Source organism: Benincasa hispida, chromosome 5 (genome assembly GCF_027475165.1).
Source record: "Benincasa hispida cultivar pf3 chromosome 5, pf3_genome.v1.1, whole genome shotgun sequence".
Classification (NCBI taxonomy): domain Eukaryota; kingdom Viridiplantae; phylum Streptophyta; class Magnoliopsida; order Cucurbitales; family Cucurbitaceae; genus Benincasa; species Benincasa hispida.
In genome coordinates this window covers 22,258,947-22,383,955 of record NC_143482.1, presented here as the reverse complement: position 1 = coordinate 22,383,955, position 125,009 = coordinate 22,258,947, and the positions used below count along the sequence as shown (strand labels likewise).

The 125,009-nt window shown below is 35.1% G+C and overlaps 1 long non-coding RNA gene and 3 pseudogenes across 1 annotated transcript; 1 reads left to right on the top strand and 3 right to left on the bottom strand.

Moving 5' to 3' along the window:
• Nucleotides 1-9,090: 9,090 nt before the first annotated feature.
• LOC150035976 (uncharacterized) lies at nt 9,091-11,033 on the top strand. Its single transcript, XR_016529582.1, has 2 exons — nt 9,091-9,415; nt 9,503-11,033. It is a non-coding gene; the product is annotated as an uncharacterized LOC150035976 (long non-coding RNA).
• Nucleotides 11,034-14,816: 3,783 nt separating this feature from the next.
• LOC120078543 (pathogenesis-related protein 1 pseudogene) lies at nt 14,817-15,546 on the bottom strand (annotated as a pseudogene).
• A 10,037-nt stretch (nt 15,547-25,583) lies between these two features.
• LOC120077249 (ABC transporter C family member 2-like) lies at nt 25,584-119,316 on the bottom strand (annotated as a pseudogene).
• LOC120078279 (pathogenesis-related protein 1 pseudogene) lies at nt 39,985-40,714 on the bottom strand (annotated as a pseudogene).
• Nucleotides 119,317-125,009: the final 5,693 nt, after the last annotated feature.

Genomic DNA, 125,009 nt, shown 5'->3' with positions numbered 1-125,009 from the left:
TGTATTTTTTATTTATAACTTCGAAATAATGAAATGAATTGAAATTTTAATTAAAAATAGAAAATACGTGTAGCTTGGAAACTACTAGTTAAAACACGTGCAAAACTTTGTTAGAATTTTAATTTTTATAGTGAAATTTAAATATTGAACAAATATATATTTCATTTAGTTTGAATCAAAAGTCTTTGACACTAATTTAATAATACAAAAATAGATGCTAAATTATATATATTTTTTAGGTTAATTTACCATGAAAATAAAATAAAAGTTGGCTATGGTTGAGAGTATTTATATTATATTTGACTTTGAATTTTAAAATAATGAAAGCGATAAAAATTTTAAAAAAGAAAATGATGAACATATGATGTAAAATAAAAATGATAAATTAAAATTTATAAAGAAGTAGTATAAAAAAAAATTATCTGCCTGAGTCAATTTTTTGTTGTGGTTCCTTTGAATTGAATGATTTTTGTAGGAAAATAGATAAGAATGGTTGAATGTTGAATTATAAAATTTTAAAATTAAAAAAACACTTGAGAAACATTAACTTTTTTAATTATTAAGTTTGTATTGGTGTCTATTATCGACACTAATAGATGTCTAATTGTGTCTAAAAGAAGTGTATCAATGTTTATCAATATCTATTACTACATTTTGCTATATTTGAAATTATTTTTAGCAGTTTTTCCATTTAAAACAATTATTTTGTATGTCTGCAAAATTAAAAAATAAAACAAAAAGGAAGATTTAACTACAGAATATTGTTTCGGTTGGAAAAAAGTGAATATTCAATCTACCTCCATGGTTGTGCATGAAGGGAAAATTTTTTATGTTGGCTGCACTAATATCTGGTCCTAAACAACCGGAAAATGACATAGATGTTTATTTAGCTCCGTTAGTAGATGATTTGAAAAAAAAATTGGAAAGATGGGGTAGAATGTTACGATGCATATGAAGAACAACGTTTCATGCTTAAAGCTATTTTAGGACCATTAATGATACAACATCCACATACATTAGAAATGATTGTGAGGGTAGATGGGTTAATAAATAATGTATTAAACATGGTATGTCATTTACTATGATTATATGTATTTAAATATTAAGATTATATGTTTTTTGTGTGAGTAATATATATATATATATATATATATATATATATATATATATATATATATTTTGTTGCAGATTGACATGGAAAATTCAGTAAGTAGCAGCGAGGATGATAGAAATATGATCTCACAAAAACATAGCAGAATAAGTATTCCACGTGGCCCAACTATAATGTTTGAGTTGGCACAAATAAGAACATCTGGGCAATGGTTGGCCATTGATTATAATGAACATGGAAAACCGATTGGATTTGGAGCAAAGAAGATACAAAGTTATATAAGAGTTTGTGTTTGACAACAAATAAGTGTAACGTATAATTCTTGGAAAAAAATTTCAAACCATTTAAAAGATAATTTTTTTGATTGTGTAGCAGTATGTTTTCTAAAATTTTAATTCATGTGCATAGTAGTTTATTAGTTTATTGTTTAACTACTTTTTTCATTCTGTAGATGTCGTTCGATGTGGACTCTAAGTCCAAACATGGTATACTCATGTTTGCATCTATAAAGTTTCGGACTTTCAAGACCACATTGACTCAAAAGTTCATACTTCCATTTATGGATGAACCCTCGGTCTTGCAATTTCCTCCCCAACAATATTCTCATATAGAGCAAGATCAGTGGACATCGTTCGTTAATGAACAATTGAGTGAAGAATGGGATGTAAGTCATTCTAAATAAATTAAATGCCAATATTATCATTGTTTTGATAGGTAACTTCAACAAGATTTGTTGAACAGGAAATCAGTCGTCTTCAAAAAGAAAGACGTGCGAAATATGTATTTAATCATCACATTTCTCGAAAGGGTTATCCGAATCTTGCCCAAGAATTAGTAATTTTTTTACTTAAATTAAATCTTTTATTCTAATATGTTTATGCTAATTAAATATGTATGTTCATGTAGAATCTATCGAGTGATCCTTCTTATTGGGCGACTTTATGGAAAGAAGCATGAAAAAAGGAACTACCTCAATCACGTATGAGAATCCCTCCATCCCCCCCCCCCCCCTCCCCCCCCTTTTATTCTAGGTGAACCCACACAACGATAATAAGAATAACCCCATATAAACAAAATGATAACAACCCCAAGAAAGCTAACAGATTTGGCTTGGTAGATTGATCGATGATCAAGAAGAAATGAGAACTTGTTCCTACTTCAAGATTTCGAACTCTCCACAATCTAATTGATCAAACTAGATTGAAAGTTCTAATACATGCATTCTAAACATAAGAATACAAAGAAAAAGCATAAAGCTTGAGAGAATAAACTCTAATGAAATTTTATTCAAATTCAAAGTGTTGTTCCAAATGACAAAATTACATAGGTATTTATACTAATTGAAAATACAACTTGAAAGGATACAACTTTTCACCTAATTGACTAGGTTCAACAAAAACTCTTTAACTACATACATGAACCTTAATAAATGTAAATACATTGAAATAAATTAATACATCAAGCATTAAACGTGAGGATGAATCTGAATTTCCATATTCATTAGGACTTTTGGGTGCCCAAGTGACTCTTAGAGCTTGAAGGGTTACAACTCTTCATGATGGGCTGGAAATTTAGCTTGGAAGCAAGCATTTAATCCTTTTAAAAGTCTTTTAGCTCTTGCTCATCATTTGTTTTTTTGGGACATAATGATTGCATCATGATTAGATTGACTTGAAAAGCTCTCCAATGAATTATCAGCATGAGCTTTGATTGAGCTGGATTGAGCTTGTTGAGCTTCATTTTTCTCTTGTAAGCTTCATTTTTCTCTTGTAAAACTTCATGTTCTCCTATGATGGTCAACTCTTTATTAAAGCAAGAAAAAGAAAAAATGATGAATACTTTGATGAAGCTACTCGAGAATGTGCCAATAGAATTGTAAGTTTATATTGTGCAAGGTTTAAGATGGCATATATATAATGTCTGAAACTTGTGATGATATAGATATTGTGTGAAAATTGTAATATGTTTTACAGGATAAATTGGTTGAAGTCTATGAAGGTGAAGATGTTTTGACCAAAGCATTGGGTACAGAGGAACATTGGAGACGTGTTAAAGGAATGGGTGATTTTATTTCCCCTTCCCAATATTTCAAATTAGTAAAACCAAAGTCCTCAATGAGCAAAGAAATTGAAGGAGGCTCTAATGAAAATAATGTTCGACAAAAGAGAAAGAACTCACAGCAGACAATCTCATCAGTCCAAATCATCTGTTGGAAGTGTTGCACTAAGTGCATTTGAAGAAGAAGATATTGAGAAGATGCCCAAAGAAGATTTGGAGGTAATTTATTTGTTATGACTTTTAAATTTTAATCATATTGTGCTTAACCATGCATGACATTAGCTCTTTTAAATTTGTTAAGGGGACACCATGCCACTTGGCTATAGGAACTATAGATAATATTGTTGTAGTAGCCACAACATTTGATGTGAAGAATCTCATATCTAAGAGTTCTATGAGCGTGCTTGGATCGCTCCGATCTCACCGTGACCGAAATACACATTATATATTCAAAACATACAGTTATGCAAACAAACACTAATTATTGGCATGCTATGAACAAAATAATAAAGAAAAGAGTGCCATACAGTTGAAGAGGTTCTTTAGACTTTAGCACTCTAAGCAGCAGAAAACCTCTACGCGATCTACCAACACCCAGCAACAGCAGCACGAGCAACCACGAACACGAACGCCATGGGGACGATACCACCACTAAAGAGCCTTGGGTATTCTCGGAGTGAAAACCCAAAGGGTGGTCTTTGGTGAATTTGGTAGAGGAAGGAGGAAACACGAATCGTGTAGGCGATAAGCAAGTGGGAGGGAAAAAGATGTTATCGCATAGCAGGCTGGTTATCGTTTAGGAGAAGCTACACGATCGTGTAGGTTTTACTGAACTATCGTTTAGGAAAAGGTATATGATCGTTTAATAAAATCGGCACATTATACGATCGTTTAGAGAAGCTATGCGATTGTGTAGGCGACAGTGTGCGATCGTTTAGGCGCGAGGTAGACGACCATTTAGGTGGAGAGGACTATCATATAGGCTCTCGTTTTACGTAAGCGATCGTTTAGATGTTCACCAACGCGTGCTCTCTTTTTCTCTCTTTGGGTGACCGATTGAACGATTCAAAAATGAAAACATTTTTCATTTTAATTCATCGGTTATAATAACCGATGCTGCCCCACTAACCCACGTCCAAACGTGAATTTGGACTAATTATCATATAATTAATCAACTAATTAATTAATTAATATAATCATATTATATTTTTATCCTATAGTTTGATATCACATATCTACTATAGTATTTTCTCCTCTACTTGATATAAATCATATTTATATCTAATTTCCTCCAAAATAATGTATCTCATACATTTAGCCAATTATATCACATATAATTAACCAGTCCAATTATATCATATATAATCAAACTTTCTCTTGTCTCGAAGCTCCAATGATCCATGAATAGCTGACTAAACTCTTTAGCCACGAGATCCACCATTCGTTAACTGTCAGACATTCCACTAAAGACTAATACCTGAACTCTTCTTACCACAGATATATTTCTGTGTCCATCGGATATAACCAATCATGAGTACGATGATCCTTCACAGATGCTCGTAAGTACAACTGGGCCAAATTACCATTTTGCCCCTATAGTTACATCTCACTTCTTAAGTACCACTGATTCATCTAATGAACAGTACAACATAGTCCATCTATGTGTGAACACCTCTCGGGCCAAGAGAAGGTGTGTGGCGCCACATTGTTTAAGCCCCAGAATCAGCCCTTAAGGAAGCTATCTATCTACTTACCCCTGCCTCGAGAAAAGAGTGAATTCCATCTTGTGTAGCTGAGTTCCCAACTCCCAAATCAGATGAATCCCCAAAATAGTAGGTTTGAATCGGCGACCTGACCACTCGCACCCATACAAATCAAAGAACTGTCCTCAATGGCAGGAGTTCCCAACTCACTCACGATTGAGATCATGTTACCTATGGTAATCCTAGTGAAGTGAAGTCTCTGTCATGAACGGTGTTATATAACGAGACATTAACACTTCGTGGTCAGGTTTTATACAAACTCTTTGTATAGGACGCTCCCGCTCGCATGTCCCTAACACGAATGATCAGGATCAGACCATCTGTGACAAGTCACAACACTTGTGACCATTCCACAAAGTAGGCCGCATCCGTTGCGTTACCAGGATAAGGTTTCTCTCCTATATCCATATACTACAGACCATTTTGGTTATCACTAAAGACATGATCCACTTGTATGTCACCACATACATGCTTGAGTCACATACAGATAACCAGAGATTTTATGTTTATTGGTTTACGGTAAAGCAAATAAAACAAGCAACTGAGCAAAAATACAAGATGTGAAGTAAATATCATATATTAACAACACAAGCGTTCGTACAAACTCTTTAGAAACTATAGAACACGAGACTTTAGGGCATCAACCCCAACATGATGATGATGTGTCATGATTAACTGTTAAAGTTCTGATTGGCATTGTCATGGGAGAAGATTTTCCTATACCAATTACTGTGAAGGGTAAAATAGAGTCCTTAAATCAAGCAATGGGTAACTTCGTAACATGGCCTCGTGAACTTATAGTTATGGTTAACGAGAAAAAAGTATGCCTCTTTTTCAATATATGAGTTTGGTTATTTGTTATTTTTCCTACTTTTAATTTTTGTAACTTTGATTATGGTAGGACCATTCAATAATTAAGAGCTTCAGTCAATCCCCAAATATACTGACGCCAATGGTACCATCAAACTCTTGAACGGATATGTCATGCATAACATGAACGATGTAGACATGATCCGTATCAATTTGGATGAGCATATATTTGGAACAGACAAATTTATTTATTTAGGCCGCGATGATCTGATCCAATATTGCAATATGGTTGAAATAGGCTACATGGGTATTTTGACATACATTGCGTAAGTATTACTCATCTAGATTCACTCATGTATACTTTGTTTTATGTTTAAATAATAACTTTTACTTTGTTTAGGTATCTTTGAGATGAATGTGGTCGTGATATTACAAAGAAGTTTTTTTTATAATTGATCAAGCAAGAATATCGCTATACGTGAAGTCTCAAGATATTCGATCCAGAAATTTAGCCAATAAACTAGAATTGGCTAATTTGGACCAATTAGTCCTTATTCCATATAACACAGGGTAAGTAAATACAAGTTCTTCAGTTATTTTTAATTTGCATTATACGCGTACTAATATTTAAAAATTATTTTAATTGTTATCATTGGATAGTGATTGTAATCAATCTACAAGAAAATTGTGTTTATGTTTTGGACTCTATTCGAAGTAAGGTTCAAGAGGATTTTCATGGAGTTATAAATATATAAGTATGATTGAACTTTCTTAGCTCTTAATTGAAGTATTTATGTTTAACTAATATTTTCAAACTATTTAGTGGATTGAAAACATGGCAAGCCAAGCACGATCTCCAACACCGTCGGTCTTCTCCAAAATGAAAACCTGTAAAGGTAAATTCACATTCATTTTTTTAACAATTTATGTTCATTCGAACATAAGAATAATTGTTTTCAACTTCTTTATATATAGTGCCCCCATTAGTTAGATTCTGTAGGATGCGGGCACTATGTGCAAAAGTATATACACGAAATAGTGCATAATCTTATTACTCCCATTACTAGCCTCGTACATAAATTATTTATTTTTTATATACTAGTTTTAATTTAATAAATGGATGTAAACTTATGTTGAATTTATCTTTTTTTTCCCTCTTTGTAGGGAAAGATTGATGTAATTTGAACCCAATGGACAAGTTTTGTTGGCCGATTTGTGTAAGGATGTACTTCTTGTTTTTTTGTCTCAATAGAATGTAAATGCTAGCTTAGAATGAATGCAAATTTATCTAACCATGATCTGTTTATTGAAAGATTTATGTATAATATTTTTGTGTTTATGAGGTATTTGGTGTTAAGTATTCATGGAATTAGTACTAATTGATATTTGTGAATGAGAGAAATGATGGCTTGGTGTAAGTATTCTATGAAAGTCTGTTATTGTTATACAAATGTTGGTGATTAGTGTGTTTATTTCATATTTGATGAGTATATGTAATGAATTAGAAATATTAATTCTTGTTTGTGGATAAATTTATAGGTGGAAGACAAATATTGATGGTTTGCCATGCAAATCTTTTTATATTTTTTAATAAAAAACAATAATGGACATTTTCTGACCCAACAAGAGACATATAATGTCGTTTTTAACTTTTTGATTGATATTAAAAATGGATTGGACAACGGAATTTTAAAAAAAGGGACAATAATTGATAAAATGGATATAAATTATGGGCTTCAATGTCGGTTTAAAGGGCTTCAATTGATTCTTGGACTTTTTAATAATACTATCTTTAATGTTGGTTGTCAATCGACATTAAAGCCTAAAACCGACATTAAAGCCCAAAGTTCTTGTAGTGCATGTAGCATACTGATTTTGCATTTTGGCGGTAGTTTTCTCATGCACTGAGCATCTCCACAGTGAGTACAAGATATCGCTTCAACAAGGCTAATAGTTGTTATCAGATTCTGCATGCCCAATTATTCTTGAGCTTTATCGAAAGTTTTTCTAAGTAATGAACCATTGCAAAAGTTGTCCACCTGATAACACCTAAAATGTACTATCTTAATGTCTTTAATCTTGCTCGTTTATGATATTTAATGTGCTTAAATATTTATATTTGTAGAATTTCAAGTAACACATGCATTCCAAAACGTTACGAGCCGTTCGGAGTTAGTTTGGAGAAATTATGAGCTAAAAAGGACATTCGAGGCTTCAAACAGAAGAGAAAATGACAAATCTACCCCCCACTGTGCCCTATGGTGCTGCAACACGACGCTCTTCACAGAATGCTTAAAAAGGGTGCAATGGCCTGATGTTATCCCGTAGGGCCGTGACTATAAAATTTGCTCTTCGATCTTTAGGTCATATCTTTTGATCTGGGTAGCAGTTTCGAGCTAATGAGTACTCGTTTTCTTTGTTTTTTTCGTCCTCTAGCCATCTACGATATTAGTTTAGGTTTTTAGTTGAATATTTCTCTATAATTGGTTTGAAAGAATGCGGGTTTGAGCTTTCTCATCTCAATGGGAAGGTAAGGATCCCAAATCCTAGTTTTTAAGGTTTTCTCCAATCATAATCTTATGAGACTTGTGCTAAATTATTAATCTCCATTGTTTCTATTTTGTCTTCAGATTCTTTTACTGTCGTTGCATGTTTATGGTTATATTTCTGCTTGAGAATTTATGAGATCATTAGCTAGACATTAAATTACAATGCGTAACATATAATTGTAATTTGATCCAAGGTAGCAAAAGGTTAGACTTGTGATTCACTGTCTATGATGAAAAGCATTGCTCTATCGACCTATGAAGAATCATGTTGAATGTTTAGTTACGCGCTTGAAAATTGAACATTCACCTTAGCATAACCCAAGTCTCAATGTGGTTAGTCCAAATTAATTAGGATGATTCTCATTTAATTAAATTGACTAATTTGATAAATTAAACTTCCCTAGCTTTTCTAGGTGAGCTAGCTAAGCCTAGACAATATAGAAGTTAATCCGATGAATCTATGATAAAGCAAGCAATTGGAGATACCTCTAAAAACTAGGATATGTCGCTTTTACTTGCAATTTACATTCCACATTTATCTTTCTATGCTTGCTTCTCAAACCACACACAAAACTCCTCATTTACAGCTTTAACTAAAGAATTAATTTTGAGAAACTAATCTTCGTACTTCCTGTGGATCGACCTGGTCTTGCTACTTGCACTACCAAGTAATATAGATATTGTTGATTGGTACAATATAAATTCCATTTGATTGGTCATTCACATGTGACAAAAGACTACATCACCACCAATACTTGAAAGTTTTCATTCAACTTTCCATAAATTGTTTCAGTTGGATGGAGTACGACAGATTACGATGAGGGCAACGTTGTAGCAACCTTTTAAATATCTCCGATGCATCACTCGATGCTTCATCATCCTACCCAGTAACCTGTCGTACTCCATCATCATCTTTTCAAGCAAGTGTATCATGTTACGACAGGTTATGATGAAGGCAACGTTATAGCAACCTTTTAAATATCATCCCGATGTATTTGTTCTTGAATACCCATTGGGTAATCGGTTGAATATATGACAACCATGGAGTTTGGACTTTAAATTCAAGGTATTATGGGCGATTGAGCTGCTGTCCAACAGCTTAGGGACAGAATCGACAATTTTTGGTGAGTTTTGCTTAAAGTTCTTAGATACCCATTTGGTTTTGGCGTGAAATTAATGATGCCTATAATGATTTTGATGCTGGATTGAAGTTTGGAAGCTTTTAGGTTGCTGTCTAGCAAGATTAAGGGTGTTTTGGCACAATCTTGGTAAGTATCAAAGTTCAGAAACCTTTTGATGTTCTTGGTAATTTCTGGAATTTAGGGATTTTGATTCTTAATTTTACGGTCGACATAGATTTGAGGTTTTATTGGAAGATCGAATGTCATTCTGAAGAAAGAGAGAGTTGGATAAGTGTTTTAAAGACTTTTTATAATGAAATTAGGTTTAGAATTGCGTTCTAGAGATTGAATTTGAATTTGATTATGGTTTGTTTTAGAAGATTGGTTCAAGATTTCATTTAGTTTAGGAAGGAGACTAAATATTTGGGCTAAATTTCAAGGTAAGTAGCTTTACTATTAGAATGTCGTCGAGCCAAGTAAATTGATTGATAATATTTTGTTATGTATGAGGATTGAAGCATGATTTTTTTATATGGTTGACTGTAAGTTTTGATTGACAAACATTGCATGAACTATGACTTTATATGAGTACATGTGAATTTTATATGGGACATGCATGTGTATGTTACATGAAATTTTATACCTGATAAACTATGACACGACTCGCCTTCCAGACACATGAAAAGATTTGTCTGAAAAGGCACATGACACGACTTGCTTGAAAAGGCACATGTTACGACCCACCATCCAAATGCATGATATACTTGCTTGAAAAGGCAGATGTCACACACTTGCCCGAAAAAGTACATGTCACGATTAGTTTGAAAAGGCACATGGTACACATAGGTTCTAGATGGTTCATGACATAAAAACGTCCTAAAAAGGCATATGACAAGAAATAACACATGACACAAAAAGATCCTTAAGTGGAACATGACCCAGTTTTGACCCATTGGCTACCTTTTAGGTTCCACTAGTTAAAATGATTTTCAAATTCATGATTGTATGTGATTCATAACCTGATTCCGGTAGTGCGGCTACTTATTTTTTTCAAGTATAACAAAAAACATACTGGGCGTACGACGAAGGAGATCCGTAATTGTGTCGTGAGACTACTTTCAACGCTTCCACTCAGTTTTATATTTTCAATTTATTTTCAAATTTTTCTTTAAGACATGAGGTTAAACTGAGACTTGTATGTTTTGAAAATTATTTCATAAATTTTTTTAAAGGACCTCGAACAAAAGTTTTATTTGTTTGTTGGTTTATTCATTTTAGGAATGTTTTGAAATTGTTATATTTGTTTTATAAATTTAACTTCCAGAATCAAAATGCTTTGGTTTCGAAATTGTTTTTTTTATGAAATAATGACCCCGTAATTGTGCCATGTGACTACGAGTCGGACGAAGCCCAGTCCAATTGTGAATGGCGGCCGGCCGGTCGTGCGTTGGAGCGGGTGGCGACTGAATGTGGAAGCTGGAGTTGCGCCGACATGGAGGCTGAGGAGGCCTTCTACGTGTGTGGGGTTTCAGGAGAAAGAAAGTGTGGTTTTATTTTATATTATTTTTAGTTTCTTAAAAGCCACAAGAAATATATATTTTATTTTATTCTTTCTTTTTACAAGTCTTCACAAATCCACCCAAATAAATTCAAATCCCGAAATAATTAATCAATTTATCTTAAATTAAATCTAAATTTCCAAATCTTTTCAAATATATATGATTGAATGAATTGCAAATAAAATAAACCAATTATCTCCTCCTAATTCATTACATCAATTTTGAATCCAAACTCCAAAATTTAAGGGATAAAACTTGAACCTATATTTTCTTCTTTTCTATCTTAAATTCTAATTTTTTTTAATCTAAATCCTTGATGAATTCTAAGTTTACAAAACCTCAACTCCTTTATTAAATAAACCAAAAATTTCTTAATTCTTCGAAAACTTAATCTGAACCATTTCAAATCATTCCTTGAATAAACTCAAATTAATTATCTCCAACAAACTAATCTAAACAAATCAACTAACCCTTCAATTATCTTCAGATTTGGTTCCAAATATTCCAATATTAAGTAATAAATTCCAATAATTTTCAAAGTAATTAGTTTATATAAAATTCAAAAGGTTACATATTCAGTGAAGGCCATTATGATATGAACCGTCTAGGCATCAAATTGTTAATTATATTTTATGTAATAATTTTGATGTAATTTTCTTATTTTTCAATTTTATCCTTGAAATGTATGGAATAAGGGTATTGTTGTCATTTAACTTATGTTTTATTACTGACACACATTAGAGTTTTGGGATGCTATATAAAGTTTGGCCATTAGATTGTAAAAAATAGTTTTTGGCTTTTGAATTTTTGAAATGATACTTTTCATCGGTATTGATGACGGAGATTCATCACCAACGTTTTGCAATTCTTGATCTAGGGTTGCATGCTTAAGCATTCAGGTAAGAGTGATCAACTTGTTTGTGGAGTGTTCGAACTTGGAATAAGCAACTATTTCTCCTGTTCTCCTTATCTTTTGGTCCTTAATCAAAAGGAAATCCAATTTTAAGTCTTTCCTTTACATTGGCATTAATTGGCTTAAGAGTTTTTGGAATTTGCTACTAGGGGTTCATCAAAGGGTTTCTAATTTACAAATTTATAGGTTTTCATATCACATTATCTCCAATCATAAGTTTGAAGTTGTTGTATGTGGGAAGTGCTTCTCTAAAAACAATTATGTTAGATCCATGGAAGTTGCTATATAAACCTTACATGTTTTGCATTCAACCACACTTTGGCTACATCTCTAAGAGAGTATGGGATACTCATATGTAATTTGTTTGCAATGACTCCAAATTCGAATGCATAGTTCTTGGGTTGAAATTATAGAGTTTAGATGCAATATATTCCCAGGTACTTCGTTCTCAGTCACAGTTATCAGTATGAGGTTCATCTCAGGCTCATTGACAACATACGCTTGTCTATTTCTACCCCCACTTTGCTCTTAATATTGGTTCTTATTATCGTCCATATTTCTACCCCCACATTGAGGCGTGGAAAAATAAAAGTGCATGAATGTAAAGTGCAAGAAAATAAAAGCGGTCTAGTTTAGAAATTAAGATCCACCTAAATGTTTGATTTATGTAGGATTTATAAAGGTATTTTCTCATGCATGCAATTCCTTAGCTTACTTGCTCGGTCATGTCGTGATAAGTGTTCAAATAACGTAATTAAGAACTTAATTAAACTAAATGCTTGATGAATTGGGTACAAATGTGTTCCATAAACATCTAACACATGCATTACGATTAAGAGGTCCGCTAAGAGATTAGCTACAAGTAACACGAAATTATTAACTGATTTTTCTTGTGCATGCCACACACCCAAGATACGATTTATTGCTACTTGGCTATTAAACTTACTGCTATTTTTCACTGACTACAAGTTAATCTTTAGCTTAGAAAAGTAAATGTACAAGGATCAAGCCTAACATACAACTAACCTTAGAAGTTCAAATAGAAGAGGAACCACAAACATTCAAAACAAAAAAAAATCATGGACTAAGACCAAATCCTTACAATCAATATACAAATGAGTTTCGTCTACTCCTAAACTAGCAAATTTAGCTTGCCACGAATGAGGTCGAAGGTTGAAATTACAAGTCAAAGTGTTAAAAGAACATGTAAAATAGAGAGAAAAAGGGAAGAGAGCTGAGGGAGAAGAAGAAATTTGAACATGGGATCGATTCAATGACCCAAAAACGAGAAAAGAATCATTTTATAAACTATCGATAGCGTTGTGGCACTATGGATAGCACTGCGAAAATTGCACCGTAGAAATTTTAGCACTGTGACACTACAACTTTTGCTAGCCTTGACATTCTAGCACCAAGGCTAGCATGATGCGGCGTTGACTTATTGTCTCCAAGGGTGTTTTCGTCATTTTCCTTTTCTTTTGATCCACTTGCTTTGTTAGGGCTCCAAATAGTCCATTTTTGCTCAATTTACACCATAATAATCAGTTCTACCTCCTAAGTGCTCAAAACCTACAAAAGCATAATATAAATACATTAAACAACATAACAATCTCGAATTAAGCTGAAAAAGATAGCACATTTAAGATGATCTCATCTATGTCATACATACATAAACTCCCTTGTAGCGTTAAATAGATAACAGATGAGAATCTCAGAGATATTGTTAGTGATCCAATAATACTTAAATTGTAATCTGATAACCTATTCTTGACACAACATAGAATAAATAATTCCTCGACAATGGTGCCAAAAACTTGGTTTCTCTTAGAACTGTGAGAAAATTCTTGTGTAGTAGATAATTTGCAATAATTCATATAAATGGTGATTATTAAGCGGTACTCTCTTTTTATTATCACAGAAGATGTACCCTACCACATTAACCGAAGTGTAAATTAATGCAATATCAATTAATACATGGAAGTATTCCAAGGTTGAATCCTAAGTGAAAAATTTACTAATAGATAATACAATAAGAAATAGATGCTTGATTACTCAACAACAATTTGCAAATGTAGCAACCACTCGAAAATGTATAGTGTGTGCGTATTTCAAGTGCATAAAAGGTAAAGAAATAAATAACATGAAAATATATTATGTTGGTGATGGTATTTCGAATAACATGAAAGTATTACCTTCCTTTGATTTACATCCAAAGGAATTTATATACCAAAATTAAAAGGATCGAATCTCCATAATTTAGATAATTAATAAATTAAACTCACTTGAACCTTCGAAAGTTACATGTATTTTCAATTTTTCTAAATAATTAAAACAATAATGTAAAATATGAAAGATTAGATTACATTATATTTGAAAATGTATAAAGCTTTTGTTGCCATTTTATATTCCAATGAGACTAAATATATTATTTAGCATATCTATGAGAAATTTTAATTAGTTCTTGTTATTTTTTTTTTAAATTTTCTCTCTATTAATCTCATAAGAAAGTTTATTGTCATCTTTCATTTCGGATTGTTTCCAACCAAAATCCAAACTATTGAAAAGCATTGAATTTATTGACAACATTATGGCTTTGGTATCCTACAACATTTTCTTATTTGAAGGAAAAATACAAACCTTCGTTTTTATTAGAATGTATTCGTGGTTTGTTTGTAAAATCTAAAACAACTTAATGCAGCAGAGTTCATGTGTAATTTTATTTGATTGTTTAGTTACGGGTATTGACTCGATTAAACATTCAATAATATTAATAGCATCGTAGAAAAATAGATGTTTTAAACTCACATAATTTCTCTCTTCCTATTCTTGGTAATAATAAGAATTTGATTGGAAATTGTTCAATACATACAATATGAAATTGAATTTTTTAAAAATATAATGATTAAAATTAATTAAAAAAATGGCACAAGTATTTGAGTATTGACTATTTTATTGGTAATAGTAGGGTGTACAACAATCTTTGATAAAGCATGATTAGTAGAACAATCCTGCATTTATTTATTAATAGTGAATATGCTCCCATAACCATAATGTTAAAATCAAAATCTTTAGAATTTATTGTTTTAATTATTGAAGGAAAAGGATCCTTTAATATGGTCGCTCGCCAATAACATTCCCTGGTGGGTCATAGTTGCAAGTAATGAATGTACCGCCATTGCTACACCTCACTTTTGCACATCCAACTTTTGTTGAGTTATTCCACACAACTTGAGTGTAGTGGCCACACATTTTGTCTTCCACGCATGTGTTGGAATCATAATCGTAGAATTGTTTCTCATTCACCCACATTTCAACTGCCTGAATGCCAGACATTTCACCAAAACTCATTGCAAGATTTTCCCCATAAGTCCCACTATTAGAATGTAACAATTGGCAGTCATTGCTACGTTCATTGGCATATTGTCTAGCATAGTTTGCCACTTCCTCATCCCATTGGATAGGTTGGATGGGCTGAATGCCAAATTGTACAGCACTATCTTGACCACGGGCACGAGCACGAGCATCGTTGTGTGCATCGACATAGTCTTGAGGAGAGTCTTGACCAAGAGATGGAGGAAGCATGGTAATAATACTAAAGACACATAACAAAGACAAGGAAAGTTTTAGCATATCCATTAACTTGATTGTAAAATTCGCTTAGAAAATTCTTGAAAATTGATGTGGAGAGAAATGAGATGACCATGGTTTCTATTTATAACCATTGCACCTTTTCTCATTTGAAAATGAGATAGACTATGGTTTCACATTTGAAAATGTGACATTTCAAACACATTTAATAAATCAATTTGGTCACCTCCTTTTCTCTTCCTTGCAAATATTAAATTACTTTGCATTGCACCTTTTCAAGAGTTGTGGAGTTATATGTTACATAGTTTAAGATTAGATTAGTCAAACTAACTTGCATTTTTCAATCCAAACATAACATTTTTTTTTACCACTAGGAATGTTTAAAAACCAAAAGTATAAATCAAAACCTAAACTAAAATATTTTTACATATATGTATATATAAATATACATATTTTAAAATCTATTATTCCAAATAAATTAATGGTGGCCAAAAAATATGTAACACTAATGATTAAAATATTGTTTATTTTATTGATCTTGAAGAAATATATGGTCAAATGGAATTTACTCAAGTTGGATGGCTATTTATAATTCGGCCATGTTTTTTTTTTTAAAAAAAAGAAAAAAAAAAGGAAGCAACCGGCGTCAATAGGTGTAAATTTCGCCACATGTTAGAATTAGGAAAATAGCAAGAAAAGAGATTAAAAAAAACATTTAGCCATCTTGGAAAAAAAATATTTAGCAATATTGTAAAAGAAAATCATTTAGCCATCTTGTAAAAGTATAATTTAAAATTTAACATAGTCTACCAATAAGTTGAATTGACATAAAGCTTGGTCTATCAACCTTGAGGTCAAAGATTTGATTTTTCCGTCCCAGGTTGTGCAAAACAAAATAATCAAATATTGTCTCAAAATAAATATAACTTTTAAATTTAAATTTCATCTCTTTTAATATTTAAAAACATTAATTTGGTTTAAACAATTTGAAAAAAAATAATTTATATGCTTAAAACATTTTAGATTCGATTAATTAACATTTCAAAGAAGTAATTTTCTCAATTAAAAAATAAAACTTTTTACATTTTATTTTAAGTAAAAGTAAGCTTTAGGTTTGATCAAGCTATATATCATTATAATTTTCTTTAGTACTCCCGATTTATTAAAAATATTTGTTATAGCTAACAAAAATTGATATTAAAATTTTTCAACTTTTAACCAGAAGAGAAATTTAAAACTCTCACAAAATGGTTAATATATTACTGTTGTTAATTTGTTAGCTATTGATATATTATTCTTGAGTTGATGCTAGATGATTATTTCATAAATATAAATACTAAAAACGTGTATAAATATATCTTCAGAAAAAAGTGTTTTTTTTACCCATAAAAGATGTTAAATCTATAAAATTTAAACATTATATTAGATTATAGCTTTTATTTGGATTTATATGCCAATAAAACTATTATTTAGCTTCTTTAAAAGAAATTAGAATTAGTTTTTGTTATTTTTAAATTCTTTTGTTAATTAGTTAATCTTATATATACCTACTTATATTATAAAAAACAGTAATGGTGGAAAAAATATATAACACCAAAATATGTATATATATATATATATCCTTAGTTCTTGATCTTGAACCAATATGGTCAAAAGGCAACATATCCAAGTTGGTAATTTGACCACCTGTTTAAATAGGGAAACAAGAAGAGACAAAAGATAGAAAAAGAAACAGCCATGTTATAAAAGTAGAGTTGTTTGAATTTTTTTTTTCTCTCAACAACATTTCGAATAAAATATAGTTTCTTAATTTCATTTGAGAATAAAATATAGTTCCATTGCTTAAATCCCAAAAAGTAAATGTAGTAGTTGTTCTCACAAGATCCAAGTTGGTCTTACAATAATTTCTCTCTTTTAAATTTAGAAGATTGAACATTTGATTTAAAATATTTACAATTTTGGGCATTATTATTGACCCACAAATTTTTTGTTTAGTTAATGCTTGTAATAAAAAATTGGTAAGAAAACTTATATTGACTATTATAAAAATTTAAGTTGATGCGCACAAACGTCAACAAAAATACTATTGTTGATACAAAAGTACGTAAGTTTCATCAAAGTTGTGAATTTTCAACTTTTCAATTAGTATCGATTAGACATTTTAAAGATTTAAGGACCTAGTAAGAACACTTTTGAAAGTTCAAGGATAAAAAAGGTAAAAGACTGACCTAAATTCTTTTTCCAAAAAAAAGACTAGAACCAAAAGATTTTATGTTCCACCCAATAGAGTTTTTCATATCAGAATCTTGTTGCTCATACTATGACAAAGACTTATAACAACGTCTGACCGTAAAATAAAGATGAAAGGTATAAAGATCAACTAGATGTTAGAAAAAAATAAAAATAATGTAAAAAATACCTTTTTGGTCCTTAAGTCTTGGATATAGTGTTCATTTTGTTTGAGATTTTGTTTGTCGGCCTTATAATTTTCTCTAAGGCAGTGGTTCTGCAGATGTCTCAAATATGTGACATCAGCATATTATCCTACAGAATATTTTCCTTATCTAGAAATATCCATCTATGATATTTAGTTCAATTTGTTCCTTTTTGAAGTGCGACTTTTTATTCCAATTAAGGACTTATTTCCTTGATTGGATTCGATTATTTAAAGTGAGTTTTGTAGACCTTTTAGGGCTGCCACATTTGTTTTGACAAGATGTTTTCTATACTTTGGCCAAACTATTCTACGTAGTGTTCTTGCTTGTTTGCTCACTATTCTGCCGTGCATGTTCTTCATCCATTGGGTACCACACTTCGAAGAGTTTCATGGTCTTAGGGGGAGCCTAAGCCATTGCTGCCAGAGAAGGGATTCTCAATCTTAGGAGGAGCCTCAGACTCAGCTTCAAAGAAGGAGTTTTCTATCTTAGGAGGACCTTATTGGGTTTTTATGTCCTAAATCTCGTAGTTTGTAAACAATAAAACTTATTCTGAAAATTCAATAAAGTTGTTATTGAATATATGTATTGCTTATTTCGTTTTAGAAATAAATCCAATAAACTAAAAGATCCATGACTATTACATGAGTACTTGAACTTTATATGGCAAAGTCGAGGGGAATCGAGTGACGAAAAAATCGGTTTAGGTAAATATCTAATGCGCTCCCCGTCATGTTGACATAAGAGTGCATAAGGTTCAAGTAAATAGTCAAAATAATCTATAGTATATGAATAAGATTGGGTGTCTTATTCTGGTAACATTATCGGATGCGACTCACACTTTAGTTGTTACAAGGAGTTGTAAAGTGCTACAGATGAAGTGATCTGATTCATACATGTGACGAAATGAGAAGTGGGGGCATCCTGTCTAATGAGTTTGCACAAGATCGGACTAGGAAATAAGTCACTCTTACTTTATAATGCTATTTACATTTAAGACTGACTATTTCACAAGGATGTCCTGGATAACTTAACCTGAATCCTGAGTTGACCATAAACTCCTATTTATTCGAGATTATCCTTAGATTTCCATGGGTGAGGGTTGACTCAATAGCATCGGCTTAATAAGCCTTCCTATTTAGGGGTAAGACCGGGTAGATAGCTGGGGACATAGGGTGCAAGATGAAATTCACTCCTACCCGTTTTTAGGGAAAGTAAAGAGGTTGTTCCCTTAAGTGCTGACTTCAGGTTTTGAACAAGGGGCCCCACCTTCTCATTCGCCTGAGAGGGACTCATTTTGATGATCGGATCACAAGCCAATTTTTCAATAGAGGATCAATGGGACTTAAGGAATAAGAGGTAATCTTGGGGGTAAAACAACCATTTGACCCAGCCGTTACTACGAACAACCTGTGAAGGGTTGGCTTTCTAATCATGGTTATATCGAGTGGACACAATATATCTACAGTGAGGGGAATGCAACTCTGGGCTTTAATGGAGTGGCCCAATAGTTGATGAATAGGGGTTAATTCGGTGTAAAGAATTTAGCCAATTAATCTCGAATCGTTGGAGCTCATGATCTGTAGGTCCACTAAGTCCCCCTACTAACTCACAAATAAATTAACCTTAGAATAATATGATAAGTAGATTTGATACGTTCAAATTAGAATTAAGGGAATTAGTAATTATATGTGATATAATTACACGTTTAATATTAGAATTAAACGATATTGGAGAATCAATTAATATTTAAATATGATTTAAATATTAAATTCATGAATAGGGATTCATGAAGGTGGAATTGGTGTTAAATTAATTTAATACTTGATATTAAATTAATTGAATTAACTAAATTGGTTAATTAATAATTAATTACTATTTTTATTTAAAAAATTAATTTTGAATTAATTATTGTAAAGTAAAAATAATTTCAGTTTGAATTGTTAAAATAAAAATTGAAATTGAATTATAATTTTGAAATTTGTATCAAAAATTTCAAAAATAAAGAAAATTGGAATTTGGAAAACCCACAATGTGGGATATTTTCACTAAGAGTTCCTAAGTACCTTCATCATCAAAACCCACCTAATTCCACAAAGTATGAGGTGTAATTCATGTAGAAAATCCATTTGCATGAAAGGCATGCAATAAATAAACCAAATTGGAGTGGAAATCGACCATACATTGAAGAGATATTTGCTGAAAAATCTGTTTGAAGTAGTCTTCATTTTGCTGAAAACCAGAAAACCTTTCTCCTCCATTTCCCTAATTCAAGCTTATTTTGAGTCCCACAACTCAATCTAAGATACAAAGAGGATAGTATGGAAGACCTTGTGGTGATTCACATCCAAAGGAAGGGAGAATTGCAGCTGGAATTCGTGATTCAAGAGTATCTTCAAGGGTTAGTGTTGTAACCCTTTTTTTAGTTTATGAGTATGCTGATTTTGAAGCCAAAATTAATGAATCAGAATGCTTATGATCTTTTTTTCTTCTGTTGCATATTTCCTAAGTCTAACAATTGGTATCAGAGTATCATTTAAGCATTCAATTTGGTTTAGTTTTGGCTTGGAATGTGTTTTTTTTATAAGTTGTATGAAAATGGTAAACTGATATGGTTTTTCTGAGTTTTGGCATTAAGTTCTCTTCAATTATGTTGTAATTCTTGTAATTGGCTCCTGATTGATGGGCCTTAATGTGTGTTTAAGTGTCTGTAATTCGGTTGGAGTCATTAGGGTTGAAATTAAGATGTAATTGAAGGAAGAAATGAAGAAGGTCGAGTTACTGCACATGGAAATGAGTTTTTGTCTAGCAACTTTGCAATGCTGTTCATCAAGTGCCGTAATGCTGTTCTTCGTAGCAGCCCAGAAATCAGATGAACGGTCGCAGTGTCGCAATGCTGGGGTGAGACCCAAACCGGTGGACCAGCTGAACCGGTCCAATCGGTTCGGGTTAAGGAGGTCTGGTTCGACCTGATTAAGCCCGGTTCAGCTACTTTTGAAGGTTTAGAGGTCGGGTTCGAGCGGTTCAGGTTTAGTTTGGGGCGGTTCGAGTGGTCCGTTTTGGAACCAAATTGTGTTGAATTTTGTAATAGTTAGGTCTTTCTTTGCTTGAAAATGCCAAAACTAAAACCATAAAAGTGTGTGTTTAATTATTTATGCATGTGATGTATGTTATAATTAAATAAATCTTTTATGTGCATAAAGTATGCCATGTAGATTTAAAATACCACTATAGGAAGCATGTTACATGCATTGAAAGTATGTTATAAAGAGTTTAGCCAATTAATCTCGAATCGTTGGAGCCTATGATTTACAGGTTCACTATGTCCCCTTACTAGCTCACAAACGGATTAACCTTATAGTAGCGTGATAAGTTGATTTGAAACGCTCAAATTGGAATGAAGGGAATTAGTAATTATATGTGATATAATTACATATTTAATTTTGGAATTAAATAAAATTGGAGAATCATTTAATATTTAAATATAATTTAAATATTAAATTTATGAAGGTGGAATTGGTGTTAAATTATTTTAATATTTGATATTAAATTAATTGAAATAATTAAATTGTTTAATTAATTATTAATTATTAATTTTATTAGAAAAATTAATTTTGACTTAATTGTTATAAAACTAATAGAATTTCAGTTTTTATTGTTAAAATAAAAATTGAAATTGAATTGTAATTTTGGAATTTGTTTCAAAAATTAAAAAAATAAAGAAAGTTGGAATTCTAAAAACCCACAATGTGGGATATTTCCAATAAGAGTTCCTAAGTACCTTAATCATCAAAACACACCTATTTTCACCAAGTAGGAGGTATAATCCATGCAGGAAATATATTTACATGAAAGTCATGCAATAAAGAAACCAAATTGAGTGGAAATCGGCCATGCATTGAAGAGATTTTTGCTAAAAAATCTATTTGATGAAGTAGTCTTCATTATGTTGAAAATCAGAAAACCTTTCTCCTCCATTTCCCTAATTCAAGCTTATTTTTGAGTCGCACAACTTAATCTAAGGGACCAATAGGATAGTAGGGAAGACCTTGTTGTGGTTCACATCCAAAGAAAGGGAAAATTGTAACTGGAATTCGTGATTCAAGAGTATCTTCAAAAGTTAGCGTTGAAACCTTCTTTTTAGTTTATGAGCATTAATGAATTAGAATGCTTAAAATCCTGTTTTTTCTTCAGTTGCATGTTTCCTAAGTCTACCAAACTTAAGATTTATCACTGAAGGGAATTTGCTGATCTAAGAGGAAGATAATCAAGTTAAGACGACTCTCACATTGTTCAGTGCTGATCCAAGAGGAAGTCAGTATTATAATTAGTCAAAAGTAAAAGGGAAGCAAAAGATTGAGTTTGTTAGAGCTAAAGATCCAGAGTCTTATGGCTTTACAGACACATCTACCAATAATGTTATATTGAAAGATAATCACTTGACTAAGGTGGGTTTATCACTATTGTAGAAAGGTGGGGCATAAACGTCCTTTTTGCTATCAATTACTGAATATTCTCTACATACTCATCTATTCTAGAAGTGCTTCCTACTTCTTACATAACCATTATAAAAGAAATAGACAAGAGTCAAATAGGTATGGAAAGAGAGAAATGTTCAGAACAAATGTAATGTGGTTTTAACTTCGCTCAGATCCTCTGCTAAAGATCACTAGTATTTTGATTATGGAAGCTCTAGGCAAATGACTGGTGAAAAGATCTATTTGTCCGATCTCAAATCTGTCAGGTATGGAGAGGTCACTTTTGGTGATGGTGCTTGTGGAAAAATCATTGGGAAAAGAAAACTGAATTATCTGGGTCTTTCTTCACTGAAAGATGTAATGTTGGTTGAAGGACTTACTGCCAACTTTATTAGCATTAGTCACTTGTGTGACCAAGGACTGAATGTAAGCTTTACTATAAACAAATGTTTTATCACAGACGATGTCAAAGCTCTCACTATGACAGGTTCGTGTTCTTCTGATAGTTGTTATCTGTGTATTTCTGATCATTCTTCACAAGTTTGTCATCTCTCTAGACATGATGAAACGAGCCTATGGTATAAACGTCTTGGGCATGTAATCATGAAGACTATACAAAAGGCTCTTACACTAATGTTATAACCAGTCTTCCCTCTTTACCAGCCTCTCCTAGAATCATTTATGGAGATTGTCTATTTGGTAAACAAAATCATGCTTCTCACAAGGAATGAACCCACTCAAGCTCTTCTTGTATTTTGGAACTTCTTCATATGGATCTGATGGGACCCATGAAATTTGAGAGTCTGGGATGCAAATGATATGTTGTAGTTGTTATTGTTGACTTCTCTAGATACACCTAGGTGCGTTTTCTTCATGAAAAATTAGATACCTTTTTTGTTTTGCTCTTTTTCTTCAATTACAACATGAGAAAGATCTGAATGTGATACGTATTTGAAGTGATCATGGTAGGGAATTTGAAAACTCTCGATTCACTGAATTCTGTCAGTTTGCTGGGATTCACCATGAATTTTCAGCTTCTATTACATCATAGTAGAATGGAATTTTGGAAAGGAAAAAGAGAACTTTTCAAGAGTTGCAATACTTCGAAGAGTTTCAAGTCTTAGGGGGAGCCTAAGTCATTGCTACCAGAGAAGGGATTCTCAGCCTTAGGGGGAGCATGAGACTCAACTTCAAAGGAGTTCTCTATCTTAGAAGGACCTAAGATTTTTCAATGAAGGGAGTTCGCTAATCCAAGAGGAAGATAATCAAGTTGAGAGAAGTCTCACACACTATGGGGTGTTGAAGTGTTAAATGCTAATATTAACATACTTAGGGAGAGCCTAAGTTCAATTATGAGGGAGTCTCACTTCTAGGGGGAGTCTAAGTGATGTGTGAGTTAAGCTCAGCGTGAGCCACTGTAGTAATTAATGTATTATAGATAAGTACTATGTTGTAAACTACTTAAATCTTTAATATTAATGAATTATCTTTCCCGAGTGCTTTGACCTCAGACGTACGTGTTTATCCCCAAACTGGGTTACTAACTATTTTGTGTCTTTACTTGTTTACATGTTGTTGGTATTTTTGTTGTTATAGTTGTTGTTAATACTTTCTATTTAACATCCGCATATCGAGTGACGAATCATCCTATTATGTTTTTCGCATTTGGTATAGGTTTCAAAATGTTAAAATGGTACCACTTCTTTAACAAAATACTAGAAAACAATAGGATCAGGAGGTACACCAAGATATCTTAACTAGGTTGACATATTTGTAGCACTCTTATCATATATATATATATATAAATTCTAGTCGGTGTTTCCATTTGCCTATGGACCGACCAACAAATATGTTTTAAAAAAGAAATTGAAAACTGACCAACTACTATCCTACACCAACCAACCAAACTCAATCCCAAGAGTTAGGTCAATTTTTGGTGAACTTTTATACAATTGTACAATTAAGACTTGCTTCTATTTCAATTTGTCGCTAGGTTTTAAGATTTACACTTTTTACCTTAAATTTTTGCAAAATATATACTCACTTCAATCTTCGATATTACTATTTCTTAATTAATTTAAAATAATTATCCAAATTTTTGCAATATCCAAATTTCTTCATTTGTTATCTACTTTTCACCAATAGGTTCTTATTGAGAACTAAAATAAGTAGCTTTCAAAAACGTGTTTTTATTTTTGCAGTTTGGCTAAGAATTCAACCATTGTATTTTAGAAAGATGAAAATCATTGTATGAAATGTGGATGAAATAGGCTTAACTTTCAACAACAAAAACCAAAAACTAAATAATTACCAAATGGGGTCTAAAATAGTTACAACTTCTCAACAACTCACTTTATTGAATTAACTTTTACGTTTTAACTAGAGCTTTCTAACAACTACCGATGAAAAAATGTGAAAATTAACTAATTATAATTCTTTAAATTCTTTTATATTAATGGACATTAAGACTACTAACTTAAAGTAAGTATCTAGTGAAAAATCGAAGTTAAAAATGTTCATCTTAAAGTTAAAGAACCAAATTTGAAATAAAACTCACATCTCTCAAAGATAACATCGTAACATTTTGAACGTCCTAGGGACTATATTGAAATCAAATTCAAAACTTTTGAGAATTAGAAGGATAACATTTTGAAATCTAGGAACCAAATGGAAACTAGCTACTACAAAAATAACTTGCCATGACACAAGGGTATAATTATATAGAAAAAAAAGTATCACAAATGTAGAAAATTCACATTTTTTGTGCGAGAAAATGGAAATTTTTAGATTTGTATAATTCATGGCAGTTTACGAATGTACGACATTTATAATAGTCATTAAATATTAACCCTAGATTACCAATTAAATAAAAATGTAGATGCCATTTTTTTAAATCCTCTACCCCAAAAAATCTTCATCGGCCGTATTTGGTCATATTCACTGATAATCATAGGAGTTGTATTGATCGTACTTTTCTTAAGACCTAAGGACTAAAAAGGTATTCTTTCATAGGGAAAAAATTATTTTATAATAGTATGACGATACTAAAAAATAAGTAAAAAATGGGAATCACTCAAATCTTTTCAACACAATCTTTCTTAATAATTTCATCACAGTTACCAAAAAGAAAAAGTAAATGAATAAGTGGAGAAAAACCCCATCCATTTGTAGAGCTTTGAATCAATTTATGCACTGTCTTCACATTTCTTGGTTTGCTCTCTTGTCTTGGCCTTCAAATACTAAGTTGGGCAAGTATTGAGCATTGATAACTCCTGTACTTTGAACCATCTTTGAAAAACCACTTTCTTCGTTTGATAAAAGTTTTTTCCTGAGTGTCGTACTCCAACACCTACAGGGTAAAGGAGTGAACATCAGCAAATATGAAATTTAGAAACGGTTAAAATAACTTTTTTTCATATTTAAAATATTTCAGAAACACTCATTTAATAATTCAAAATTAATTCAATGTTTAATTATATATTCTAAACACAATTTTCATATTATTAAAATTGGTTTTAAATGATCAAAAGCATTTTCGAAGTGATTTTAACAATTTCATAATCACTCTTGAACATGTCATAAGACGAGATGCAAAATAAAAGAAGTGATTGATTGATGATTATGGAATGTAAAATGTTTTACCTGAAAAAATTCAAGTAGAAGAATTCGATCACAATCTATGATGGTATTTAATCTGTGTGCAATAATGAGCATTGCACAAGATTTAAACTCTTCCCTCATAGTTTTCTAAATTAAATCATTAGTTTGTACATCAACGGTCGCGGTTGCTTCGTCAAGAACAAGTATTTTTTTATTGTCGAAGGAATGCTCGAGCAAGGCTTAACAGTGGACTTGTTGATCATGAACTTCTTCTCCAACCATCCATTGTACTATGAGTTTTGGTGACATAACATCAAATTCTATCCGAACAAAAATATGGCAATCAGAACTCCTAATCAAGCAATATTTTGTGCATATAATTCTAGAGATTTTTTTTTAAAGGACATACCTGATAATGATAAGAATCCATTAATGGTTAATGAGACAATCTGGACTTACATAATAAGTTAGTCTATAAAACCTGAAACTTAAGCTCTGATACCAACTATAATGACCCAACTATCTAACACTTATTGGAGGGACGTTACTACATGCATGTATAACTTGAAAATGTTGACAATGAGTCTTTTGTAAATTTAAGGAAATGAAACAAAACTCTTTTTATTAAATAAAGCTCTAAAGAATAAAAAATAAAATCAGTCTTCGGGGTACCCTTGACTCTAATTTAAAATAAATTAAATACATATAAATTTTAAATATTTGACTCCTAAACAAAACATAGAAATTTGAGAAAAACATATGTTGAAGCGATGTTAAGTCCCAAAGACTCAGCCTCGGATTGTTCTTGTCATTCGTCGTTCTATCATTTTCTTTACCTGAAAAAGAATATAAAGAAAGGGTGAGTATAAAAATACTCAGTAAGTGACCCACTATTGGGCCCACTAGGTGAACTTGTTAGCCTTTCTACCGAGACACAAGTGTACATCATGTATCATAGGCACAAGCATAGGTGAAAATCTCATAGGGATACCGAAATATGAACATAAGGAGTGAACTCAAAGGTTCACAAACAGGAGAAGTACACAGCCCGATAGGAGTGTTAACAACCATCATCTGTTCAATATGCAACATACAACATTCAAATTTCATAACAAACCATAAACATGTTATTACAAACTTAGTAATATAGGACTCCGTAACACCCTTGACCGTCCATTCATCGGTCCTACATAGAAAATCATTCCTTCACAATGGAAGCATGCACTCAACATATTCACAATATTAACATCATTTTGGTTCGAGGGCGAACTAGTAGTAAATCACTTACCTCAAGTTTAGATACCAAATTTAATTGCACAAAGAAGAAGAAAGGGCTTCAGTTTTTTTTTTTGCGCACGCTTCACTAGGTTATATATGATATAATTAAACTGGTTCAATTATATGTGATATAGTTGATATGATATATAAAATACATTAATTGGAGGAATTTGATATAAATATGATTTATATTGAATAAAGGAGAAAAGAACTATGGTTTAAATGTTACATATGATGTGGTATTAAAACTATAGGTTATAAATATAATACGATAAGTTAGTTATTATATTTATTTATAATTAAAATAATTATACGATAATTGTGGGCAGTTTCTCTTTTAACCGTGTGTGAAAGTGGGAGGTTGTGTTCAGTTTTCATAACTGAATGATAAAATGAAAAATGTTTTCATTTTGGGATCGCTTCATTAAGTACACTTCTAATCGTTTAGCTCACGAGAGACTACATGATAGCCCTCAAGTGTTTTTCTAAACGATCATGTAGCATGTTACTAAACAATTGCATGGCAAGCGAGATTCACTAAACGATCGTGTAAACGATCAAGCCTCTTTTTAAACGATCGTGTACCTGCTAAGTTTTACTAAACGATCTATCACAGAAAGTCTATGTGATAGACAGTTCCTTCTCCCACTTGCTTGGTTATTTGGTTCGATCGTTGCCTCCTCCAACCCTCTACCAAATTCATAACAAAGCCTACACTTCTTAGATCCTCACTCCGAGAATACCAAGGTTACTGAGTGATGGTGTTCGAGAGGTTTCTTGTTCGTGGAGAAGATTGTTCGTGATTGGCCAAATGATTGGCTAGACGATCGTAGAGACAGCGAGAGGTTGCTAGTCTAAGTCTTCATAAGAGCGAGAGATCTTTAGAAGAAGAGTTCTTCAAAGGTATGTCTCTCGTCCCTTTTGTTATTAATTACTAAAGCATGCTGTAATCGGTTAGAAAATGCATAACTAGTTTTTATGTTTGTGAATGCTTGTAATTCTATCACAATGAATTTGGATCGATTTTGCTTCCGCTCATGGGTTCTCTTTGATAAGAGTTTCTTCAATATATACATGTATTCTTATATCTTTTTCCTTTCTCTCAACAAAAATCACCAAAAATCATTATATATTTAAATATATATATATATATATATAACATACATATATATATAATTTCAAAACCCAAGTATTTATATATATATATATGCCTTTTCTCCATCACACCAACCCAAATCACATTAACTCCAATCAATTTAATTAACCCCCAAAATAAATTCGCCAACTTCAAATTCCAAACACACAACAACTGATCCCATTTTACTTAAATTGGATTTCAAATTTCTAAATCTCCACGAATTGAATTAAATCCAAATTTTAAATCTTTAGCCTTAATTCAAATTGAATTATCCCAACACCAATAATTTAATTTTAGTCTCAACGCTCGAAATAACACCCAAATAATTTAAGATAATTAAATTAAAAATTACCTAAAAGAACTAGATTGTCACAGGATGCATGTGCTTAACACTTAAAGAAGAATAGGCAAGAGAGAAAACATGCATTGAGAAAGTCAAAACGAAGAAGATGGAGTTGGGACTTAGTAGAGACAGAGAAGGAGGAGGTCTAGTCAGCTGGTTGTTTCGGTTGGAGGATCCAGGTTAGGACGTGCTAGTGAGTATGTTGCTAGTTCGGACAGGAAACCCCCATGTAAACCCTCAATTCTAACTAAGAGCAAGCCAAGCTAAACTTAGGTCATGAGATTAAAGAATACTTGTAAGCCAAGAGAAGGAATCTAAAGTTTAACAAAATGACCAAACTTGCTATGAAAATGAGAGTTGAATCTATAAGTATAAGGAATGAATGGAGAATTTTGACTAAGTGTTACAAGAGAGAAGAAGTAACTTCAGATACATTACCTTAAATTGAGCACTTAGTAGAAGGAGGAAGAGGCTTTGGCATAATGGGTGCATACCAAGGGAACTTTGAGTGCAAGGTAAGTGTTATTATGAGGTGTTTGGGATCAAGTGAAAACCTAAGGGAAGAAGCAGTTGTATTAGAAGATCATGTGTGAAACTATGCACCATCAAGGGAGAAAATTTGGAATTAATGCATAAGTACGAGTGATGGGCGCATAAGAGATCCAAGGGAGAAAAGTTGGTTAAGTGTTGGGCAACATAAGGCATCACAAATGAAGGAAACCCTAAAAGGATAAGGGTTCGGCGCAAAGGTGAAGCCTTGGGTGCATTAAGGGCCATAAGAATGCATGTCTTAAAGGAAAAGTAGGACAAGAGGACATGTAGCTAAGTCATAAAGTAAGTTATAGGTTGAAAAGAAGAATAGAAACCAAGGGATGAGGGAAAAGAAAAGAGATGGGCACATAGGACCTAGGGTTGGCACATGTGGAGGCTTTTTAAACATCATTTGGAATTTAGAAGGATCAAGATGGAAGCATAAAGTACATCCTTGAGAGAGAATTACACCAAGGAAGCCAAGAAACCCTAGTTAGGCGCATGCTTGAGGAGTTAGATGCATATCTGAGGAGTTGGGCGCATACTCTTGCCTAAGACTTGAAAGGAGGATATAAGTTGACTAGGAGCAAAACCTAAGGGAGTATGCATTGGAAACACCATCGTAGGTGCATAAGAAAGATGTTGGATGCATGGAGAAGGGTGGATGAAGTCACCATGCACCCAACCTAGGGTAGGCATCCGTTAACTTGGTAACTTGGCAAGCAAGGTCGGATTGGCAGCAATATGAAGTACGTGGCTCAACCAAGTGAAGCCTTGGTCAAGCCAAGGATGAGGTGGATGCATATTAGGACATGATGAAGGATGAAATGACACCTAAAAAGGGGCTATGCATTGACTTAGGTTAGGGTGACGCGTAAGCTTTGCATGCAAGGAAGAAGTGTCAAGGAGGATGTGTTGGACCTTGCATGAGGTTGACACATAAGCTTGCCCTACAAGTAAGGTATCATGCGTTGGAGCCTGGGAATCACCTTGGATCACCTATAAATCCCCGAGGAGACTCCATTTAATTTCACAACTCAAATACCTTCAAATCAAAGAGACTTAAAAGAGGGGAAGTTGGATAGAATTGAAGAACTCGGGGATGGGGTTTGCGTTAATGACATTACCATGCACCAATGGTAGAGTGGCCATTTGAAACCCGAATTTCCATTTTTCCTAGTTAAGCAGGTGATAAAAGGAATTAACTAAGTGAAAGTTAAATCCTATGTTGAAGAGAAGGAAATTTCTAAGTGTTAATAGATTTTCCTTAAGTAGCTTGGAGATAAGCCTTAACTAGTGAAATTTGGCTAAGTGTCAAGTCAAAAAAAGAACCATGCGTTGAGTGTTAGGAGACATTAACGCATAAGATGAGTAGAAAGGCAACCATGCGAGAGATTGTGAGGTTGAATGAATGATTGGCCGAGACATTGCATGGAAGTTGCCCATGCGCTGAGAAGGCGTGAGCAAGAGCGGGGAGAGAGAGATGTTGAGCACAAGGCACTAAGTAGACGATAAGCGTACAAGCTGGACGATAGCACTAGACGATAACACTATATGATAGCATCAAGCGTTAAGCAATGCGCGAGCACTAAGTGATGGACTACACGATGGCGCTACACGATAGGTGTGGGCGCTAGACAATAGTCGTGCTGCAATAAACGATGAGCAGACGCTCTACACGATAGGCAGAATACTAAACGATGGGCATTACGCTATAGACAAGGCGATGACGCTAAGTGATGAGCGAATGCGTTGAGCAATATGGCGTCAGCACTAAATGATGGAAGTAAACGATGGGCACAGTAGCTAAACAATAGGCTATGTGTGAGATCGTTAAGAGTGAGATCATTGAGAGCGAGATCGTTTACTAAACGATTGAGCTACATGATGAGCCGTTGGTGCTAAACAATAGATAAAGGAACTAAGCGATGGAGCAGTGCTAAGGCTTGCATCACGCAAGATTGATGAACTCATCTAGAAAAATGGCTATGTCGAGAGAAGGTTGTAGCTTGAGTTAGTAGGAGCTGGACGAATTAAGTTTCATGCAAATGATGTCTTATGCATGAGGAGGACAACAAAAGTAGGTCTGTGGCATGAGAGTAGGTGAATGCCAAAGGGGTAGATGGTGGCAAAACATGGTGCAAACACCCTAAAGTAGGAGGTGTCATGCGTTGGAGGCTTGGTAAAGATGATAAGGAAAGTTTCCTTTGGTCTATAAATACAACAACATATGTCTCTTTCATTCACAAGTGAAATCCTCTTCAAAGAATGTAAAGAGGAGTGTTAGAAGGTGGATTTAAAAGAGACCATGCGTTGGGAGTGAGATCAAGCATCAGTTATAAAGTCCCAAGAGAAGAAGATGCTGTCGGACAGTGAAGTCTGAAAGTAGCATCAATTTGGAACGAGGATTTCTCCCAGAATACTCGTGCGTTTGGAGTGATTTCAAAGCCATCATCTATGAGAGTCTAATTTTCAGGGTAGGGATTTCGGATAGCTCCAAGGAATTGAACTGGAGAGTGAGAAAAAGACAGAAGGGTCGAGCTATCCGATAAGCTTGAGCCAGTCTTGATGTTTTGTTGATTCTGGAAAAACCAAGTGAAGCTAAGATTTTAAGGTAAGCTTCCTAAGACATTTTGGAGCATGTCTATAGAAGGAAGTATCTCGAGATAAGGCTTAGAACTATGAGTAATCTGAGCTTTGAATTGAATATGGATCTTAGGGTTCAAAAGGGAGTCCGAGGTGATCAAGGAACTTCTAGAGAGAAAGGTTCGTAAGTGACCAAAAGATTTCAAATTGATTCTAGACATGGACTTACAAATGATTCGATTAACATGATAAAACGCCCCAAAACACAGGGACCTTTACAAATCGATCAAATAAAAAACATGTAAATTTAAATAAACCTATAATTTCTTATTTCATCGAAAACTTAACCTAAACAATTTCAAATCATTTCTTAAATAAATTCAAATTAATTATCTCCAACAAACTAATATAAAAATATCAACTAACTCTTCAATTATCTTCAGATTTGGTCCAAATATTCCAATATTAAGGAATAAATTCCAATAATTTTCAAAATAATTAATTTATCTAAAATTCGGGAGGTTACATACTCAGTGAAAGTCATTATGATATGAACTGTCCAGGCAACAATTTATTAATTATATTTTATGTAATAGTTTTGATGTAATTTTCTTATTTTTCAATTTTATCCTTAAAATGTTATTTTACTTATGTTTTATTATGTCACACACATTAGAGTTTTAGGATGCTATTTAAATTCTGGCCATTAGATTGTAAAAGTTAATTTTTGGCATTTGAATTTTTGAAATGATACTTTGCCTCAACATTGATGATGGAGATTCATCACCAACATTTTGCAATTTTTGATCTATGGTTGCATGCTTAAGCATTCAGGTAAGAGTGATCAACTTGCTTGTGGAGTGTTCGAACTTGGAGTAAGCAACTAGTTCTCCTATTCTCCTTATTTTTTGGTCCTCAATCAAAGGGAAATCCAATTCTAAGTCTTTCCTTTACATTGACATTAATTGACTTGGGAGTTTTTGGAATTTGTTATCAGGGGTTCATCAAAAGGTTTTTAATTTACAAATTTCTAGGATTTTCTTATCACATTATCTCCAATTATAAGTTGGAAAATGTTGTAGGTGGGAAGTACTTCTCTAAAAACTATTATGTTAGATTCGTGGAAGTTTCTATAAGCCTCACATATTGTGCATTCAACCACACCTTGGCTACATCCACAGATGTAATTTTTTTCCAATGACTTCATGAATCACAAACTTAGTTGCACATATCAAAGAAAGGCCTGAGTTGAGAAAGGGGGTCTTCAAATATGCTTCCATAAAGTTGCCCAGTAGTGTTTTTCTGCCCCAACAAACTTAGTTGCACATATCAGAGAGAAGATGGTATATTGATTTTTTAGTGGCAGCTTCCACAAAGTTTTCGATTTCTGAAGTTTTAACCATTGGATCTGCTACAATTTGGTCATCTTGTTTGGGACACAAAAGGTCTCATTTTTTACAGTTGGATTGTTGCTTGGAGCACTAGTTTTTCTGTAATAGTTTCCGAATAGAACCTGTAAAATTGGGTGATTTTCATTATTTTTATCTCTCAAGTGTTCATCTTTTATATATGAAAGTATTGATGGGAAATGAACCTTCGCATGACTGATTTGGGCACTTTTCCCCTCAATTTATCATAATAAGAGAAGTTGACAAGGGTGGACTCCTCAAAAGTCTCGTGGTTTTTACTCTTCACATCAGAGGGGTTTTTCTCGTATAATTCATGTGTGCTCTTTGTTTCTAGTCTTCCAGAATTTTATGGTTTATTGTTGTACATTGTCGGTTGATTGCTCGATGACTATTTGGTGATTTATTTGTGGTGTTTTTAGAACAATATTCTGTTGATTGTTTTGGAAGAGATCCTAGTGGGTTGTTTTGTTTGGGTCCTGTCAGTTGGTATCAGAGTGGGTTTTAATTTAATCATTGTTATGGAGTTTACTAGTAATGGTGGAGGTAGTTAAATGATAAAATTGACATAAACCAATTATTCCATCTGGAGACCGATGATGGAGGATTTGTTATATTGCAAAGATTTGTTTGATCCAGTTGAAACAAGCACAAAAGAAGATGGCACAATTTCTAAACCTCCAAAACCAGGGAAAATGGAAGAAAAATATCCTGGAATGTTAAAGAGAAAAACTTTGGTGACTATTAGACAGTGGGTTGATATTAGCATTTTCAACCATGTGTCTAAGAAGTCCAACCCATATGAGTTGTGGAAGAAATGGGAAGGTCTTTATGAAAGGAAGACCACATATAACAAAGCTTCTTTAATCAAGAAACCCGTTAATTTGAAATTCTAGGGCGAGTAGTCTGTTTTTGGCATTTAAGTGAATTTCAGGATATTATTAATAAGTTGACTACTATGAAGATTGATTTTGATGATGAATTGTAGGCTTTGTTCTTGTTGGGTTCTTTGCCGAACAATTGGGAAACCTTGGTTGTGACTCTTAGTAACTCTGCTTTAGAAGGTGTTTTATCGTTGGATGTTATCAAACAAAGGATGTTCAATGAAGATATAAGAAGAAAAGAGATGAGAGTTGATGATTCACATGCTCTTGTTGTTGAGAATCGTGGAAGGAACAAGTTTAAGAGACCTAAAGACCGTGGTAACTCAAAAGGGAGGTCTAAGTCTAGAGACAAAGACAATAGGACATGTCATTACTGTAACAAGCCTGACCATATAAAAAAGTTTTGCTATCGTTGGTAGAAATAAAAAAGTAAGAAGCAAGACTCACAAAAATAGGAAGATGGTAAAAATACTGCAACAATTATTTCTCAGAGTGATACTAATGTTACCTAGTTCTGTGCCACCAGTGAGTTTCATCATGCTGAGAGATCAAACACAGAGTGGATGTTAGATTCAGGTGTTTCATACCATTGTGTTCCTAAAAGAGAGCATTTCATGAACTATCAATCTGGTGATTTTGGTTGTGTGAAGTTGTGAAACGAGAGCTCAGCTAGCATAGTTAGGCAAGGTGATATTCGTGTGAAGACAAGTGTTAGGTGCACACTTACATTAACGAATGTGCATAATATTCCTGATTTATGCCTTAACTTGGTGTCTGCAAATGTCCTTGATCAAGAAGGATTTCAACATACCTTTTGTGATAATACGTGAAATTTTTCTAAGGGTTCAATACTAGTTTCTCGAGATGAGTTGTGTTGCTCTTTGTATAAAACAAACTTAAGCATATTTTCTTTTGAGTTGAATGTAGTAGAAGAAAAGAATTCTCCAAATTTTTGGCATCAAAGGCTAGGGCATATAAGTGATAAGGGGATTAAATTGTTGGCAGGTAAATCTCTTATCCCTGTTGATAAAACAGTTTCTCTTGACATTTCTGATCATTGTTTGGAAGGTAAGCAACATAGAATTTCCTTTTTTGGGAAGTCCATCAGAAGGCAAGGAAAACTGAAGTTAATATATTCTAATATTTGTGGACCTCTTGAGGTGAAGTCACTTGGTGGAAATAAATGTTTTGTCACTTTTATTAATGATGTTACTTGAAAAACTTTGGTATATATGTTGAAGACAAAAAGCAAAATGTTTGAGGTTTTTGGGAAGTTTCATGTCCTAGTAGAAAGAGAGATCGAAAGAAAATTGAAGTATCTTCGATCTGGCAATGGTAGTGAATATACTTCAAATGAGTTCAAGTATTATTGTTCACATATGGCATTAGACACAAGAAGACAGTTTGGGGTGAAATATACTTCAATGGGGTTGCTGAGAGGATGAACAGAACCATAGTGGAGAAGATGAGGAGTATGCTTAGAATGTCTGATCTTCCCAAGACAGTTTGGGGTGAAATAGTGCAATGTGCTATGTATTTGATTAATCGATCTCCATCAATTCCTCTTGGTCTAGACATTCTAGAGAGAGCATGGAAGGGACATGATCCCACTTATCTACATCTCAGGGTCTTTGGCAGTAAGACATACATGCATGTGCCTAAAGAATAGAGGTCAAAGCTTGATTCGAAGACCAAACCATGTATTTTTTATGGGTATAGGGATGAAGAGTATGATTATAGGCTCTACAATCCAGAAAAGAAAAAGGTAGTGAGAAGTAGAGATGTAGTATTCTTTGAGCACAACAAGGGTGTAGATCTTCTTACTACAAGGTAGACTTCTACTTTAGAGTTGTCTTTTTATACTACTAATGATTTTATTTCTACTTCTTCTATTGTTCAGCCGACAAATGAGAATGTTGATGATGTACATGATGATGTTGGTGAAATACAACCTGATGGTAATTACCAGATCATGTTAATGATGATGATCTTGATGAGCCTTGATGAAGAAATTAATGAGAAAGATGCACATGAAGAGTGATTCATGAAGAAGTTCGTGAGCAGGGGAAGCAACCTATTCCCCAAGTGGAGGATAATCAGGCTCAAAAGTCCACCAGAATGTGTAAAACTTCAACAAGGTACCCAAGCTCAGAGTTCATTCTAGTTAGTGAAATTGGAGAGCCAGAGAACTATTAAGAGGTCTTGTCTCATGATGAAAAAGACCAGTGTCAATGCAATGAAGGAGGAGATAAATTCCTTGGAAAAGAATGGAACCCATGAGTTGGTGAAGCCTCCAAATGGAAAGAAATTATTGAAAAACAAATGGGTTTCCAAGTACAAGAAGGATGGTGAGAAAATAGTGAAGTATAAAGCTAAATTAGTGGTTAAGGGATGCATCCAAAAAAAGGGCATTGACTTTGATGAGATTTTCCCTCTAGTGGTCAAAATGACATATATCAGAACAATGTTGGGATTAACAACAAGTATTGTTCTTAAGATAGAGCAACTTGATGTAAAAACCGTTTTTTTACATGGTGACTTGCATGAAGAGATCTAATTGGAGCAACCTGAAAGATTTGAAAAAAAAAAAAAAAAGGAAAGATAAACTTGTTTGCGAGTTGAAAAAAGAGTTTTTATGAGATTAGACAGGCATCAAGGAAATGGTACAAGAAATTTTATTCGTTTATGATCAACAATGGTTATAAACGACTTACAGCTAATTCTTCTGTGTATTTTAGAAAATTCTCTTCAGGAAACTTCATCATTCTTCTTTTATATGTAGATGATATGTTGATAGTTGGACAAGATATTGAAAATTTTCAAAAAGACTTGTCCAATCATTTGACATGAAAGATCTGGGCCCTACAAAGCAAATCTTAGGTATGGAGTTTACTCATGATAGGAAAGTTAGGAAATTATGGTTATCTCAGGAGAAGTATATTGAACGGGTGCTAAAAAGATTCAATATGAAGCATGCTAAGTCTGTTAGTACACCGCTAGCAATAAACTTTAAGCTAAGTAAGAGAGCTTGCCCTAGAATAGAGAAAGAGAAAGAAGTTATGTCATCCATTCCTTACTCTTTTGTTGTTGATTCTTTGATGTATGCTATGGTGTGTACTAGACCTGATATTACACATGCAATCAGTCTAGTGAGTCGTTTTGTATCCAATCCCGGTAAGACTCACTGGGAAGCAATAAAGTGGATCTTTAAATACTTGCGGGGCACCTCTAAATTGAGTTTTTGTTATAGAGGTGGCAAACTTATGCTTGAAGGCTATACTGATGCAAACATGGTCGGTGATATTGATAACAGAAAGTCTACCTTAGGTTATGTGTTTACATCTTCAGGAGGAGCCATCTCATGAAAATCCAAGCTACAAAATTGTGTAGCACTGTCCATAACTAAGGCAGAGTATATCGAAGCAGTGGAAGCAAGCAAGGAGAAGTTATGGCTTAAAAGTTTCCTTCAAGAGTTGGGTTTGAAGCAAGGTGAGTATGTAATATTTTGTGATAGCCAGAGTGCTATGGATTTGAGCAAGAATGCAATGTATCATGCTCGTACTAAACACATTGACGTTAGATATCATTGACTACGAGATGTAATTGAAGAGAAGAGATTGATTATGAAGAAAGTCCACACTGACAAGAATAGTGTAGATATATTAACTAAGGTAGTTCCCGGAAGCAAGATTGAGCTTTGTAGTAAGCTTTCCGAGATGAGGTTCAAGTGATCATGGATGTGATTGAGTCTTCCCCGTGTTGGGCTGGAAGGGGAGATTGTTGTGGATGTCCAACCCACTTGTTGCATAAGCAAGATTTTATTTTAAACTTGTGTTTTCTGGCCTTAATTGGGTCTAATTTTTTGGCTTGGCCCATATTAAAAGCCCTAAATTTTCTTTTATGTGATATGAGGATGATCTAAGGAAAAAGAAAGGGAAAAAGAAGCAGAAAATTGGAGAGAAGACAATAGTTCGGTTTTTTAGCGATAGCTTCCACAAAGTTGTCCATTGTTGGAGTTTGAATCGTTGGCTCATGTTACAATTTCGTTAGGTTGTTCGGAACACACAAGACCTCCTTTGGAACGGTTGGATCATTGTTTGAAGCTCTGGTTTGTTTGTAATGGTTGCTGAACAGAACTTGTAAAACTGGGTGATTTTCATTCCTTTTATCTTTGAAGTGTTCATCTTTAATATATGAAAGTATTTATGGGTAGTGAACCTTTGTTCCCTCAATTTTATCATATAAGAGAAGTTACAAGGGTGGACTCCTCATAAGTCTTGTGATTTTTACTCTTCCCATCGAGGGGTTTTTTCACGTATAGTTCATGTGTGCTCTTTGTTTTTAATCTTGCAAAATTTTATGGTTTATTGCTGCCCATTATTGGTTGATTGCTTGATTATTATCTGTGATGTTTTTGGAGAACAATTATTTAGTTGATTGTTTTGAAAGAGATTTTAGTGCGTTGTTATATTATTTGGGTCCTATTGCAGTACGTCTCACTATTCTCTATTGGTTAAAAGTGTGATCTATCTCTGAATCAAACACAACGCTAACATTGTCCACTTTACACATGCACAACTCCCCGTCGCATTAAACAATTCCCAAATGAGAATCATAGAGTAAAATAAAACACTACAATATTCAAACTTCTACTAAACCACTACTACTGAGTAGTATTAATAGTAAGACTGGGTCGATACGCAAGGAAGCACTGTAATAGTTTCGACAAACTAAATTCCTAGTGAAAGTGGTAAATGAAGGGGGGTTCTGTGGAATGAGAATTGAGAAGTGGACAAATAAAAGTGCACGAATGTAAAGTGCAAAAAGTAAAAGTGCAAGAAAATAAAAATGGTCTAGTTTAGGAATTACGATCCACTCAAGTGTTCGATTTATCGTAGGATTTATAAAGGTAATTTCTCAAGCATTCAAATGCTTAGCTTACTTGCCCGGTAATGTTGTGATAAGTGCTTGAATAAATTAATTAAGAACTTAATCAAACTAAGTGCTCGATGAACTGGGTACAAATGTGCTCCATGAACATTTAACACATGCATCACGATTAAGGTGCCCACTAAGATGATTAACTACTAGGTAATACCAAATTACTAACCGATTTTGCTTTTAATCCTAAACCGATCAAGCCAACTATGTGACCCTAGTAACGTTGTGCATGCCACACACCCAAGATATGATTTATTGCTACATGACTATTAAACTAACCGCTATTTTTCATTGACTAAGATGATTAGCTACTTGGCTTGTGAAGTGGTTAATATGCAATAATTCATATAAATGGTGCTCACTATACCTCTGTTTTTATTAACACACACAAGTTGTACCCTACCACATTCACCAAAGTGTAAATTAATGCAATATCAATTAATACATGGAAGTATTTCAAGGTCGAATCCTCAGTTAAAAATTTACTAATGGATAATACAACAAGAAATAGATGTTTGATTAGTCAACGACAACTTGCAAATGTAGAAACCATTCGAAAATGTATAGTGAGTGCGCATTTCAATTGCATGAAAGGTAAAGAAAGAAATAACATGAAAATATATTGTGCTAGTTATGTTATTTCGAATAACATGAAAATATTACCTCCTTTTTATTTACATCAAAAGGAATTTTTATACCAAAATTAAAAGGATCGAAACCCGATAATTGAGGTAATTAATAAATTAAACTATTCTTGAGTATTGACTAATTCCTCTCTTCCTATTCTTGGTAATAATAAGAATTTGATTGGAAATTGTTCAATACATACAATATGAAATTAAAATTTTTTAAAATATAATGATTAAAATTAATTAAAAAAATGGCACAAGTATTTGAGTATTGACTATTTTATTGGTAATAGTAGGGTGTACAACAATCTTTGATAAAGCATGATTAGTAGAACAATCCTGCATTTATTTATTAATAGTGAATATGCTCCCATAACCATAATGTTAAAATCAAAATCTTTAGAATTTATTGTTTTAATTATTGAAGGAAAAGGATCCTTTAATATGGTCGCTCGCCAATAACATTCCCTGGTGGGTCATAGTTGCAAGTAATGAATGTACCGCCATTGCTACACCTCACTTTTGCACATCCAACTTTTGTTGAGTTATTCCACACAACTTGAGTGTAGTGGCCACACATTTTGTCTTCCACGCATGTGTTGGAATCATAATCGTAGAATTGTTTCTCATTCACCCACATTTCAACTGCCTGAATGCCAGACATTTCACCAAAACTCATTGCAAGATTTTCCCCATAAGTCCCACTATTAGAATGTAACAATTGGCAGTCATTGCTACGTTCATTGGCATATTGTCTAGCATAGTTTGCCACTTCCTCATCCCATTGGATAGGTTGGATGGGCTGAATGCCAAATTGTACAGCACTATCTTGACCACGGGCACGAGCACGAGCATCATTGTGTGCATCGACATAGTCTTGAGGAGAGTCTTGACCAAGAGATGGAGGAAGCATGGTGATAATACTAAAGACACATAACAAAGACAAGGAAAGTTTTAGCATATCCATTAACTTGATTGTATAATTCGCTTAGAAAATTCTTCAAAATTGATGTGGAGAGAAATGAGATGACCATGATTTCTATTTATAACCATCATATCGAAGAATACCGTGTTAAAATGTGACATTTCAAACACATTTAATAAATCAATTTGTTGACCTCCTTTTCTCTTCCTTGCAAATATTTAATTACTTTGGATTGCACCTTTTCAAAAGTTATATGTTACATAGTTTAAGATTAGATTAGTCAAACTAACTTGCATTTTCCAATCCAAACATAATATTTTTTTTATCATGAGGAATGTTTAAAAACCAAAACTATAAATCAATTTCTAATCCAAACCTAAACTAATATATTTATACATATATACAAATATACACATACATATTTTAAAATCTATTATTCCAAAAAAATTAATGGTGGCCAAAATATTGTCTATTTTATTGATCATGAAGAAATGTATAGTCACGTGGAATTTACTCAAATTGAATGGCTATTTATAATTTGGCCATGTGTTGAATTAGGAAAATAGCAACAAAAGAGATAGAAAAAAAAATTTAGCCATCTTGTAAAAGTATAGTTTAAGATTTAACATAGTCTACCAATAAGTTAAATTGACATAAAGTTTGGGCTATCCAACTTGAGGTCAAAGGCTTGATTTTCACGCCCTCTCAAAACAAATATTACTTTTAAATTTTAATTTCATCTCTTTTAATATTTAAAAAATTTAATTTGGTTTTGAAAAAATTGAAAAAAAATCAATTTATATGCTTCAAATATTTTAGATTCGATTAATTAAAATTTTAAAATAGTAATTTTCTCAATTAAAAAATAAAACTTTTTACATTTCATTTTAAGTAAACTTTAGGTTTGATTAAGCAATATATCATTATAATTTTCTGTAGTACTCACGATTAATTAAAAATATTTTTATAGTTAACAAAAATTGATATTAAAATTTTCAACTTTTAACAAGAAGAGAAATTTAAGACTCTCATAAAATGATTAATATATATTACTGGTATTAATTTGTTAGTTATGATATATTATTCTTGAATTGATGCTAGAAGACTATTTCATAAGTAATAAGTATATATTACATTGTATAAGTACTAAAAACGTGTATAAATATATCTCAAAAAATGTGTTTTTTTTACCACCATAAAAATGTTAAATCTATAAAATTTAAACATTATATATATTAGATTATAGCTTTTGTTTGCATTTTTATATTCCTATAAGACTATTATTTAGCTTATTTAAAAGAAACTAGAATTATTTTTTGTTATTTTTAAATTCTCTTTGTTAGTTAATACCTACTTGTATTATAAAAAAATATTAATGGTGGGAAAAATATATAACACCAAATATATATATATATATATATATATATCTTTAGTAGTTATTGATATTGAACAATTCTTGAGGCAAAATAGAAGTTATCCAAGTTGGGTGGCTATTTATAATTTGACCATGTTGTAAAAGTGGAGTTGTTTGGATTTTTTTTTTCTCTCAATAACATATGAATAAATATAGAATAAAATCATACAGTTCAATTGCTTAATTCTCAACAAGTGTATGGAGTGGTTATCCTCACAAGATCCAAAATGGGTCTTACAATAAATTCATCTTTTTCAAACCTAGAAGATCATGAAGATTTGGTTTAAAATATTTTTAGAAAAATTAAAAAAAAAAAGACCATTGCAACTTTAATAAACAAAAATAAAACTTGGGCGAGTGTCCTTATGTTTTTCTTTTTTTTGCAAACGTGTCAAAAATATCTGCCTGAAAATTTAATGCTATTTGATTTCTATGTGATTATTATATGATTGTTATCTGTTTTCTATGTGATTACTATGTGATTACCATATCTACAATTAAAAAAAAAAAATTGAAGTTATGGTTTTGGTTTCTTAAAATATATTTGACATACAATGCAATTTTTCTATAAAAAAAATTACTACAACATATAAAATAAAATAAAATAAGACTCAATATATATACTTAAACTTTTAGGTTGAATCAATAAAAATTATAAAATAATCATCGTGTCAATTAAAACCAACTTTTATAAGTGAACTAATTTAGACCCTCAATAAATGATTATCTAAACTAATTTCACATATAAAAAGAATGTAAAATTATCAAAATAAAATGATTTTTCTCAAAAATTCTATAAAATATTTAAGAAAAAATGTCATTAAATTTGTTCTAAGAAATTGGTAAGATTATATTTACCAAAAAAAAAAAACCATTAATTTTCCTTTTATATTGTTATAGTCTATACATATAATGAAATCTTATTCACACATGAAAAGCGTGAATACTGAATTTTAGAAAAAAGCTTAATAGATTGTTTAATAAATTTACTGATGAAACTTTAGAATTCTAACTAATACAGTTATTAGTTTACATTTTATTTGAATCAAATTTTAATGCACCGAAGTAAGACCTGAAATTTATAAAGATTTAGACACTTTATTAATATATATATATTATATGAAAATAGATGTTTTATGAAATATATTCTTCAAAATTTATGCTCCTTGTTGACCTTATTTAGTGGGCGTCTGTTGGAATGTCTCAAAATGTGTGGTTTCGGACAATTTGGTGTTTGCGTTAAGATGCAAATTCTATAAAATTGATAGTTTCGTTATCATGAAGATTTTCGATTTTGTTTCCTTATCTGTTGACTTTTGAATATATTGTTAGGGTTTTTCTTTTGCATTCCACGGTGCATATTTATGAGTTGTCTTTGTGTTTGCTCAGGTTTTTGATGATTTTGTGAAGAGAATCTTATTGCCAATGTCTTGTTATGTCAACATGAGTCCCAAGTGTGTGACTTTCGTGGAGAAGGCTGTGAGTTATGTATCTAAGTAGTTTTCATATAGAGACTACCAATAAACCTCTTGGAGAGAAAAAGTCTTACACTTAGGGAGAACCTGAGTGTTCATCTACTAATGTTCCTACATTTGAGAGAATCTTAAGGTGTTTTGAGAGGGAGTCTCACATTTAGGGGTAGTCTATGTGTCAAGTCAAAAAGTCAAGCTTTTTATGTATCGTTGTAATGTTATTTTTACAGATAAGTACAACATTGTAATTACTTTACTTTTACATTAGTAGATTCATCCTTCTTGGTCACATTGCCCCCTAGATGTAGGTATTATTTTACTAAACTGGATTACCAATTTCTATGTTACATCTATGGTTTTATTATTTGTCTTTATATGTGTTGCTCTGCAAAGTGTTGAGGCGTTGTTCTTAGCATTTGTGATTTTGTGCTAGATTCCTTCGTATTTTCAATTGGTATTAGAATGGATTACCATCACTTGGTTGTTTCAACTCCTTTGTCAAATGGAAGGTATTAAAGAAGGTAGGTCTATCACTCGACTTCTTGTGCTAGACGGAACCATCTATGCCTACTAAAAGACAAGAATGATACCCTTCTTAAAATCAACTAGTCACAAAACCTAAAAGTTATCATGATTGGTTAGACTTCTGTACAAATAGATGGTGCAAATGGTGGAAAGGTTCTCTAGGGAACTCACATGCTCTAATGCTATCTTCAATGGAGTTGACGAAATTGTGTTTCGGTTGATTAACACCTGTGTTTCTATCAAAGAGGCATGAGATTGTTGGGGTTGATTCCCTGAATCTCATAGGGTCCTATAGTTTGTAAACATTTGTATGAACAAACAGGTTTATGATTTATAATATGAGATATTTTATTCACTTTAGTCTATGAAATATGAGATATTTTAGTTACGTTAACCACAAACAAATAAACTAAGATTCCTGGTTATTGTTGTAATTTAAGCATGTATGTGGAGACATACAAGTGGATCGTCCCTTGATAACCTAAATGGTCTATAGTATATGGATAAATGAGGGAAACCTTATCCTGGTGACACTAGGATACGACCCGCTTTGTAGATGTTACAAGTGTTGTAAACTGCTACAAATGATCTGATCCTGATCATTCATGTGGAGACTGCGAGTGGGGTATCCTAGACAAAGGAGTTTGTATAAGACCGGATCATGAAATGTTTAGTCTCGTTATATAACGACATTCATAACAGAGACTTTCATTTCACTAGGATGACCATAGGTAACATGACCTCAATCTTGAGTGAGTTGGGAACTCTTGCCTATAAGGGCAGTCCTTTGATTTGCATGGGTGCGAGTGGCCAGATCGTCGACTCAAACCTACCATTTTAGGGATTTGTCTGATTAGAGAGCTAGGAACTCAGCTACACAAGACGAAATTCACTCCTTCTTTGAAGCAAGGGTAAGTAGATAAATTGCTCCCTTGAGGGCTGATTCCGGGGCTTGAACAATGTGGCGCCACACCTTCTCTTGGCCCGAGAAGGGTTACTCATAGTAGGACTATGATGTATTGTTCATTAGAGGAATCAGTGGTACTTAAGAAGTTAGATGTAACTACAAGGGCAAAACGATAAACTGACCCAGTTGTACTTACGAGCGATTTGTGAAGGTTCATTATATTGTTGATTGGTTATATCTAATGAACACAGAAATATATCTGTACTGTGAAGAGTGTTGTTGTTAGTGGAATGCCCGACAGTTTACGAATGATGGATATCGTGATTAAATAATTTAGTTATTTATTCACGTACCATTGGAGCTTCAAGCTAGAGGTCCATAAGGTCCCCTTAGTAGCTCAATGGATTCAAGTTGAGAATCAATTTTTGGGTTAGTTTGAAGTGTTCAAATTAACAAGAGAAAGTTTGATTATATATGATATAATTAAATTGATTCAATTATATGTAATATAATTGATTTGAGATATTAGATACATTAATTGGAGGAATTAATATAAATATGATTTATATTAAATGCAATAAAGGAGAAAAAGAACTATAGTTTATATGTTGCATATGATGTGATGTTAAAACTATAGGTTATAAATATAATATGATAAATTAGTTATTATATTTATTTATAAAAAATCTATTATAAGATGATTGATTTTCAGTTTTATCTCCTAATAACCGATCAAGTGAGAAGTTATAATCAATTTTTTGATAACTAATTGATGTAATGAAAATCGTTTTCATTTTTTCATAGGAGATCGTGCAAAAGGCAAAAGTTATACGATAGCTTTGAGAAAGTAAACAATCAAGGAACGAGTAACCGTTACGATAGCTACTCGCCACTAAACGATCGAGTACCAGTCTAAATGATAGATTTCTCCTTTCTTCCACTTACTCGATCATTTACTTGATCATCCAATTCCTTCATCCCTCTACCAAATCCATACAGAGCCCACACCTCGTAGATTCTCACGCCAAAAATACCAAGGTGGTAGGTTTGAGTCGACAATCTGGCCACTCAAACCCATGTAAATCAAAGGACCACCCTTATAGCCAGGAGTTCCCAACTCACTTAGAATTAATGTCATGTTACCTATGGTCATCCTAGTTAAATAAAAGTCTTTGTCATGAACGGTGTTATATAACGAGATTAAACATTTTGTGGTCCGGTCTTATACAAAATCCTTTGTATACGATACCTTCGCTCGCATATCTCCACATGAATGATTCGGATAAGACCATTTGAACACTTTATAACACTTGTAACATCTACAAGTGAGTCGTATCACCAGGATAAGGTTTCCCTCCTTTATCCATATACTACAGACCATTTAGGTTATCACTTAAGGCGTGATCCACTTGTATGTCTCCACATACATGCTTAAGTTACAACGATAACCAAGGATCTTAGTTTATTGGTTTGTGGTTAATGCAACTAAAATATCTCATATTTCATAGATAATAGTGAAAAAAATGTCTCATATTATTACATCACAAATATTTGTTCATACACGTATTTACAAACTACAGGACCCTACGAGATTTAGGACATTAACCCCAACAATCTTACTACTGGAACTGCCTATGTACCAGGCGATGAGATTTTAGCTTTCATTTGAGGATTTTGAGGTTGACTGTATTGAATTACGTGAGGTTAAATGAGTTCTCTTGATTATGTATGTAAAATGTTATGAATCCTAGCATGGACCATGTTTTAGTTATTTATATGATTGGCTGGATGAACTGTGAACATGATGATTTTATTTGAATGTTGTGGGACTATGTTTAAGACACATGTTATATGTATGTTAGTGATTGTTTCACTTACCGTTAGTTAGTTACCCACTAGAGGTGGTGACCTCTTTCGAGGCTAACCACCTAACTATTTTGGTAAAAACTAATTGGTTTTCTTAAGTAGTTTAATGCAAGTAAACTAAAATAGTTTGTTCTTTTTCAGAAAATTCTTTAAATGGCTACCGTCACTTTAAGTTTACTCGCCGTGAATAAGTTAACGGGAGAGAATTACGCTAGTTAGAGAAAAAACATCAATACTATTCAGATCATCGATGATCTTCGATTTGTCCTAATGTAGGATCGTCCTCCCATTCCAGCTACCAATGCTCCTTGAAATGTTTGGGAAGCATATGAGCATTGGACACAGGTGAACAAAAAGATCCAAGCGTATATCTAGGCAAGCCTTAATGATTTCTTGGCCAAGAAGCATGAGCCCATGCTCAAAGCTCATTAGATCATGGAGTCTCTGAGGGGAATATTCAGACAATCGTCTACACAGCTCAAGATGACGCTCTAAAACACATCTTCAATGCCCATATGCAAGAATGGGCATCTGTCTGACAACATGTTCTCAACATGATGGTCCATTTCAACGTGGTAGAGATGAATGGGTCGAGCATTGATGAAGCCAGTCATGTTAGCATCATACCAGAATCTTTACCTGAAAGTTTCTTGCATTTCCGTAGCAATGCTATTTTGAACAAGTTGACTACAACCTGACCACTATGCTTAACGAGCTACAGACCTTCCAATCCTTGCTGAAAAGCAAGAAGCAAAAGGGTGAAGCAAATGATTCTTTATCTATAGTAGGTATCTCTCTCAGTTAGTCTACCTTTACCTATTCCTGTATCAGTTGCTTATGTGCTAAAATGACAAAATTTTCTTTTACCATGTCGCAATCTGTCTCTTTTGCACTATTTAATCTAGTTCACAATGATGTTATGGGACCTTCTCCAATTATTTCTAATAGAGGCTATCGTTTTTAGCTTCATTGATGATAACAGTAAATTCACTTGGCTATTTCCATTAACTCATAAATCTGATGTGAGCATTATTATGCATCAAATTGTTCCTTTTGTTGAAAATTTGTTAATTGTGCACTTAAAAATATTTCGGTCTGATGGTGGAGGTGAGTTTTCCAATTCTATTTTTCGTACATTATTTACATCTAAAAGCATTCTACATAATAAATCATGTCCATATACTTCTAAATTGGTGTTGCTGAACGAAAGCACAAGTACATTGTTGAAACTGCAATGTCCCTACTCTTTCATTCGTTAATACCAATTGACTTTTGACCCTACGCCTTCTCTATTTTTGTCTTCTTAATTAATTGCATGCCTACTTCGACTCTCAATATGATGTCTCCTTTTGAAAAGCTTTTTGGCACCACTTCTGATTTGCTACATCTAAAAGTTTTTGGGTGTGTTTGTCATCCCTTGTCAAAACCCTATAATAAGCATAAACTTGAACCTAAAACTTCTCAGCATGTTTTCTTAGGGTATACCCTTAATTTTAAAGGTTACATTTGTTATAACATCCACAAAAAAAAAAAAAAAAAAAGGATTATCTATCATCATATGATTTTTCATGAAACTACGTTATCATTTTCTAACACCACACTCAGTTCATCCCATTTGTCCCTTTCTCCTTCTCCTGATATTCTTTAACAACTTCTATCTCTTTCTCAATTTCCCTCTTCCATTGTTTTCTCTTTTTATCCTTCTGCTAATACTTATATACTAGCTGCCATTGAGTTTAATATGCAAGGTTCTTCTACAAGTACTACGTCAACTACGTCGATTTCCTTTTCATTACCATCTCCACCTTGACCTCCTAGTCTGTCTCTCCCTACATGTACCCTCACATCATCCAACAACCTACCTATAAACTTCCAACCTTCCGAACCTTCACTTGCACCACGAACAGCCAACCCACGCATTCCTATTAATACTCACGCCATGCAAACTTGAGCCAAATATAGCATCACTAAACCTCGAGTCCTAAACTTTAGTGTATATACCACCACTCCTCTTGACCCTATTTCATACACTAAGGCATCGAAATTCCCGCATTGATGATCTACCATGGTGTAAGAATTTTCTGCTCTTCAGGAACAGGGCACATGGTTCCTTATTCCCTCCTCTTCTAATATGAATGTCATTGGGTGAAAATGGGTATTTTGCATGAAATACAGTGTTGATGGTTTTGTTGCCCACTGTAAGGCTCGTTCGGTGGCAAAAGGGTATCATCAAATTAAAGGATTTGATTTCTCTAAGATTTTTAGTCTTGTGGTTAAAAAAAACCCACTATTCAGGTCACCCTTACGCTTGTTGCAACCTTTTCCTAGCCTTTACATCAGATGTATGTCAAAAAGTTGTTTATACAACTTAGTCTGTGGGCTTTGTTGATCGATCATGTCTTGAACATGTTTGCTTACTTCACAAAAGACTTTATGGTCTTAAGCAAGCACCTCGAGCATGATATGATCACTTTGCTTCCCATTTATTCACATTGGTATTTAGTATATCTGCCGCTGATAACTCCCTATCTGTTCGGTGTGTCAGTTCTTCCTTGAGTTATCTCCTACTTTATGTTGACGATATAGTCATGACTGGTATGGGTTCTAATTATGTTTCTCGTTTAAAGCTCCAGTTATCTACTGAGTTTCAGAGCTCTAGGCTGCCTCAATTATTTTCTTGGCCTCGAGATTCATCACAATCTTAGTGGTAGTTTTATTAATTAGGCTAAATATCTTGTTGACCTACTTCGATCTTGCATTTTAGAGGTTGTATTAGATTTATCTAGATTTATTTTGATTCAGTGCTATCAGATCTTCTATTGTAGTTTTTCTAATATTTAGGGAATATTGTTGTAAGTTCACATTGGCACCCTATTATAAATAGGTACTCATACTTCATGTTAATAATTAAGAAAAATAACATTAAACTTAAATTACATCATTCTTATCTCTATCGGCCTCACAGGTTGTGCATTCAATCATACCTTGACTGCATCTCTAAGAGAGTATGGGAATAAATTCATATATAATTGGTTTGCAATGACTCCAAGAATCACAAACTTGTTGCAAACATCAAAGAAAAACTTGAGGTGAAAATGGGGATCTTCAGATATGCTTCCACAAAATTGCCCAGTAGTGTTAATTATCTAGAACATAACTGGTTTTAGCTCAAACCACTCCGTTTCATAATTTGAAGGCATAGTTCCAAGGTAGAAATTACAGAGTTTAGATGCAATATATTCTCAGAGACCTCGTTCTCAATTCAATTATGAGTATGAGGTTCATAATCTCAGGTTCGTTGGCAACACTTTGTTATGCTTGTCTATTTCTAGCCCACCTTACTCCAAATATTGGTTCCTATTATCATCCATATTTCTTCCTTGCTCAATGCTTCTCGCTCTTCTCTGCTAATGAAAAGTGTGATTTATCTCTAGATCAAACACAACACTAACATTGTCTAATTTACATACACAAACTCCCAACTCACATTAAAAAGATCACATGTGAGAATCAAAGTAAACTAAACCACTACAATATTCCAACTACTACTAAAAGATTAGGTCGATATGCAGGCAAGCACAATAAGAGTTTTGACAAGCTAAATTCCTAGCCAAAGTGGTAAATGAAGGGGGTTGTGTGGGATGAGAATTGAAGCGTGGAAAAATAAAAGTGCATGAATGTACAATGCAAAAAGTAAAAATGTAAGAAAATAAAAGTGGTCTAGCTTAGGAATTAAGATCCACCTAAATGTTCGATTGATCATATGTTGTCTAAAGTTAATTTCTTATGCATGCAAGTTCTTAGCTTACTTGCCTAGTAATACCGTGGTAAGTGCTCGAGTAAATTAATTAAGAACTTAATTAAACTAAGTGCTCAATGAATTGGGTACAAATGAACTCCATAAACATCTAACACATGCATTACGATTAAGGAGTTTGCTAAGATGATAAGCTACTAGGTAACATCTAAATTACTAACCAATTTCGTTCTTAATCCTAATCCTAGATACGGTTTATTGCTACTTGGCTATTAAACTTACAACTAATTTGACTGACTACAAGTAATCTTTATGTTAGCAATTATACAAACATGATCAAGCTTAACATACAACTAAGCTTAGGAGTTCAAGTAGAAGAGTAACCATAAACATTCAACAAGAAATCAGAGATTAAGACCAAATCCTCCCAATTAATACAAACGAGTTTCTCCTACTCCTAAATTACCCAATTTACCTTGGCCACAAATGAGATCTAAGGTTGAAAAATATGAGACAAGTGTCAAAGAAAAGGGAAGAGAGCTGAGGGAGAAGAAGAGATTTTAACATGAGATCAATTCAATGATCTAAAAACGAGAGAATAATCATTGTGTACATTTTCAATAGCGTTGTGACATTATAGATACCATTGCAAAAGTATTGTGTTCTCATAATTTACCTTGGTGTTCTAGCACTCGGGCTAGCATGGTGTGGCGTTGAAGCATTGTCACTTAAGGTGGTCTCATAATTTTTCTCTTCCTTTGACCCATTTACTTTTCTATGGTTCAAAATAGTCTGTTTTAGCTTTATTTACTCAAATAATTGATTATTTTATATATGCAATGATCTATTATGAAAATATTCCAAGGTTTTTTTCATGAGACTTGAAACAATATGTATTGGACATGTAGGTGGATCATGTTTTAAGTAATAACCTAAAGAGTCTATAGTATATGGTTAAGGTTGGGTACCTTATCCTGATAACACTATAAATACAACCCACTTTGTAATTATTGCAAATGTTGTAAGTGTTACAAACGATTTGATCCAAATTGTTCATTTATAGACATACGAGTGGGGGTATCCTATATAAGGAGTTTGTATAAAACTGGATTGTAATATATTTAATCTCTCCTTGTAATAGCGTTGACTTAAGAGATTAATATTTCATAGTATAATCATGTAACTCGGTCTTAATCTTGGGTGAGTTATGAATTCTTCTCTATGAGGGCAGTCTTTTGATTTGTATGGGTGAGAATGGTTTGGGTTGCCGACTCAATAAACTTACCATTTTGGAGACTTGTCCAAGTAGGGAGTTGGGACATAACTACACAAGATGAAATTCACTCATTCCTGTCTTTAAGGTAAGTAATGGAGTATTTCTTTTACGTGTTGATTCTAGGTCTTGAATAAAGGGTACTCACCCTCTCATTGACTCGAGAGAGACTTAATTTATGATAGAACCGTAAACAGATTATTCATTAAAGAAACTAGTGGTTCTTAAGGAGTAAGAGGGAATAATATTAATTGTATATAATATATTGATGGTATATAGGTACATTATATAATATAAAGTTAATTTTGAATAAGATTAAAAAATTAGACTTTACAATAAAAGAAGACTTAATATATTTGCATATGATACAAATATTAAAATAGTATGAATTAGATTCATATTGAAACTATAGGTTAACAGTTATAATGTGAATGAGATTCAAATTAAAACTATAGATTATGAGAGAACTATATTTTTTTTTCTGAAAAAATCAAATATTTAAATTAAATATAGATGTTTAATTTTTTAAATTAATTAATTTACTTTAATTAAATTAAAATCGCTTTAATTTAATTAAAGGAAATTAGCAGGTGGTTATTCCCACTAATTAGAGAGGTTGTTCTCTACAAATGGAAAGTTATTGTGAGAGTTTTTCTTTTGATTATGAACTATCCCTCTAACTCCCAATTTGTGTCAATATTTTACTGTGAAATGAGTTTTTTCTGAAAATATCTCCACGTTAACACAAATTCCCTTTGTTCTTTCAAAAATTCGATTCCTAGAAATCAGTCATTACAAAGAAAATAGTCGAAAAAGCCCGATGGTGGCTTCACAATATTGTTCATGGAAGCTCGGTTCGTTGAGGAATTATGAAGACCAGGGAAGTTTGAAGAATGAATCTTCAAAGGTATATTATTTTCTTCCCTCTATTTTCATGCTTAACTTGCTACATATTGATGTAAGTTTCTTCTTTTCTATATTGTAATTTCAAAACAAAATTGAAGCAAAGTGATCACTCGTTTCTACTGTAAGATTCAATCTCTTCGTTTACATCATAACGTTCAATTCTACCTTATAAGTGCTTGAAACCTACAAAAATATAATATAAATACATTAAATAATATAACGATCTCGAATTATAGCCATGAAGGTATGGTGTGGTAGTTACATGCATTTTTAAATTTTCTAAATAATTAAAACAATACAGTAAAATATGAAATATTAGATTACATTATATTTGAAAATGTATAAAGCTTTTGTTGCCATTTTGGAATCAAAGAACATAAACCTTTGTCTTTATTAGAATATACTCTATGGTTTGTCGTGAAATCTAAAACTACAATCTTATGTGGCACAGTCTCTTTCTAACTTTATTTGATTGCTTAGTTATTGGTATTAACTCAATTAAAGATTAATTCGTACAATAGTATCATAGAAAAATAGATTTTTTCCACTCACATAATTCCTCTCTTCCAAATCTTTGTAATAATAAGAATTTGATTGAAAATGATTGAACATACAATATGAAATTAAGATTTTTAAATATAATTATTCAAAGTAATGAAAAAAAGACAAATATTTGAGTATTGACTATTTTTTTTTACCATAGTAGGGTATATAATAATCTTTGATAAAAGTATGATTAGTGGAAGAATCCTCCATTATTTTTATTTATTAATAGTGAATATATTCCCACAAACATAAAATTAAAGTCACAATCTTTAGGATTTATTTTTTTAATTATTGAAGGAGAAGGATCCTTTAATATGGTCGCTCGCCAACAACATTTCCTGGTAGGTAATAGTTGCAAGTAATTTATGTACCACCATTGCTACACCTCACTTTTGCACATCCAACTTTTGTTGAGTTATTCCACACAACTTGAGTGTAGTGGCCACACATTTTTTCTTCAGTGCGTGTGTTGGAATCATAATCGTAGAATTGTTTTTCATTCAACCACATTTCAACTGCCTGAATGCCAGACATTTCACCAAAATTTATCCATAAATCCCACTGTTAGAATGTAACAATTGGCAGTCATTGCTACGTTCATTGGCATATTGTTTAGCATAGTTTACCACTTCCTCATCCTACTGGATAGGTTGGATGGACTGAATGCCAAATTGTATAGCACTATCTTGACCACGAGCACTAGTACGAGCATCATTGTGTGCATCGACATAGTCTTGAGGAGAGTCTTGACCAAGAGATGGAGGAAGCATGGTGATAATACTAAATACATAGAACAAAGACAAGGAAAGTTTTAGCATACCCATTAACTTGATTGTAAAATTCGCTTAGAAAATTTTTAAAAATTGATGTGGAGGAAAATGAGATGACCATGGTTTCTATTTATAACCATCATATCTAAGAATAGAGTGTCAAAATGTGACATTTCAAACACATTTAATAAATCAATTTGGTCAACTCCATTTCAAGAGTTATATGTTACATAGTTTAAGATTAGATTAGTCAAACTAACTTGCATTTTCCAATCCAAACATAACAATTTTTTTTTTTTTTTTTACCATTAGGAATGTTTAAAAACCAAAAGTATAAATCAAAACCTAAACTAATATATTCTTACATATATGTATATATAAATATACATATTTTAAAATCTATTATTCCAAATAAATTAATGGTGGCCAAAAATATGTAACACTAATGATTAAAATATTGTCTATTTTATTGATCTTGAAGAAATGTATGATCAAATGGAATTTACTCAAGTTGGTTGGCTATTTATAATTCGGCCATGTATTTTGTTTAAAAAAAAAAAAAGAAACAACCGACATCAATAGGTGTAAATTTCTCACATGTTGAATTAGGAAAATAGCAAGAAAAGAGATAAAAAAAACATTTAGCCATCTTGGGAAAAAAAATATTTAGCAATATTGTAAAAGAAAATCATTTAGCCATCTTGTAAAAGTATAGTTTAAAATTTAACATAGTCTACCAAGAAGTTGAATGGACATAAAATTTGGTCTATCAACCTTGAGGTCAAAGATTTGATTTTTTCACCCCATGTTGTGCAAAACAAAATAATCAAATATTGTCTCAAAATAAATATAACTTTTAAATTTATTCATCTCTTTTAATATTTAAAAACATTAATTTGGTTTAAACAATTTGAAAAAAAAATAATTTATATGCTTAAAACATTTTATATTTGATTAATTAACATTTTAAAGTAGTAATTTTCTCAATTAAAAAATAAAACTTTTTACATTTTATTTTAAGTAAGCTTTAGGTTTGATCAAGCTATATGTCATTATAATTTTCTTTAATATTCCCGATTTATTAAAAATATTTGTTATAGCTAACAAAAATTGATATTAAAATTTTTCAACTTTTAACAAGATGAGAAATTTAAGATTCTCACAAAATGATTAATATATTACTATTGTTAATTTGTTAGTTATTAACATATTATTCTTGAGCTGATGCTAGACGACTATTTTATAAATAATAAGAATATATTATATTATATAAATACTAAAAACGTGTATATATCTTAAAAAAAGGTGTTTTTTTTTACACCATAATAATGTTAAATCTATAAAATTTAAACATTATATTAGATCATAGCTTTTGTTTGCATTTATATGCCAATAAGACTATTATTTAGCTTGTTTAAAAGAAATTAGAATTAGTTTTTGTTATTTTTAAATTCTATTTGTTAATTAGTTGATCTTATATATACCTACTTATATTATAGAAAACATTAATGGTGGAAAAAATATAGAACAAAATATGTATATATATATATATATCCTTAGTTCTTGATCTTGAACCAATATGGTCAAAAGGCAACATATCCAGGTTGGTAATTTGACCACCTGTTTATAAAAGTAGAGTTGTTTGGATTTGTTTATAACAACAACATTTGAATAAAATATAGTTTCTTTCTTTCATTTGAGAATAGAATATAGTTTCATTGCTTAAATCCTAAAAAGTAAATGTAGTAGTTGTGCTGACAATATCCAAGTTGGTCTTACATAATTTATCTCTTTTAAATTTAGAAGACTGAACATTTGATTTAAAATATTTACAAATTCCGGCATTATTTTGTTTAGCTGATGCTTGTAATAAAAAACTGTTAAGAAAACTTATATTGACTATTCTAAAAATTTAAGCTGATACACACAAAAAAAAAAAAATTATTGTTGATACAAAAGTACCTAAGTTTCATCAAAGTTGTAAATTTTCAACTTTTCAATTAGTATCTATTAGATATTTTAAAGATTTATGGACCTATTAAGAATACTTTTGAAAGTTTAAGGATAAAAAAGGTAAAAGACTGACCTATTTTATTTTTTCCAAAAAAAAAAAAAAGACTAGAACCATCCCAAAAGTTTTTAAGTTCCACTTAATAGAGTTTGTCATATTAGAATCATGATGACAACAAATCATGATGACAATCATGATTTATTGCTTTTGGAAGCGCGACTTTTTATTCCAATTAAGGACTTATTTCCTTGATTGGTTTATTTAAAGTGAGTTTTGCAGATCTTTTAGGGCTGCCACATTTTTTTTGAGCAAGATGTTTTCTGTACTACAACCAAACTATTCTACATGGTGTTCTTGCTTTTTTGCTCACTATTCTACTATGCATGTTATTCATCCATTGAGTGCAACACTTCGAAGAGTTTCATGGTCTTAGGGGAAGCCTAAGCCATTGATGCCAGAGAAGGGATTCTCAATCTTAGGGGGAGCCTTAGACTCAGCTTCAGAGAAGGAGTTCTCTATCTTAGGAAGATCTTGTTGGCTTTTTATGTCCTAAAACTCGTAATTTGTAAACAATAAAACTTATTCTGAAAATTCAATAAAGTTGTTATTAAATATATGAATTGCTTATTTCATTTTAGAAATAAATCTAATAAACTAAAAGATCCATGACTACTACATGAGTACTTTAACTTTATGTGGAGACATAAAGGTTCGAGTAAATAGTCAAAATTATTTATAGTATATGAATAAGGTTGGGTGCCTTATTTTGGTAACACTATCGAATGCCGCCCACTCTATAGTTATTACAATGAGTTGTAAAGTGCTACAGACGAAGTGATCTGATTCATACATGTGATGAAATGAGGAGTGAGGGCGTCCTATGCAATGAGTTTGCACAAGATCGGACCACGAAATAAGTCACTCTTACTTTATAGCATTGTTTACTGTTTAGACTGACTATTTCACATGGATGTCCTAGATAACTTAACCTGAATCCTAAGCTAACTATGAACTCCTATCTATTCAGGATTATCCTTAGATTTGCATGGGTGAGGGTTGATTCAACAGCATCGGCTCAAAAGCCTCCTATTTCAGGGGTAAGACCGGGTAGATAGCTGGGAAGGGTGCAAGATGAAATTAAATCCTGGGAAGGGTGCAAGATGAAATTAAATCCTACCCATTTTTAGGGATAATAGAGAGGTTGTTCACTCAAGTGTTGACTTTGGGTCTTGAACAAGGGACCTCATCCTCTCATTGGCTCGAGAGGGACTTGGTTTGATGATTGGATCACAAACCAATATTTTATTAGAGGATCAGTGGGATTTAAGGAACAAGAGGTAATCTCGATGGTAAAACAGCCATTTGACCCAATCGTTACTATGAACAACCTGTGAAGGGTTGACTTACTAATCATGGTTATATCGAGTGGACACAATATATCTATAGTGAGGGGAGTGTAACTCTGGATTTTAGTGGAGTGACCCAATAATTAACGAATGAGGGTTAATTCGGTATAAAGAGTTTAGCCAATTAATCTCGAATCGTTGGAGCCAATGATCTGTAGGTCCAGTAGGTCGCCCTACTAGCTCACAAACGGATTAGCCGTAGAGTAGCGTGATAAGTTGATTTCAAACGTTCAAATTAGAATTAAGGGAATTAGTAATTATATGTGATATAATTACACGTTTAATTTTGTAATTAAAAAAAATTGGAGAATCGATTAATATTTAAATATGATTTAAATATTAAATTCATGAATAGGGATTCATGAAGGTGAAATTGGTGTTAAATTAATATAATATTTGATATTAAACTAATTGAATTAATTAAATTGTTTAATTAATAATTAATTATTAATTTTATTAGAAAAATTAATTTTGAATTAATTTGTATAAAATTAATAGAATTTCAGCTTTAATTGTTAAAATAAAAACTGAAATTGAATTGTAATTTTGAAATTTGTTTCAAAAATTTAGAAAATAAAGAAAATTGGAATTTGGAAAACCCACAATGTGGGATATTTCCACTAAGAGTTCTTAAGTACCTTAAACATCAAAACCCACCTAATTCCACAAAGTAGAAGATGTAATTCATGCAAAAAATCAATTTGCATGAAAGTCATGCAATAAATAAACCAAATTGAGTGGAAATCGGCCATACATTGAAGAGATTTTTGCTGAAAAATATGTTTGATGAAGTAGTCTTCATTATGTTGAAAATCAGAAAACCTTTCTCCTCCATTTCCCTAATTGAAGCTTATTTTGAGTCCCATAATTCAATCTAAGACACCAAGATGATAGTAGAAAAGACCTTGTGGTAGTTTACATCTAAAGGAAGGGAGAATTGTAAGTAGAATTCATGATTCAAGAGTATCTTCAAAGGTTAGTATTGAAACCCTCTTTTTAGTTTATGAGCACATTGTTTTTTAAGCTAAAATTAATGAATTAGAATGCTTATGATCTTGTTTTTCTTCAGTTGTATGTTTCCTAAGTCTACCAAACCTAAGATTTATCATTGAAGGGAGTTCGCTGATCCAAGAGGAAGATAATCAAGTTAAGAGGAGTCTCACACATTGTTTAGTGTCGAAGTGTCAGACACTAATATTAACATAGTTAGGGGGAGCCTAAGTTTAGTTGAGAGGGAGTCTCACATCTATGGGGAGCCTAGGTGAGGTGTGAGTTAAGCTCTACGTAGGCTATTGTAGTAATTGGTATATTACAGATAAGTACTACATTGTAAAATGCTTAACCATTAATACTAGTAGATTATCTTTCTTGGGCACTCTGCCCCCCAGACGTATATCACCGAACTGGGTTAGCAACGGTTATGTGCCTATACTTGTTTAATTGATGTTGGTATTTGTATTGTTATAGTTATTGTCAATGCTTTCTGTTTAACATCTACATATCTAGTGACGAGTCATCCTATTGTCTTTTTCAATTGGTATAAGAGCATGTCACTTTTTTCTCAGGTGCTTCAATCATGGACAACATAAAGGATGAGGCTCTACCATTTTGAAGGAAATCACAAACATAGGGATCTCCATAAGCAGTGGAAAGGATTGTTCCAAATTCCAATCCGATTGAACATAACGATTACAGTCTTAAACGGAAACATACAGATTATGCATCAATAGAAATTACAGTATGCTTGTGAAACCCGAATCTCCATTTTCCTACTTAAGTAAGTGATTAAAGGGTTAATTAGGAGAAAGTTAAATCCTATGTTATGTAAATAATCTAATAATTTTATAATTATGATAATAACTGTAATAATTGTCACCTTCTGTGGATCAACAATTAGTAAGAGTGAATGTAAACTATAATGATTAGGTATTACAGTTACGATAACCATATTTGATTCTGGAGTACGAGTAGAGAGGACCCTAAAAGGATAAAAAGAAGAGAAAACCTTGAAGACTTAAATCCTGAATAGTGAAGAAAGGATTGAAGAATTTAGGAAAATATAGAAAATTATTTGGGAAAATTCGTGTGGAAGTTGCACGGAGATAAACCATATTCTCAGTAGCTAGCGAGATTAGAGGAAGTTGGAGAGAATGGAGAGAGCAAGATTAGAGCGAGAGCGAGAATGGTTGAGCGAGAGCGAGAATGGTTGAGCGAGAGAATGGGAGAGAGCGAGACTGGCTGAGCGAGAGAATGGGAAGAGCGACACTGCCGAGATCCAAGCTAGCGAGAAGGCTGGAGAGAGCGAGATCCTTAGCAAGAGTGGATAAAGCGAGAGTTTGGGTGAGAAAGTTGGAGAGAGCGAGATTGTGAGCGAGAAAGTGGGAGAGAGCGAGAGTAGAAAGAGCAAGATCGACGAGAAAGTGGGAGAGAGCGAGAGCAGCCTGAACGCCTCATTCAAACATCACGCCCACGCAATCGAAGGAAACTGCCTGTGCATCAAATAGCCGAGCATTTATGTGTTGAATTTGGCCACGATCTTAAAGATTATGTATTGAAAATCCTAAATTGAATACAAACAAAGCTTGAAGATGTAAGGGCAAACGTCAATTAAAATTTAGGTGTCCGATTAAGAGAAATTCTTAAACCCTAAGAAATTGTGTTGGATGCATTTGGGAAGAACACATTGAACCAAGGTGAAGTCAGCTTACATTGATAAAGGGATGATTAACCATTTGGCCATGCAGTCAAGTAGGTGGTGTCAACACCATAGGAGGTTTGGACGCCTATAAATAGAGTCGTTGGGATTTCATTTTCAAATCATAAATCATAAAATTCGTAAAAAGAGGGGGAGAATAGAGTGCATTGGACAGTGAGGGTGAAGGAGAATGCATCAATTTGAGACGAGGAGATCTCCCAATCTACTCGAGTGTTTGATGTAATTCCAAAGCCATCTGAGAGATAAGAGAGTCTATTTTTCATGGTGAGGCTGCTAGAGATGAAGCTCTAAGGAATTGGGCTGGAGAATGAGAAAAATACAGAGGGGTCGAGCTATCGGGTAAGCTGGGCCAGTCTTGATGTTTGGATGATTCCGGCTAAATCATAAAGAGTTATGAGCTAAGATGTTATGGTAAGCTTTTTGAGACATTTTAGAATAGTTTTGTAGAAGGAAGTATCTCAAAATAAGGTTTAAAACTATGAGTAATCTAAGCTGTAAATTGGATCTAGATTCTAGGGGTAAAAAGGAAGCCCGAGGTAGAAAAGGGAACTATTAGAAAGGTTCCTAAGCAATTAAGGTGAGTGTTATAGTTTTGATAATTAACATAGTGTGAGTGTTATAGTTTTGATAGTTAACATATGTCATGAGTGTTATGTTGCTTTGATAAATAAAGAATATTGTGTGTTTATACAATATTGATAGTAAATGCATATTGTGAGTATTCATTTAGCGTTATACTTTGATATTGGAATATATGCATCTGTATATACAAAATACATGCTTTTAGTGATAGGATGATTGCCATGATATTGTTTGTGTGTGACTATGGAAACTGTGATTATGCCTGGGATGTGGTTAGCATGCTTAACAAAAGGTGCTTGGCAAGAAATAATGGTCGGCTTCGGTCGACGAGAAAATTGGTCGGTTTCGATCGGCGGGAAATAATAGTCGGTGATGACCGACGGGAAATATGGTCAAGTACCTAAGCATGACTAGCGGGATAAATAAAATGGTCAATGTGCACATTGGAAGGAATTGGGGTCATAGGAAGGTTTCCATAGATGATTGTATTGATTGATGATATGATATGCATGCCATGTGTAGCATTTTGGAATAAAGGTTAATCATTGCATGAAAAAATCCATGATCATGCATGGGTACATTGTGATTATTATTATGTGATTGATTTCCTAAAAATGATGATTTTCAAAGCGAATTTCATCTTAAAAGAACCACTCACTGGGCTTAGTAGCTCACACTCTTCAAAATGTTTTCTTAATTCCCCCCAGGTAGCGAATATGAGGAGTTCTAGGGTGTTGCTAAGGTCAAGGTCTGCCACGTGCCCCAATCACACTTCCGGAGGGTTTTTACGGTTGTCGTTGTAAACTTTTTTGTTAAGTCCTTAAGTTGTATAAACGTTATATCACTGTCGTAATAAAAGATGGGCTTACTTAATCCGTTATAGTTTATCTTCTTGACTTAATCATTCCGCTGTGTATAAGTTATAATATGGTATCAGAGTTATTCTGCAAGAATCATTAGCCAGTAAGTGTCAGCTCAAGGGTTGATAACTGCTGCAGTCGCATCCCTCTCCCAGGCGGAGAAGGTGGTCTGGGGGCGGGGTGTGACAATGCTATAAGAGATTCAAGGGATAAAATATGCGTACCTTTGAAGAACCATTCTTCAAGAATCCTTCGATCACTCTTTAATGTGTCCAACAAAGGCACTCGAACGCAACGAACAGAACATCAACAGCATGAACAACTGGATGCTCCTCGAACCCAATCGAGTCCAACTCGATTCACGAATAGAGTAAGGACACCACCACAAGTGTTACCTTGGTATTCTCAGTGTGAGAATCCAAGAGTTGTGGGCTCTGTATCATCTTGGATTGAGGAAGAGAGGAGGTATATGCAATCGAGTAGACGACCTAGTAAGTGGGAGATATGACACTGTCTATCGCATATAGATGTACTCGATCATTTAGAAAACACAAGCCTATCGCATAGACCTTGCTACTCGATCGTGTAGCAACGATCAGCTGAATGACTATCGTATAGTCAACTCTAAGCGATCACTTAGTTGATCGTGTAGTCTCTCAACGGCTATCACTTAGTAAAACAATTTTACTTGATAGCCTTTTACCGTGAGTACTTTCCGAAATGAAGCAACTACTAATTTTGGAAAACAATTTTCCTTTTATCTCATGGTTACCATAACACTTCCAATAACCTCCAACTCAAATAGTTATTAGAGAAAAAGAAATAATTATCATATAATTAACATATTATAAATAAATATGATAACCAACTTATCATAATATATTTATAACCTATAATTTTAGTATTTCATCATATGAAACATATAAACCATAGTTATGTTTCTATTTTGTTGTAATTGATATAAATCACATTTATATCAAATCCTCCAATTAATGTATCTCGTACATCATACCAATTCTATCATATATAATTGAATTTTCTCTTGTTAATTTGAACATTTGAAACTAAACGAAAACACAATTCTCAACTTGAACCCATTGAGCTACCAAGGGGACCTTATGGACCTGTAGCTTGAAGCACCAATGGTACGTGAATAACTAACTAAACTCTTTATTCACGAGATCCACCATTCGTTAATTGCTGGGCGCTCCATTAAAGACTGACAGCTGTACTTTTCTCACTACAAATATGTTTCTGTGTCCATATAACCAATCAACAGACGATAGCCCTTCACAAATCGCTCGTAAGTACAACTGGGCCAATTTGCCATTTTTCCTCTGTAGTTACATCTACCTCCTTAAGTAATACTGATTCCTCTAATGAAAAATAAGTCATAGTCCTATTATGACTGAGTCCTCTCTTCCAAAGAGAGGGTGTGACCACTATGTTTAAGACCTGAAATCAGCCCTTAAGGGAACAATTTATCTATTTACTCTTGCTTCGGGGAAGGAGTGAATTCCATATTGTGTAACTGAGTTTCCAGCTCACAATAAGACAAATCTTCAAATAGGTAGGCTTGTTGAGTTGGCAATCTAACCACTCTCATCCATATTAATCAAAGGACCGTCCTCATAGGCAGGAGTTTCCAAAACACTCAGGATTGAGATCATATCACCTATGATCGTTTTATACAAGCTCTTTGTATAGGACATCCCCGCTCGCATTCTCCACATGAATGGTCAGAATCAAACCATTTGTAGAACGTTACAACATTTGTAACTATCTACAAAGCGGGTCATATCCATAGTGTCACTAGGATAAGGTATCCCTCCTTTATACTTATATTACAAACCATTTAGGTTATTACTTAAGGCATGATCCACTTGTATGTCTCACATACATGCTTAAGTTTACAGGAAATAACCACAGATCTTAGTTTATTGGATATAAGAAAATGCAAATAAAATAACACTTATTTTATTATTAACAATGTGTACAAACTGTTTACAAACTATGAGACTCTGGGAGAATTAGGACACCAATCTCAACAGTCTCCCACTTTTCCTAATACCTCGGGAGACTAACGTACAATATACAATAAACTAGGGCATACTCTATACCCCAATATCATCTCCCACTTGCCCAAGACAAGATGCTGCATGTTTTGCAGACCTAGACTCTTCAGATGACCCTCAAACACTTTAGTCATGAGAGCCTTTGTAAATGGATCAGCAACATTGTGCTCCGATGTGATCGTGACTATCACATTACCATGATGCACAATCTCCCTGATCAAATGATTTCTGTTCAATATGCTTACCTATAGGTTTTACCCCATCAGGCTGATCCACAAGTTCCCAGATAAAATTGAAGTACATATATTGCATTTCCCGATTCATGGCTTTAATCCACTCATTTTTGTCAACATCCTCCATTGCTTGCTTACAAGATAATGGATCCTCAACTTCATCATCAGACATGATGTTTTGGGCTTCAGTCAAACCCATGTACCGATTTGGTGGTTTCACAACCCTCCCACTATGTCGAGGTAGTCTTAACTCTTCAAATGGTTGACTAGATGAACTGATATCAACAACTCTTGTTGATCTATTAGTTTGTTTAACAACTCTTGTTGAACTCTCAGTAGTCTCAATAGAAATCTCATGTAAAACAAGCTTGCTTCGTGTTTTATGATCCCTGATGTGGTCTTCTTCCAAGAAGATAGCATTTGTTGACACAAACACCATATTCTTACTTGGATCAAAGAAATATCCTCCTCTTGTTTCCTTGGGGTAGCCAAGAAAGAGGAAAACATCCGAACGCGGTTCCAACGTTTTAGGGTTAGTCACAAGCACGTTGGCCGGACATCCCCAAATCCTGAAGTGGTATAAACTACCTTAACGACCTCTCCACAACTCATAAGGTGTTTCAAAAACACTTTTTGAGCGAACGTTGTTCAAAACGTAACATGCAATCTCCACTTCAAATCCTAAAACGAGTCTAGAAGATGAGCATAATTCATCGTAGACCGAACCATGTCTAACAGGGTTCTATTTCTCCTTTCTGATACACCATTCTGCTGAGGTATACTTGGGGCCAAGAGTTGGGACCTGTGATGCATGTAAATTGTGATGTGTTATGGTGTGAGTTTGCGATGATGTGTGTTATGCAGTGATCATGCAAGTTTTCCTAACAAAACCAAAGTATAAGCATTCTTAGGTTTCCTAGTAAGTCCAGGGTCGAACATGGAGACTACTAAGTAAATATGTGACAGACACTTTGATTCTATTGCGGTAGGAAAAACAAATGAAAAAGATGGTGTTTTGACTACGATTTTTCCTATGCGACGGAGTTGAACGCAGAGTTGATGAAAACGTAGAATTACAATGAGTATGTGAGGAAGGGGTTGAGAAGGGGTTTAGTTAAACTTCCTAAGATTGTGCACAAGTTATGCGATCATGCTACACACAAATATTAGTACTACATTTCTCAATGCAGAATGCCATTATTCCTATTTATAGGACACATGTGATGTGTATACGAAACAATCGATAAGACTTATGTCTAAGCCTTTACTCTTGTCTATGCGATGATGAATGATGCATATATAAAACAAGGTGATCGCATACAATTATTCCTATTTCTAGGGCACATGCAATGTGTAAATAGCAATAAAACTTATGCCTAAGTTTCTATTTCTTGCTTATGCAATTCTAATTCGATTCTCTCAAGCCTAGATTCTAATCTAACTCTCTCAAGTCTAGATTCTATCTTTAGACTACTCTCTCAAGTATGTCTAAAGGGTGAATGTTGCATACATAAGACAAGATGATTGCATAAAATGTAAATCTTAAGTCATGCTAGCTAAGTACTTCTCAACCCATTCAGAAATTTAGCTACTCATGCGAAGTATGGAGAGATTGAACATAGATTGAAACGAGATTTCCATTTTCTGTAAATAAAGTACTGAATAGAAAATAACAAATGGAATTGCTCTCTTTTACACTGGTGGCCTTCGATATTTATTGAGCTCAAGGTGAAGCAGGCTTTCTTTCTAATGATTGCAATGATGGGCGGTATTAATTCTCCTGCTTTGATGCGTCGATTAATGGTCACTAAAAGTTCAGTGTACTTGCTACAGTGTGTCTTCTAATGGCTTGTCAACTAAATTCGGATTTGACCGTTATCAGCTTTTCGTCCCATCCTGATTTATTATGTTGTCACCTTGATGCGCAGTCTTTATGGGGCCACCTTTTTAAGAACTTCTCACGATCATATACGATCGCATGACTTGCATCGCAATCTTCAAGCACGCTGACGTCTTGTTCCTTTGGATCGCAATTTCACTTGCAGCATCACATTTTTTGTGCACAAAATAAGTAAACTAACTGCTTTTATGCGATGGGCACTTGCAATCGCAATTCCTTTCAGTTTAGCGCTTTCGGACATGATATTGCTTATTTGACCATCACATTTTCTCATTGTTTTACTTATTTGAGCTGTAATAACTTGTATTTCTACCAGTTATCACACCCCCAAATTTAAAACAATGCTTGTCCTCAAGCATAAACTAAAGATTTTCTTTAAAAAGTCAACTAGTTTTACCCTACCTAGACTTCTCAAGGTGCCTTATTCAAATTTCATGAACCATGCCTTCTTAATTTCTATACTAATCTATTCCTAAAATATTTCTAATCTTTAGGGACCGCAAGTTTATCCTTCAAAAGAAACTTTACTCGTTTCCGAGACATCGCATGATTTATTTCAAAACTTTCTCCAGTCGGGGTGTTTCCAAGAGATTTTTACCCTTCCGTGATTTAGATATTCTTTTCGTGATCTTGCACTAATCTAAGTGCCCAACCTTCATTTTGGCTTGCCACCACGGGTGTCATGTGGACATCCAACTACGAGCAAGGAACTCTTTCTTATTCAAAACTCATGCCCATTTCTTTATTTGGCAGCGGAGTTGTGATCACTTGGTTTATGCGTTGATTATGATTCCCACATTCGTTTTGGCTTGCCCCCACGGGTGTCATGCGGACATCCAACTACGAGTAGGATCCGATCTCAACGTTATCAAAAAAATTTTGCGCCTTTTTTTTTTTTTTTTAATGATCGAATTTCTAAAAGTAGCAAGGTTAAAGATAACAATACTAGCACCCCCAAATTTACACGTAGCAATGTCCTCATTGCTGAGAGACGAAATAACTCATACAATGAACTTAGGAAATTTCATAAAAATAGTTTTGAAAGAAAACTGGTAGACCACTAAATTTTAGAAATATTTCATGAATTGACTATCTAGAAATTAATTTGACCCTAGTACATGCGGTAATAAATAAAGGCATGAATCTCATCATTGAAGTCATAATTGGGGCGAATGCAGTGACTAAATAAAGTAATAAAAAATTCACTAACTGAGTTAAACTAGAGAGGATGCGTTGGTAGAATTTAGCAATATTAACTTGAAATGCGAGAAGTGTAAATTTGAAATAAAACGAGTCAAGGAAAGACACAACCCCTAAATTTTCTTTGTTGCCCGCATCACCTTTGATCGCATCCTTTCTTGTGGTGGGCTGATTTCTTGATTGAAATGGGTTGATCGATTCAATCGTGTGTTTTGAGGTTATTGCGTAGCTTCATCGAAATCGTTCACTACGATCATTGCTAAATATCAAGAGGATAAAAAAAATATGAAAGACAGAGTTGGTAATTCTAAAGAGTAATGGTTATTCAAAAAGTAAAATGAATTCATGAAAGAAGAATATCAAAAGGATACTCAAAAAAAGATTTGTCCCTAATGAGTGTGTCGCATATCAACGCAGGGACTACTCATTTCTCTTTCATTTTGGATTCCTCAGGTCCATAGAGGTTTTCTCGCGATGAAAGTCTCCTCCATGATACATCTTGACTTTTTGTCCATTTACCTTAAATGCGTTGGTTCCTTCTTCATTTGTTAATTCGACTGCACCATGCGAGAATTCTTCTTTAATTATGAATGGTTCGGACCAGCGTGATTTCAATTTTCCCAGAAAGAGTCGTAGCCTACAGTTGAATAGCAAGACCTTCTAACCAACCTGGAGATTCTTTTCACACAGTTGCTTGTCATGCCAACGCTTTCTTGGTATTTTCATAGGCTTTAAGTCTCCATTCGTCCAGCTCGAGTAACTGACCTCCCCTGCAGTCTTCAAATCAAAGTTAAGCTTCTTCACTGCCCGCAGTATCCTATGCTCTAATTCCAGCAGTAGATGACATGCCTTCCCAAACACCAGCGCATACGGGGACATGCCTACGGGTGTTTTATAGGCAGTTCTATATGCCCACAAGGCATCGTCAAGCTTCATGGCCTAGTCCTTACATGAGGGATTCACCACCTTTTCTAAAATCAGCTTGATTTCTCTATTAGACACCTCAGCTTGTCTGTTTGTCTATAGGTGATATGCGGTGGCAATCTTGTGATGGGCATTGTATTTGAGCAACAGTTTGTTAATGATGTGATTGATAAAGTGGGATTTTTCATCACTTATTATGGCACGTGGGGTGCCAAAATGTATGAAGATGTTTCTCTATAAGAATTTGTGAACTATCACCGCATCGTTTGTGACACATGATACTGCTTTAATCCACTTGGAGACATAATCAACTGCCAACAAAATGTACTTGTGACTATTTGATGGTAGAAATGGTCCCATGAAGTCTATGCCCCAAACGTCGAAAAGTTCCAATTCCAATATAATGTTCATCGACATCGCATTTTTCTCTGAAATGTTTCCAGTGTGTTGGCACTTGTCGCATTTCATAGAATAGTCTCGCGCATCCTTAAATAGAGTTGGCCAATAATACCCCCTTTGTAAAACTTTTGCAGCTATGTGTTGTCCCCCAAAATGTCCGCCATAGGATGAGTCATGGCATTGGAAAAGTATGTGCTGAAAAGCAATATCGAGCACACAGAGTCACTAGATGTGGTCTGGTCCCCTTCTATAAAGATTTGGCTCGTCCCAGTAGTAGGATTTACATTCATGAATGAGCCGCTTCTTTTGGTGGGCTATGTAATTTTTCGGGAGCTGTTGGCAGACTAAGAAATTGACAACACCTGTGTACCACGATAGTTCTTCAAGTTTAAACAACTGCTCATCTAAAACGGATGCGTTCACCTTCGATTGAATGTGATCCTCTTCAGGATTCTCTAATCTCAATAAGTGATCAGTGACCTGGTTCTCCGTTCCCTTGTTGTCAATTATCTCCATGTTAAATTCTTGGAGGAGGACAATGATAACGGGCAAAAATGCATGTTATTACAGTGCTAAGTTATTAAACAATGAAGGTTTGCATTGATAAGATATGTTAAAATGTGTCCAAAAAGCATTAAGTTCATAACATTACGGTCGCATGCGTTCATCACATAAAAATAGTTAACTTTTGTAATTTTATGCAAAAAATGCGTTGATACAAGGAGAAAAGCGCGATCACAAGAAATCAATGGTCGAGTGCAGCATTACCGCAAGGCTTTGCGATGATTTGTGCTCGAAAACATCTGCTCAAGAAGGATTACCGTATAGAGCCGACGCAACTTGGTGGGTGCATCTGGGTGAAAAGCATAATTAATCATGATGGGACAGAAAGCTGAAGACGGTCGAATCCAAATTAAGTTGACAAGTTGATGCTTGGTTTTATGAAGTGGAAATATGGATGCTATGCATTGATGGAATTGCGTTGTGCACTCAAGTTTCCCCAGCAGAATCCAAGTGTAAATTCCTCTGAGTTTCCTAGTAAGTCTAAGGTCGAACACAAGGACTTGTGAAAACAGATTGCCTTGGTAATTTTTATGAAGAAGTTTGCGGTAACCAGATAAATAAATAAGTTGTTGGGTTTGTTGTTTGCATTGATGAAAAATAAATAATTGCGGCGGCTTTGAGAGAAAGCATTGTGTGATAGATGCAATGAGTATGCGAAGAATGGGTTGAGAAGATCTTTAGCTAGCGTTACTTGGGAATACGTTAGACTATGCGATCATGTTATAACCATGCACAACAAGTCATTTTCCAATGCAAATGCAATACTCCTAAATCTAGGACGCATGTGTTGAATGCAAAATGTCCATAGAGCTTATCCCTAAGCCTGTACTCTTGTCCTATGCGATGATGCAAAATGCATAAAGCAAGGTGACCGCATACAATCATATGTTATCTCTAGGATGCAAGCGATGTGTTTATAACAAGTAGTGCTCATTCATAAGCTCTTATCTCTTGTTTATACGTTCTCATCTGGCTCTTCGGAGTCTAGATTCTAACCTGACCTTCCCAAGTCTAGATCCTATCCTTAGACTACCCTCCCGAGTATCTCTAATGGACGAATGAAGCATGTATAATACAAGATAATCGCAAAGAATGAAGATTCCCTAGTTGTGCTAGCTGAATGCTTCTCAACCCATTCAACTGATTTAGCTACTCATGCATGAATAACAGAGAGTGAACAAATATAGAGAATGAAATTCCATTTTTATAAATGAGTTGTGTACAAAATGACAATGGAAGTTAAAGGTAGAGAGCCTGGTAGCAATTCCTTGCTGACCGAGGCTTTTACACTGAAATCTCTATTCTATTCTAAAGATGTTCCCGCTTCTGCAGGCGTCGACCCTCTCTCTGTCCTTGAAGCTTCCAACACTCTCTCAAGCTTACCGGAGCGATCTGCCAGCACAACTTCCTCCCTCGTGTTCGCCTTAAAATGAAAGAATACTAAGAACAATAGTGTGCAAACTGAAGTATGAAATCTCTAACTGCTGAACCCCTTTTCTGAAGAATGCTTCTAATATTTATAGAACATCTAAGGTGAATGGAGGCTTCTCTCTCATGATTGTTCAGATGGGACGACTTTAATTCCTAACTGATGCATCGAATATATGTCACCGAAAAAGCTGAATGTACTTTGTCACCGTTATAGGCTGTCAACTTAATTTGGATTTGACTTTCTGCCCCATCGCGATTGATTAGTCTTTCACCCGGATCCGCCTACCATATTTCGCTGACCAAGTTGCAGCGATCCTTCTTGGGCGAATATTTGCGAGCACGATCAACGTAAAGCCATGCAGTGAAGTTTTGCTCGACCAATGATTTCCTATGATCGCAATTCTTGCATTGCGTTAACACATATTCTGCACAGAAATACAAAAATCAACAGTTCTAATGTGATGAACGCATGCGACCGCAATATTATGAAATCAATGCTTAATGGACGCAAATTAATATATTTCATTAACGCAATCCAACATTGTTTAAGAACTTAGCACTATGATAACGTGCATTTCTGCCAGTTATCATAAGCCGCTAATGATAACAAGTACACTCAGCTTTTCAGTGACAAATATTCGGTGCATCAGTCAGAGAATTAAAGTCATCCCATCTGTGCAATCATAAGAGAGAAGCTGCCCTTCACTCTGAAGGTCTATAAATACTGAAGGCAACCTTCAGAAAAGGGGTTCAGCATGCTCGGATACTTAGATAATTTTCCCATAGTTAGAATAGCCTTGTTCTTAGATTTTCTTTTACTTCAAGGCAGAAACGAGAGAAGCGAGATTTTGCCGATAGATCATTCCGGTGAACTTAAGAGAGTGTCAGAAGTTTCAAGATCAGAGAGAGGGCCAGCTCCTGCGGAAGCAGGAATATATTTTGAACCGAATAGAGTTGACAGTGTAAAATCCTTGGGAAGCAAGGGATTGCTACCAGGCTCTCTGTCCTTATCTTCCATTGTTATTTTGTACTCAAACTCATGTATAGAAATGGAATTTACTTCTCTATATCTGTTCACTCTCTGTTTATTACGCATTAGTAGCTAAATCTGTTGAATGAGTTGAGCAGCACTTAGCTAGCATAACTAAGGATCTTCATTCTATGTGATTATCTTGTATTATGTATGCTTCATTCGTCCATTAGAGATACTCGAGAGAGTAGTCTAAAGACAGGATCTAGGCTTGGAAAAGTCAGGTTAGAATCTAGGCTCGGGAGAGTCTGATTAGAATGCATAATCAAGAGATAGGAGCTTAGGAATAAGCATTGTTTACTATTAATGCATCCCATGCATCCTAGAGATAGGATAGGTTTGTGTGTGGTCACCTTGTCTTTGTGTGCATCTTGCATCATTCCATAGTAAAATAGTAGAGACTTAAGAATAAGCTCTATGGACACTTTTGCATTCAACACATGCGTCTTAGACTTAGGAGCACCGCATTTGCATTGGAAAATGATTTGCTATTGCATGAGTGTAACATGATCGAAAAGTCTGATGCATTCCTAGGTAGCGCTAGTTAAAGACCTTTTCAACCTGTTGATCCACATACTTAGTGCATCTATCACATAATCAAAATTTTCTCAAAATCCTCTGCATTTATTTATTTTATTATTGCAACCAACAACACTAAACAACTATTTGAGTTACCGGTTACCGCAAAGTCTTCCTGAAAATTACCACCGCATACCGTTTTCTCAAGTCCCTGAGTTCGACCCTAGACTTACCAGGAAACTCAGTGGGGTTTATACTTGGATTCCACTGAGAAAACTTGTTGCTCTATGCATCTCCATCATCGCATTTCATTCCATATTTTCACCTCATAAAATAACGCATCAGAGAACCCATCGGATTAGCCTCTGCTTTGCATCTTTCTTAGTCATTAAATATCTTATTGCCAAGTGGTTGGTGTGAACTATAACTTTGGATCCCAATAGGTAAGATCTAAATTTTTCAATCGCAAAGATTACCACAAGAAGCTTCTTCTCTGTGGTAGTGTAGTTTGTCTGGACGGAATTCAATGTTCTGCTTGCATATGCGATGGAACATTGTCTTTTCCTTCTGTGCTAACACTGCCCCCATCGCATAGCCGTTGGCATCGCACATCAGCTCGAATCGCTTTGTCCAGTCGGATGCGATCAAAATAGGCATTGTAATCAATGCATCCTTTAGTACTTTGAATGCGTTGAGGCATTGTGAATAAAAGTCAAAAGTTTTGTTAGCCTCTAGCAACACACTCAACGGTCGAGCTATCTTCGAGAAGTCCTTCACAAATCGTCGGTAGAACCCTGCATGTCCCAAGAAACTCTTTACATCCTTCACATTTGCTGGAGGTGGAACTTTTTCAATGACCTCAATTTTTGCTTTATCCACCTCTAGCCCCTCCTTGGAAACCTTGTGCTCGAGCACAATTCCTTCGTTAACCATGAAATGGCATTTCTCCCAATTCAGCATCAGATTGGTCTCTTCGCATCTTCTTAGTATCCTCTGTAAGTTTTTCAGACAGACTTCATATGTTTGCCCATAAACTGAGAAATCGTCCATAAAGATTTCTACTGAATCCTCGAGATACTCGAAGAAGATTGCCACCATGCACCTCTAAAACGTGCTCGGCGAATTGCGTAATCCAAATGACATGCGGCGAAAAGCAAACATTCCATATGGGCAAGTAAGTGTGGTCTATTCTTGGTCTTCTAGTGCAATCATTATCTGGTTGTAGCCCGCATACCCATCAAGAAAACAAAAGAAGTCATTTCCTGCTAGTTGGTCTAGCATTTGATCAATGAAAGGTAAAGAGAAATGATCCTTCCTCGTCGCCACATTAAGCTTTTGGTAGTCCATGCACATCCACTAGCCAGTAATGGTTCTCGTGGCTATTAACTCGTTGTTTGCTTTGGGACTACCGTCATTCCGCCCTTTTTGGGAACACATTGTATGGGGCTAACCCACGTGCTATCGGCGATAGGGTATATGATGTTTGCGTCTAACCATTTAATGATCTCCTTTTTTACAACCTCATTCGTTGCAGGGTTTAGTTTGCATTGAGGTTCGATAGAGCCTTTCTGGTTTTCTTCGAGTCGAATTCTATGCATGCAGTATGTTAGGCTAACTTCTCTGATATCCAAAAGCGTCCACCCAATTTCTTTTATACACTTCTTCAAAATGCTGAGCAGCGCATTTTCTTGTTCTTTTGGTAGCGTAGAGGATATTATTACCGTCAAGGTTTCATTTTACCCAAGGAAAACGTATTTTAAATGACTTGGTAGAGTTTTCAGCTCCAAGGTAGGTGGTTGTTCTAAGGAAGATTTTTGTGTTTTTCTCTCTTCATTCAAATTCAACTTTCTTCATTGTTTACTGTCTTCGTTATTACATGGTAGGTTTATACAGATGCTGTCGCATCATCTCCTTCATCTTCTTCTTCAGACTTCAATTCTTCATCACAACTGTGTTCATTGTCAGAATCTGATAGGCTTTCATCTTCTGGATACTTCATCGCTTTGACAATATTAAACTTGAGCTTCTTTCCATTAATGCTCATCGTGATCTATCATTTGTGCACATCAATTTAAGCATGAACAGTAGATAAAAATGGTCGTCCCAATATGATAGGCACATCTTTGTCCACTTCATAATCTAGAATGATTTAGTCTGCTGGTAGAATGAATTTATCAATTGTGAATAAGACATCCTTCAAATTTCCTTCAAGGTGTACTAGGGACCTGTCTGCAAGCTGAAGAGTCACCATCGTTGGTGTCAGTTGTCCCACATTCAATTGTTTGAAGATTGAAAGGGGCATTAAATTTATGCTTACCTTAAGATCGCACAGTGCTTGACCGATGTAAATCTCGCCAATTGAACAGGGTATCATAAAGCTGCCTGGGTCGCGCATCTTTGGTGGGATTATAGTGTTTGATTTTTGTGTTAGTGCCACCACAGCGAACTTTCCTGTGCTTCTTTTCTTCGACACTATATCCTTTAAAAAATTGGCGTATATCGGCATTTTCTCTATCGCTTCTGTAAATGGAATATTGATGTGTAGTTGTTTTAATATTTCCAGAAAGCGATGATACTGACCTTGATCATTTTGCTTCTTTTTCAGTCTTTGCAGGAATGGTGGTAGTTGTACCTTCACTATTTCGTGGTTTAGAGGTTTGGAGGTGGTCGCAACGACAGGTTCCATCATCTCAGGCTCTTCTGGTTCATCTTTCGTCAATGGTTTCTTTGGTTCCATCGCATTCGGATTGGTCCTACTAGGCTCCTTCCTTTCTTCCGCCGTTGTCTTTCCACTTCACAGGTGGTACGCTAAGAATTTATCTTACAGCATGTGAACAAATATGAATGTGAATGAATGAATCATGCAAGCTCATGTTGCCATAAACTTGAAGACATAGAAATGGAATGTAGATGGAATCTGATGATATTTTGTCACTTATGCACATTACTTCTAAATATGCGTTGTTAATGATAGGCTTGTAGTATGCGATTGAGTAATGCATGTCACAAGTTTCCTTGGGTTGAAACCAAGTATAATTCCAATGCAAGTTTCTCAGAATAATCCAAGGTCGAACACAGGGATTGTTTTCGTTAATGCATTACTTTTGTGATACATGCGACCGATTTTTACAATTATAAAGAATTGGTTTATACAAGAATCTAAAGTGCGATGAAAATAAAATTTCGTTGATAAAATAAATTGCGTTAAAAATAAAATCCTAAACTAATATAATACAAGATACAAGAAATATGATACATGATACTAAGTTCGAGACTGACTGTGAAGTTATACAAAGGATCGTGGTATGCGATGGTAAGTCTTTATGGATGAATCAGAAAGAGAAAGAATAAATAGTAAAAAACATCGCAAGTTTGTTAATCGCGTTAAAGATGCAACTAAGGTTCCGCTTTCCCTTGGCGTACACCTCTCGGTGATTGGCCGCGTTCCCATATCTCTATGGTGAAACAGGGATGAACGTGATGAACGCAAGGTTGCTTCCATCTCTGAAAGTACTTATTGTTTTAGTTAACGCATTCTTCCAACCCTCTCTCGATAGGCGAAATAACACTTCACTTCTGCTCTCACATGTGAAGATGCCATCAAGTATGCTTTAGCTAAACATAATTATTTCCTTAACACAAATTAATTTACTTGCTTAATTCTTGCTATTTACCCAGGGAATTAGGAAAACATCATGGAGAAAATGGATTATGGATGAACGGAAATAGACAGAGAGATGACAATGAAAATGATCATAACATTTAATACTAAGATTAAGCGTTTGATACATGGTGTGAATGAAAGATTAAGAAGATGAATACAAGTGATGAAATAGAGATTAGAAACAAATACAAAAAAGTGTCAATGTCTTGACACAGATCATTGACGGAGGTTTTGCTTGCCGGTGTGTGGAAGTAATGGGGAGGAGAGCTTCCCTCTCAAGCTTTCTCTTCTGGTAGTGACCTTCGTACAAAGCTTCTACGACGGGGATCAGAAGGATTCTTTGCCCGGAGACTCACCTCTCGGTCTTATCTCTTGATTATCCTGGATTTAATCTGGAAATCACTTCAGACTAGTCTCTCTCTCAGATCAGTATATACACGTCTATATGTATTCAAGTATATTTTTCAGTGAATTTGCAAAAGGTATTTATAGGTGAAGCTTGGCTCTTTGACTTTGTGGTCCTCACTTTATGATTATGGTAGTTCCTAAGATGGCAGAGTGAATATTCCTTCTGTTATGCAATCAACCCGTCAGAAATGCACAACTGAAAGTTGTACATTTGTCAAAATCCTCCGCAAATGTGTTGCTCTTTACATCTTCGATCGATCATCGCGTACAGTGTTGTTTTTTATTACCGCTTGCAGTTGAAATTGCGTTAATCGCTAAGCTCTTGATCGATTGTCACATGCACTGTTCATTGCGTTGATCATCTCTTCATTCCTGAATGATGGGTGCAATGTGACGTAGATGCGTTGTTTCTTTTATCTTTAAGCCATTCACGTATGCGGTGATTGATTTCCTGCAAAACAGAAATTAAAATACTCTATTCTACCACCGCAATGGTGTTAGTGGGTGTATCGACGACATTTTATAATTCTCGCATTTCTTAGCCAATTTCTATACTATCGATGCAACTTTTCTTTCTTTTTGCCACAATATCTAAATAAAGCAGTATAAATAACTTGTATTTCTACAAGTTATCAGCAGGGTGACTACTGGAAGTGCTCTTTCCCTATGTTCCCCGGGTTGCGAGGGAGCTCGAGCTCGGTAGCGTCCCCTACAGTCCATTTTTCAACTCTCCCTATATCTATCCTATTTGGATTTCTAGATTGCAGATGGAAGTCACCTGGGTTTGGGGGACCGTTGATGCGTTATTTTATGTGGAGAAATTATGAAAGGAATTGTGGTGATGGAAATGGATTGTGTAACAAGTTCTCTTAGCAGAATCCAAGTATAAATTCTATTTAGTTTCCTGGTAAGTCCAGGGTCGAACTCAGGGACTATGGAAAATGGTATGCGGTGATAATTTTTAAGAAGACTTTGCGGTAACCAGTAAATCAACGAGTTGTTTTGGGTTGTTGTATGCGGTATGAAAAGTATGTGGCGGATTTAAGAAAATATTGATTATGCGATAAATTCACTGAGTATGCGAAGGAACGGGTTGAGAAGATCTTTAGCTAGTGTTTCCCGGGAATGCATCAAACTATGCAATCATGCTACACTCATGCGACAAAAAAACATTTTCCAATGCAAATGCAGTGCTCCTACTTCTAGGACGCATGCGATGACTGCGATCATGTCCATAGAGCTTATTCCTAAGGCTCTACTTCTTGCCTATGTGATGATGCAAGATGCACACAAAGATAAGGTGACTGCATACAATCATAACCTATCTCTAGCATGCATGCGATGCGTTGATAGCAAACAGTGCTTATTCCTAAGCTTTTATCTCTTGATTATGTGTTCTAATTTGACTTTCCCGAGCCTAGATTCTAACCTGACTTTTCCAAGCCTAGATTCTTTCCTTAAAATACCCCCCCGAGTATCTTTAATGGACGAATGATGCATACATAATATAAGATAATCACATAGAAAGAAGATCCCATGTTATGCTAACTAAGTGCTTCTCATCCTATTTGACAGATTTAGCTACTCATACATAATAAACAGAGAGTGAAAAGATATAAAGAAGTAAATTCCATTTCTATAGATAAGTTCAAAGCACAAGATGATAATGGAAGATATGGATAGAGAGCCTGGTAGCAATCCCTTGCTTCCCAAAGATTTTACACTGTTACTCTATTCTATTCAAAAGATATTCTTGCTTCTGTAGGAGTTGGCTCTCTCTCTGAGCTCAATGCTTTTGACACTCTTCCAAGTTCACCGGAATGATCTCTCGGCACAATCTCGCTTCTCTCGCTTCTGTCTTATAAATAAAAGAAGAACTAAGAACAAGGCTACTTCTAACTATGGAAAAAATTATCTAACTATCGAACTAGACGAACCCCTTCACTGAAGGTTGCCTTTGGTATTTATAGAGCTTCAGGGTGAAAGGCTTCTTCTCTCTTATGATTGCACTGATGGGATGACATTAATTCTCTGTCTGATGTGCCAAATATTTGTCACCGAAAAGATGAGTGTACTTGTTACAGTAGTTCGTTAGCGACTTGTCAACTTATTCGGAATCAACCATCATCAACTTTCTGTCCCATTGTGATTTATTATGCTTTTCACCCAGATGCGCCCACCAAGTTGCGCCGGCTCTATGCGGTAATCCGTCTTGAGTAGATATTTACGAGCACAAATCACCACAAAGCCTTGCGGTAACGCTGCGCTCGACCATTGCTTTCTTGTGATAGCATTTTACGCCCTGCGTCAACGCATATTCTGCACAAAAAATACAAAAGTTAATTGTTTTCATGCGATGAACGCATGCGATCACAATGTTATGAACTTAATGCTTTTTGGACACAATCTTATATATTTTATCAACGCAAAGCTACATTGTTTAATAACTTAATACTGTAATAACGTGCATTTTTGCTCGTTATCAACCGTCTCATTCTTTTCAATGTACTGTTTTATTAGGTTCTCCAAATAAGATGATGGGGGTGCTTGAGAGCTGTTGGCTTGTTGTTGCTATTGACCGTTAGTTCATTGAAAAAAATCCTCGTGGTCCTTCTTTTTGCGCCATAGGTTGATAACCTTGTTGTTGGTTATTTTTCTAAGCAAAATTAGGGTGGTTTCTCCACCCGGGGTTGTATGTATTTGAGAAAGGGTTGTTCTTGACAAAGTAGATTGATTGCGGGTTTCTTGGACATTCTTCAATCGAATGCGATTCTCCATATGTAGCACAACTGGTGCTCGTCTATTCTATTGCGTTGACTTGCCCTCTTTGCATTCCAAGATTGTTGATTGCGATGCCTTGTAACAAATTTATCATCACATTCATTTGGTTTTGCAAAGATGCGATGGCACCATTATTGGTGTTACCTTCTCTTGGTTTTACTCGTTGATCGCTTTCTTGCCAATCTTCATAATTTTTCGATATGCGATCAAGAATGTTTTTAGCCTCATCATAAATCTTATCTAGCAGACCGCCTGCTGCTACTGTATTAGCAGCTGTCTGCGATGCAGGATTTAATCCATGATAGAATATCTCCATCTAGAGACAGTCTGGAAGTCCATTGTGTGATCAATCTTGCATTAATCTCTTGAACCTCACCCACGCGTCGCTGATGATTCGTCTTCTTCTTGTTAAAAATTTGTGATTAACTTCCTTCTTATGGCATTCTTTGTAGGAGGGAAATATTTCTTCATAAACTTCTCGACAACCTGTTCCCATGAAGTTATCTCCCCTAGTTCGAAGGAGTATGCCCATTTTCTTGCTTTATCGCATAACGAAAATGGAAATAACGTGAGTTGAACTTCTTCAGCGGAGATATTGGGGAACACAAAAATGTTACAAATTTCAATGAAGCTCCAAAGATGGGCCTGTGGATCATTTGTAACATAACCGGCTTCATCTCAAACCTTGATCCATCCAAAGCTGGCCTCGTGATTCTTGGGGAGAAATCATACAAGTTAGGTGACGCATAATCTCAGATGGGTCTATTGCGGTCATTCGCTCGGAGCAAAGGATTTGCCATTATGTTATTTGCATTTGTGGCTTTTTCTTCTGGTTGTTCTGCCATTCTGGGATTTCTTCCTTATTGTTGGCAGTTGTTTCTCTGTCTTCTTCGGAATGTTCTTTCGATTTCTAGGTCGTAGTTGGGCTTTGGAGCATGTCCTTCACTCATGTGACGCTTGCTTCTTCCCTTACTGAAGGAATGGTAGTGCACAGAGGTCGAAAACTACAAAAAAAATCAAAGAGGTTGCTATTAGTGCAATATATACCGTAGTCCCTAGCAATGGCATAAAAAACTTGATGCGTGTAAATTGTGATGTGTTATGGTGTGAGTTTGCGATGATGTGTGTTATGCGGTGATCATGCAAGTTTTCGTAACAAGACCCAAGTATAAGCCTTCTTAGGTTTCCTGGTAAGTTCAGGGTCGAACACAAGGACTACTAAGTAAATATGTGACAGACACTTTGATTCTATTGCGGTAGTAAAAACAAATGAAGAGGATGGTGTTTTGATTAAGGTTTTTCCTATGTGAGGGAGTTTAACGTAGAGTTAATGAAAGTGTAGAGTTACAATGAGTATGTGGTGAAGGGGTTGAGAAAGGGTTTAGCTAAACTTCCTAAGATTGTGCCAAGTTATGCGATAATGCTACACACAAATATTAGTACTACATTTCTCAATGCAGAATGCCATTATTCCTATTTCTAGGACACATACGATGTGTATACGAAACAGTCGATAGGACTTATGTCTAAGCCTCTATCTTGTCTATGCGATGATGAATGATGCACACATAAAACAAGGTGACCACATACAATCATTCCTATTTCTAGGGCAAATGCGATGTGTAAATAGCAATAGAACTTATGTCTAAGTTTCTATTTCTTGCTTATGTGATTCTAATCCAACTCTCTCAAGCCTAGATTCTAATCTGACTCTCTCAAGTTTAGATTCTATCTTTAGACTACTCTCTCAAGTATGTCTAAAGGGTGAATGCTGCATACATCAGACAAGATGATCGCATAAAATGTAAATCTTAAGTCATGCTAGCTAATTACTTCTCAACCCATTCAGAAATTTAGCTACTCATGCGAAGTATGGAGAGATGAGCATAGATTGAAATGAGATGTCTATTTTCTGTAAAAAAAGTACTGAATACAAAGTAATAAATGAAATTGAGAGATAAGAAGCCCGGTAAGCAATGTCTTACTTCCCGTGGCCTTTTACACTACTCTTTTTCACTCCAACTCTATTCTTGATGTGTATTCTTGCTCTCCAAATGTTGGCCCTCTCTCCTTTATAACGTTTTCTGGCAATCTCTCGATCTATCTGGGAATGATCACTCGGCTTCCTCATCTCCTTGCTCTTCTCCATCCTCTAAGGAAGTTGTTCTACAGATGTCTCAAATAAAGTCTTAACATCCAGATGTGACGTCATAATATTTTCCTTATGTGAAAATATCCATCTGTGATATTTAGCCCGATTTGTTCCTTTTTGAAGCATGACTTTTTATTCTTAATAAGGACTTGTTTCTTTAATTGGATTTCATTATTTAAAGTGAGTTTTGCAGACCTTTTAAGGTTGCTGCATTTTTTTTGAGCAAGATGTTTTTTGTACTTGGCCAAACTATTCTACATCGTGTTCTTGCTCATCTGCTCACTATTCCGCTGTACATGTTCTTCATCCATTGAGTTGCAATACTTCAAAGAGTTTCACGGTCTTAGGAGGAGCCTAAGCCATTGCTTCTAGAGAAGGGATTCTCAGTCTTAGGGGAGCATAATACTCAGCTTCAAAGAAGGAGTTCTCTATCATAGGAGGACCTAAGACTTGTTAGTGAAGGGAGTTCGCTAATCAAAGAGGAAGATAATTAAGTTGAGAGAAGTCTCACACACTATGGTGTGTCGAAGTGTTAAATGCTCATATTAACATACTTAGGGGGAGCCTAAGTTCAATTGAGAAGGAGTCTCACTTCTAGAGGGAGCCTAGGTAATGTGTGAGTTAAGCTTAGTGTGAGCCACTGTAGTAATTGATGTATTATAGATAAGTACTGCGTTGTAAACTGCTTAACTCTTTAATATTAATGGATGATCTTTCTCAGGCATTCTGCCCCTCGGATGTACGTGTTTATCATCGAACTCGGTTACCAACTGTTTTTTGCCTTTACTTGTTTACATGTTGTTAGTATTTTTGTTGTTATAGTTGTTGTTAGTGCTTTCTGTTTAACATTCGCATATCAAATGATGAGTCATCCTATTGTACTTTTCGCATTTGGTATAGGTTTCAAAATGTTTAAATGGTACCATTTCTTTAACAAAATACTAGAAAACAATAGGATCAGGAGGTACATCAAGATATCTTAACTAGGTTGGCATATTTGTAGCACTCTCATCATATACATACATACATACATATATATATATATATTGGTCGGTCCTTCCATTTGCCTATGCATTGACCAAAAAATATGTTTAAAAAAAATGAAATCCGACCAACTACTATCCTACACCAACCAACCAACCAAACTCAATCCCACTAGTTAGGTCAATTTTTGGTGAACTTTTATACAATTTACAATTAAGACTTGGCTTATGTTTCAATTTGTCTCTAGATTTTAAGATTTACACTTTTTACCTCAAATTTTTGTAAATTATATACTCCACTTTAATCTTTGATATTAATATTTCTTAATTAATTTAAAATAATTATGAAGTGAAATTTTAAAATTATTTTTAATCATTATAAACTAAAAATTCTGCCTATATCTTCGAACACATGTAAATATCAAGAATTGGGCATGTCATCAATATTACATGTATAACTCATTTACCAAGCCACTTGCCAAGTTTCTCTCTCAGACCATGCAGATGAAGGAAAAATCAAGTATAGTGGTTCAACACTTGCCTACATCCACTGTACAAGATTTCCAACCTCCACCCATTTCGAGACTATAATCAAGGCAAGAAATCTCCTTAGATAAGTTCTCTCAACTCTTCGCTCTTTCTATTTTCATATAGATCAATACATCTTGTTTATTGATCTGATTACATGTTAACAGAGAAAAATAGAAAACTAAAGTCCTGTTTGGTAACCATTTTATTTTGGATTTTGTTTTTGAAAATTGAGTCTATGGATACTATTTCGATATCCAAATTTCTTCTTTTGTTATCTACTTTTCACCAATAGGTTAAAAACCAAGCCAAATTTTGAGAACTAAAAAAAGTAGCTTTCAAAACCGTGTTTTTATTTTTGCAATTTGGCCAAGAATTCAGCCATTGTATTTTAGAAAGATGCAAATCATTGTAAGAAATGTGAACGAAATAGGCTTAGCTTTCAAAAACAAAAACAAAAAACCAAATAATTACTAAATGGGGCCTAAACTAGTTACAACTTCTCAACAACTCACTTTATTAAATTAACTTTTACGTTTTAAATAAAGCTTTCTAACAAACAACAATGAAAAATGTGAAAATTAATTAATTATAATTCTTTTAATTCTTTTATATTAATGGACATTAACATACAAACTTAAAGTAAGTATTTAATGAAAAACCGAAGTTAAAAATGTTCATCTTAAAGTTAAAGAACCATATTTGAATGAAAACTCACATCTCTCAAGGATAACATTGTAACATTTTCAACGTCCTAAAGACTATATTGAAATCAAATTCAAAACTTTTGAGAATTAGAAGGACAACATTTTGAAACTAAGAACCAAACGGAAACTAGCACTACAACAAAAGGTGACTTGCCATGACACAAAGGTATAAATATACTGAGGATGTACAGAGAAAAAAGTATCAAAAATGTAGAAAAATCACATTTTTTGTGCGAGAAAATGGAAATTTTTGGATTTATATAATTCATGATAGTTTACGAATGTATGAAATTTATAATAGCCATTAAATATTAACACTAGATTATCAACTAAATAAAAATGTAGACGCCTTTTATAAAAATCCTCTATCTCAAAAAAAATTTCATCGATTGTATTATTGGGTTTTATGTCCTAAAACTCGTGATTTGTAAACAATAAAACTTATTCTAAGAATTCAATAAAGTTGTTATTGAATATATTGTTTTTTAGAAATCCAATAAACCTAAGTCCCTTGACTATTACATGAGTACTTGAACTTTATGTGGAGACATAAAAGTGGGTCAGGTTCGAGTAAATAGTCAAAATGATCTATAGTATATGAATAAGTTTAGGTACCTTATTCTGAGAACACTATTGGATGCGGCCTACTATGTAGTTGTTACAAAGAGTTATAAAGTGCTACAAACGAAGTGATCTTAATTCGTTCATGTTGGGACATGAGGAGTGGGGGTGTCCTATGCAAATAAGTTTTGTGCAAGTTCGGACCACGAAACCAGTCACTCTTACTTTATAATGTTGTTTACTGTAAGACTAACTATTTTAAATCGATGACGTAGGTAACTTGACCTTAATCCTGAGCTAACTATGAACTCCTATTTGTTTGGGATTATCTTTTGATCTGCAAACAGTGAGAGTAGACCAACTATCTCTACTTAATAAGCTTATCATTTTGGGGATAAAACCAGAATAATAGCTGGGAACATAAGGTGCAAGAGGAAATTCACTCCTACTCGACTAGGGGTTAGTAGAGAGGTTGTTCCCTTCAAGTGTTGATTTTGGGTCTCGAACAAGAAGCCTCACCCTCTCACTCGCCAAGAGGGATTCGATTTGTTGATTGGATCACAAATCAATTGTTCATTAGGGGATCAGTGGAACTTAAGGAACAAGAGGTAATTTCGGGGGTAAAATAGAGATTCGACCTAACCGTTATTATGAGCAACCTATGAAGGGTTAACTTACTAATCATGGTTATATCGAGTGGACATAATATATCTATAGTGAGGGGAGTTTAGCTTTGGGTTTTAGTGGAATCACCCATTAGTTAATGAATGGGGGTTAGATTGGTCTAATGAGTTTAGCCAATTAATCTCGGATCGTTGGAGCCTATGATCTGTAGGTCCGCGAGGTCCTCCTACTAGCTAGTAAATGGATTAGCTCTAGAATAGCGTGATAAGTTAATTTGAAGTGTTCAAATTAGAATTAAATGAAATTGGAGAAATAATATTTAAATATGATTTAAATATTTGAAGATGGAATTGTTTAAAAAATTAATTTAATATTTGATATTAAATTAATTAGAGTTATTTAAATTGTTTAAATAATTATTTATAGTTTTATTAAGAAAATTAATTTTGTAAAATTAATAATATTTTTCAGTTTTATTAAATAAAATTGATTTATGAAATCAATTTTAATAAAATTGAAAAAGAAAAGAAAAACACAATGTTGGAAAATTGATTTTCCATTGTCTTCTCTCTACTAGCTCACAAACAACCCACCTTAAACACTTATTAACTCCAAGCATGAGCTGGATCTCATGCAACAAATCTCTTTGCATGAATGTCTGTAATATATTGAAGAGATTGGAGTGTTTTGAAGGGAAGGCAACCAAACAATTTTTTGAGAAAAATTCATGAGAGAAGAAGTTATCTTCTGCTGGGTTGCTGCTATGAGTTTCTCCAAATTTCCTTAATTCCAACTTATTTTGAGTCTCACTACGCAATCTTGAGCACCAAGAGGATAGTAGGAAAGATCTTGGAGTGGTCTACTACAAGATTCAATGAAGATTTACAGCTGGTTCAAAGGTTAGAGGAAGTTCTTCAAAGGTATGTCATGAAACCCATTTATTTCTCTTGAAGCATGTTTTATTTTCTGCCAAAATTAATGAATTAGAGTGCTTATGGATCCTAGTCTCTTCCGCTGCACATTGGTACCAGCCAACAACTAGATTCAGTTCGATTAAATTTTTGTTTGGTGAGTGTTCTATATGAAAAATATGAAACTGTTGTACTGATATGGTTCTTTGAGTTTTGGCCTTTAATTTCGCTTTGATTTCCCATTTAAATTTATAATTAGCTCTTGCTTGATGAGCTTTAATGTGTTCCTAAGGGTTTATAATTTATTTAGAGTCATTAGAGTTGAAATTAAGATGTAAATCGAAGAAACAAGCGAAGAGGCCGAGTTGCCGATTCAAAAAAATCATCCACTTTTCATATCATCATTGAGCTTTAGTAGCTAAACGATCGTTTAGCTTCATGTGTTAGACGATGTGAAGAAAACTAAGAGATTGTGTAGCTTTGGGCATTGATCGTTCAGGCGGTGTGCACTAGATGATCGTGTACATCCTGGAGCTAAGCGATGCATTGTATTGCTATACGATGGCACTACATGACCGTGTAGCTTCGGGTGGGAGCTAAGCGATGCGATGAAGATCTATACAATAGCGTTGAACAATCGCTTACCATAATCGTTTATCTTTGATCGGGATCTAAACGCTGCGTTGAGATGCTAAGAGATAGCACTACACGATCGTTTACCTCTATACAACAGCTAAACAATGCGTCGAGATGCTAAGTAATACCGCTACACAATCGCTTACCTATGTGCGGCAGCTGGGCGATGCATTGAATGCTTTATGATGGCACTAATAAATTGCTTACCTTTTTCGCGCGCTAAACGATCAGCTTCAGGCGTTAGAAGATGGAGCTAAGCGATCGTATTGTAAATTGTCCGTGCTAAACGATGGAGCTGCGCGATAGTGTTAGACACTAAGCGATCGTGTAGCTTCCTTTGGCACTAGACGATGACACTATGTGATAGAAGGAAAATACTACACGCTCATGTAGCTTTGCTAAAAGATCAAGTAAATACTAAATGATTAAGCAAAATGCAAGATGAAGGTCATCATTGCTAAACAATGAGACTTAGTGAGATGTTGAACATCAGCAAGAGTTGTTGGTTCGACCGGTTCTCTTGAGGTCTGATCTAGTTTAGCCTCAAGTGGTTTTTAGCTGGTTTGGTTCAGATGTTCGGGTATGGTTCAAGCTACTTGAGTTCATTTTGGAGTGGTTCGAATGATTCAAAGGCAGTTCAGAAGTTGTTTTGTAATAATTAGGTTCTATTTGCTTGTTTATGCCAAAACTAAGGCCATATCAGTTAGTGTTTAATTATTTACCCATGTGATGTATGTTATAATTAAATAAGTCTTGTATGTACATATAGTATGCCATGTAGATTTAAAATCCCACCATAGGAAGGATGTTATATGTATTGAAAGTATGTTATAAAATGTTATAATATATAGTATGTATATTAGGGTTTCTTTTATTTAGTATAATAGTTATATTAGATATTGAATGCCTTTGTTGTTTGTCGTGGATGTGAACCCCGAATCCTAATTTCTCTACTTGAGTACATTCCCTACTAAGACTAGTGTGGTGAGTAGGTTGACATGAAAACTAGTGTGTAATGGTAGAGAAACGAGTGGAGATTTGAAGAAAAGAGGAAATTTGGAATCTTGACTTTTCAGGAAAAATTTGGAAATTTGGCTAAGTATAGAATTTGTGTGGGATGCGTTGGAAGGGACTAATGCATTGGAAGGGTGTGTTGATGCGTTGGAAGGGTTGTTGGTGATGGCATGCGACTGAAGAAAACAAGATGGAGGTGATGCATTGGAAGGCAGCTCATGCGTCGAGCAAGCCAAGCACTGCCACATGCCTAGCCATGCATCGAGCAGCCTCGGCCAGACGCCCCTGCCCAATGCATCGAGCAGCCTCGGCCAAACGCCCCTACCATGCATCAAGCAGCCATGCCCATGCATCGAGGCACCCTATCTAGCATCAATGCGCCAAGCATGCCCCTGCGGCCAAGCACGCCCATGCAATCAAGCGCACAGCCCATAAGGCCAAACGAGCGAGCGATGGCCAGTCGAGGATTTACAGTCACCCTATGAGTTGGTGATGGCTAGCTCTTGCGATGGCTAAGTTGGATTGTGATGGCTAAGATGGATTGTGATGGTAGCAAATTGGCTTGCTATGCATTGATTATAGGCTATGCATTGAGTATGGACTATGCGTTGAACACCCAAGTGTTGGACGCATATAAAGGATGAGATCACCTAAAAAATGTCATCAAACCATGTGTTTTCTTGGGAGGAAGCCTTAAGCCTTAAGCATTTGAGGTGGTTGCATCAGAGGACATGCAATTTGAAGCTCATGCATTAGCCACCTAGGAGAAAGACACTTAGATTGCATTGATAAAAAAGATGTGTTGGTAGTATGAGGGAGAAACACTTGGACATGCAGCCATGTAGGAGGTGTCGAATTTGGAGAAGGTTTGGACGCATATAAATAGGGCCAAAGACTTAATTTTCAAATCACAACTCAAAATACGTTTAATAATAGTGGGAAAGTTGAGTAAACCTTGCGTTGAGAGCAAAATCCATGCGTTGATCATAGAGCTTCAAAGAGGACGCATTGGACAGTGAAGTCTAGAAAACAGCATCAAATTGGGCCGAGGAGATCTCCCAATTTACTCATGCGTTTAGAGTGATTCCAAAGCCACCTAAAATTTCTAGAAGGCTAGTTTTTAGGGTAGGGCTGCCGAAGAAAAATCTCGAAGGGATCGGGCTGGAAACTGAGAAGAAGACAGAAGGGTCAGGCTGCGGATAAGCTTGCTCCAGCCTTGAAGATTTTAAGATTCCGGCCAATCCACTAGAATTTCTGAGCTCCAATTTTAGGGTAAGCTTCCTGAAATATTTTAGAATATGTTTGTAGAAGAAAGTATCTCAAAATAAGGTCTATAACTATGAGTAATCTGAGCTGTAATTTGAATCTGGATTTTAGGGGTGAAAAGGGAGCCCAAGGTAGAAAAGGAACTACTAGAGTGAAAAGTTCCTAAGCGATCGAGGTGAGTGACTAAAGCGTTTGACTAAAACATTTGATTAAAATGTTTGATTTAAAATATTTTATAGAAATCATGTTTTAAAGAAGATTATTCTCATGCCAGCTACTTTTACAAAGTGATTTCCAAGCAAACCATGAGTTATATTTTAAATGCATGCATGTGTGGGAAGTTTGTTGAAAAGCTATTTATATGTGTTAAATATACCCAGCATGCATTAGTATCTTTAAAGCTATGTTTTTATATGTGTTATAATTTACATGCTTTAAAGAGAAAGTCATTTATGACTAGTTTTGCTTAAAACGCGATACCAAAGGACATTTGAGAAGGAAGCCGCACAACTAGATACCGAAGGACGTTTGAGAAGGTATCTATTGGTACTGAAGGACGTTTGGAAGGTACCAAACCAACCGGATACTGAAGGACGTTTGAGAAGGTATCCTAGTAGCTCGATATTGAAGGACATTTGAGAAGGTATTTGAGCTGAAGTACCTAAGGTATGATGGTACTTAGAATGGCCACGTGCACGTAGGTAGTTAGAGTCAGAGATTGAGCAATAGGGTTCTCTCTTGACTAGTAGTTGGTGTTGGGATTAGTTTTACTCATAGTGGGGTTACTTTCAACTGAGAAACAGTTTTACTGTTTTATGATTAAAACAACTTTATATGCTTTATGCTCAGAAAATGTTTATACTGCGGTACAAGGTACTGTTGAAAGCTTATATTCAGTTAAACTCTTTATTGAGATTTTTCCATGAGAATCAATTATCTTTCTTAAGTCACTCACTGGGCTAGCAAGCTCACCTCGTTTTCAAATATTTTCCTTTCCCCTAGCTAACGGTCAAATCTTAAGAAGATAGCTCTGCATCTTCTCTGCCACTAAAGGATAAAGAGATTTGTAACCTGTCTGTTTAGGTGGTTACTATTAACATTGTACACATGTTATGTTAATATTGTTCATATAGGAACTAGGGTTTTGGGCTTTAGGACTTATGAATCTTGTGTTGTAATGACTTTAAACATGTTATGTTTCTGAATTAATAAATTTTAGGCCTAAAGATATTCCGCTGTGTATAAATTATATTTTGGTATCAGAATTATTCTGCAAGAATTATTAGGTAGTAAGTGTCAGCCAAAGGGTTGATAACTGCTGCAGTCATGCCCTTTTCTAGGCTAAAAGGGTAGTCTGGGGCGGTGGTGACAGTGGATGTTTAGCATGTCTAAAATTTTGTAAGTTGTTATAATTGGGTTAGATGTTTAAAATTCATAACAAAGAACAATTGCATGCTCACTTAGGTTAACCACATATTTTAATAGTTAAAATAGGGCGTTAAACTTTTAAAACAATGGTTACAAACTCAACTGATATATAATCTTGTCGAAGGCTGGGGGTATTTAAGTTGATGGTCTACGATCTTACCTGGGGATTATTGCCAAATAATTGAGTATTGGTAACTGGTTTTATGAGCATTCGTGAGCAGTGTGAGGTAATAAAAATGGTTATCACCTAGACATTGTAGGTTTAAAATCCATTTATACTTGGATATACGGAAAGTGTTTGCATGGGTCAATAACAAGGTGAATGGGGGAAGTCGTTCATAGTAAGTAGGTGAAGGAAATGTTTCAACATTGTCCTATGGTCTCCTCCATTAGTTTGAACCGTGAGATTCCTATGTTGCGCTTGCTATCTTTTTTAGGCGGCACTAGTTAGTTGTTAACCGTAGCGATCCCCTCAGAGGGTTGTAACATAGGATTCGGAACAACCCAGGCTTCAGTAAAATGAATAGGGTCTTATAATTTCGTCTTAGGTATTGTCTTCTATTTCGAAGGCATACTCATACCGTTTTGTAAGATTTGAAAATGGCGGGTCACATTTACAAGACTTACTAAGTGTTAGTAATGATCTTGACCGAAAACGATAACTAAATGACTATCGGAATATGAGTTATTCTAGAGATAGTATTTGGTGAAGAATTGTCTTGCTTTTGTGAAGGAATTCTTGACTGCCCTACGGTAGCATTTGTTTTAAATCACTTAAGTACATTTAAAAAATATTGATTATGGGTACATCACTTTGTTAAAACTTGACTGGATTTAAAAGCAATTCATTTATAGAATTTGTTTATAATTTCACAACGAGTTCAACTATGGACTTTAGTGGAATCACTCATTAGTTAATGAATGGGAGTTAGATCGATCTAATGAGTTTAGATGATTAATCTCGGATCGTTGGAGCCCATGATTTGTAGGTTTGGAAGGTCCCCCTACTAGCTCGTAAATGGATTAGCTCTAGAATAGCGTGATAAGTTAATTTGAAGTGTTAAAATTAGAATTAAATGAAATTGGAGATATAATATTTAAATATAATTTAAATATTTGAAGATGGAATTGTGTTAAAAATTAATTTAATATTTGATATTAAATTAATTAGAATTATTTAAATTGTTTAAATAATTATTTATTAGTTTTATTAAGAAAAAATAATTTATGAAATTAATTTTGTAAAATTAATAATATTTTCAATTTTATTAAATAAAATTGATTTATGAAATCAATTTTGATAGAATTGAAAAAGAAAAGAAAGCCACAAAGTTGGAAAACTGAATTTCCATTGTCTTCTTCCTACTAGCTCACAAACAACCCACCTTAAACACTTCTTAACTCCAAGCATGAGCTACATCTCATGCAGCAAATCTCTTTGCATGAATGTCTGCAATATATTGAAGAGATTGGAGTGTTTTAAAGGGAAGGAAACCAAACAATTTTTTTACAAAAATTCGTGAGAGAAGAAGTTGTTCTTCTACTGGGTTGCTGCTGTGAGTTTCTCCAAATTCCCTTAATTCTAGCTTATTTTGAGTCCCACTACTCAATCTTTAGCATGAAGAGGATAGTAGGGAAAATATTGGGGTGGTCTACTACAAGATTTAATGGAGATTTGCAGCTGGTTCAAAGCTTAGAGGAAGTTCTTCAAACGTATGTCATGAAACCCATTTATTTCTGTTGAAGCATGTTTTCTTTTCTGCCAAAATTAATGAATAAGTGTGCTTATGGATCTTGGTTTCTTCCGCTGCGCATTGGTACCTTACAACATATATTTTGTCATATTCACTGATAATAGAAAATTTCACAAAATGACCCAAAACCCAAAAACTTTTCTACCAATGACTCTTTCTAGAAATATTTCTATCACTGATTTTTTCCCTATGCGAAATATCAAAATTACCCCTAATTTTTAAAAAGTCTTCATGCTGCCACATTTCTTCTTCCTAAATTTTCTCAGCCCTTCATTCAATGTGCATTCAATACACCACCAACATTCCACCAAAACATTTATTCCCAACTAATATTCTGAAGTGAATTGAACGTCTCTCTCATTATTCAATTTCTGTCGTCGAATTCCCCACGAAATTCTCTCATTGTTTTCTCGTTGCTTTCTCTCAGAGTTTCAGCCCAACATCTTCAGATTCTCTGGTAGCTTTCTCTCATAGCTTTCATCGTCGGATTCTGTCCACATTTCTTCTTCCTTCAAAGTTTCTTCAGCCTTTCATTTAATGTACGATTTCTTCTCTCAGATCGCTTTCATAATAAGTGTCGTTTAGTAAATTATAAATGATCGTGTAGTAATTTATACACGATTGTTTAGTAAATTAGAATGATCATTTAGTAAATTATAAACGATCATTTAGTAATTTACTATGTGATCGTTTAGTAAATTATAAACGATCGTTTAGTAATTATAAACATCGTTTAGTAATTTACTATGCGATCACTACTACATAATTTGGATTACTTGACATTTTTCCAATGTCAAGTAAAGGGTATACTTGACACTTATAAAATCGTCAACTATTCGAGTGTCAAGTATAGTGTGATAACTTGACACTATAAAAACATCAAGAGAAATAATTCTTGACACATTTTTCGTGTCAAGCAATATAATACACTTGACACTAATGACATGTTAAGTGTATTAATTCTTGACACTTATTATTGTGATTACTCATGACATTTTTTATTTGTCAAGTATATTTTTATCTTGACACAAAATAAGGGTCAAGTAATCTAATTTTTTACACTTTTTCAATGTCATCTATGTTTTTTTTTCCAAATTAAACATTCAATTTAATTTCCATTTCTCATTTCCTGCATTACATTTGTTCCAATAAGACAATTCCATCAACTAAACAGTTGCACATATATTTTAGGTCTACATATCAGCCCAATACATCCAACGTAACAATTGAGAATACTAAAATAAATAATTCCATTATTCTATTACTCATGTCTACATGAACGATTCCAAAATTTACAAGACGAATCGTACAACAGTACGATAATTCCAAAAAATTATATTACTCTATCAACCCACCCCAATATATGATAATTCCACAAATGTAAGACTGTTATATGTGCTATGTATTCCAAAATTCACAAGACTAAAATTCTATCCTCCACCACACATTTCTTTGAAGTATATAACCTATAATGGCTGAACAAAACATTTACACAAAAAAAGTTTTGGGCATTCCTATGTAATCACATACACAATTTATAGGAAGTCCATCGGATATAGCGACCTAAATATTCAGCCCATTTCATGCGTACTTCATCCAATTCAAGTTGCAAGTATGAGCACCTCGTATCAATCTATAAAACATAGAATGTGAGATATACATATTTATTTACTATTTACACTATCTATAAATATAAATATTCAGCCCATTCCTCGTATGTACATACCGTATCTGTTATAATATTCTTCTCTTTAGTCATGATTTCTCGCTTATATCTCATAACGTAATACCCACATTCGATAGTTCCCACTTGTAAAGGACACTACAATGAAAGTCAATAATTAATACACATATCAAACAAATGCATTAAATAAACATCATTCTATTAATTTTTTCAATGCTCTTATACTTACTTTTGCTATTTTCCAAAATGTGATTTTTCGAGTCCATTACAAATTTTTTTGAGACTGAAAAATGGTCATTTCCCTACATTCATCAAAGATTATAGTATAATATTTAGAATGAAATAAACTTTACACCGAAAAAAAAAAACTCAAGCAAAGTTAGCTTACATATTTGTTATGTATTTGATATCTTCTCGTGCACTTGTTCTCAATGAGTCAATATAGTACACCACGTCATCATACGCATTGATAATAACTAACGACCAATGATCACTAAATAAAATACACAACTAATTAGTATAGAACATTAAAGTAGCTCATTACATTAAGGTAGAACATAGTACAAAAAGCTTTCAAGTACAACGATCCCAACACAATTCTACATTGGAACAAAACAGGAAAAGGTAGAACATGAGTATGTGGGTTTTGAACATGAGTATAACTAATTAAACTTACCTGGGATTATAAGGAGCAATAACTAATTGACCATGTTCAGAAGCCATTAATCTACTACAAAGGTTCCAAGCTCTAACTTCTCGAGTATTTTGGCCCGCGGATAGAAGAGATGGATCTACAAAAATATACTTCAACCCTTTATTTGAATCAACAATGAACGAGTGTAGGTACATATAATAATAAATCGAACGCATTGACTTACTACTAATTAATAAAGTGATAATATATCATAAAAATAACATTTACTTACACGATAGAAGCCACCATTGATAAAGTTTTCACTTTTTGCATGATACAAAAGTCGATCACATCTTCTCGCAGAACATAACTGATTCGGCCAAAATCAAAGAGCTCAACAGGTAGTTGGAAGGAAATACTAGTCCCAAATTTTATAATCTACTTTTTCGACCAAAACCAAAGAGCTCAACTAATTAGTATCAAAATCCAAATTTGATGAAGTTTTCTACAACTAACTCAAACTCTTTAGATAATCTACTATTTGTCATCCATGATTTATCCATACTCATAATAAGCTAATCTTGGAACTACAAGAAAATACTACAATAATTCAAATTAGATAACTCATACAACTTATAAAATTTGTATGGAATTGATATTTATAGAGAAGTTAAGAATCTTTATTCGCGGAAGATGATTGAAGACATAAAAACCAAGCAGATCAGCAAAATTAACATCTAAAACATAAACAATCCACCAAGATTTGGTCCAAATAATCAAACATTATATTCCACCAAAATAAAAAAAACCCATAAAACCAAGCAGATCAGCAAAATATCACAAACTAATCACAAATTGCATCCTCAAAGTAAAAAAAAAAAAAAAAAAAACTGCATCCGTAAGTGCATCCTCGAACTGAAAAAAAAGAAACATCATCTGTAAATACGTCTTCAAACTGTATCATCTAATTTAATCACAAAGTGCATCCTCAAACTAAAAAAGAAACAAAAAAAAAAGAAACATATAGATAACAAATATATACACATTTCAATTAAAAAATATATATACACATAACAAAAATGTTTGCATGAAATACTTACTCACAGCGAACGATCCCAACGGCACCACGGACTGACGACCCACCGGACGACACCACCAGCAGTGGACGACCATGGACAGAGGTGAGGCGACTAGAGAACGGACGACAACGGATCAGCGACAGCGGACAACACACCAGACGGCACCACCAACAGTGGACGACCCACTGGACGACACCACCGGCAGGGGACGACCACGGAGGCAACATTGATGGACTAGAGAAATGCGAGTGGAGGCGACTAGGAGAAATGCGGACAGCCAAGGGTTTGGGGAAGGTGAGAAATGGAGAAAATGAAGTTATAAATCTAGGTTTTTTCATTAAAGTAGGAAAAAAAATATTATTAAGTAATTATTTTTTTATATTTTACTTGACACTAACAAAATGTCAAGTAAAGGTTTGCGTAAAATTATTAATAGAAAAACAGAGACAAGACGATCGCTTAACAAGTCCAAACGATAGTTTACAAAATACTATACGATCGCTAAGCTCTGCTACACGATCGTCGAGTAACAAAATGTTATACGATCGCCTACCCAATGCTTGAGGATCGCCTACCAAATGCTACACGATCGCTGAGCTCGGCTACACGATCGCTGAGTAACAAAATGCTATACGATTGCCTACCTAGTGCTATACAATCGCCTACCACATGCTATACGATCGCTGAGATCGGCTACACGATCGCTGAGTAACACTAGACGATCGCCCACAAAGACCCCGCAATCGCTTACCTAGAACTACCAAATGCTATATGATTCGCCTACTATATTGGAGGCCTATCAAATATCTGAAATATTCCGTCAATCTCCGCTTTTTTAATCCTTTTACTTGACACGAAAAAAAATTCAAGTAAGAGCTTCTTATACTTCACACGTGAAATGTGTCAAGTAAGACCTTATATAACTTGACACGAAAATCATGTCAAGTAAAGGTTCGCGTGAAAACATCTGAAATATTCCGTCAATCTCCACTTTTTTAACCCTTTTACTTGACACGAAAAAAATGTCAAGTGATGTGTTATTTTATATGATGAAATAATGGAATGAAATGCGTTGATGGAAATGCATTGAGCAACAATTTTTCTCAGTAGAATCTAAGTGTAAATCCTATTGAGTTTCCTGGCAAGTCTAGGGTCGAACTCAAGGACTAAGGAAAATAGTATGTGGTGATAATTTTTCAAGAAGACTTTGTGGTAGCCAGTAAATCAAATAGTTGTTTTGGGTTGTTATTTGCAGTATAAAATAAATGTATGCGGCAGAGTTACGAAAAGAGTTGATAGTACAAAAGATGCGATGAATATGCGGGAAATGGGTTGAGAAGGGGTTCAGCTAACACTTCCTAGGATGCGTTCATGTTATGCGATCATGCAACACACATACAATAGCAAATCATCTCTCAACGCAAATGTTACGGCTTCTAGTGCTAGAACACATGCGATATATGCAATGAGTCTATATGACCTACACATAAGCCTCTATTCTTATTTATGTGATGAAAACATGACACACACACAAATAAGGCGACCACATAATATCATAACCTATCTCTAGGGTGCATGCGATGCATATTGGAAAATAGAGCTTATCTTTAATTCTCTATCTCTTGCTTATGCAGATCTAATCTCGCTCTCTCGAGTCTAGATTCTAACCTAGCTCTCTCAACTCTTAGGTTCTTTCTTTAGACTCTCTCTCAAGTAGCTCTAAAGGGATGTTGGGCATAGCATAAAACAAGATAATCGCCTGCAATGAAGATCCTAGGTCATGTTACTTAGTTCTTCTCAACCCATTCGATAAATTTAGCTACTCATGCGTGCTTTTAGGAGAGTGAACAAATGTAGATAAGCAAGTTCCATTTTATAGATATAGAGTTGAAATACAAGGCTTTTACATTGTCTTTTCTACTCTGTTCAAAAGATATTCTCGCTCTCGCGAAAGTCGGCTCTCTCTTTGCTTTTCCACGCCTTTAGGTTCTCACTCGAGCTAACCAGAGCGATCTTATGGCATCCCTTCTCTTCTCTCGCCTCGCCTTCTAAGTAAAAAGGAAAACTATGAACACGGCTATTCTATCTAAGGGAAAATTCTCTAACTATCCGAACTCCTTTACTAAAGGTTGCCTTAGGTATTTATAGAGCTTCTGGGTTAAAAGCGTCTTCTCTCTTATGATTGCATTGATGGGATGGCATTAATTCTCTTTCTGATGCGTCAAATATTTGTCACCAAAAAGTTGAGTGTACTTGCTACAGTAGTTCGTTAGCAGCTTGTCAACTTAATTCAGACTTGACCGTCATCATTTTCTGTCCCATCGTGATTTGTTATGATTTTCACCCAAATGCACCCACCCAGTTGCAGCGGCTCTATGCGGCAATCCTTCTTAAGCAGATATTTGCAAGCACAAATCACTGCAAAGCCTTGCGGTAACGCTGCGCTCGACCATTGCTTTCTTGTGATTGCATTTTACGCTTTACATCAACACATATTTTGCACAAAAATACAAAAGTTAACTGTTTTTATGTGATGAATGCATGCGACCGTAATGTTACAAACTTAATGCTTTTTGGACGCAATCTTATATATTTTATCAATGCAAACCTTCATTGTTTAATAACTTAGCACTATAATAACGTGCATTTCTGCCCGATCGCAACGTTATGATGATTTTTTTTGTAGAGCTAAAAATAGCAAGGTCGAAAATAAATACGTCACCCCCAAATTTAAAATGCGGCAATGTCCTCATTTCCAAAAGATTGCAAGAAATCATGCGATATTCTTAGGAAGTTTGGTAAAGGGTAAGTTTGAAAGAAAACTAGCAGACCACTAACTTCTAGAAATATTTCATGAGGTGACTTTTCTAAGATTAAGTTGATTCTAGTGTATATGAAAAAATAGAAGCATGTGTTTCATCATTGAAATCATAATTGGCAAAAAGAAATCATGCGGTGACTTACTAAATTTATCAATGTTAAATGATTGCGGTAACCAAAAGGGACGCGGTGATAAAACTTTCAGCATTAAAATGCGATGCAAAAATGCAGAATTTGGAATAAAGTCATGGAAAAATACAACCCTCAAATTTGCGCTGTCGCCCACATTGTTTGTTCACGCATCCTGCTCTGCGGTGATCTACTTTCTTTGGATTGCGGTGATGGAATACAGTAGTTGCGTCTTCGTGTAACGCCTCCGCAATCATTCACATCGATCGTTGCATGAAAAACATCGAGAGGGTCAAATACTATTAAAAAAACAAAGTTAACAAAATCGCTTACCACAATCGTTCACCACAATCACATTTTTTTAGCAATAAAATAGATAATGAAATGAAAATACTAAGGAGTAGAGATAAGTTGAAGATTTCAGGATTCCAATGGGTACTTCACAAAACATGCGTGCCTGATGACTTTAAATCGCCTGATAGCACAGGGACCACTCACTTCTTTCTCATTCAAAGTTTCTCAGGTCCATGGAGCCGACTTGGCAATGCCAGCCTTCTCCTCGATACACTTTCACTCATTGCCCATTAACTTTGAATATGTTAGTTCCATCATCATTAGATAACTCGACCGCACCATGCGAGAATACCTCTCTGACTATGAATGGTCTAGACTAACGTGATTTTAATTTCCTAGGGAAGAGCCATAGTCGTTAGTTAAATAGTAAGACCCTCTACCCGACTTGGAGGTTCTTGCTGCATATGTGTTTGTCATGCCAGTGCTTTGTGCACTTCTTGTAGATCTTTGCGTTCTCATATGCGTTAATCCTCCATTCCTCCAGCTCGATCAATTGAAGTTTTCTCACTTCTCCTACTGTCTTCAAGTCAAAGTTTAGCTTCTTCACCGCCCACAGCGCTTTGTGTTCCAGCTCCAGTGGCAAATGACATGCCTTACTAACTACCAACACATACGGGGACATACCTATGGGTGTCTTATAGGTAGTCCGGTATGCCCACAATGCATCATCGAGCTTTGTTACCCAATCCTTTCACGAAGGCTTTACCACCTTCTCCAGTATCAGGTTGATCTCCTGGTTGGAGACTTCGACCTAACCATTCATCTGCGGATGGTATGCGGTAGCCACTTTATAGAGGATATTATATTTGCACAGCAATTCTTTAACAGTTTGATTGATAAAGTGGGAGCCTTCGTCACTTATTATAGCATGTGGAGTGCCAAAACGAGTGAAAATGTTTTTCTTTAGGAATTTAGAGACTACCGCCGCATCGCTTGCGGCACATGCCACTGCTTCTACCCACTCGAACACATAATCGACGGCTAACAAAATATAATTTTTACCATTCGATGGTGGGAATGGTCCCATGAAATCAATACCCCAGACGTCAAACAACTCTAGTTCCAAAATGGTGTTCATAGGCATCGCATGTTTCCATGAAATGTTACCTGTGCCACCAGTCACACTTCATCGCGTAGTCAATTGCATCCTTAAACAGTGTTGGCTAATAGAATCCACTTTGTAATACTTTAACTGTGGTGCGCTGTCCTCCAAAGTGCCCACCATACGGTGAATCATGACATTGCAATAATATGCGTTGTTGAGCAGCATTCGATACACATAATCCCAGAATTTGGTCAATCCCCTTCTTATACAGATTTGGCTCATCCCAAAAATATGATCTGCATTCGTGCTTGAGCCTTCTCTTTTGGTGGTCAGTATAATCCTCAAAAAATTGCTCGTAAACCAGATGATTTACCATGTCTGCATACCATGGCAATTCTTCAATATGAAATAGCTACTCGTCTGGGAACACCACACTCATCTAAGACTGATTGCGGTCAACCTCTGGTTTTTCCAATCTGGATGAGTGATCTGCAACTTGGTTCTCTGTCCCCTTACGATCAATTATTTCTATGTCAAATTCGTGGAGGAGGAGAAGCCATCTGATCAACCTCATCTTCGCGTCTTGTTTTGTCATCAAATATTTTATCGCCGAGTGGTCAGTGTCGATAAGTACTTTTGTTCCCAGCAAATATGCTCTAAATTTCTCCAACGCAAAAATTACCGCAAGTAGCTCTTTTTCTGTGGTGGTGTAGTTAGTCTGAGCAGGATTCAAAGTCTTACTCGCATATGTAATGGGATGTAATATTGTTTTTCTCTTCTGTGCCAGAGCTACTCCCATCGCATATCGGCTTGCATCGCACATTGATTCAAAGGGAAGTATCCAATCTGTTGTGATCAACACGGGCGTGATCGTCAATGCATTCTTCAAAATCCTGAATGCGTTGAGGAAATTGTCGTCAAAGTCAAATTTTCTGTCAGCCTCCATCAACGCACTCAACGGTCGTGCTATTTTTGAAAAGTCCTTGATAAATCGTCTGTAAAATCCAGCATGCCCCAAGAAACTTCTTACAGCCTTTACACTTATTGGGGGTGGGAGTTTTTCAATTGCTTTAATTTTTGCCTTGTCCACCTCCAACCCGTCCCTGGATACCTTATGCCCCAGCACAATGCCCTCCTTCACCATAAAATGACATTTTCCCAGTTAAGTACGAGATTCTCTCCTGGCATCTTTTCAATATCTTCTCCAACTTGGCAAGACAGACTTCGTATGTGTGCCTATAGACAGAGAAGTCGTCCATGAATATTTCAACAGAGTCCTCAAGATATTCTGAAAAGATGGCCATCATGCACCTTTAGAACGTGCTCGGGGCATTGCAGAGGTTGAACAACATGCGACGAAAAGAAAAAGTTCCGTACGGGCAGATGAATGTGGTATTTTCCTGATCTTCGGGAGCAATCATAATCTGATTATAACCGATATACCCATCCAAAAAGCAGTAGAAGTCATTTTCGGCTAGACGAACTAGCATTTGGTCAATGAACGATAATGGGAAATGATATTTTTTCATTGACGCATTCAGCTTGTGGTAGTCCATGCAAATACGCCATTCGGTGATAGTTCTTTGCGGTATCAGCTTATTATTTACATTGGGAACTACCGTCATCTCACCTTTTTTCGGCACGCACTTCACGGGCTGACCCACGTGTTGTCTGCTATCAGATAGATGATACCCGCATCTAGCCACTTGATTATCTCCTTCTTAACGACCTCTTTCATTGCATGCTTTAGGTGATTAGGCAGGGTCTTCAGCTCCATTATTGTCGGTTTTTTATGGATGGTTGCACTGTTTTTCTTTCTTCATTTACTGTTGGCTCTTCTTCTTGGGTTGCGATCATCTCATCTTCCTTGTTTGTTTTTTCTATGATCGCATTACATGCAACAATAGATGCGATCGCATCCTCATCTTCATTTTCACCGATGGGCTTTTCTTCTTCATTCAAAATCTGGTCGTCGTCAAATTCATTCAGGTCTTCTTTGTCAAGAAACTTCATGGAACGGATGATGTTGAACTTGACCTTCTGTCCATTCACACTCAAGGTGATCTCTCCTTTGTGCACGTCAATCTGGGCACAACCTATAGATAAAAATGGTCACCCTAGGATGATGGGCACATCTTTGTTGGCTTCGTAATCTAAGATGATGAGGTCGACTGGTAATATAAATTTGTTGATTGTAACCAGCATGTCCTTCACATTCCCCTCTGGATACACCAGAGATCTATCTGCTAGTTGGAGAGTCACGATTATGGGTGCAAGTTGCCCAACATTCAGCTACTTAAAGATGACAGAGGCATCAAGTTGATGCTGGCTCCAAGGTCACACAATGCTTGCCCGATGTACAATCCTCCAATGGAGCAAGGTATAGTAAAGCTCCCAGGATCACACATCTTTAGTGGGATTATGGATTTCAAGCTCCGCGTCAAAGCCACCATGGAAAACTTACCAATACATCTCTTCTTGGCCACCATATCCTTAAGAAACTGCACATAAGCGGGCATCTCCTCAATCGCTTCAGTGAACAGAATATTAATATGCAATTGTTTTAACATAGTCATGAAACGTTGGTACTGTACCTCGTCATTCTTCTTCTTTCTGAGTCTCTGCAGGAAAGGTGGCAACTGTACTCTCACGATCCCCTGTTCTTTTGGTTCCGAGGTGGATGAAATTTCTGGCTCTATCTCTTCTTTTTCTCCTTCTTCTTCTCGAGTCACCGCAATCTCAGGTTCCAGCGCAATTGAAGCCATCCAACTAGGCTCATTCCTCTCCCCCACCACAGTCTCTCCACTCTGCAATGTCACGACTTGACATTGCTCTTTACCTGTTCCCCCTGGGTTATGTGGAAGTTCTGTTGAACTCGGCAGGGCCCCTTATGGTCTGTTTTTAAGTTTGCTCGCAATTTGGCCAATTTGTAATTCCAGGTTGTAGATGGACATCGCCTAGTTTTGAAGCACGGTTTCATTCTTCTCGATATACTACTTCAAAAAAATTTCCAAGGAGGAAGATTGTGGCGATTCGAACTGCTGGCTTGATTACTCGTCTGACCGTTGTTTGGCGAGAAAAATCTGGGTGGCTCTTCTTTTTGCGCCACTGATTGGAAATTCTGTTGTTGATTTTTCCACACAAAGTTGGGGTGGTTTCTCCACCCAGGTTGTAGGTGTTAGAGAATGGATTGTTTTTCACAAAATAAATAGACTGTGGGTTTTGCAGGCATTCTTCCATTACGTGTCCTTCACCCAAGTCACACACCTTGCGACAATCTGATTAACTGTTACATAGGCTAAATAGGCTTTACATCCTTTACTCAACAATTTCCTAGCCTTTACTGCGGATATTAAACTTCCTGGAAGTATTCTTTTACTTCCTACCAGGGTTATTTCTCTTTCATCTAGTTTTCTAAACACTAATTTTCTTTTAAAACAATCCATAGTGGCATAGTGTTTACTTAGGAAATCCAGACCTTAGATAACATCAAACTCTAGTAATTCTAATGGAATCAAGTCAACCCAAAAACTCTGATTTCCAAGAATTACTTCACAATTCCTGTAATACTCATGTACAACTAGAGTATCCCCTACAGTCATAGAGATAAACAAATCCTCATTCATATGCTTAGGCATTCTATCTATATGTAATGCACACATGCTAGATATGAATGAGTGCATAGCACAAGGATCAAATAATGCATAAGCGGATTGATTACATAAAGTTATCGTACCAGTTATGACATCTGAAGCCTCTTTCGCTTCCTGGTGTGTCATAGCATATACTCTACCCTGCTGTTGTTGCTGTTGCTGTTGTTGTTTGGGTCATCCAGCTACCCCTTTCTGCTTAGCTACACCAAATCCCTCTCCTCTAGTTTCGGTCGCTCTAGGATGGTTTACAGTCTGGGTAACTCCTTTTTGTTCACCCTGTGCTCCATGACCTAGCTGGGGACAATCTCTCTTGAAATGCACCGCTTGTCCGCACTGGAAGCACACATTCCTATTACCATAACATACTCTTGCATGGGGCCTACCACAGTTTACACAAAGTGATTTCCTCCCTGTACTAGGTACTGATTTGCTAGCATGACCTAATACCAATCTACCACTCGGTTAAGCTTTAGGTCTTGACTTCTTTCGACCTGAACTTTGTTGGCTCGTGCCTCCAAAACTTCTTATACCCGATTGTCCAGAGAACGGGGGTCTAAATCTCCTACTTTTCGTTTCTCTAGGAATCTTAAATTGTCCTTCACCTGACTGGAGTATATCTTCCCTCGCTACACTCTGCTCTACTCGAATAGCGGTCTTAACTAACTGAGTGAAATTCACCCAATTGGATGTAGAGGTAACAGGTGTACGTATCTTTCTTCTCAGGCCATTCTCAAATCTCCTACACCTCTTCTTCTCTTCCGCGATGATCAGGAGATAACTCAGTAAATCTTTGCTCATACTCAGCAACCGTCATTACTCCATGAGTTAGCCTAAGGAATTCCTCCCTCTTTGCTTCTTTAAAAGCACTAGGGTAGTACTTATCCTCAAATACCTGTCTGAACTCAGACAAGTCATAGTTTCCGAATTACTCCTTTTAGCCTCTATCACTTTGCAACACTTCTCAGCCCCTTTCTGCAACAAGAATGCCGCTTGCTCGACCTTACGATCCTCAGGGCACCTCATAACCTTAAAACATTTCTCAATCAAATCTAACCAGATCTCAGCATCTACTGGATCTGTTGCTCTATCAAACGTCGTGGCTTCTAAAGCTTTTAGCCTCTCGACGTTGAATTTCTTTTCTGGATCATTCTGAATCGATCCTACACTCGCCGCCAATATTTGAGTGATTCTATCAAACATTCAATCCTCCATTTGGGTCTCTACATCTACCCTTGGTGTACTTGACTCGTTTGCAGAAGTTGCTTCCTGCTCTACTGAGTCTTTAACTCTTTTCCCCTTCAGATATGGGTCCCATCTAACTTCAGAACCTCTGCTGGTAGGGTCAACATCCCTCTCCTCAATCTTCTTGCTCTTCCTGCCACTTCTCCTCAGCATCCTTGCCTAATTATTAAGTACACATGTTAGGGACTTATCTATGGGACTTTAATCTAATGTATGAACTCTCTCTTTCACCCAAAACCTTATGCTCTTAATACTAAGCTAGCTTAAACCTTCCCCAAGTTTACGTATACCTATGCTCTAATACTAAGCTATCACACCCTACCCCAAACTAACCTTTAAGCCTGAGAAAGGGCATGACTGCAGCGGTTATCAACCCTTTGGTTAACACTTACTGCCTAATAACTCTTGCGAAATAACTCTGATTCCAAAATATAACTTATATACAGCGGAATGTTTTTAGGCCAAAAATTTATTAATTCAGAAACATAACAAGTTTAGAGTCATTAAAACACTAGATTCATAAGTCCCAAATGCCAAAACCCTAGTCCCTATATTAACAATAGTAACATGTGTACAACATTAACAGTAACAACCTAGAAAGACGGTTTACAGGTCTCTTTATCCTTTAGTGGTAGAGCAAATGTAGAGCTATCTTCAGAGGATTTGACCGCTATCTGTGGGGGGGGGGGGGAGGGAGAAAACATTTGAAAACGGGATGAGCTTGCACCCAGTGAGTGACTTAAGAAAAATAATTGATTCTCATGCAAAATCTCAATAAAGAGTTTAACTTAAATATAAGCTTCTACAGTACTTGTACTGCAGTATAAAAATTTTCCAAGCATAAAACATATAAAACTATTTTAATCATAAAATAGTAAAGCTGTTTATCAGATGAGAATAACCCTACTGTGGGTAAAAACAATCCCAACACCAACTACTAGTCAAGAGAAAACCCTTTTGCTCAATCTCTGACTCCAACTACCTACGTGCACGTGGCCATACTAAGTATCGTCATACCTTAGGTACTTCTATTCAGATACCTTCTCAAACATCCTTCAGTACTAATAGATACCTTCTCAAACGTCCTTCGGTATCTAGTTGGGCGAATACCTTCTCAAATGTCCTTCGGTATCTCGTTTTAAGTAAAACCAGTCATAAATGACTTTCTCTTTAAAACATGTAAAGTATTACACATATAAAAACATGATTTAAAGATACTAATGCATGCTGAGTATATTTAACACATATAAATAGGTTTTCAACAACTTCTCACACATGCATGCGTTTAAAACATAACTCATGGTTTGCTTGGAAATCAATTTGTAAAACTAGCTGGCATGAGAATAAACTTCTTTAAAACATGCTTTCTATAAAACATTGTAATCAAACATTTTAGTCAAAACGTTTTAGTCACTCACCTTGATTGCTTAGGAGCTTTTCACTCTAGTAGCTCCCTTCTCTACCTCGGGCTCCCTTTTCACCCCTAGAATCCAGATTCAACTTTCAGCTTAGATTACTCATAGTTATAAACTTTATTTTGAGATACTTCCTTCTACAAACATATTCTAACATGTCTCAGGAAGCTTACCCTAAAATATGAGCTCATAACTTCTTGTGGTTTTGCCAGAATCATAGAATCTCCAAGACTGGGATAAGCTTATACGACAGCCTGACTCTTCTATCTTCTTCTCTGTTTCCAGCCCGATTCCTTCGAGCTTTTCCTCCGGCAGCCCTACCCTAAAAACTAGACTTTCAGAGCTTTCACGTGGATTTGGAATAAATCAAAACGCATGAGTAGATTGGGAGAACTCCTCGTCCAAAATTGGTGCTACTTTCAAGACTTCACTGTCCAATACGTCCTCTTTGAAATTCTATGACCAACGCATGGATTTTGGCTCCAACGCAAGGTTTGCTCAACTTTTCCACTCTTATTACTGTATTTTTAATTGTGATCTAAAAATGAAGTCTCTTGGCACTATTTATAGGCGTCCAGACCTTCTCCAAAGTCGACACCACCTACTTGGCTACATGGCCAAGTGTTTCTCCCATACATTACCAACACATCATTTTGATCAGTGCAATCTAAGTGTCTTCCTCCTATGTAGCCAACGCATGAGCTTCCAATCAGATGTCACCACCTCAAATTATTAAGGCTTAAGGCTTTCCTCCCAAGAAGACACATGGTTTGATGATGTTTCCTAGGTGATCCCATCCTTTATATGCGTCTAATTCTTGGATGTTCAACGCATAGTCCATACTCGATGATAGCCTATATTTAACACATAGCATGCGACTTACTACCATTGCAATCCAACTTAGCCATCGCAAGAGCTATCCATCACCAACGCATATGGTGACCATCCATCCTCGATGCATGGCTCACTAGGTAGCATCGCACGGCTTGCTTGGCATGGGCGCATGGTGCTGGCCACCGACGCATGGGCATGTTGCATAGGTTGGCCGCTCGACGCATGGGCGTGCTGTATAGGCTGGTCGCTCGACGCATGGGCATACAACATAGGCTGGCCATCGCTCGCTCGCTCGTCTTCATGGGCTGTGCGTGACATATTGATGCTTGGTAGGGAGCTTCGGCGCATGGCATGGGTGGTGGTCGAGGCTACTTGATGCATGATAGGGGTGCTGGCCGAGGCTGCTCGACGCATGGGCTGCCTTCCAATGCATACCTTGCCTACCCTTGTGCCTTCCAACGCATCATCTCCATTTTCCTTCTTCAGCTGCATGCCCTCACCAACAACCCTTCCAATGCATCAACACCACCCTTCCAACGCATCAACACACTAATTTCTATACTTAGCCAAATTTCCAAAATTTTCCCCAAAAGTCAAGCTTCCAAATTTCCTCTTTTCTTGAAATCTCCACTCTTTTCCCTACCATTACACACTAGTTTTCACATCATCCTACTCATCACACTAATCTCAATAGGGAACATACTCAAGTAGAAAAATTAGGATTCAGGGTTCACACAAAACCCATCAGAAGGGGGACGCACCTAAGGCGACACGAGGGAGTACAGAATGATCTCACAGTGTGAACTAATGATAGAGACCGTAGGATGTGTTGACAAACACCCTTCACCCACTTACTATAAACACTCTCTCCGTCCACCTTGATATTGACTCATGCAAACACCATCCGAAAGGGGATGCTCCCAGGGCACCACGAGGCCAAGCATGAATCTCACGGTGTGAACATTAAGGGAGAAACGTGAGTGGAATCTTTGACATATTAGATGCATCTCTTCCTCCCACTGAGTATTTTATAACCTAGCGTTTAGTTTACTTAGAAAAAACATGGCTAAGAATTTTAACTAAGTGACTTTTGAGGTTTGCCCAAGAGTAACTTTTTGGATAGTTAAACAACTTTTGATCATCATCCATTAAACTCTTTAACGGAGTCTTTGACCAATTGTCGCATGCTTGTAGAAAATCTATCTAATTCACCTTTCCAGGTTGGTTCCCAGGTAGAGGTGTTCCATTTCCATCAGCTTAAGAACCCCAGCCTAGACAGAACCCGCCATAGACAAAAGGTCTCTTATAGATAGATTTAAAACAAATTTAATATTTTAAGCCAATCAATTTAATCCTATTAAACTGATTTAAAAAGATTAAACTTAGGTTACTAATCTCATTAGAACCTTTGAACTTAGGTCTATCTCAATCCAATTTTAAAACCCTTTTAAAACAATGAGTTCACCCTAAGTCCGCATGCAACTCTTTCTAATCGATTTTAGTTCTAATTTCCTTTATAATGCTTATAACAGAAACAACCAAAACCACAATGCAAAATAGACACATGAAAGGCATTCATAACGTTTACAAATAGCCTAAGTGTCATGCGCAATGCATTGTTCATTCATTGCTACCTTTTTATATAACTCTTATACAAACAAGCAACGAATCAAGAATAACATGTTTCCATTCACCCTTATACTATAATGCTTACAATAAAAGGATGATGCATGAATATGCTCACTGCATGCAAAATATAACTATTATATTTCATGATGCATGCGTATGCTTTCACATAATTTCATCATGCAAGATTATAACACTAATAATACATGATGCATGAATGATTGCATAACCTAAGGTGGTTTTTAAACTATATGTCAAACACTTTGTCATATAAACTCCATACATCATATGTATAATTAAACAAAAGTTGATGAACCAGGTAAAATTGCCTCAAATCCTCAAAAGTACAAGCTAACAAGTACAAAACAAGGAGTCTCCGGTTCAGATAGGCGAACCAGGTCTTGAACAATTCGGGCGAAGCAACGCGTCTCCATTATCGTGCACCAAACACCCTACGATCGTCTACACAAAAGAACAAATGGTTTGCTCAATCGTTTACCTACGCTTCTAGAGCTAAACGATTGTTTAGTAGCGATCGTGTACCTTTCACTATGCGATGAAGCACGAGCTACGCTGTGAACCCCGAATCCTAATTTTTCTACTTGAGTATGTTCCCTATCGAGATTAGTGTGATGAGTAGGTTCATGTGGAAACTAGTGTGTAATGGTAGGGAAAAGAGTGGAGATTTGAGGAAAAGAGGAAATTTGGAAGCTTGAATTTTGGGGAAAATTTTGGAAATTTGGCTAAGTATAGAAATTAGTGTGTCGATGCATTGGAAGGGTGGTGTTGATGCATTGAAAGGGTTGTTGGTGAGGGCATGCGGTTGAAGAAGGAAAATGGGGATGATGCGTTGGAAGGCACAAAGGTAGGCAAGGCATGCGTTGGAAGCCAGCCCATGCGTCGAGCAACCTCGGCCAACACCCTTGCCATGCGCCAAGCGGCCACGCCCATGCGTTGAGTGCCCTGTTGAGTGGCCACACCCATGCGCCGAAGCGCCCTGCCAAGCATCAATATGTCGTGCACAGCCCATGTGGTCGAGCGAGCGAGCGATGGCCACCTATGTCGCATGCCCATGCGTCGAGCGACCAGCCTATGCAGCACGCCCATGCGTCAAGCAGCCAGCCTATTCAGCATGCCCATGCGTCGGTGGCCAGCACTATGCGCCCATGCCAAGTAAGCCGTATGATGCTACCAAGTGAGCCATGCATCGAGGATGGACGGTCACCCTATGTGTTGATGATGGATAGCTCTTGCAATGGCTAAGTTGGATTGTGATGGCTAAGTTGGATTGCAATGGTAGTAAGTGGCTTGCTATGCATTGATTATAAGCTATGCATTGAGTATGGACTATACGTTGAACATCCAAGAGTTAGACGCATATAAAGGATGAGATCACCTAGGAAACGTCATCAAACCATGTGTCTTCTTGGGAGGAAAGCCTTAAGCCTTAAGAATTTGAGGTGGTGGCATCTGATTGGAAGCTCATGTGTTGGCTACACAGAAGGAAGACACTTAGATTGCGGTGATCAAAATGATGTGTTGGTAATGTGTGGGAGAAACACTTGGCCATGCAGCCAAGTACGTGGTGTCGACTTTGGAGAAGGTTTGGACGCCTATAAATAGGGCCTAGAGACTTCATTTTTAGATCACAATTCAAAAATATAGTAAAAAGAGTGGAAAAGTTGAGCAAACCTTGCTTTGGAGCCAAAATCCATGCATTGGTCATAGAATCTCAAAGAGGATGTATTGGACAGTGAAGTCTGGAAAGTAGCACCAACTTAGGATGAGCAGTGCTCCCAATTTACTCGTGCGCTTGGAGTGATTCTAAAGCCACCTAAAAGCTCTGAAAGTCTAGTTGCTGTTGGAGGAAAAGCTCGAAGGAATCGGGCTGAAAACTGAGAAGAAGACAAAAGGGTCATGTTGTCGTATAAGCTTAGGCTAGTCTTGGAGATTCTATGATTCCGGCCAAATCACGAAGAGTTCTGAGCTCATATTTTAGGGTAAGCTTCCTGAGACATTTTAAAATATATTTGTAGAAGGAAGTATCTCAAAATAAAGTTTAGAACTATGAGTAATCTAAGCTGTAAATTGAATCTAGATTCTAGGGGTGAAAAAGGAGCCCGAGGTAGAAAAGGGAGCTACTAGAGTGAAAAGCTCCTAAGCGATCAAGGTGAGTGACTAAAACGTTTTGACTAAAATTTTTTATTACAATATTTTATAGAAAGAATGTTTTAAAGAAGATTATTCTCATGCCAGCTAGTTTTACAAAGTAATTTCCAAGCAAACCATGAGTTACATTTTAAACGCATTCATATGTGAGAAGTTGTTGAAAAGCTATTTATATGTGTTAAATATACTCAGCATGTATTAGTATCTTTAAAGCCATGTTTTTATATGTGTAATACTTTACATGCTTTAAAGAGAAAGTCATTTATGACTATTTTTACTTAAAACGCGATACCGAAGGACATTTGAGAAGGTATCCGCCCAATTAGATACTGAAGGACGTTTGAGAAGGTATCTATTGGTATTGAAGGACATTTGAGAAGGTATAGAACCAACCTGATACTAAAGGACGTTTGAGAATGCTTTTGAACAGAAGTACCTAAGGTATGATGGTACTTAGTATGGCCACGTGCACGTAGGTAGTTAGAGTCAGAGATTGAGCAAAAGGATTCTCTCTTGACTAGCAGTTGGTGTTGGGATTGTTTTTACCCACAATAAGGTTATTCTTAACTGAAAAATAGTTTTACTGTTTTATGATTAAAACAGCTTTATATGTTTTATGCTTGGAAAATGTTTATACTGCAATACAAGTACTGTAGAAGCTTATATTTCAGTTAAACTCTTTATTGAGATTTTGCATGAGAATCAATTATTTTTCTTAAGTCACTCACTGGGCGCAAGCTCACCCCGTTTTCAATGTCCCACCCCCACCCCCCCCCCCCCCGCCACAGGTAGCGGTCAAATCCTCTAAAGATAGCTCTGCATCTGCTCTACCACTAAAGGATAAAGAGACTTGTAAACTATCTATCTAGGTGGTTACTGTTAATATTGTACACATGTTACTATTGTTCATATAGGGACTAGGGTTTTGGGATTAGGGACTTATAAATCTAGTGTTGTAATGACTCTAAACTTGTTATATTTCTGAATTAATAAATTTTTGGCCTAAAGACATTCTGTTGTATATAAGTTATATTTTGGTATCAGAGTTATTCCGCAAGAGTTATTAGGTAGTAAATGTCAGCCAAAAGGTTGATAACTGCTACAGTCACGCCCTTTCTCAGGCTTAGAGGTTAGTCTAGGGCGGAGTGTGACATATGCGATCATCTAGCATGTAGCGCACAAAGCAAGCCTTATACGATCGTCTAAATGACTACGATGCGATGAAGTACGATCGTCTAAATGATTGCTGAGCGAGCACCTTCATATCATATACTCCATGATCGATCACAACCTATGATGATATTTAATCTGTGTATAGTGATGAGCATTGTACAAGATTTAAACTCTTCCCTAATAGTTTTCTGAATTAAGGCATCAGTTTGTACATCAACCGCTGCGGTTGCTTCGTCAAGAACAACTATTTTTTATCGTCGAAGGAGTGCTCGAGCAAGGCCTAACAGTTTCCTTTGTCCAATGCTATAATTTTGTCCACACTCTAAAACCTATAAAAAAAAAAAAAAAACCAAATAAGTGAACAAATAAATTCTTCTCCTATTTCCGGTTTTGGGTGAAGAAGCTTAAAAGAAGCATGGATATGGAGACGAATATGATACCGTACGGACATGGTCATGGTGTGACATGTTTCTCACAAATTCTAGAACACATTTTTCAGTCTCAAACATTTTTTGTTCTATATTATTTTTTGTTTGTTTGACGCACTTAACAAATATTTCATATGTGTCTAACACATATTTATTGTGCTAATAAGTGTCCAATATGGCTAGTCTCTATTTGTATGTATTTTCTGTTTGTATTTTTTCTTTTTCACTCGTTTTATGGGTTTTTATTAGATTTATTTCTTTTCACCACATCAATAAGTTCTTGTTTAAAGAAAGAAAAAGTGTTTGATATGTATCCAACCAGTGTAAAAAACAACTACGCAGCCAAATTAAAGTGTACGTGCTTTTTAGATAGGGACATTTGGCTTGAATTTTGACAATCATTTCAGTTATAAGAGATGCATATTTTGTAAACTGACTTTCTTTGTTTCTATTTTAAAGTCACATAGCAGGTAAAGATGACTGAAGGCTAACTTGATATAGAATCAAATGTAACAGTTTCTTTTTCTTCTTAGAAAATGATAATGGGAATTATCTTGATCATATATATATATGACCAAAACAGAACAAATTATATATTTAAAAAAAAAAGAAAAAAAATCAAAACAAAAAAAGAATTCCCATTTAGTAACAATTTTGTTTTTGGTCTTTGGTTTTTTAAAATTACACTACTCCTTATGGAAATGAAACGTACCTCAGCATCCAAGCCCAACGTGCTCCTCCTTGTGACATCCTTCAAATGTGCTCTCTATCATCGTGTTCGTGGAATGGATCTAGATTAAACGTAACACTTCCTACATAAAACAAGACAAGACAATAAAAAAAAAAATGGAAACAAAATGTTACGGTCTCATTTGGTAACTATATGGTTTTCGGTTTTTGACAATTAAGTTTATATACACCCTTTTCACCTCTAAATTTCTTGTTTTTGTTCATCTATTTCTACCAATATTTTCAAAAGACCGAGCCAAGTTTTGAAAACTACAAAAAAAGAAGCTTTTGGAATATTGAATTTGGCTAAGAATTCAACTCTCTTACTTCAAAGAAATTGAGAGAAAATGGACTTCATTGTCAAAAATAAAAAACCAAGGGACCATTTGGATTTCGATCTTTTATTTTTGAAAATTAAGCCTATTTTCTATCCATTTCTTATAATGATTTTCATCTTTCTTAAGTAAAAATTGAAATTCTAATCAAATTCTAAGATCAAAAATATTTTTTTAAAAACTACTTTTGTAAAACTATTGGTAGAGAGTAGATAACAAAGTAAGAAATTTAAAGGTGAAAAACGTGTTCATATAAACTTAAATTTAAAAAACCAAATGATTATCAAACAGGACTTACCAAACGAGACCTAGAAAAATAAGATGATTAAATAGGATCAAATTCTTTACCTGAAAAAAGAACAGGTGATTATGGTATAATCCCAAGAACTTTTCTCAAATCCCACAATCCAAATTTTTCTATATCCATACCATCAATCAATATTCTTCCTGTTTCTAGTTCAACAATACGAAACAAAGCATTAAACATGCTTGATTTTCCAGCTCCAGTTCGTCCAACAATTCCAACCTAAACACAACACTATCAAATTTTATAACTCCGAAAAATGCCATCCCAAGGGCAGTCGATTACTCTCGATAATCGATGGAGCTTCCGATGCTAAATCTATATACATCCCGACGTGCTCGACCGAGTTTAAACTATTTTCAACCATACTTCCAAGTTTCAGTACATCTCTGTCAACAAAGAAGTAAGAGTTAAAGCATTTGTAATTAGAAGTCCCATTGTGGTGCAAATGCTTGGTTGTTTTTTTCCTTTGCTATTCTCCATCACCGCAAAGATTGCATATCCAAGCTTAAAGTGTTTCTAAAACTAAAGCTATAAGCTCCTTTTCTAGTACTTGGAACCCATCATCTCCTTGAACCTTCCGATGTGGGACAACTACTCGTACCAGACTAAATAACAAGGCAGCGTATATCGTGTTGTAATATAAAGTTCGACTTCGTCCTACACTGCGTTGGCTGGTCCATCTCTTTAACCATAGGTTTTCAAGAATTTCAATAGTGATTGACAAAACAAAGTATATATGAGAGGAGTATAAGAACCACCCATACACCTCCTAATGCCTTCATGTATCTGTAAGGAACCAAAAGAAAATGAATTACAACATTCCAAGGAAGAATATATATATACAAAACTAGATAATGGGATTCATGATTTATAAGAGAAAAAATCTGTGTACAACATCCCAACTAAGTACTCCCGTTTCTCGTTCTTCTTGCGGGATCAGAGTAGATTTATGTTGTGTAAGGTTTGGCCATGGAGTAGCATCCTCTGCAAAATCGTTTTCGATCTCGTTATTAGTACAATGTTCTGATGATGGTTTTTTACTATCACTCATTTCTCCGTCTTCCTTTTGTTCGTTACATTCTTCCAACATTCCTGCATTTTTCATTCTTCTTTGGAACAACTTTCCATTTTCTTGAAGTTCTGCATAAGTTCCTTCCTCCTTCACCATACCTTCATGAAGGAGAATAATTTTGTCAAATTGAGACAAAAAATTTACTTGCTTGGTCACGACAACTCGAGTTTTGCCTCGTAGTTCTCCATTAATGCATTTTTCAAAAACCTATCAAAGGGTGGATATGACCACATGAGGATATAGTACAAGCAAATCCAAACAAGAAATCACACTAAAATCTTCTCTCTTGAAAATGTTTACTAGTAAATCGACAATCAAAGAAAGCATGTAGAGTATACAATAGAAAAATTGACACAGAGATTTATGTGATTCACCAACAATGTGTTAGCAACGTCCACATGTAGAGGAAGAGATAATCAGATTTTATTTGAGAGAAACATTAGATGATACAAACTGTAAAGGCACCTATAGAGTTAGATGGTTTATGTATATTATAGCGCACCCCTCTAAATTCTAGGGCCACAATCGTAAATTATATAAATACGATTACGAAATAGGTTTCACTCTATTGGCTGCATTTTAACAAGCGAGTCTCCATACTTGGTTCTTTGGAATATTAGATAGTAGATTCAAGGCATTCTAACACCTACGACATATGTGTTACATGGTTAACTGCATTGATCCTAATGGTTGTTGTACGTCTTAGACAATACGCGTAATACTTAGTGAATTGGTGAAAATTTTTAAACGAAAAAAAAAAGGTCTTTAAGAGTCTAAAGTTTCTAATTTCTCCCCCACATTTCTGTAGTTGTTATTTCACTGGTCACCTAAATGTCTCCAACATTTTATTTTCAATCAAAAGCTAGAACCTCATAGATAACTTCGTTGGGATTGCTTAGGCAAAAATTCCAAAATATTGAAGCATCTAATCTTCTCACAAGAAAAAAAAATGTGATAGTGAGAATTTTTTTTCTTTTTTTAATATTTGTGAGTGTTCGAGTTAGCTTATATGCACCTCAACTAATTTCACGGCATAACCCGCCTGACTCTACAACATTTGGATGCCGAGACAACTCATAGGATATTAAATTCGTGATTCGTGGCTACTACAGATTGAACTCATCCCTTCTTAGCTCCGACTTTATTAAACTTAATGTCCTTTATTTACCACTGAGCGAATCTATGCTAGTTAATGTGAAAGTGAGAATTAGCATAAAAAAAAAAAAAAAAAAAAAAAAACTCAAGTGTCATTAAGAAATAAAGCTTGAAGGACAGGTAACAGAACCTGAGGTATTGTAAAGAAAATTGCAGTTATGGAAAACATGAGCATTGAAAGTAGTCTAAGTGATGTAATATGCCCTAGATGGACTCAAGTCTCCTTAAAAAACTGTGAATAATCCAAAGGAAGTCACAACCACCAAAACAGGTATAGTATTTACTATGAAACTGTTGATCTGCAAAAACCAATCAAATTATCATTAAAATATAGAAGAGGCGAATATTTAATAATTATTATCGATATTTCTTCGGGATTATTAGATCCTCTCTATGACCCCTTCAACATGATGCCTCTTTGGGTATCGTTATTGGACCGGATCCCAATTTTTTTAACAAAATATACCAACTTGGGCACTTTATGGACTTTGATATCATATTAGATCAAACGAATTGATAATAAGAGGAGTATCCGATGTATCTTATAATAGTATGAGGTTTCTTCATTTTTTCAATGTGCGATCCTCAGTATATGAGAGATACTACAAATGACGCTTACAAACTATCAGAAACCCCTATGATAAGTCATAACTTACCGACTAGAGAAATGATGCCTTTCGAAACCATGACAACTCCTCGTTACGAATGCTTTGTACTTTGGATTGAAAGCTACTCTCCCAAGCATAACATCTGATCCATTTCCAAAAGCCATAAAAATTATCAACAAATTTTAGATGATAAACACTATGTATTCTATTCCTATATTGTGCTTCAAAAAAAATTTCCTGCCCAATAAACCAACCAAAACCACACAGAAAAATAAAGTACTCTATATAACGAAAGGGTTTCCAACTAAGTAAGATGTTAAATTAGGTCTCCATTCTGGTTACCAAGTAAGTGTTCTCTGTGGTTTTGATTTGTCCATTATTTTAATTTCTTCATTTTCATCAATCATTTTTTATTTTTCAATTAAGAAGGCTATTGATAATCAGTTTAAGGCATCTTTTTTGCACAAAAGTGATCCCTTTTTCATTTTCTGGGAGAGACCAAAGGTCTTGAATGACTGATCTAGTAGAACAACTCAAATGATAAAGAACCCTTTTAAGCTCCTCATTGTTGTTATGGTGTTATTATTTCAAGCTTCTCCATTAGTTGGATTATTTGGTGTCTTTAGCTCGGTTTCAAGTTTCTCTACATATGGTTAAGTTTGCTAAGTTTGTTGTTTTTAGTCCATGTTTGGTTCATTGATAGGAAACTGATCTTTAAAAGTGTAATTATTACTTACGTGTGATGACACGATCGTATAACGTAACAGCTAAACGAATGGCTTGTACTTTATTAAACGATAAATGTCAATCAACAACTACACGATCACTTATCCTTGCTACACGATCGCTTACAAACACTAAACGATCGTTTACATTCACTATGTGATCACTTACAAACTCTACACGATCACTTACTAACACTACAAGATCGCTTACTAACATTACTCGATTGCTTACACACACTATGTGATCGATTAGTAGATGAAGTAGGCGATGGATGGCATTTCTTGGCTATTTCTACACGACAGACTAACTCGAACTCCCGCCCTCGAGAGCTTACTTCCCTCACTCAAGATATTCAATCTTCAATGCCTTCTCTTTCCGTTTCTTTCTTCTTTTAAACCCGAACTTCACCCAACAGAATTGAAAGTAGTTTAGTTGTGATCACCAACCTCCTTAACCGACTCAACCGCCAATTTTCCCAAATTACCTCTATTCTTTCTTCTTGGATATTGTAGTATAAAACTAGAGAGTATGGAGAAAGAGAAGAAAGTGTTCGAAAGAGAAGAAAGTGTTCCATTTGTTCTTTTTGTTTTTATACTATGTGTTCTTACCCTAAATGACCTTTTATGTGATCATCTAACTTCATTAAAATCTGACATTACTATAAGAAAGCATACATGAACAAACCAAATTAAAAGTTCAAAAGCTAACATAGAACCTATTAGACCACCTTCTCTAATACGATATTAAATCATTGATTGACTCAAAATTTTAAGATGATAGGTGAATGTAGATTTAATGTTTTGTCGTCTAACACATTTGGAAATTAAGAATACTATAAGATACGTATATACCTGCATGGGAAACAAAAGAATAAGCAGTGATGCACCAACAAGCGATGAAACTCCCAATTCTCTGTAAAGAAGAACCATTGCAACCGTTATACGAAATACAGATGACCATATAACACGTGAAGCGACTTGGTTATATCTGGATATACACATCGAAAAAAGCCAAACGAAGAATAAGCCTTGTAAGTATTATTATAATTTAATAAGATACATAAGAAACCAAAAAAAAAAAAAGAAAAAAAAAAGAAAAAAGAAACGAATCTAAAGTAATTTTCTTAATATAACTAGAAACCTCTAACAGAGCCTAAAAGGTTTTAGTCCAATGTTCATTTTTGATTCATTAGCATTGCTTTATCTTAGCTGAAGAAAAAAAGTATTCATATAATTCATTTCAAAGATTTGGAATGTGCCTCAAGTGTGCTGCAGCATGAAAAGTCATCAAGTTGGTCATCTTTCCGGTACCAAACATTTTGCCAGCCTCATGGTTTAACTTATAGATTTGTGGAAAACAGAAGCAACCTACAAATGTATCAAAAGAGACTAATGCTCAAAATATAATAAAACTTGTTGAAATTGTATTTTAGCCCTAAGGGTGTTTTGGTCTTTTACCAATCTAGGGTTTCTTATTGTTTGGTTATTTATACCTGTCCCTGTAATGTGTACTGTGGATCTGAATTAAAAATAAAAAATTCTTATCGTGGTTTTTTCTACTTGGTCTAGGGTTTTCCATGTAACTCTGGTGTTTTCTTTTTTTCCCTAACTTTTTCAAGATGGTATCAGAGCATGGTGATGAGAATGTCGATGGAATAGAAGAGATTCAGTCATCGACTCTAGCCGGGGATGGAACTCCAAGGGAAAATTCTAACAGTACCGAAATTAGGGCTACTGTCGACTAATATCTACGGTCATTACTTGGACCGATTCAGATCCAACCTGCCCTAGTCGATCCAGCCGTCACTGCCATTGGAAGACCTCCGCCGCCACCCTCGACGACTTCAACCACACTGCCTCGAGACTCAAACATCCCCTGGTCCAACGAGAACATCCTTCGCTAGTCTAGCCAAGACACAAGCGCTTGCCGTCGACATTTCCTTCGCTCCAGCCGCCGACCGTTATCGATCGCAATCCATACCCCATCGGCGGAGCATTTCCAGGTCAGTCGTCCTCTCATTCTTCGTTTTTTTTCCCTTCCGTCATTACCTTCCGTCCAACCCTTCCGTTCTCTAAACCAAATCGCCCACCTTCCGTCCTCGTTACCGAGCCATCCGAACATGCCCGATCTGGTGGTCTACCAGAACCCACCAAACCACTCAAACCAGCCGGTCCAGTCCAACCCTTTACAGCAACTGTAGTTCTCCCGCTATTTACCCTTTGGTCAGCCGGCTTCTCTAGTTGGTCTTCCCACACCAGCTGAAACAATATATTCAGGGGTCTATGGGCAGAAACAACCTACAACGATTCTTAGTGCGACCGTTAGCGTTCAACAACAATTGGCAAATCTACAGTAGCAAATTTCTGCACTTGAGGCAACCGTTAGATCTTCGGCCAATCCCTCAACAGATTTTCTACCAGATACATACCCGAGGGTTCCGTTATGTTCAGAAACTCCAGTAACTACTTACCCTACTTTACCTTTCACAAACATTATGTCTGGTTCTGTAGGAAATTCTGCATGAATTTCTATTAGCGAAAAACTTAATTGCCATAACTACTTTTCTTGGTCACAATCTATGAGGATGGTTCTCGAGGGGCGGCACAAGTTCGGGTATCTAACAAGAGAAATACCCAGACCAAATCCTGGGGATCCTTAGGAACGTATATGGAAGGGGGAGGATTCCCTCCTCCGCTTAATTTTAATAAATAGTATGGAGCCTCAGATTGGGAAGCCTCTTCTTTACTCATTTTCGGCTCGGGATATCTGGGAAGCTGTCCAAAAAATTTATTCGAAGAGATAGAATGCTTCACGCCTTTATACATTGAGAAAACAGGTGCATGAGTGCAAGCGGGGGACACTCGATGTAATATCCTATTTCAATAAATTATCACTATTGTGGAAAGAGATGGATCTGTGTCAGGAAATAGTTTGGAATTGCCCAGTTGACGGGGTTCAGTATTCGAAGATTGAGGAGGCTGACCGCGTATATGACTTTCTGGCTGGTTTAAACTCGAAGTTTGACGGAGTTCGAGCCGAATTTTGGGACAAAGACCAATGTCGTCCCTGATGGAAGTTTGCTCAAAGGTCAGATTGGAAGAAGATCGAACCAGCACAATGAATGGACAATACCTAATGCCCTAGACTCTGTTGCATTTGGAGTAAAGTCATCAGGTTCAAAGAATGACAAACAGAATGGAAAGACCCCTCCAATTTGTTAACATTGCAAGAAACCATGGAATACGAAAGACCAGTGCTGGAAATTACATGGCCGACCTCCAAATAGCAAGCGGCGTCCTTCGAACGATAAATCTAAGTCCAGTTGAGCCTTCGTTAGTGAAATAGTTGATGGTGCTCCTTTAAGGACGAGCCAGGTGGATCCAGGTACAGTCGAAATCGGCAATATTGCCCAGTCAGGTACTCCCCATTCCTTTAGTTTCTTTGCTGAGGGAGATGAATCCTAGATCCTTGATTCCGGAGCAACGGACCATCTAATTGGATTATCTGACCAATTCTTCTCCTATTATCCAAGTGCTGGAAATGAGAGAATAAGAATTGCAGATGGATCATTTGCCCCCATTGCTGGAAAGGGTCATTTATCTCCAATTCAAGGACTGATTTTACAGAATATACTACATGTGCCAAAAATATCTTATAATTTGCTATCAATCAGTAAGTTAACCAACTTCCACCTATTCTATTCCATTAGAGTTGTTTCCTGAACCTATCCCTGAAACAAATGAGCCTGTCCTCCCTACAAAACCAGTGTCTTGGATAACCTACTATAGGAAGCATCTCTGAAAGGAAATAGTTTCTGAAATTGTTTCCCCTGTTGCTCCACCGGAAGGTGTTCAAGAGTCAGAACCAGAACCGACTCAGGCTCAAGGTACCCCTAATCATAATGACAATGAGTATATTGAAGGTGATATAGGGGACTCGGGCGAAGTCATGGATGATGGCAGTAATGAAGTGTCAAGTGTTGGATCGATATGGCAACCTTAGAGGGGGGTGAATGGGGTTTAATTAAACTTTTTTCTAAATTAACCCAATTAAACTAATTAATGCATTTTTTATAAATAATAAGAAAAATACAAATTATGCAACAAATAAGATGACAAAAAATCTGATATTTAATTCTATTAAATTTTAGCAAATAAATAAGAACAAACTAAAACATACAATAAATTGCTTAAATTAATTACAAAAATCAAAAGGAAAGAGTTAGAGAAGAAGACACCATAATTTTTATAGTGTTTCGGTCAAACTCGATCTACTCTACTCCCCAAGCTTCTCTTGAGAATTTGAATAAAATCTTTCCGGCTCTTTCCACAGATTAGAGCCCAATCGTTACACCATCGCTCCTTTTACAGGTTCAAGAGCAAACCCGATCCTTTCCACGGTTTAGGATCAAACCGTTACAAATGTTGAAATTTTTGAAGAACACAATACAACTCTCAGTAGAGTGGATTTACATGCACTCAACAAGTTTATCCTCATAATACAATAACACTCTCTCAAGAATAAGATGAAAAGAAAAAAATTGGGAACTTGGAGAGAGCAACAATAGAACCTTGAGCTACAAGTCTAGATTTATTTCTAATGATATTTCCATTTTCATCCATTTTATTTCTAAAGACCCATTTAGTTCCAATTATAGAAGCATGAGAGGGCCTAGGGACTAACTCCCAAACTTTATTCCTTTCAAATTAATTTAATTCTTCTTGCATAGCTAAAATAAAAAATTCATCATTTTCGGCATCTTTAAAACTTTTTGGATCAATTTGAGAAACAAAAGCAAGATTATTAAACATATTAAGAGAGGAACGAGTTTTCACACCTTGTTCGGGACCACCAAGAATTAATTCTTTGGGATGGGAAGGAGCATACCTCCACTCTTTAGGCTGGATGAAGAACCAACTTCGTTCTTTTCAATTAAACTCACCTCTTGCTTACTTGAAACAATTTCCTTGCCTTTGTCACAAACAAGTAAATCTCCAAAATTTCCTTCTAAAAACATCACTATAAATAGACTCATTAGAAATAACATTGCAAGATTCATCAAATACTACATGTATAGATTCTTCAATTACTAAAGTTCTTTTATTGAAAACTCTATAAGCTCTACTAGTAGAGGAATAGCCAAGGAAAATACCAACATCCATCTTAGAATCAAAATTTTCAAGTTTTTCTTTATTATTCAAAATAAAACATTTGCAACCAAAAACTTTGAAATACCCAATATTTGGAATTTTGCTATGCCAAAGTTCATAAGGAGTTTTATCCAAATAAGGTCTAATTAAAACTCTATTTAAAACATAACAAGCGGTGTTAACGGCTTCCGCCCAAAAGTATGTAGGTAAACCATACTCATGCAACATTGATCTAGCAAATTCTTGTAAAGTACGATTTTTCCTTTCAACTACACCGTTTTGTTGAGGAGATCTTGGAGAGGAGAAATTATTAGAAAAACATTTTCTTCACAAAAAGTTTCAAAAGCATTGCTATCAAATTCTCCTCCATGATCACTCCTAATTTTAGAAATCAAAAAAACCTTTTTCATTTTGAACTCTTTTTGCAAAACTAGAAAAGCTTTTCAAAGCATCATCCTTATGTTTTAGCATCAAAACCCAAGTAAATCTTGAAAAATCATCAACTATCACAAAGACATAATAGTTCCCTCCAAAACTAGCAATTCATGAAGGGTCAAATAAGTCCATGTGTAATAGTTGAAGGGGTCTGGTTGTAGAGATTACACTTTTAGATTTGAAAGAGGACTTAGTTTGCTTACCCATTTGACAAGCATCACAAACTTTGTCTTTTTCAAATTTAAATTTAGGAAGACCTCTAACCAAAGAATTCTTGGAAATATTTGAAATTAAGTGCATGCTAGCATGTCCTAGTCTTCTATGCCATAACCAAGAATCATTATGCAAAGCCGATAAACATTTATCATTAATAGGACAATCATTTAAATCAATAGTATAAACATTTTTATCTCTATTTCCAACAAATATAACTTTTCTATCACTAGCATTTCAATGATGCAATTCTTTTTATCAAACACGACTCTAAAGCTTTTATCACACAATTGACTAATACTAAGTAAATCATGCTTCAAACCATCAAAAGTACATTTTCAATTAAAATAGAAGATTCATTACCTATACTACCTTTACCAATTATTTTACCTTTCTTGTTGTCACCAAAGGTTACAAGACCTCCATCCTTTTTGGAGAGAGAGAGACAAACTTGGATGGGTCTCCCATCATGTGCCTCGAGCAACCACTGTCCAAGTACCACATTTTTCTTAGAGGCTTTCAAACAAACCTACAAACACAAATGTTCAAGATTGATTCTTTGGTACGCACACTTGTTTGGGTCCTAGATGGTTAGCATTGACAAACTTGGGAATCCATTTCATTTTTGCATAGACATTTAAGACATTGGATTTAGACAAGTAACAAGAATAAGTTGTATGTCCAAACTTGCCACATGAGAAACAAATAACATTATGCAAAAATTTATCTCTTACAACAAATTTATCCACTCTACTTTTCTTGGAGAAATTATTCCTTGGAGCATTGTGAAACTTTGCCCTTTGAGAAAAATTTCTTCTTGGAGAAGTAGTATGAGCATATTTCAATTTAAAACACTTAGATCTAATATGGCCTTCAACACCACAATAATGACATATAGGCACAAAGTTAGATTTAACATGCTTAAACACAACCTTAGGCATATTAAGCTTAGACATATTATGAGATGCTTTAACAAAGAGGGTTTCAGAACTTGAAGGAGTAGAACATTCATCATATAGCCTAAACCTCTTTTATCACAAAAGGCTTGCCTACTTCAATTATCTTAATCTTTGAGCACCTATTGTCAACTTTTTAATAGATTATTTAGCCTTATCAAGTTCTTGCAAAGCAGTAAATTCCTTTTCTTTGAGTAATTTAATCAAATTATCTTTTTCACAACTATCATGCTCAAGAAATTTAACTTTGTCAAGCAAGACATTTTTCTAATCACAATCAAAAGCATGCTTGTCACAAGAGATATTCATTTCATCAATATGCATAGCATCATGCTCATTCTCTTTTAAGCTAACAATTTCTTTAAGTAAAAACTTATTTTTACTAGATAAAATATTGTATTTCTTTTTAAGCACAACGTACTTAGAATTAAGTTTTTCTAAATCATTTTACATATTTTCAAAAGTTTCGAACAATTTATTATAAGAAAGAGGTTCTAGAGTTACCTCATCATTTTGTTCATCCTCTTTGTCACTAGGAGCCATGAAGCAAAAATTGACCACTTCTTCATTATCACTCCCACTTTTCGCTTTCATCGCTATCATCCCAAGTAGCTTTCATTGCTTTCTTCTTGGATTTCTTGGATGATTTGAGAAAAGGACAATTGGTTCTAATATGACCCGGCTTCTTGCATTCATAGCATATTACCTCATCCTTTTTGCTCTTTTCACCTTTTGACTCTTTTTGGTTGGAGAGATGCTTCTTGAATTGCTTCTTCCTCTTGATAAAGTTCTTATACTTACATGAAAGATAGGCAACATCATTTTCATCAAGGTCATCATCATCTTGAGAGTCAACTTCTAAAGAGATGATCTTTAAAGCTATACTCTTTTCTTTCTTTTTCTTCTCATCCTCCATGTTTTTATTGATCTTTATCTCATGCGTCAACAACAAGCTCATGAGTTCATCAATGGAGAGAGATTTGAGATCCTTTGCCTCTTGAATGGCGGTGACTTTAGGCTCCTATTGTTTAGGCAAATACCACAATAGCTTCTTTATCTTCTCAAGATTTGTGTACTTTTTCCCAAGTCCTTCTAAAGCATTGACAATGTTAGTAAATCTAATAAACATATCGGAAATAGTTTCATTTTCATCAATTTTAAACATTTCATATTGATGAACTAACATGTCAATCTTTGTTCCTTTTACTTGACTAGTTCCTTCATGAGTAATTTCTAATTTATCCCATATCTGCTTAGTGATTTTGCAAATAGGCACTCTATTATACTCAACTTCATTCAAAGCACAAAATAAGCAATTAATAGCTTTGGCATTTAAAGAGCATGCTTTCTTTTCATTTATTGACCATTCTTCCTTAGGTTTTATAATGCTACCACCATCAACATATTTTGTTGGAATTTTAAAACCTTCCTCAACAATATCCCATAAATCATAATCAATAGAAAGCAAGAAAAATCTCATTCTATTTTTTCAATAACTATAATTAGTACCATTAAAGAAATGAGGCTTTGTAATAGATTGACTATCGGTAAAATGGATAAAACCTAAAGTTGTCATAGCTCAAAAACAATTAAGTTTATCAAGAAATAAATATTTCAAGAAGAGCAACCTGCTCTGATACCAATTATTGGATTGATATGGCAACCCTCGAAGGGTGGTGAATAGGTTTA